The sequence below is a fragment of the Tauraco erythrolophus genome, chromosome 24 (genome assembly GCF_009769465.1).
Source record: "Tauraco erythrolophus isolate bTauEry1 chromosome 24, bTauEry1.pri, whole genome shotgun sequence".
In the NCBI taxonomy this organism is placed as follows: domain Eukaryota; kingdom Metazoa; phylum Chordata; class Aves; order Musophagiformes; family Musophagidae; genus Tauraco; species Tauraco erythrolophus.
In genome coordinates this window covers 3,900,311-4,010,150 of record NC_141488.1, presented here as the reverse complement: position 1 = coordinate 4,010,150, position 109,840 = coordinate 3,900,311, and the positions used below count along the sequence as shown (strand labels likewise).

General features: G+C 55.3%; 7 protein-coding genes, 1 long non-coding RNA gene and 4 other non-coding genes across 18 annotated transcripts; 2 read left to right on the top strand and 10 right to left on the bottom strand.

The window, feature by feature from the left end:
* Positions 1-16,414: 16,414 nt before the first annotated feature.
* YTHDF2 (YTH N6-methyladenosine RNA binding protein F2) lies at positions 16,415-38,506 on the bottom strand. Of its 2 annotated transcripts, none has more exons than XM_086625945.1 (5): positions 38,460-38,506; positions 38,130-38,154; positions 37,629-37,708; positions 32,056-33,636; positions 16,415-17,363 (listed from the first exon to the last, which is right to left on the bottom strand). In XM_086625945.1, exons 1-5 carry the CDS (start codon positions 38,484-38,486, stop codon positions 17,340-17,342), a joined length of 1,737 nt encoding a protein of 578 aa, XP_086482071.1. In that variant the 5' UTR covers positions 38,487-38,506; the 3' UTR covers positions 16,415-17,339. The 2 variants fall into 2 exon arrangements, with proteins under 2 accessions (XP_086482071.1, XP_086482069.1); XM_086625943.1 differs by lacking the exon at positions 16,415-17,363 and adding an exon at positions 29,391-29,598.
* A 2,054-nt stretch (positions 38,507-40,560) lies between these two features.
* Positions 40,561-50,974, bottom strand: LOC147527099 (glucocorticoid modulatory element-binding protein 1). Its single transcript, XM_086626039.1, has 10 exons — positions 50,946-50,974; positions 49,472-49,638; positions 48,289-48,401; positions 47,197-47,321; positions 46,448-46,551; positions 45,856-46,010; positions 44,541-44,669; positions 43,677-43,814; positions 42,425-42,547; positions 40,561-41,362 (listed from the first exon to the last, which is right to left on the bottom strand). Exons 2-10 carry the CDS (start codon positions 49,597-49,599, stop codon positions 40,656-40,658), a joined length of 1,722 nt encoding a protein of 573 aa, XP_086482165.1. The 5' UTR covers positions 49,600-49,638; positions 50,946-50,974; the 3' UTR covers positions 40,561-40,655.
* A 610-nt stretch (positions 50,975-51,584) lies between these two features.
* On the top strand, positions 51,585-61,799 carry LOC147527098 (discoidin, CUB and LCCL domain-containing protein 1-like). Its single transcript, XM_086626275.1, has 15 exons — positions 51,585-51,719; positions 54,380-54,601; positions 56,989-57,126; positions 57,491-57,542; positions 57,771-57,843; positions 58,060-58,193; positions 58,360-58,397; positions 58,519-58,713; positions 59,468-59,589; positions 59,679-59,847; positions 59,977-60,069; positions 60,276-60,366; positions 60,572-60,609; positions 60,822-60,944; positions 61,393-61,799. The coding sequence occupies exons 1-15, from the start codon at positions 51,614-51,616 to the stop codon at positions 61,797-61,799; spliced, it is 2,001 nt and encodes a 666-aa protein (XP_086482401.1). The 5' UTR covers positions 51,585-51,613.
* A 684-nt stretch (positions 61,800-62,483) lies between these two features.
* LOC147527097 (U11 spliceosomal RNA) lies at positions 62,484-62,612 on the bottom strand. Its single transcript, XR_015222865.1, has one exon. It is a non-coding gene; the product is annotated as a U11 spliceosomal RNA (small nuclear RNA).
* A 338-nt stretch (positions 62,613-62,950) lies between these two features.
* LOC147527096 (transcription initiation factor TFIID subunit 12) lies at positions 62,951-70,285 on the top strand. Of its 5 annotated transcripts, XM_086625992.1 has the most exons (7): positions 62,996-63,040; positions 64,071-64,305; positions 66,520-66,771; positions 67,904-67,981; positions 68,284-68,398; positions 68,835-68,923; positions 70,042-70,285. In XM_086625992.1, exons 2-7 carry the CDS (start codon positions 64,237-64,239, stop codon positions 70,075-70,077), a joined length of 639 nt encoding a protein of 212 aa, XP_086482118.1. In that variant the 5' UTR covers positions 62,996-63,040; positions 64,071-64,236; the 3' UTR covers positions 70,078-70,285. The 5 variants fall into 5 exon arrangements, with proteins under 5 accessions (XP_086482122.1, XP_086482118.1, XP_086482121.1 ...); XM_086625996.1 differs by lacking the exons at positions 62,996-63,040; positions 64,071-64,305 and adding an exon at positions 62,951-62,981; XM_086625995.1 differs by lacking the exon at positions 64,071-64,305.
* A 1,360-nt stretch (positions 70,286-71,645) lies between these two features.
* On the bottom strand, positions 71,646-73,022 carry LOC147527095 (ras-related protein Rab-39A-like). The gene is made up of 2 exons (XM_086626177.1): positions 72,808-73,022; positions 71,646-72,078 (listed from the first exon to the last, which is right to left on the bottom strand). Exons 1-2 carry the CDS (start codon positions 73,020-73,022, stop codon positions 71,646-71,648), a joined length of 648 nt encoding a protein of 215 aa, XP_086482303.1.
* A 563-nt stretch (positions 73,023-73,585) lies between these two features.
* LOC147527094 (ras-related protein Rab-42-like) lies at positions 73,586-74,998 on the bottom strand. Its single transcript, XM_086626178.1, has 2 exons — positions 74,739-74,998; positions 73,586-74,003 (listed from the first exon to the last, which is right to left on the bottom strand). The coding sequence occupies exons 1-2, from the start codon at positions 74,996-74,998 to the stop codon at positions 73,586-73,588; spliced, it is 678 nt and encodes a 225-aa protein (XP_086482304.1).
* A 1,609-nt stretch (positions 74,999-76,607) lies between these two features.
* On the bottom strand, positions 76,608-76,678 carry LOC147527093 (small nucleolar RNA SNORD99). The gene has a single exon (XR_015222860.1). It is a non-coding gene; the product is annotated as a small nucleolar RNA SNORD99 (small nucleolar RNA).
* Positions 76,679-77,398: 720 nt separating this feature from the next.
* Positions 77,399-78,727, bottom strand: LOC147527090 (uncharacterized). Of its 2 annotated transcripts, none has more exons than XR_015222833.1 (3): positions 78,688-78,727; positions 78,172-78,243; positions 77,399-77,467 (listed from the first exon to the last, which is right to left on the bottom strand). It is a non-coding gene; the product is annotated as an uncharacterized LOC147527090 (long non-coding RNA). The 2 variants fall into 2 exon arrangements; XR_015222834.1 differs by having other exon boundaries at positions 78,172-78,246; positions 78,688-78,716.
* On the bottom strand, positions 77,593-77,723 carry LOC147527092 (small nucleolar RNA SNORA44). The gene has a single exon (XR_015222856.1). It is a non-coding gene; the product is annotated as a small nucleolar RNA SNORA44 (small nucleolar RNA).
* Positions 78,459-78,603, bottom strand: LOC147527091 (small nucleolar RNA SNORA16B/SNORA16A family). Its single transcript, XR_015222868.1, has one exon. It is a non-coding gene; the product is annotated as a small nucleolar RNA SNORA16B/SNORA16A family (small nucleolar RNA).
* Positions 78,728-85,785: 7,058 nt separating the features above from the next.
* Positions 85,786-102,666, bottom strand: LOC147527089 (tRNA selenocysteine 1-associated protein 1). The gene is made up of 9 exons (XM_086626160.1): positions 102,640-102,666; positions 99,270-99,367; positions 98,440-98,539; positions 95,376-95,428; positions 94,319-94,450; positions 90,988-91,107; positions 89,392-89,554; positions 88,784-88,817; positions 85,786-87,076 (listed from the first exon to the last, which is right to left on the bottom strand). The coding sequence occupies exons 1-9, from the start codon at positions 102,664-102,666 to the stop codon at positions 86,940-86,942; spliced, it is 864 nt and encodes a 287-aa protein (XP_086482286.1). The 3' UTR covers positions 85,786-86,939.
* Between the last annotated feature and the right edge of the window lie 7,174 nt (positions 102,667-109,840).

The following is a 109,840-nucleotide window of genomic DNA, read 5'->3' as shown; positions in this document are numbered from 1 at the left end:
GGGGAGAAGCAGCCGCTTTTCAGACCCTGAGTGGGGAAACTGAGGCAGGGATGTGGTCAGCGCTGGGGTTCGGGGATAGGGAGCCCCGTCTTGGTCCCCGCTCCAGGTTTAACCTCCCTTGGATCGCGTGGTCACGCTGGGTTTAAGCAGGAGGTGAAATGTGTCAGGCAGCAAAACTGGGGGGCAGTGGGGGGGGGCTGAGGGTTGTACCCGCCCTCTGCTGAGAACCAGCCCACAGGGGTGGGCTGAGACCTGCCCAACTCATCCCAGCTGTGCCAAGGGATGGGGTGGCTCAGCCTCTCTGCACAGGCGCTGGGGTGAGGGGGTACAGCTGGGTGTACCCCCCCTCCCTGGCCGGGACCGCGGCCCCCTCCCCACTTCCTCTGACACAGAGTTTCCATCCGGCCAGAGCAGGTGCCAGGTGAGGGGCAGTGGGGGGGAACAAGAAGGGCCCCCCCATCTCCTCTCCTCAACTGCATCTGTGCGCGGCCCCATCCAGGACAGGGGGGACACGGGGCTTGTGCCCCCCAGTACATCCCAGTGCTCCAAACCCATTGGAGCTGTGGGACCCCCCCCCCCATGCTGTCCCCCAGTCACTAGGGGGACACACCTCAACACAACCCTCCCCATACCATGGTCCCTCAAACTCACCCCCTCCCATCACCCTCTACCCTCAATCCAGCCTGACCCAAAGGATCTGTCCCTATTGCAGGGTACCCCTGTGCCCCCCCACCAGCTCTGCCCACCCTATCCCCCCCTCCCAACACCTGGCTCAGCACCCTGGGGACAGATCCTGCCTCTCTGCAGACACACAAATACACAGCTCAGACCTGGCTCAACCCTAAGAGACATCAGAGAATCCGCCATGACCTCCAGGGGCCTCCAGCACTCCTGGCCTCATCCTGCATCCCGAGGGATTGGGGAGGGGGGAATAAATCTCTGGGGGCTGATGGAGCGAGACATGGTGGTGGAGCCTGGCGGGGCTGAAGCAGCGGCCGGTGGGCGCGATCCTGACTATGGACCCACCCTTGGCGAGTGGGGCCGGGGGGACACACAGGGGCAGGATCCATCCCCTGGGCCACCCCAGCCCACGTGCCTGTCACAGCCTAAGTGATGAACTTCCTCCCATCCCCTGACTCCAGCAGCGGGAGATTTATATTAAAAAAACCCCACCAAAACCTCACAAATCCTGATTGAGACACCCCCTCATTCCAGCCATATCCCCCCAGGAAACCCTACTACGGGTGCCCACGACCTCCGGCGGGATGAGGAGGAGGATGCTGGGGCGTGAGGCCGAAGGCCAAGGTCCCCTGTCCCTGTCCCCAGCTTTCGTTCCTCTTGAACTCCTTCTTCAAAGCCGGGCGGCGGCAGCTGCGGGGCCAGGTGCCGGAAGCCGACCTGCGCTCGCTTTCTTTCAGCTTTTATTTATTTTTTTCACTCTCCGGTGACCCGGAGAACTTCACTTTCTAAAAAAAAAGTGTCCCCCTGTTCCCTTCCCCCCGCCCGCCCCCCCCCTGCCAAGTCGCGCGCCGGGCTCAGCTCACAGCCTGGGACATGGGGACACGATGGCACCCAGCCCTGGAGTGCGGGGGGACACCAGCACCCAGCTGGGATGGGGGGGATGTCCCTGGCATGTGGCACCTGTGGCACCCAGGGACTCCCCCAGGCCCTGTCACCCTCCCCCCCCCCGTCCCCCCCAACTCGAAAGCTGCTTCTCCACTTTCACTCACCCTTGACAACCTTTTCGGGGGAGTTTCGGCTCTATTTTCATTTCTCGCCAGCCTTTTGCCTGGAAACCCACCAAACACAGCCCCCAAAACCTGCCTGTGGTGCAAGAGGGGTGCTGGGGACACTGCGATGGGGACCCCCTGACCTGGAGGGGGGGGGTGTCACATCATGACAACCCAAAACATCCCCTGTGGGATGGTTTCCAGACACAGACCATCCCTGGGGACACCGAGGTGGCCCCAGCTGGATCCAGCCCAGGGCTCCTGGGTGCTGGGTGGGTGCTCAGGACCCCCGGGCTGCCCTGGTCATGGTGAGGGGTGACTTTGGGACCGCCACCCAGGAGGGCACCCTGAGCCAAAGGGACCAGGACTTACTGGGGAGCCAGGGCAGGAGGAGGAAGGATGGGTGAGCCTTGCAGATGTCCTCATCACCCAGGGGTGAGGGGGGGTGCGGAGGGGCTCTGGGTGCCAGGGCAGAGGGCTCGCTCCCCTAAAGGGGCACAAGAGGGTTTGGTGTCGGGGGGGGAAGCTTTCTGGGAAAACTGGGAAGGGGAGGGGGAACAGATGGGCTCACTGTCCCTGTGTCCCTCTCCTTCCACCCCTGCAAAGCCCAGTCTGCCCAGCACAAGGTGGGACATGGCCACTGGGAGCCCCCTCACCCATGAGAAGTGGGAGGATGGAGTCTGCCTGCTGCTGGGGGGGGACGGGACCCCCAAGGATGGGAACACCGCAGGGGTGACACAGCCCCACACTCACCCTACCTGTCCACTCCAGCCACCTCCATTATCACCAGCAGGGACCCCCCAGCTGCTCCCCCTCTCTACTCCCCCCAGCACACCCCTGGGACCAGTTCAGCTCTAACTGGGCTTACAGGGGGGGAACACACACATTAACCCTTTGGGGGCCGGTACTGGACACACAGCACCCTGTCCATCACAGCGGCTGTCACTGCAGTGTCGGGGTGAGGGGACATGGGAGGCACGTGCACCCCAAATCCCGTGTGCCTGGGCCAGGGACACGGGCCTGGGGACGCGGGGACAGGAGGGATGGGTGGAGGAGGGAGGGCTCCAAAGGTGGGAGCCCTGCAGAGTCGTCCCCCTCCCGCATTACATATGTACCTACGTGTGCTGCATGTCTCTGTGCACGCATGTACGTGTACGTATGTCAGCTGTACGTCCCCGTGCATGTACATACATGCATGTATGGACGTGTGCTGCGTGTTCATGCGCGTGCACGTACATGTATGTACCCGGTGTGCTGCGTGACCCTGTGCATGCGCACGCGTGTCTCCTCTGTCCCTGGGTGCCACCCACACGTGTACAGGACGGGACGTATGTGCCGTGTTTTTGAGTGCGCAGGCATGTACCGTATGTATGTACCGTATATACCGTATAGGCGCACGATGCCTGCGCCGCCGCTGCCCCCTGGCGGCCGGGAGCGGGCGCGGTCCGGCACTGCCCCCTGGCGGGAGAGCGCGAGGCTGCACCCCCCGCGCCGACGGCCCCAGGGACCGCAGAGCCCCACGGACACGACCCCCCCCCAACGCCGCACAGCCCCACGGACACAGCCCCCCCCCCTCAACACCGCACAGCCCCACAGACACAGCCCCCCCCAACACTGCACAGCCCCACCGACACGGCCCCTCCCAACACCGCACAGCCCCACGGACACGAACATCCCCCCCCCCAGGACCTCACAGCCCCACAGACTCTGACATCCCAGCCCCCGCCTCAGGCCATCCCCTTGTTGCCCCACCAGCCCCCCACCCTGGCGCAGAGCCATGGGCACAGCCACCCCCGGGCACAGCCACCCCCAGGCACAGCCCATGGGGATCCCTCCCACCCCAGCAGCCCCCCTCCCCAACCAGAACAGCCTTGGTGCCACCCAGCTGCACCCATGTGGCTGGACAGGACAGAGTGGGGAAACACATTCCTTTAATCCCACTGGGGTAATGGGGAACGTGGGAACTGCGATATGTGGGGCTGGTCATGACGTGTGGGGCATGTCGTGACATGTGGGACTAGCAGTGACATGTGGGGCAGGTTGTGACATGTAGGGCTGGCCATGATGTGTGGGGCTGGCTGCTGTGCCCACCCCGCCCGCGATGCTGGGGACATGGGGACAAGCCAGGGGACATGAGGTGGCCCTTCAGGGCGTGATGGGGCAGGTGACACCAGTGCCCTTCATGCCACAGGAGCCCCCGGGCACCTTGTGCAGGTACTGCTGGTGATGGTCCTCAGCGTAGTAGAAGTCACCGGCCGGCTGGATGGCAGTGGTGATGTCCCCCCGCTGCCGTGCCCTCAGTTCCTAGGACAGTCCCATGGCGGTGGGAGTTTGAATGGAGCCCCCCAGCCCACTGCCCCTTAGCATGGCACAGCCAGGGCAAGGGTTTGCTCCGTGCCCCAGGGCTGGGGGAGGTGGCTGATGTCCCCAGCAGGGTTCTGGTGTCCCCACGGGGGCGTCCCGGTGTCGCCAGGGGGGTCCCGGTGTCCCCACCTACCTGCTGGTACACTGCCCTGCTGCGGAGGGCAGCTGCCTGCTGCTGGGGGCCCAGGGTGTAGATGACGGAGCGGTACTGGGTGCCCACGTCCTCCTGCTGCCGCATGCCTGAGGGGGAGGCAGCACCCAAGAGAGGGGGTTATGGGGCACCACCTGGCCCTTCCAGGCACGGTGTGATGGGCACTGCGTTCACCCAGGGAGGGTGAGGTGGGGAAACTGAGGCACAGAGAATGCAGCTGCAGAGCTGGCTTCGGGGAGGGGGGGTCGGTGAGGGAAGTCTCTGTGAGCCCCCCAGGCACCAAGGGACGGAGATACCAAGGACCCCCTGCTGGGGCCAGTTTGGGGTTAAGTGCCCCCCCAGACCTGGGCTCTGGGGCTGCCCCAGGGGTGCAGGGGGACCCACGGCCACCGCCCAGCCCTGGCGCCTGGTCCCTACCTTGTGTGGGGTCATGGTTCTCCCAGAAGACTTTGAGAAGCTCCTCATAGCTGATCTTCCGGGGATCGAAGACCACCCTCACCACCTCGGCGTGCCCTGTCAGCCCTGCGGCGAGAGCCCCTCACCGTGGCCTCCTGCCCCCCAACCTCCCGCTGCCCCACTGGGAGCTGAGACCCGGCAAATTCGTGAGACTTGTGCAAAGCAGGAGCGTTGGCAGAGCTGGAGGGAAGGAGCTGGCTACGGAGGGGCTGCAGCACCTGCTCACCCCCTAGGAAACCGCCCAGACCCCCCCCTCCCCAGATGCCTGGTGGGGCTGGGATGCCCAAACTGCCCCCCCCCGACCCTGCACTGGGATAAATCCCCAGCTGGAGACAGCAGCCGGGATAATATTTCCTGCAGACAGCTAATCCTCTGCAAAATGTCTCTCCAGCTAAGCCGGCAGCCGTCTGTCCGGACTGGGGGGCTTGGAGGGGCTGGGGGGGGGGGGTGGGGGAAGGATCAGCATTCAATGGTGGAGAACATCCCATGGGAGCCCAGGCTAGGGCAAGGCAGGGGCTGTGGGACACCCTGTGATGCTGGATGGGGACATCACCCCACTGCCTGTGTCGGGGATGTTGGGGGGGGAGGGTCCCCGTTGCAGCATGGGAGGGGTGAAGCCCCTTGTTACCTGTGCGCACTTCTTCATAGGTGGGGTTGGGGGTGAAGCCTCCTGCGTAGCCCACCTGGGTGGAGAAGACCCCTGGCATTGTCCAGAAGAGCCGCTCCGCTCCCCAGAAGCACCCCATGCCTGCGAGGGGGGGGACAGGCAGTGGGAAGGGGTGAGCTGGGCTGGGGGAGGGCGGTCAGCCATGGGATGGGGGAACCACTCACCAAAAATCGCCGTCTGCATCTCCGCTGGGAACGGGGGGAGTGTGGGATTCCCGTTGACAGCGTGAGTGGCTGCGGGGGGGACACACGGGGTCAGGACCCCCAGTCTGTCCCCAACTGCAGCATACTCTATCCTGCCCCTCCTAAAAAAACAGGCGCTTACCCTGTCCCCCCCCCCTCCAGCTCTGGCCTGTGTCCCCTCATGGTCACCCCAACCCTAACCAGGCCTCTGGGGGGGTCCTGGGGCTGTCACCTCCCCCTGGGGACACTCTGGTACCCCATGCCCTGTACCCCACTATGGGGGGGAAGGGGTTACCCCCATCCCAGGGATGCTTTGGCTGGGGGAGCTGGGGCTGCCTGGGGGGTGGTGGGTGGGTGGATGGAGGGGTGCAGGCATCCCTCCCCTCCTCCAGGCCTCTGTCTCCTAGCAACCGCACTGGTTGCCATGGCAAACATGCCCCCCCTCCCCCCCCCATGTCCATCCCACGGCAGATGAGGGTTCCCGCTGTGGGTGTGCACGGGGGGTCTCGCTGCCTCCTCTGGGCCCCAGGGCGGGGGGATGCTGCCCACGGAGAGGGGCTGGGATCCTCATCTCCACACTGCAGGGATGGAGGGGGGTCACCCCCCCACCCAGGGCTGCCCCTTCAGGCACCCGCCTCCCATGCCAGCATAGGGTGTCCCAGAGGAGTTTAGGGAGGGCAATGCCAGGGCTGGCATCGGCCACCCAGACACAGACACCCCCAGGCCAGCAGCAAAGGGAAGCTGAGACCTGGCCGCTCGTGACACTTGTGGAGGACAAACACCCTCTGCGCCCCTCACCTTCCCCCTGGGGCTCCCAGACCCTCTGCGTGTTCCCCAAGTTCCCTGCGGGGATGCTGCCCGGGAGCAAACCAGGGGGTTACAGTGTTCCTGGGTGGGAGGGAACACACAGAAGCCCCCACCCACCCCCTTCAGCCGTGTCTGGGTGACGGTGAAGGGGGTGGGGGCACTGGGATCAAAACATCCCAGCGATGGGGGCCCCAGCACCCTGCCCTGGACCCTTCCCTGCCACCTTGCACCGGCGACAGGGCCACCCCAGCACCAACACCCCCAGAGCAACCCCCCAAAAACACACAAGGGTGCTGGGCGGGGGGGCGTCCGCAGGGTGTCACCCCCTTCCCTGACCCCAGGGAGCCCCCCCCTCCAGCCCAGCCCGGTGCCCGTGCTGGTACCTGTCACCGGCAGCCTCTGGGCTCTGCCCGGCAGAGCCTCGGGGGGGCTGGGGAGCACCCCGAAACCCGACATGGCCCCTGCACAGACGGGACGTTCCGCCCAGCACCGCTGCCCCCGCGGACCGGGAGGAGGGACACTGGGAACACTGGGAGGGAGAAGGTGCGAGGGGCCGAGGAGGCAGAGCCCGGCCCGGGAGTGGGGTCACCGCGGGGGGGCGGGGAGGTACGGGGTGGGGGGAACACGGGAGGGGACGTCCCGCTTTGTCACAGAGACACGGGGAGAGAGGGCTCAGCCCCGGGGGGAAAATCCCCCCTAGGGGGATGTTAGTGCGTGTCCTGAGGGGGGGGGAACTCCGACCGGGGGTGGGCGGGGTGGGGGGGGGGTGATCCCCCGGGACGGGCAGAGTCCCGGAGCGTCCGGCCACCCCGTCAATCGTTAACGCACGCGGGGCCAGTGGTGGCCAAGGTCACCCCGGGACGGGTCCAGCCTTCCCTGGTCCCCTCCCAGCCCCCCCACGGCTCAGCCCCCCCAAAGCCGGGGGCTCCGGACCCCCAGGGCCACGCCGGTCCCCGGGCAGCACCCGGCACCCCAGGGCTGGGGGGGCGGGTCCCCAGCCGGGGATAGCCGAGGGCTCCTCACCCGGGCAGGGCCTGATCCAGCCCCCACCCGCTCACCTGCCCCCCCGAGGAGCTGTCCCCAAATCCGCTGGGTTTGACCCCAATCTGAGCCTACGCCGAAACAGCGCCCCCATAACCGAGGACTCGCTGTCACCCGGGCAGGTGACAGTCCGGGTGCGGGGTCCCTGCGGACCCTCGGTGGATCCCTCTGCCCGCCCCGGATCCATCCCACCCCCCCGCATCTCACCCCCCCTCGCTGGCCTGGCCCCGGGCGGGGGACGGGGGTCACGCCGTGGGGGGACACGGGGACACCGTGTCCGGTCCGAGCCCACCCGGAGCCCCCGCAGCGGTAAGTGCCGGTACGTCCCCAGGGGGTCCCGTTGTGTGTCTCACCGCCCCCCCCCCCCCCCCCCGGCTGGCAGGGGCCGGGCAGGGAAGGGTTAACCCCGCACGCACACCCTGCACACACGCACACGCGGTGGGGGGGGGACAGGGACATCCCACCTCCCCCCCCCCAGCCCGGCGGTGGCCTCATTCTGCCTGGGGAGGTGACAACGCCGCTGCCATCACCGGGACTCTGCCTGCGGGTGCCCTTCATCCTCCTCATCCTCCTCCCGCGGAGCCCCGCGGGCACCGAGGTAACGGCTGGGGGGGAGGGGGGGCACGTACCGATGGATGCTCCCGGTCCGGGGGGGGATACATGGCGGGGGGGGAAGGCGGGCAGAACAGTGCGGCTGCAGCCGGTGGGATGCGGGATGCGCTCGGGAGGGGGGTTGGAGGTGGCCTCGTCCACCCCCACCGCTGAGAACGCGGGGAGGGGGGAAGAGGGTGAAATGGAGGAGGGGGCTAAGGGTCTGCAAAGGAATTCTCCCCCCCCGGGAATTGCCCGGGCATCCCCTGAAGGAGCTGCCCCCCCTCCAACCTCCCCCCAGCCTGAGAATGCACTGAAAAAGTCCATCCCCCCTCCCCAAAAATCGCAGGTGGGAAGTGGCGTTTACTGGGGTGCACCTGGGATGGCCCCGGGGCTGAACCGCCCCCCCATCGCTCCAGTTCCATCCCGCTCCCCGAGCGGACTGGGACAGGTCCCAGGGCAGAGGGGACGTTACCTGCGCTGAGTTTGTGAGGCCTCGGCTGTGCTGCTGGTGGCAGGGGGAGGCCCAGGCCACAGGATGGCAATTTGAGGCAATTTCAGCCATTTCGACTATTTGGATGCTAAATGCCTTGTAGAAATGAGAGCGGATGAGGTTTTCTTGGGTTTTACTCCCTCCCCCCCCAACCCCTCTGGGACCAGCATCCCAAAACCCACTTGAACGCACACAAATTCCCCTCGCTTTAGCTACTCTTCCAGGATCTTCCCGCCCCCCCCCTCCAATAATCCCCCACCCTCATGAAATCCCTCCCGGACTGATCTGCTGGGAGTCTGAGCCGGTAGGAAGAGCCCCCCCAGGTTTCCATGGCTCTGAGGGTGAGGATGGCCTGATGGAGGCCGGGGGAGGCAAGGACAGCTGGGGGGGGGGGGGGGGGTGATGGGACGGATTTGCTTTTTATCTCATTGAAAAATAGCTGCCCTGGCACGGGGGGCCGGATCCTGCGCAGAGGGGTGCAGGATGAGGCCATATCTGGGGTTGCATCTGTATTGCAGCCCCCCCATCCCCCCCCCACCCAGCCCCATGCGCTGTGGGGCAGAGAGGGGCTCTGGGGAGAGTCTGCACAGAGGAGAAAGAGGGATCATATAGGGCTCCTCTGGTCACTCTATAGAGTCTGGGTCTGGGGAGGGTCTGAGTGCATCTGGACTTCTATAGGGACAGGGGCTGGGGGCAGTCCCCGTCCCCCAATCTGCCGGGACTATTGGCCCCCCCAGTGCCAGCCCTGGGGTGGAGGGGGAGGCACAACTTGGTCCCAGTATGGCAATGGGGGGGTGATGGGGGTCCCAGGGCTCAGGGGGGTGATGAGGGTTTGAGGATGGAGCAGGGACCTGGGGCCCCCCCTCCACCGCTGCGCACCCCCGGCCATCGGCCCCAGCGTTTCGTGTTCACCGCGGACCTTGATTTAATGTCACACAATTAAGGCACGCGGTGAATGCCAAAGGGGGGGCCGGCCTGGGCTGGGGGGGGCCGAGGGGGGGGTCCCACTTGCCACAGGAGGAGTGTGGAGATGCCCAAAACCACTGAGCAGAACCACGCCATCGCCACGGGCCGGTAAGGGAACGTGCTGCGGGACCCCCCCAGGGAGGAATGGGGCTGGGGGGGTTGGCACCCCCAACCCTCCTGTCCCCCCCAGCACCTCCAGCCTCCCCATCTCCCCCTGACTCTCTGCAGCCCTGTTTGCGCTCCCACCCCCCAAACCCCACCACCTGCCCCCAACCCCATCCAGTCCCACCTGAGACCATCAGGGCAGACCAGGACCCCTAAGCCACCCCCCACCCTGATCCCCCCAGCTCCACCAAGGTCAGGAAGCCCCCCCCAGATCCCCCCTCCCAACTCACACAGCCCTGATCCCGGGCTCTTCCCAGCTTTTCCCTCCCCAGGAGTGGGTGCTGCTGCCTTCAGAGGTGCTGGAGGTGATGGGGTGGGAAGGGGGGACACAGAGAGAGGACATTTTGGAGGAAGGGAGCAGCCAAAAGCCCTTAATGAGCCTTCATCAGTGGAGGAAGAGGAGAATGAGGAGAATGAGGAGAACGAGGATGGACCCAGCCACCTGGCTGCGATAACACCCTTCTCCCAGTGAGTCAGGAGCAGTGGGGAGGCATTGGCCCCCGTCCCGCCGCCTGTCTCCCTCCGCACCCACCGCTGCCCACTTCCCACCCGGCTGCTCCCCACTGCCGTTTCTCCTGTGTTTCCATCCACCTCTGGCAAACACCTACCGACCTCGAGCCCAAATCCCGGAGAAGCCGCTCATGTCCCACATTTCATGGATGGAGGTTTCACCCACCGCAGTCCTGGGTGCTGGAGAAGGGCTGGATAAATTGTTCCTGCGAGGAAGCGCATCGCTGACCTGCCCCAGCTCAGCTGACCTTTCCTGAAGCTCCACATTTATCCCAGTTTGTCCCAGTGAGCTGTTTTTTAGGCTCTCAGGGCTACAGCTTCCTAAGGACCAATCCAGAAACCCGCTCACCACTGGAGGCTGCAGCAGAGCCGATGTCCGCTCCCTCCAAGGATGCTTTTTGCTGCTTTCCCTGCACGGAGCACAAGGAGTTTCCTCTTTTCCCCATATCCTGCTCTCCCCTGCCGAGAAATTCGCCCAGAACCAACATCTCATCGCTGCGGATTTGCTGCTATCGGTGTCCCAGCTGTCACCCAGGGCTTGTGCCTGCCGGCGTCCCTGCAGCCAGGCCAGCTGGGTGCTGAGCCCTGTGTCTCTCCCGGGACCCACTCAGCCTCAGCAGCACGAAGCCACATTTGCTGCATCCTCATCCTCCCGTGAGCCCAGTGCACCCCGACTGCCCTGTCCCCTCCAAGGAGCTCGGGGATCTGCTGCCCTTCGGAAAGCAGTGAGGGTGACAGAGATGCTGAGCCCCCAGACAGACGTACTTGCAGGCAACGTGTTCCTTTCTCATCCCAGATTTTCACATTCCCATTGCCAGCACCCGAAACTCAGGGAGGGCAGGACCAGGTGTCGCACTCCATCCCCTCCCGGCCACCAAAACGAGGCCTGGATGAAGGAGCAACAATGGCCGTTAAACACGCTGCAAGCCCCAAAAAGAGGGTCCAGCTCGGGGACAGACAGTGTCCTGCTGCTCGGCTCCCCACGGCACAGCCTGGGGTCCAGGGGGTGTCCTGGGGTGGCTGGGACAGGAAGGGGCTGGTGGCCAATAAAGGATCTCATCGGTAAAGGCACGTAGCCCCGGTGCCATGTTGCGGGGGGACTCACCATCTCCCAAGCTGGCTCCGGGAACAACGCTAACTGCTCTGCGCTCTCAGCACCCCTGCACCCTCTGCCCATCTCCAGTGGCCTAGGGATGTGGGTGCTCCCCCGTACGCACGGATGTTGTGGATTGGAGGCACCACTGTGCCCATTGCACCCCCGGGCTGGTCTCTCCAGGGGTCCCAAAGGACCCCCCGGGCACCCGTGGGCATCAGAAGAGCTGCAGGTCCCCCAGGAGCCGGGCGCAATGGGGACTGTCACAGCACCCAGCCCTGCAGAGCCTCCGTGGCCTCGGGGAGGGGTCCCTGCAGCCCTCAGGCTCCAGCCCCTGCTCTGCACTGGGGGTGCAGCACCCACCCTGCTCTGGGGGCAGGAGCTGGCCTCCAGGTGCACCTTCAGCATCACCCAAGCAGGAGCTGGATCCTCGGACCCCCCACCTTCCCCTCGTCCCCCAGGGACGCTGGGCATGGCCAGAGACGTCGGGGTCCCTGCAGGACCACGTTTGGAGACTCAAGGCCATGGAGGAAGGGCTGCAGCAGTGGCACCAGGCTCCTCCATAGCGCCCACAGTCTCTGCCCCAGCAGGATTCTTTGAAAAGCATCTTGTCCTTCCCTGCAAAAACACCCCTGCCCCCCAGGCCTTGCAATGCTCTGCAGCCCCAAAACGGCTCAGGGAGGCCGGGAGAGCATCGTGCAGAGGTGCAGAGCAGCTGACAATCACGCACAGTGCTGAAGTGCACAACCACGTACAGCTGTGTACGACCACGCACAGCGGTGCAGTGAAGTGCACAGTCATGCACAGCGGTGCAGAGTCATGCACAGCGGTGCACAACCACCCAAAACAGTGCAGTGAAGTGCACAACCATGCACAGCCGTGTACAACCATGCACAGCAGTGCAGAGCAGTGCACAACCATGCAGTGAAGTGCACGACCACGCACAGCCGTGTACAACCACGCACAGCAGTGCAGAGCAGTGCACGACAGCACACATCACGCAGAGCAGTGCAGAGCAGTGCACAGTGGCGCAATGAATGCACAACCACACACAGCACTGCAGAGCAGTGCACAACCATGCACAGCCATGCAGTGAAGTGCATGACCACGCACAGCCGCGTACAACCACGCACAGCAGTGCAGAGCAGTGCACAGCTGTGCAGTGAATGCACAACCACGCAGAACGGTGCAGTGCAGTGCACAGCAGTGCAGTGAATGCACAACCACGTGCAGCGGTGCAGAGCAGTGCACAGCAGTGCAGTGAATGCACAACCACGTGCAGCGGTGCAGAGCAGTGCACAGCTGTGCAGTGAATGCACAACCACGCAGAACGGTGCAGAGCAGTGCACAGCGGTGCAGTGAACGCACAACCACGCAGAACGGTGCAGAGCAGTGCACAGCAGTGCAGTGAACGCACAACCACGCAGAACGGTGCAGAGCAGTGCACAGCAGTGCAGTGAATGCACAACTACGCAGAACGGTGCAGAGCAGTGCACAGTGGTGCAGTGAATGCACAACCACGCACAGCAGTGCAGAGCAGTGCACAGCTGTGCAGTGAATGCACAACCACGTGCAGCGGTGCAGAGCAGTGCACAGCAGTGCAGTGAATGCACAACCATGTGCAGCGGTGCAGAGCAGTGCACAGCAGTGCAGTGAATGCACAACCACGTGCAGCGGTGCAGAGCAGTGCACAGCTGTGCAGTGAATGCACAACCACGCAGAACGGTGCAGTGCAGTGCACAGCAGTGCAGTGAATGCACAACCACGTGCAGCGGTGCAGAGCAGTGCACAGCAGTGCAGTGAATGCACAACCACGTGCAGCGGTGCAGAGCAGTGCACAGCTGTGCAGTGAATGCACAACCACGCAGAACGGTGCAGAGCAGTGCACAGCGGTGCAGTGAACGCACAACCACGCAGAACGGTGCAGAGCAGTGCACAGCAGTGCAGTGAACGCACAACCACGCAGAACGGTGCAGAGCAGTGCACAGCAGTGCAGTGAATGCACAACTACGCAGAACGGTGCAGAGCAGTGCACAGTGGTGCAGTGAATGCACAACCACGCACAGCAGTGCAGAGCAGTGCACAGCTGTGCAGTGAATGCACAACCACGTGCAGCGGTGCAGAGCAGTGCACAGCAGTGCAGTGAATGCACAACCATGTGCAGCGGTGCAGAGCAGTGCACAGCAGTGCAGTGAATGCACAACCACGTGCAGCGGTGCAGAGCAGTGCACAGCTGTGCAGTGAATGCACAACCACGCAGAACGGTGCAGAGCAGTGCACAGCGGTGCAGTGAACGCACAACCACGCACGGAGGTGCAGAGCCGCGGAGCACGGGGGCCCCCCCGCGGCGGTCCCGGCCCCGCTCCCACCGCCGCGGGTGCACGATCGTGCCGCTGCACCGTCGCCGCTGCTGCTTGCACCGGCTGCGGGGCTTTCTGCTTTTTACCTTTTGGATTTCAAGCCTTGAGGTCTCCTCTTTTCCAGCTTTTTTTTTTTTTTTTTTTTTCTCCTCCCCCTGTTATGGGGAGATCAGGGAATTTCCATTTTTCCAAGCAAATAAACCAGGAGCAGAGCTGCGGAGGGTGCAAACAGTGCTGGACCCTCAGCCACAGCGCAGAAAATGGCCCCCCCAAACCCACCCCCCTGCCTGGATTCCGCTGCCTCCAGGGCTCGGCTGAGCTGCGTGTCCTTCCGGGGTGTTTGGGGTGTTTGCAAACAGTTTGGACACCCCCAAACCAGCCCTGCATGGACCCGTTGTGCAAAAGCCAAACCTGGGTTTGGACAATTCCAGGAACCGCAGCAGCAAAGAGGCTTTTCTTTCGGTGGGACACACGGAGCACAGCCGCCGGATCCCATCCCTCCTTTGCTCCCTTCTCCACCGCGGCCCCTTCCCGCTGCTGGCGGGGGCATCGGGGCAGGGGGAGCGAGCAGCAGGTGAAAACCCATCAGCTCATTTCCTTTTGCAAAGAAACAGCAGTAACAAATGCCTCCTACCCGTGCCACGCGCACGGAGAGCCGCCGTTGGGCGCTGTCGGGGCCTTCAGTTACAAACACGGCGGGATTTCAGTTTTTCGGTCCATGTTCTGACTCCACAGACACGCTGCGGCTGGCTGGAGGTGAAGCCTCTTCAGATGCATCAGGAAGTTCCCAGTTTTGTCCCAGTTCAGACCACAACAGGACCAGGTCCAGACCGAAGCAGTTCCTGCCCTTGAGCATCCTCGGGAGGGTCGGCGGAAGCACCTACCTCCAAGTCACACATCAAATTCCTATTTTTTTCCCCACATCCATGCTACTCCTTTTTCTCAGGACTGTTTCTACCCTCCAGGGTCTTCACTTGGCCTCCTCCTTTATAAAAACCTTCCTAATATTTAACATTAGGCCTAATTTTGGTGTTATCCCTTCTGTTCCCCTCCAGAAGCTCCGCAGGTCTCCCAAACAGCAAAGGATGAACGCAGACAGTGATGAACAAAACTCCCTATTTTTCTCTCCCCTGTCCAGTTTGGGGTGAAATGGGACTGTTTCAGGTCCTGGGGCACACCGGACTCCTGCCCCAACACACAGCTCCGGCGGCAGCTGGTTTCCATGGAAGTGATGCCAAGGTTGAAGGCGCTGTGGAATAAATCTTGTGGGGAACATGGGCACCAGGAGTGTGATGGCCCAGCAAGTCACCTGCTTTGCCTTAAAAGAATTTTTTTTTTTTTGAAAAAAAAAAAAAAAAGAAGTATTTTAGCTCCCACGCAGCAAAAGACAAGGAGAAATTTAAGCAGCAGCACACACTGCCATCACGGATCAGAGGACTCGGATCTACAGGCTGCAATTAAAGTGATCAGGCAGTTTGTTTATTTATTAATTGTTTAATTGCAGGTCCGACACCTGCATCTGAATTATTGTGGTTTTCAAATCGCATCTTCCTCCTCCTCTCGCGTCTCTCCAGGTCGTTGCTTGAAGACTCCAAACGGGAACGAGCAGAGTCCGACCATCAGCAAACCCGAGCGCACAAACGCCTGCCGGGCACCTTCCCTCCAGCTTTTTTTTTTTTCCACTCAAGATTCTCTCAAATTTGTTGAATTTGGGCAGTTAATATCAAAGGGTCTGTTCTTATTTCCTCCAGCTTCGCAAACAACGCAGGTTTCACACTCCCTTTGAAAAAGCATGAGGACACCAGCAAGGAATTTGGGTTTTCAGCCAGCTCGGAGGCAAACAGGTGCCAAAGCCATCAAAGAATTAAGAGGATAGAAAATTCTTCCGGAGCAAACAAGTAAAATATCCCAATAAAAGATGAATGGCCACACAACTGCTTTTGACACCCACCAAAGGGCTCCCTGGGGAGCAGCCTGGGTCCTCACCCAACACGGAGCAGCTGATTTGGAGCTGGATTTCGGCTGTTTGCTTTTCAGAAGCAAGAATTAGTCCAAAAAAGTAATTAGCAGACTTTCGGTCAGGGCATAGAGGGTATTTGTGATCCACGCAGGAACAGGGTGGTGGGAAGGCGAGGGTCTCCAGCCTGACCTTCTGCCCGAGGTGAGAAGAGCAGAGCCAGCAGCTGGCTGGTTCCAGATGTTTCCCAGCTGTGATTTAATAACTGAGATACTTTCAATACAGCAGGATTTCCCTTGATGCCGACCCATTAAGTACTGACACTCAAAGCACTGGTACCAGTGCAGACAGTAGATCCATTTGTGGCTTTTATTCCCTCTGAACTGCCAAAACAAGAAAACCTGGAGTTTTAATTTCTTGACCCGGAGCAGTTTTCCCAAAGGCGAATCATCTGGGATGTGAGCAGGGGTCTGCATTGCACACCCACCTGGAAGGAGCCGGATAATCCCCAACTTACCTGTGAAATGGGAATGAGTCCTGAACAGCACGGGCAGCCCTGGGGAGGGCTGACTGTGGGCAGGCAGGGGCTCTGCCCGGTGCCAGCCCACACCACCGGACACCTTCCCACATCAAGGAGCAAAAACGATCCCAATGCACCGGGAACGAGCCCCGGTACCGCACCCGGACTGAGCTCGGGATGCCCTGAGACAGCTCACAGCACCCCGCATCGCCCCCAAGGAGAAACCACGTTCCACTCCTGGTTTTCAGGCATTAATACAGCAACGAAGCCCGAGCTGCCGTGCGGAGGGGAAGTAAGGAGGCGCACATCCAGCGGGAATGCTGAAAAGGGAGCGGCAGACAACAGTGATGCTCAACAGGATCTCACGTTTATTATTGAGAAGTGATTAATGGTGAAAAGAAAGGCAACGCCCATTCCTCATTGGCTTAACAAGAAACTGAAGAGACATTCACTACACATTTTTTTTTTTTTTACAATATTTCTTTCTTGTTTTTTTTTTTTGTCCAAAATTCATTTTCCTGTAAACAAAACGAGTTTTTATCACTGTTCTCCGCTTTCAAAATCAAATTAATCCCGACTTAATCTGTAAATCCGTATAATGCACAAGAACAGAACGTTTCTTAGGACTCCTAGTACTTGACTTTTGAGTAACAAAGGGTCAGAGAAAATGAACCACCGTTAAGACACAACCTCGTGGACCATTTCTGTTCAATTCTTCTTAGGCCAAAACCCCGACTTCCTCATGGAATTCTTCCTCTTCCAGGCCAGGGAGGGGGAAAAAAAAAAAGTTACTCCACTTTCCACAGTGGATGTTACAACTCGGTGTTCCAAGTGCAAATGTCAAAACCAGGGGGAAGGAGGCGCGAGGGGGTGGAAGGGAGGGAAGCGGCGGGGTTTAAAAATTAGAGAGGAAAAAAAAAAGGCATATGCCACTTACGGACTTTAAAATCCGAAAAAACATAGTAAAAAGACAAAAAACAAAGCGTATGCTCTGAAATCACAACCAAAGCCAAAAGAAAGGGGACAGTTTTTACCTATGCTCTACCTAGAAGGGATTTTTTTTTTGTTGTTTTTGTTTTTTTAAGTCCTATGTCTTGTGAAATTCCAATACTTCTTTGTTGTTGTTTTTTAAACTGCAAGTTTGTAAGAGTCTTTTTGAAGTCAATGAAATTAAGAAAAAAAAAAGTCCTAATTCTCTCTGGGATATTTTTGCTCTTTCTTTCTCTCTCTCTGAAAGACAGCTGGGATGCAATCTCTGCTGCAGTCTCTGTGGGAGGAATGGCCTTTTACTTGACACGGCCTTGGCGTTCCTGCAAAAGGGAAAAAAAAAAAGAACACGTTAGCCCCGAGCAATTTTACTCATCACCTCCATGCGTGGATCTGTGATGGAGGCGTGTCCCACGCGAGGACACTCCGAGGCAGAGTCTTTTTCTACGGTTAACGTGACGATGTATAGACTTGGGTCTACCAGCTCACCACCACGTTTCCCCTTCACGAGGGCCGTGGCTACTACAGCTCTGCTCCTCTTCCTCTCTTCCCGCTCACGGCAGCGTCCTTCAGCAGAGCGACGGGCTCTCGCCAGGACGGGCATCACCGGGCTGCTCCGAGCTGGAGGTTTAACAGCGTGAAAAGGAACAGCGCGGAGAAAAACCAACCCAAACCAACCAAGAAGGACAAACTGAAGCAGAATTGGTGGGGAAAAAAAAAAAAAAAGAAAAAAGTGGGTTTAGGTCACTGGTGAAGTTTGCAAAGCTGCCCGGGGTCCTGGGCAGGGACCCGCAGCGCCCGCAAGACATCTCGGCCATCACCAGGCTGGAAACCAGCAAAGCGGAGCTCTGGGCTGGAGGAGACTTGGGCAGCTCTGGGAGCAGGACTCGGGAGGGCTGCGGGGATCAGGCTGCGCTGGGGAGAAGGAAGAGGAAGCCAGGAATGAACACCGGGGCACACGGCACAGCTCTGCCTGCAGCCAGCTGCTGCTGGAGCCAGGCGGCACCAGAGCTCGGGGCCTCACCTGAACTGCCACGTGGGCACCAAAGCTGACTGCAGCTCAAATCCAGGGAGTACCAACAGCTGCCTTGGTCTGCAGGGACTGAAATAGGCCACAGCTACCAGCTGAGCACCTCGCTGATAACTCTGAAACCTACTGATGGCATCTCAGTCGAAAACCAACAGGTTCACACGACTCCCAAGGGTTGATGCCACAGGGATTTCCCACCGACTGCTGCTACCACCCCCTTGGTATTCATCCACTTCTTGCCTCCAGCACTGACGGAACACACTGTCCAGACAAACATTTGAACCAAGCTGAACAGGCAGTGCAGAACCAAACATAACCCAGGCACCAAGGGCTACTACATCCTCTCCTGTGCCAAGCACCACGTGCCACAGTCTCTTCTCTGTTAAACCCAAACAAAACCCAGCAGCTTTGCACAGAAGCAGGTCTAGACTATCCCAAAGGGTTAAGAGATACTGCCCAGCCCACGCTTGAAGTGCCGTTTTCCAGATCATACGACACCATCTCAAAAATAAAACCTGTCAACAGCTGAAGGGCTCTTGGCTGATGGCTACTCCTGCCTCTTAACTGCATCTTCTCCAAGAACAGGCAAGTGCCTGCAGTCTCTTGCACAAAGGGCACTGTGGTGTTTTGGCTCTGGTCACACACTCAGTGGTGGAGCGGGTTAATCGCCACCTAAGCCAGTCCTGAGAGGTGCCAAGTCCATCCCATCCCCACAGCAAAGCAACACTTGCAGCAGGTGCCCGCTGGCAGAGTGAGACAATTTGGGTTCACTCGCCTGTGTTAACGTGTGTCACTTAGAAAGGACACTGAGAAGGCTCTGAAACTGAGAGCTGGTCGTTTCAGCTCAGGATGCTTCCCTGTGATCTGCTGCTCTGCTCAGGACCGTGTGCCCCCATGTCAGGGCAGCAGCAGAGCTGCCCACCCGCTTCCCCCTGCCCATCAGAGGCACCTTCCCTTCCAAGGAGGAGCTCGCAAACTCTGCCAGAAGCACGCAGGTTGCTCGAAGAAACAATGTCCTCTGCCACCACTGCTAAATCCATGGAGAGCTTGTCTCCAAGGAGCTTCAATCCCAAGCTAACAGAAGACACAGCCATCTATTCTTAGAAACCTTCCCAAAAGGGAGGCCTTACATCCAGCTGGACACAACATCCCAGGCTTCGGCAGCCCCACGCACACAGTGATCCAAGGAGGCTCTTCTGCATGAGCTGGGTGGCAAAGCAAGCCCTGTGTGCCACCACACACAGATTGTCTTCCGGGGAGAGGGATGAGATGAAGGCACAGGTTCTCTTTAAGAATATCCACCCCACAGAAGTCGACTTAATTCTCCTCCTCTCCAGTCAAGTCTGCCCAGATCTGTCACGGTTGCTATTCATTGCTAAAAAACCCACCACCACGTAACAGCAAAATAAAACTACCACAAAAAAAGAAAAAAAAAAAAAGGCAAAAAAAGCAAAGCCAGTCTCGAACACGAAGCAAAACAAGCGCTGCAGGGAAAGCCGCAAATCAAAAGGAAGGTGCCAAGCCCTGTTCCTTCTCCGCTGCCTGGCTCGGCAACCAGCACGTTACGTTAAACATGGGCAGATGGCAACGGGACGCATTCCTTTGGGAAGGAGCTGCAGCTGCCTGAGCTTGTGCCTCTGTCTTCGTGAACGCGGACGCGGGATAAGCCGGCTGCCAGGTTCAGTGGCCCCCCTCTCCGGTGGCAGCCAGGGCTGGTGTCCTGGGCTGGCCGCTGGCAGTGGCTGGGGTCCTGCTGAGCGCGTCGCCCCAGCAGCCGAGCAGATGGACCCCCATTAGGCACTGCTCCTCCCCGCTGGGAAGGTGGAGCTGCTCCCGAGGCCAGGGGGTGGTAACAGGGATCCAGCCTCGGTGCAGAAGTGACCCCCCCCTCAAAGTCCCAGTGTGCCAGAACAGAAGGCACCACCTTCAAAGGAGAGGCCAGAAGAGATGTCCCCGTGTCCCCAAGCCAGAGAGGGGATCAGACATGCCTGAAGTGAACATCTGAATTTCAGGGTGGATTATAACCCAGTTTTTCTCAACTCAGTCTTCTGTTTAAAACCTCCTGCTGTTCAACCTGGAAATCCTGGCGCAGAACTCCCGCTGCCTCCATCCGTGCTACAAACAGCATCCTGAAGAGTCTGCAACAGAAGAATGCAGCAGGACATCTAACCACACCTGCTGCGGGCTCTCGAGGGGCTGGCTTCAACATCCACCTCCAGCTGTCTCCAGCCCTCTGCGAGGAGCAGGGCTTCAGACACAGCCAAGCTGCCCTCCGGGAGACGCGGAGGCAGCCGGCCAGGAGCTCTGCCCAGGGCACCGCTGCCAGGGAAGGAACAGCTCTCTACTCTCCACTAATATCAATATTGCTTTTCTTGCTCTTCTCTGGGAGATTCACAGCCGCTCTCTCACGTCTCCTCCTGGGAAAAGGGAGATAGCCAGGACCCGAGGGATTTTTACACCCTCTAATTTGCCAGTGCAAATTCCATAAAGACATCTTGGTCCTCGGGGCGTTGTGGAGTTAAGTGAGCTCCCGAATCACGGCAAAGCAGCAGATCTACCAGAACACACAGCAAAGGTCAGCAGTGTTGCAAACTTCCTGGCTCGTTTTCCTCCAAAATCCTGGGCTGTGGGATGGTGTAACCCACAGCCCACCCAGCTACGGGACAGCCCAAGAGAAGGCAGAGCAACATCTGCACACACACACTGGGCTTTGCTCTAATGTATAGTCCCTGGAGAGCAAACAGATTCCCTCAGAAAGTCTTTTATTCTCTTCAGCTGCACCTCCATCAGACCTGGTCTTACTGATCTACACAGCAGGAGCAAGAAACAGACACCGGCGCACTCGGCTCCATCCACCAGATCCCTGGCTTTGGGTATTTGGAGGCACCAAGCTGAGACACGGCCAGCGTGTGTGAGTAGGAGCCCTCTGTCATCATCCCATCACCTCACCACCCTCCCCGGGGGTGCTGAACTGATGTCACAAGTCAGGTCCTGATAACAGGAACCTAAGGAGCTGGTGGAGAAGGCTGATGAGAGATTACATTATCTAGTCACGCTTTGGGAAGCCAACAACAACAAAAGGCTCAAAGCTTTGTAGGAGAACCGATGACAATAGGTGATAACGCTGCACGTTTGTTCAGAGGCTCTTACCTTGATTAACAACCACCACTTCAATCTCAGTACTCCTCCGGCAAAGGAGAGGGTATTTCCACACTACTGACCAGGAAACAGAAGACTGTAACTAAAGGAAGGGCCTAGAGAAGAACCAAGAGCATGGCTCCCAGCTGTGCAGCACACACACCCTGCTCAATTTGGACCCGTCTGTCCTGGAGCACAGCATAGCAGCCTGGAGACATCAGGCAGGCCAGGATGCAGAATCAGTTTTCAAACTGAGAAGGTCCTACAAGCAAAAGGCATCACTTACCCAATAACTGTCCACACAGGAACAGCAGGAGATCACGAGAGTATGGTCTACACTCTCCCAGTACCATTCCCCAAAGGGCTGAGACACTCAGCCACCAAATGATGGCCTTCAGACACACGTACCTCTTGCTCATCAGGCACCGTGCCCACGAGAACACACACAGCTCTCACCCCTCCCTCAAACACCTGCTGCAACAACACGGCGTTCTGCTGTTTGAATTCTCCTCCCAATGCTGCTGCCTATCCCACACCAGATGCGATCCTGGCAAACGATGCAGTGGGATTTCCACGTGCCCGTGTCTCCAAGGCAAACGTCTGACTTGCCTTAGGAATCAGGAGTTGTCTCAGATGTGCTCAGCACAACCTTCCCAGCAGGATGAGCTCAAGACAGGGTCACAGCCAGCACAAACGATGGATGATGCATCACTTTCTCCTTGCTCTTATCTGCTCCACAAACAGCCTCGAGTCCCAGCTCATTTACAAACCACACACGAGGTTTTGCTGTTGTCAGCATTAGAAAGCCATCAGAGTTAGAGAGGAAAGCTACATCCCAGTCTGCCTTGCTTAGGAAAGGGGCTAAAAAAATCAGATACAGGGATCTGGTTACAGTCAGACGTTTTCATCCTACCTCCTCTTCACTTAACAGAGCTCACCACCAAGCACGACGGCAGGAGACACGCAAATAAAAGCGACTCTTTATCACAACAGGAAAACCCTTTTGTTTTACAGATCAAACCCAAATATCCACACAACCCCAAAAGGAGCAAACTCGTATCACTGAAAAAAACACGAGCCAAGCAGGGATGCAACTGTACCTGGTCAGCCCCTGCGCTTCAGACTTTGCCCCCCCAAAATGCAGAAGGCAGCAGGAAGCACCCACCAGTGTCCCCTGCCACCACACTGGCCACGCAAGGCTGGGCAGTTGGGAAGCTCTGGTTTCCTCCCGAAACCCGAACACGCCGCAGCACTGCTACACACTGGTCACCTTGCTGTTTAGTCAGAAGGATATGAAGTCACGGAGAATAAATAAGGAACAGCAAGATGCAATTTCCAAAAAAATCTGGAGACAGGGTTTTTGCAAGGGTGTGGAGTGACAGGACAAGGGGCAATGGCTTTAAACTGAAAAAGGGGAGATTTCAATGGGATCTAAGGAAGAAATTCTTCCCTCTGAGGGTGCTGAGGCACTGGAACAGGTTGCCCAGAGAAGTTGTGGCTGCCTCATCCCTGGAAGTGTTCAAAGCCAGGTTGGATGAGGCTTTGGGCAACCTGGTGTAGTGGAAGGTGTCCCTGCCTATGGCAGGGGCGTTGGAACTAGATGGTCTTGAAAGTCCCTTCCAACTCAAACCATTCTGTGATTCCATGATTCAGGTAAAGCCAAAACATGCCCTTAACATCAGGGAACACAACCACCACAGCAGCCATGCACTTTACACGAGACACTGAATTTCCATGTCGGAGCGATGAGCTTGGAGCTAAAGGAAAGGAGGACACAAAAGGCACCGGGACTTTCCCCCTGCAGTGGGTTTACACAGGCGAGGTGGTCCCAGCTGTCAGACACCGGCAGCATGCCGCTGTTCCCCAGCGTCTTTCAAGGTACTTAAAAAACTGATGGAACCCATGGCAAAGGATGAACTTCTTGCTTAAACACCACATTTGATTGCAATGAAAAAAGCAACCCAATTCCCACAGACGTTTACCATCACCCTTCCGTAGAAAGCCTTGTCCCACAGGGCAAAACTCCTGCAGGAAACAGAATGGCAAAAAGGCTAAAAATGTACATGAATATTTAGAGCAAAGAGCAAGGTAGAGCAGCCTGGGAGGACTCCCAGTGGCATTCCATGCTGGGGTCCCACTAGGGACTGCAACTGGACTTGCTGGCTTTAGAGTATAAGCTAAACGATGAATTCTTTCAAGTCATTAAGAAGTAAAATAAAATCTTCTTTAAGAGTCTTTATTCTTCCCTGTCTCTACAAGGGACGAGCAGTTTGCCATGTTTCTTTTTGCAGTTTGCCAACACTTCCCATTTGGGCAGCTCCATCTCTCCGCTACGGAGCGGGGCACTTGGCTTTCATTTATCTGTCCACATCGAAATCCCAGGGAAGAAAGTGAACAGCATGGACAAAACTAACGGGAATAGTTGATGTGAAAGTTTAAGCAAACAGCATTGAAATACCGACAGCATTTAGCAAAGGTTCACTCTGAGCCAGAATTTTGACCTACACCTGAAACAGTAAAGTGTTTGTTTTGTTGATTTGTTTGTTTTTAAATTGACCAGTATTATTCCTGCTCTTTTGGGTTCACATGAAAGTTGTTTTATTACTTTGGTTACCTCAAATCATAGCTCATACAGTAAATATTAGCACCACATGCCTCTGGAAAAGGAGATCTCCACTTTCATGTTTCAAAATCTTCACTGCTGTAGAGTTCATAAAGCCTTTGCACTGCCCGGACACACCACGCAAGTGTAATGCCAAGGACTGAATGATCTTGTGCACAGAAAACCCGTGGAGCTTCACTGGAATTTGTGGTTCCATGTATTCATAAAAGATGTAGAAAGTGGAGTGAATAATAAAGTGACAAAGTTTACTGATGATCCTAAGCTACTCAGGGTAATAAAAATAGCAGCTGACTGAAGAAATGGAGGACTTTGTGAAAAAAAGCAGCTGAACATTGCAGTGAATTTGGTCTACCTGGTTTGGATAAATCAAATGACACGTGGGAAAAAAACCACTGTCCTAACTCCAAGATGACAGGCTCCAAATGGATCGTTCCCAAGCAGAAACATGAGCTCAGGGTTATGATCTAGAACTCCAGGAAAATGCCTGCCATCAGGAAAAGTAAATATCACCCAGAACAGATCATTATGCCTTTATACAAGCCCCAGCTGCACCTCTATCCTGAGCAGCCTGTAGCTCTGCTCCTCTCCCATCACTGCAGGCATACAGAACTGGAAAAAAGTCAGGGAAGAGCAACAGGGACAAGCAAAGGACAGAAAAGGCTTCCATCCGCAGAGCCACCATGTGCCTGGAAGAGACACGACTGTAAAAGCAGAGCAGGCACAGAGAGGACACTGAAATCAAGTGCTCACCACCTCTTCCACCGTAAGAACTACGAAGCGTCACATGAGGCAGACTCAAAGCAAACTAAGAGGATGTGTTTCTTTACACAACACTTAATTAAGCTGAAGAACTTGCTGCCGCAAGGATCCTGAGGATGCTCGAGGAACGCATCAAGATCTTGGACAAGAAAAGAGACCATCAGCCGTTAAAGACAAAGCTACATCCTCTGGGTCCAAGAAATTCCTGAGCCACAGATTATTAAAGGCAGGGAAAACCTTCAGAGATGGATAAATATGAGCTTGCACCGTCCTTACAGGCACTGGCTCTTGATCACGTTATTGTCAGCTGCACATGAAGCTTTCTACTTAGAAAAAGAGAGCAAGGATGCTCGAGCCATGTCCCTCCCGCATCCATTGGATCTGCAGATCTCGTGGCCCTAAGGGCTGCAACGTTGGATAACACAGTTATGGCCTGATCCCCTGCAGTTCTTGTGTTTTTTGAGGCTAAAATACTACCCCCACCCCAAATCAGGCAGTAGAAATACTTCACACTACAAGAAACGCACACCACAATATTCTGTATTATGAGAGGACAAGGGAAGATCTATTTGCCTGCTTGTCAGCCCCGAAGAGCTGAATTCATAAGCTCAAGGAAAAGAGCCAATGCTCCCTGTAGCTGTTTGTGTGTACCCTCATTTTAAAGCAGCATTCACTGGAACACCCTTTTCTATTTCAGCTTTTTTTTATATAATTTATAATGTACCAAGGTCACGGCACTCAAATCAGCTGAACCCCAAATTGGCCTGCAACAGCCAAAAGGCTGACCATCAGGACTTCACCGTTTCTTAAAAGTTTGCAGGTGATGGTGGGAAATTCTCTGAAGTCATGTTGCAGGAGATGGTATCACACTACAAATAAGACCTGAGAGAGCAGAGCCTTCCCTGTGTGTGCAGACACACATAGGGGAGGAAACTAAAATAGTGTGGTTTCTTTCTCCCCCCAAGATTAGAAACAAAAGGCAGAGTTTTAGGTAGATTTTATCTAAGTCTTTTAAACTGGTATTACATTACAAGAAATAGCTCTGCAGTTAACCACAAAAAAAACCCCCACCAAACACAAAACAGCTCAGCATTATCCTTTCAATGAAAAAAGTTCTAATGAGACAGAACCAGAAACGCAGTCTTCGTTTGCAAGTTCTCGCTGAGGAACAGCTCACAAAATCCAAACGCTTTCCCATCACCGCACTATTACATGACTTAGACAGCAATTAAAAAGCCTCACACTGGGCAGGTAGTTGCTGGAAGGAGCTACAATCCACACTCTGTCCCAGCCACCAGCTTGGATAACGACAATCCTTGTTAACGGCGACTTCCCCGGGTAACTTTGCTGCACTGCTCCTACTGGCAAGCGTCCAGCGTTTTGCACCACTAAGGAACTGGTTTATTAACTCACAAAGCCCTAAGATGGTACAATTACCACCAGGTACAAACAAGAACATCCAGGAAAACGAGAAGGCTCTAATAATGGCAGTGAAAACGATGGCAGAGTACAGAGCGAGCAGCTTCCTAAAGGAATACCTGTCATGTAGCGCTTTACAGGAGACAGGGAAGAAGAAAGCAACTTCTTTCCGACAAAAACTTGCTGCAGAATTACATTTGATGAACAAGTGAGGAACACAGTGCACGAAGCTAGTCTTGATGTATTGCACATATACGAGGCTCACGTATCCATGCACTTCAACAGTTTTCTTGGGATCCTAATCAGCTTTCAGCAATGTCTTGTGACCCACTGCACTTCTGCACCAGAGAGAAAAGGCAGGGAATGGAACAGGACCACGTCCCAGTGCTTTCACTGAACAAAATGACTTATCTTGTAAGGAAAACTCCTTTTTCTGGAGAAGTGGCTGTTAATAAAACAACCCGAAACACAACGCCTGTAGTTATTAACCTCAGTGCCAGCGAGTCACCCACAACTGCTGCGCAGGGGGAGAAGCAGCCGCCGCTGCTGACATCTCACACACTCCCTGCTCGCATGCCAAACCCTCCACCTTGTTTCGAGGGAATTTGCCAGCCACACACATGCAATTTCAACTCAAAACAAAAAAAAAAAAAACAAAAAACTCAACTTTGCTCCTCCTTCAGCAGTCAAGACATTCATTCCAAGTCATTACCATGTTTATAACGAATGCAATTAACATATTTATTAAGAACGATCAGTTCAAGGTATTCTGCAACCAGGAGCAGAAAGCACCCAGCCAAGGTGAAGGTAACTTGGATGGGAGGGAGCACGAAGCTTTGAGCTGGCAACATGTCCAAGAACAGCGTGTGAAATAAACTCTCCTGCTCAAGACCAGACCTGTAAGAGGTGCAAAACCTCCTTGCTGCCCCCGGCCCGGAGACTAGGAGAAGAACAGCTCCTAATCCCACTAACAGTCCTCAAAACCCAGTTTTAAATAGTGCACAGCTCGACAGCTCCTTATACCAACTTCAACAAGTCAACTTTAAACATCATATTTTATAATGTTTCATTTTATTATTTTACAATATTAACAAAACGTTGTATTAAAATATTATTTTAAAATATTAACAAGATATTAATAGTGAGAGGCAGGGCTCTGAGGCAAGTGGAACAGGCTTCCTCTTCCACCACTCAACTTCCACTTTCCTTGCAGTGAAATGGCTCCCAGCTGCTCCTGTTTTGCAGATGAGGAAACAAAGTCCCCTGTTTTACAGCAGAAAACAAGGATTAGAGCACCAGCCGGATCTAAGCCTTCCCCCCCAGTTTTCTCCTGCCTTCCAACAAAGCCAGAACACAACTAAAACCACACGAGAATGCCCTGAGTGCTTTCCAGTGCTGGCTTAAAGATATCATGAAGAACAAGGCATTCCTTATGTCGAACAGCCAGTCCCAAACTACTAAAATAAGCAGCTCAGTTTCTGGTTCCTCTATTCCTGGGCAAATACACGAGCACGGACACACACATACAGGATTTAAAAGGTCTGGAAACAAACTGAGAGAAGCCGTGTGCGCTGCCCAACAGCGGAGGGTATTCGCAGCGAGGAAATTCCATCCTGGTACAATCAATCCATTAACTTCACTATGGGCAGGATTTGGAGCAGAAAGAGCACATGGCCTTGGGATCACGGGATGAAAGGAATGGGGTGAGTGCAAGCCATGTTCCCTTGCTGTCATAGGAAACAGCTGGCTTTGCCCGGATATGCAATACCCAGGAACCGGATCTTATGACCAGAAACACTGTCCTGTTGGATATGGTAAAGCCAGAGAAAACACAGCACTAGCCAGGACGACTAACGGCAGGAGAAAAATGCTGGCCCACCCAGCAGGAAACAGGCTCTCCCCTCCAAGATTACAGATTAGGAAGAAAAAAAAAAGCTTTGCAAAATACATCAGAAAGCATTTTTTTTTTTTTTACAGCAACAGTGAAACAGTCTGCTACTTTCCAACAGGCTCAGAGAACACCACTTACTTTTCCCTGAAATCACATTTTCTAAGGGGGAGCAGTGACTCTTGCCACTATTAATCATCCTTCAACCAGCAGACGCTGTCAGCTGAGACACAAAGCAGCACATTTCCAGAAATAATAGCTCCAATCTGGCAAATGGCACCTTTCTGTTTCGAGGCCGGCATACTTCGGCATGAAAAATCCCCACGAAAACCCACCCCATCCTGCACAGCTCATCCTGACTCAACACCCACCCAAGCCCCCACGCAAAGTCTCTTATCAAGTGCAAACCTGACAACTGAGTGCTCTGGCCCTGGAAGAGATGGGACGAGACTGGTTTTCATTCGGTATCCTTCCTAAAATTTCTGGAACTTGCAAGTAGCCAAGCACTCCAACCCTCCTGGGCAAGGAAACAGGAGAATGAACCAAAATAAACTTCCCTTCGAGTTGACATCCATTGCTTTTCCAGAAAATACAAGCTGTTAACCTTTCACATGCAAGCAGATCACTATCCAAGATCTTTACACTGAGGTCACGGCAACATTCCTAGAAATACAAGTGTATTACTATGGACTAGGGATTTCTGGTGTTGTTTGGTGTTTGTTTCTTTTTTAAAACAAAAATAAAACAGTCCTTCCAGGGAAAAAGTTGGTGATGTTCTGTACGACAAGAGCAGCTGTTCTGGGTTCCCAGAAGTCCTAAACTGCTTCAGGCAGGATCACAACGGGAGTCAGCTTCATCATTCTGGGTCAGGAGAACATTGAAACTTTCCAAAAAACTGGATTAGTGAGCAAAGCAACACACTCGAAAGACACGGAGATCAGTCTCTGAGGACAAGACGGGCACAGGCAACAGGAAAGCACAAGCAAAAGCCTGATTTCAGTGTTTTCACTCTCCTTCACTGGCCACAGGGAATAGCACAAACACTGTGCAAAGCATTTTTCATATGATTTCTGGGAACTATTTTAGGGAATTCTGAAGTGCCTCTAGCAGTGAGAAGGATAAAAGAATATTCAAGAGTTCCCAGACTTTTCACAAGAGCTCATCCATCCGCTCGGGCAGCAAGCAAGGAACCGAACTGCAAATCAGACAAAGGTTTAGGCGAGCTGAAGCCAAGTGAAACAATCGCAGCATGCCAGAAGTTCAAAACAAGCCAAACTTTGAGACATTTAAGCTTCAAGGAACAGGAATGCAGAACATTAACATATTGCTGCCATCCAAAGCCTGGTGGCAGAGACAAAGAGCTGGTAGCAATGGGATCTCCCCAACACAAAAGCAGCTTGCCGGAGGAGCGCAGGCAGGGAGCTTCGCCACTGCCTGCTGCCAGAGCACCACTTTAACTTCTCAGTGCCTCCACTCTGGTTTCTGATTGATCTTTTCCTCTCCAGGTGATTACCTGAGATGCTTCAAGGCTTTTTTGCCACCCACAGTCCCGGGGTAAACATCAGCGTTCACTCCAGGGGACAAATCAACTACCCTCCTTGAGCAAAACCGACTGCTTCTCAATGAAGCCATGGAAGAGCAGTTAGAGAAACCTCAACATCTCCGGGGCTGTGTCAGCGAGCAATCGAGGAGGTCGAGCTGCTGTCGAAAGAAAGACCAAGTCACTTCCTCCGTGCCGGATGTCCCAGGGCAGGGGCCCTGAGCACGCAGAGAGTGACTCAAGGGTAAAAAGCAAACACCAACTGTACAGCTCCGAGACTCCCTCCTTGCCTCTGAATTCCAGAGCCGTATGACTAAGTTCTGTCTCAAAGAATGGATGTTTTCCTAATGGACTGCTTCTGCACCGGAGTCCCACGCTGAATCAACTGGGACGCGTTTAGGAAGGAGGCTCTGGCCACCGTTCCTGCTTCTGACCCTCACACATCCCAAAGAAACAGAGGCAAGCAGGGGAGGAGACTTCCAAATGCCATTGGAAAGATGATAATGGTGGTTTACAGTTGGAAGAAAATCGCTAAGCCATGTTTTTAACACCTTACTTTCAGCCACAGCAGCCTTCCAGCAGGAGAGACCATCAGTCTGTCCACCTTTCCCCTAGCCTTCCCCACTCTGCTGCTCTTCCTCCTGCTCACCACCTGCTTATATTTACCCCATATTCACTCTCCTCCTCCATCCACCCCCCACCTACCCTCCAGCAACACTTCTCCTCTCCCATGCACGCTCCCTCTGTGCCAACATCTGCCCCATCTCACTCTGCAAACTGCTGCTCCCTAATGTCACATCCGGAGCGTACGGTAAGTCCCACTTCCCAAGACGCACCCAGCACAGACCAGATTTCTGATCACAATCAAAACCTCACTTAGCAAAAGAGAAATCACTGCTTCAGACCAGGCTGGACACCAAGCGGAACAATTTTAGGATGTGAAGTCGCACAAAATATTCAGGTTCTCACGAAAATGAAGTTTACACCTCCACACCTCGCAATGTATTCCTCCCTTACAGATTTTTCTTCAGGCACTGTAAGTGCCAGGGTACCAGCTGCAAAACGTGACCACCTTCGTGTATGGGTGATGCTATTTATATAGACAATGCTCCAAGTAAAAAGTATATTAAAAAAAATAATTTAAGAACTGCATTCACTGCCATGGCGAGCAGTTGCAGCTCCTGCTTCAGTTCTTCAACCGTTGGGTGGAAAATTCCCCGTTGCTGAAACTAGAGGGATCACCAGAAAACTTGGCAAACTCCCAGAAAGCTGTGCTAATGCTAATTTGTAATTACTGTTTTGATCAAACACAAGCGAGACCCCGTATTGCGGGGAAAGTCGGCCGCAGGTGACTCACCCAGCTGCACCCAAGAACACCTGAACGCCCACCGGTCACTGAATTTTCCTCCCAGAGTTTGGGCAGGATTTTCAATTAGCAATCTTCCCGCTAACGATATCAACCACGACAGCAGGCTTCGAGCGGCCATCACCGAGTGGGTGACAGCCCACCGCCTTCGCGCGCGGCAGAGCTCGCTGCCGAGAGGAACGGCGCGACCCGCTCCACGGCCAGAGGGAGGACGAGGAGTCACGGACTTCAACTGCTGCATGGGAGATGTGGGGTGGGCATCAGACAAAGCCTTCCACCAGGAAGGATAATTAATTGGAGGAATGGATTGCCTGGGGAGGGACAGGAACTGCAGTTCCTGACCATTTTAGGAGCGGTGGGAAACATCTGTCACGCTGACTCCGCTTTGGGTAGGGGGTGGATTAGGCGGCGCTTCAAAGACCCAGCTCTGTTTTCTGCCACCTTCTCACCCCCCTCCACTGATCACGGAATCGTCTGGTTGGAAGAGACCCTCAAGATCGAGTCCAACGGTTCCCCCCGCACTGCCAGGGTCCCTAAACCATGTTCCTCAACACCCAATCCACACAGTTTTTAAACACCTCCAGGGATGGGGACTCCACCACCTCCCTGGGCAGCCTGTTCCAATACTTCACAACCCTCTCTGCAAAGAAATTTTTCCTGATATCCAACCTAAATTCCCCCTGGTGTAACTTGAGGCCATTCCCTCTTGTCCTGTCATTCATAATGTGGGAGAAGAGACCAACCCCCATCTCCCTACAACTTCCTTTCAGGTAATTGTAGAGAGCGCTAAGGTCCCCACTGAGCCTCCTCTTCTCCAGACTGATCAGTCCCAGCTCCCTCAGCCGCTCCTCACAGGACAAGTTCTTTAAACCCTTCACCAGTTTCATTGCTCTGATCTCCTACTTTATGCCGTTCCGACCCAGGAGCCGACAACAGCACAGAAATAAATTTTGTTTAGAACACAGCACCGGGGGAAGGCTGAGGTTTCGAGCAGCCGAAGGGCAGCCGGTTGCAGGCAAGGCCCTGGGCGAAGCCTCCTCACCCCCCTCTGCCAGGGTGCTGGCACCCACTCCCACCACAAACAGGGGCTGTCGTCTGGGTAGTGGGCTCCACATGCGAGCACACAACTAGTCAAAAGGCAGCCTGATGCCCATCAAGCTCGCTCACGAGCCCACGCCGTCAGGCCCCGGATTTAGTCTTTCCTCCATCTCCTGCCCCGCGGGACTTGGCCGAGACAGACAAAACGAGTTACCTTTTTAACATTTTCCTCCTCCTCTTGGCGTTTCTCATAGTGTGAGAAGTCATCAAAGATGGAGGTGGTGTGCTTGTAGGTGGCAATGATTTTCAACACCTGCTTAGCCTTTTCCAGAGGCACCTCCTGAGTGTCCCTGGAGTTGGTCACTGGTTTATTCTCGTTGTTCTCTAGGCGGATGTGCCGCAGCTGGCTGTTGGGAACGTCCTTCACAAAAATCCACCTGACATCAAAACGTCCCTTCCACTTGTCCTGGGACCACACCCCTGCACACGTGTTATAGTCCACGGCGGATTTCATTTCTGCTACTCCGCAGAAGTGACCACTCCCATTGACACTGAACAGTAAGTAAACAGGGCCCTTCCCGTTCATGGAGCGGTAGGCAGCATCCAGTCTCTTGTTGCCGTGCTCTGTGCTGCACCAGATGTTGTATTTGATGGAACGGTGGATATCGTCCTCGGAGTAACTCTTGATGATGAAAACCCGGCCGTGTTTTGGGTTCCAGTCAAAATCCTTGGGGTTGTAGTTGTTGATGGACCTCAACTTCTCCAAGACCGGGTGAGGCTCCGAAGGAGCGGAACCAGAACTGGCCTGAGACTGTCCCACTCCATTACCGTCCACCCCGTTTTGACCGAACCCGTTGCCGCGATTGCGAGGGGCGACCCAGCGGGCGGGCTGAGCCGCCTGCTGCGGCACGGGCAGCTGTGCCGGCGGTGGCGGCGGCAGCGGCTGGGGCTGCTGCCCGCTTGAAGCCTGTGCCACCGGTGGGCTGTTATTGATCTGCTGACCCACGGGCTGGGGCGACACCTGGGCTGGCTGCTGCCCCAGATTCTGAACTAAAGCCTGCGACGGGGCTTTTGCCACCGGCCCTTTGTTATCCCATGTTCCGATATCCATGTTATGCTTTATCGGAGGCGGTGGAAGACTTGAACCTGCAATGCCATTCTTGGTCTTCAGCTTGGGCTGCTGCTTAGCCGGTTTGCTGGCGATGTCAGCCCAGGAGGTCGGCTTTGGAGGAACAATAGTAGCCGGAGGCAAACTGTTGGATGCCACGATATTACTGGTAATGGATCCGCTACCCACAGCCGAACCAACGACTTTCGGGACGCTGCTTGCAACGTCTGTGCTGCCCAGCTTCAGAGCTGCCATCCCTTGGTCGATGGTGTTCATGCCAGGAGCCTTGTTCAGGGTCTCGTTAGCAAAGGCAGATTGTCCATCGATCATCGCTCCGCCCAGCGAGCTAGGGGCATAGGCGTAATTGCTACTATAGCCAGAGCTTTGAGTGGATTGTCCCTGAGAACTGTTATTCCCCCAAGCCGAAAAGTCAATCCCACTTGGAAAGAAGTTAAAGCCATGCTGCCCAAGAAACGGAGTGCTGCCAAGGGCCCCTGGCTGCCCGAACATCGCATCTGGGAGAAAGTGAGGCTCCCCGTTGCTCAGCTGTCCGTAAGAAGTCAGGTAGGGCATGGGTGGGTCACCCCCCGTAGACCAGGCAGCCTCGCCTAAGGAGTAGGAGAATCCAATGGAGGGACTGTAGTAGTTCGGTAAGTAGGAATCGGACATGGCAGTGTAGGCATTATTCTGAAATAAAAAAAAAAAACAACAAAAATAAGCACTGAATAGCTAGAATGACTCGAACAAATTTCAAGGGAGCAGGAATAAAAGCCATCTTAGACTTCCCGTGCCCCACCCCTCCCTACCTTGGGGCTGGGCAGATAAACAGGCCTGGCCTTGAAACGCCTCCTTTGTTAGAAGTGCTCTGAAAACTTGTTTCATTGCCAGCGAGATCAAGCACAAAGGCTTAGCAAGCTTCCCATGCTCAGGTGGGAGCACGTTGTGTTCCTGGTGCACGATGTGGGACGGGACACCGGAGCACTCCAGAGCTCCTGCTCAGGCTATGAAAACAGTACCTTACCTAGCAGCCAAATGTTATCTTCTATTTTTTGCAGCTACCACCAAAGAGGGCTTTCCTTGCCTGGGTAATGTACACATCTGCCTTAATTTTGCTGTTTGAGGGGGCGTTTGGGGAAAGGACTCAGAGAGAAGTGGAACATGGAGGAAAAAAGTCCAGTGGAAGTGAACTGCCAAAATCATCTATGTCCCTAATTGCCTTCCTCAGTCCTTCCCTCAAACTTATTCCCCATGAACACAGCTTTATACCTACAATTTAAAGCTTCAGAGCTCAAGACAGTCCAAGAACCTGCAACTGAACAGGGATTTAAAGCCTCATCTTCAACACACAAACTGCTCCAGTGCTGCAGGCACACACTAAAAAATACCTGAAAAATGGGGAGTGATCACTAGAGATTCAATAGGAGCACGGTGAGAGCAGCAGCACGAGAAAGCAGCCTTCGGATTCGGCGAGGGGAAAAAAAACTGCTCCGTGCCTCGGTCTCCCTTGTCACAACCAAGCAACCTTCAGGTTATGAAAACAAACACCTAATTTGACAATTAGGGAGCTCTCAGACATCGCCGAGATTTGCTTACGTGAAAATCATTCTGTCATTTTGCATTCAAACCACCGTCCCCTCCGGGGAACGGCGAAAGCCACGCTAATGGCCATCATCACCCAGGCACTGGAACCTGTGTGCGGGCAGCCTTGTGTTACCCAGCTGCTTCCACACCAACCCAGCACAGACGAGATGGAAGTCGGGATCGGTTCCCGTTTAAAAGCTTGGCTGGCAGCAGGCTCCGCTCCGTTTTCTCGTTGAATCATGTCTGCACGTGCCAAGCGCAGCTCCCGAAGGGCTTCATGCCGTGCCGAGATCTATGGAGGCTCTCAAGATGGCTCTGGCACCCTCCAGAAATAGCTGCTTTGCCTCTCCACCTTCCACTGAGTTAAAGGAAAGCAACAGGTTTGGGGCTAACTCAGCCCCAACTTGACAAAAATTAATAGGAATTATTTGAAGTGATGTTTTCAGAGACAAGGCTTGTTTTGTCATGTAAAACACTAAAAACCTTTGTGCTCTTCATGGTTTGAATGCATGAAAAGTCAGAGACGTTCTCTCCAGCCTTTCTGTTTTTCCAAAGAAGGGGTCCCAAAAGCAAACTAACAACAAAACTCTTATCCAGGGTGCAGTTCACTACCTGAAGAACTCCGTCCTGCTGAGCCCAAACCAATGAACAATCTTTCGGGCTCCATCTGTCCAAAACCACAAATACTGACACTGACTGATTTAAAAAAACTCTGTCATTATTTTGAACCAGCAAAGTCTCTTCAAAAGATAATCCCCTCAGTTACAAGAGTAACAATATATTCTCCTGGAAATTAGCTTTAATGGAATATAAACATGCTGGACCACACCTAAAACCTGAGCCCAGCAGACAGAGCAGCACTTGCCACAGGCTCCTCCCTCACAGCATGCACCACGCACCACTGTCAGATTAAAATCTGTCCCCTTGTCACCTCGCAATGTTTTCTTACACGCTGTTATACAGCATGTAAAACATCACGGGAAAACTACGCTCCGCTACCCTGCCCTGGCACAAGGGACACACTCACTGACCAGCATGCAAATCAAACTTCACCAGCTTCTAATCCTCTCCGATGACTCAGACTTTTTGTACAGCTATTTCCTCAAATTCACTACTCCTCTTCACCTTGAGACGAGAAAACAGGTTGTTGCTGTTGAGCTTTTGGGTTTTAAGCTGTTGAAGAATCACTCACGGCGTATCTGAGCTTTAAAATACACAGTAACCTATATACTGGGCTGCCAAGTTAATAACAGTCGCACCTGGCACAGCAGCTCCTGAAGGAAGAGCCAGGAAACTCTATCACTTGTTTCCCAGTGCTGGTGTGGAGAGCTCAGGAAGCAATTTCAGAAGCCACTGGTGTTACCCTGCAGCAGTGGGCTGCATTAATTTGTTTTCCAGAGCCTCATCCAGAACTCCCTTTCCCACCTCCAGAGAAGCTGCGCACACGTTGTTCCTTTGCGCTTGGAACCTGGCTGGTGGGCTCAGCAGCACTGTGGTGCCCTCCAGACTGAGCCCTGGGGTTTTGTTTCCTGCTTTATCGAGTTTAAAACACTGACGAGAGCTGATGAGCAGCACAGTGCGAGCAGAGACTGAGATAAAGTCACCCTGAAGCTTCATTCCAACTTAACACAGTGGTTTCACCTCACTCCTGCTGAATTTCTGGAGCAACAGCTCTGCTCCACCTCCTGGGGTGCACTCCAATCACTCCCTTATTTTTAAAACACGTTTTTACCAGTGTGACACATGCAAAAAGAGACCGAACATTCAGTTGTTCTCCATCAAACAGGCAAACCAGGGTAAAACACCATGTTGCTTCCAGCATTACGGTAACTTTCGCTCTCTTTAGCAGATTTAAATAAAACTACACTTCACAGGAAATGCTTCCACATTCAAAAGGAAGCTGGAAACTGGTGATGTTCGTTTCTAGGATAGAAAAATCCCACATTAAATGATAGCTACTAGGAAAGCAGCTAGTTTTATTTGAGACTCTAGAAGGCAATCATACTCTCTTGCTCTCTGCAGGACGAGCTTGAGCTTGTGAGTTTTTAGGGAGCTGAGTGTAGTAAGTTATCTTACTGCACAGGCTGAATTCCGAAGGTTATGAACAGCTGACAGGACTTTAAAGAATACTTAGCCTCATATCTTCAGCATAAATAGGGAAAACACTTGTTGAAAATTTAACTGGGAGAGAAGCCTGTTCTTGTGTTCCAATGAAACATGCACCACCATTATATGAAAAAATAAATATACTGACTAGTGAGAATGACCGAAAAAAACAACAGAAAGGGAAAACCAGAACAGCTTATTTTTACTTATCACTACTGGAAAGAGAAGCCAAGAGAATAAACTAAGTGCTGCAGTCCTGCTACAGACGTTCATCTGTAAAGCTTACTTGTACCATCTAATCAGCTCAACTCCATCTGTTATGCTTCACCCTCCTACCGCTCATTAAGAAAAACAAACAAAAACCAGTTAACAGTGGAGCTAATCTTAAACAGAAAGTTGAGAGGAAAAGTATCTGGAGGTTTGACTTTCCTGAGCTGATCACAAGCTCTGTAGCTCGACTTCTAACTAAAGCTCTCAAAAAGCCTTAACAGCCTTTCTCATGTGTGTTCTGTAGGGTTTTTGGTGAAGAACAGAGAAAAACCCATGACACGCATTTCCAGTTTACTTGGCAGAGAGACAAGAACATTGACAGTATCCTCCACAAGCCCCCGGAGCATAACTGCGCTGCGTGGAGCAATTTCACAACCCAACGCAGTGCAGCTGCTCGTGCAGCACAAAAAAACAGAAGCCAGTGAGGAAACAAGGTCGTAACAGTAAAAGTGAAAGAGCAGAAACAGCAACTTCAAGGCGGTTACATTGAAAAAACGAGCTGAACAACTGTAGGAAGTCCTTACACCCCCAAGAAGTTGGTAAAACCTTCAGACCTCACCCACCACAACCTAATGGCATTCAATGTTTCTGCCTGGAGAAAGGCATGTATCGAACAGCACATAAGGAAGCTGGCACACATCAAAACACAATCGGTGGAGCCAAATTTCACTTTGCTAGAGAGCAGCAGGGAGCCACCTGGCTCTCGGTTTGCAGGTACTCACCGGCCTGGCCTGGGGACTCAGGTAGGGTTCAAAGTCATCATCGTTTAACCCATCCTTCTGATGCACAGATCCATTTTGCACTGGGGAAAAGATTCAGGGCATTAGGAAGAACTCTGCCAACAAACCCGAACGTTTACCAGCTTAAAGTATTTAAAAACACACCTTACAACATAACCAACCCCCACCAGTCATAACACACGACGCTCAGCCCAACGGAGAGTGGAACGACACTTCACCACCACAGAAACGCTCTTCCAGCGCAAACTTTCCCCAGTCCCAGAAAGCACGCCGGGCTCCGCAGCCCACGGTCAGTCTTTCTCGCAGCCGCTCCGCTGGGTGAAGGCACAGCAACCCGAGCTGCCCAGCAAATGGCAGCGTGAATCCTCCCGGGCCCTTCCCCGCAGGCACGCTCCCCAAAAGCACAGCATCCCCGCGGGATGCGGGATCCGCAGCCGCAGCGCTCCCCGTTCCCGGCCCTCCCCGCCGCCCCCGGGCTCTCACCTTTGTTCCCTTGGCCTTTGGGTCTCTGACGCGGCGGCGCGGCGTGGAAAAAGAGAGGGAGAGCGGTGAGTCAGGGGAGCGGAGCGGCCCCGGCGCGGGCGGGCGGCCCGGCGAGGCGCGGCGCGGCGGGGGGAGGCCCAGCCCGGCGGGGGGAGGCCCGGCCGCGCCGCAGCACAATGGAGGCGCGGCCCTGAGGGCGGGGAAGGCCGCGGCGGCGCGGCCCGGCCCGGCCCGCGCCCCCGCCGTTAGGCCCCAAGCCGCGGCCTCGCCTAGCGCGCCAGGCCCGGCGCCACGAGGGGGAAGGCCGGGCGGTAGCGGCGGGGCTCCTACCTGCTCCAGGAGGCTGCTGGCCGACATGGCTCCGCGGCGGGGGCTGCTGGCGGGGCGGGGCGGCGGGCGGCGGCGGCGGCTTTGTCCGGGCGCGGCGCGGCTGCCTGGCGGACTCCGACTCGCCCGCGGCGGCTGCCTGGCTGGGGCGACGCTCTAGCCACCCCCTCGCCTCTCCTTCCGGCCCGCGTCTATGGCCCGGGCCCGCCGCCTCGCGCCCACACGCGCTCCCCGGGCGTCACGCGGCACCGCGCGCGCGCCGCGCTCCCAGGCACAATGGCGGGAGGCGGGGGGGGCGCGGTGCATGCCGGGCCGGCGGAGGACCGGCGGGATCAGCGCCCCCACTCGGCCGGGCGCGGGAACGCAGGGGGGGTGGTGGAAGGGCGCTCTTAAAGGGCCAGGCGCCCCCACTGCCCAGCGGCGCTTTTCCAGAAAAAAAATGGCAAATCCGAGGTGCGGCTGCAGTTCCCCCTCCGTCCCCGCTGCGGATTTGGGGAGGGGGGGTCCCTCCCCAGCCAGGGGCTCCCTGCATGGGGAGAGCCCGAGGGGAATGGAGCGAAGGCTGCTGGACGTGCAGGGAGGTGGATCCCTCATCCCAAATCCATGGGATCTGGTTCCCGCAGCTGTTCCCCAACACCTGTGCACGCCCCATCTCCAAAGCCCCGTCTTCCATCGCATGTCGGCGAAACGCATCCCCGCCGCGGTGGGGGGGGTCCGGCCGGCAGCGCCCACCCCGCACGGCCCCGGGGAGATGGTGACGGAGCCATCGCCTGTCACCTCCCCGGGAATAAACCATCCAAACGTCATTCCATTTTCCCTTTTAATGCAAAAAAATAGCCAAACACATCTTCCTTCCCCGCTCCCACCCGCCCTCCCCAGCTGTGTTTCCTTTGCTGTTGTTTTGCTTAATATTTCCAGCCAAGCAGCTCCCCCCCCCTCCCCACCCCCCAAACCTCTGCAGCACCCGGCGCTTCCCCCCTTCCATCTTCCCACCGCGGCGGAGCCCAAAGGGACCCCTTTGGCCACCGCAAAAAAAAAAAAAAAAGAGGGAAAGAGGGAAAACAGCGGAGCGCGCGGTATTTCAGCAACGTGCCAGTTCTAAATCCTGCCAAGAGATTATAGGAAGAAAGAAGAAAAAATACAAAAAATAAAACCACCGAACAAGTAGCCACAAGCACGGAGCAGCCCCAGCACACAGTGTAAACAGAAGCTGCCCCGATCTGGAGTCCGGCTCTCCCGGAAAGCAACGGCACAACATGCTTTGTACACCCCGAAAGGTCCCTGCGGCGCTGGGCAGCGAAGGGGGAGGTTGTGGTTTTAAGCTCAAGTTGATATTTTGGGGTTTTTTTTTGCCTTTATGCAAAAGGATGAAGTGATCTCGTCGTCTCCAAGTGGCGTTCGCAGCACCGAGCCTGGCCAGGCGGGGAAAGGGATGGGGAAAAAGTGCCACGGGAAGAGGTGGGATTGGGATACGGGGACCCTGAGACCGGGGAGAGTAGGTCCCAGGGCTTTGCAGCTGGGAAGTCCGGACAAAGGAAGGGAGAGCAAACAAATACAAAAAACCAGAAATATAAAAACAATTTGTGTGGAGGAGGAGAAGATGGACAGTAAAGGCAGGGTCACTGTCATCTTCCCCAAAGCAAGAATAATAATAATAATAATTAAAAAAAAAAAAATCCCAGTTGAGGTGACAGTGAAGAGTCCAACAGAATTCCCTTCCCTGGGGGAAAATAAAAATACAAATGAGGTACCTGTTCCACCCCAAAGCAGTCACCCCCTTCCCACAGTCACATCAACGCTCCAGCCACTGGTTATCGTCTCTCTGAAATAAAATAACGGGGCCGGGGCGGGCCCGGAGCAGAAGCACCAAGCACGTGGCCGGGCCACGGCGCGCTCTCGGCGCCGGGAGCCCTCGTCCAGTTCCTCCCAGTTGGGTTGTTCAGCAGAGATCCAGTCTCTCCTTGACCCTGCAAACAGGCGGTATTGTTCAGTGCTCCACGGAGACGGAGCCTTTTCCAGGTCTCACGTTTTTCTCCAGCTTGTTTTTTTAAAAAAAAAAAAATTATATATATATATTATATACAGTACAATGAAAATATCCATGGAAACAAAGGAGGTGGCTGGCAAAGATGCTTAACAAAAAAGCCCAAAATAAAACAAATCCCCAACTCTTTCCCAAACTGACGCTTGCCTTCCCCACTAGTCTTCCAAGACCACAATCTCCACATTATGGACCTGGTGCTGATGGTCCTCCACATCTCCCACCACTTTCTCCTCAGTCCTCAGCTCCGTCTCCAGGATCACAGCTTTGCCCTCCGACTCATCCGTGTCCGCTTCGGGATCTGGCGCCGGGTCGATCTCTATGATGGTCTGCCCGTCGTCCGAGGTGCCTTCCACGGCTTGGATGGTGGAAGTGAGGCCGGACTCCATGGCCACCAGTTCCACGGGGTTGACCACGGTGGCCACGTTCGCCAGGGCACCGCTGTCCTGCATGGCTGCCGAGCTCAGCAGCGCCAGGCTGGAGGACGGGTGGAGGGTGACCGTGTCGGAGGAGCTGGTCTTGGAGGACGACACCACGGTGGCGTATCGGAAGAGCTGGGAGCCAGACGGCAAGGTATGAACAGTCACCGGGCTGGAGCCTTGGCTAATGGTTGCCACTGGGATGTTGCCCACGGAAAACTGTTGTCCGACGGGTGCGATAGCGATGGGCGAGATGACGGTGAACTGAGGCTGCTGGATAGGGGTGGAGGGGCTGAGGACGGTGGCGGAGGCTGGGCGCTGCAGGCGGGGTCTCTTGGGGGGTTTGGGAGCGCTGACGGGCATCAGCACCACATTCTGGATGGTTTGGGACTTTGCCTTCTGGTCCTTGGCAAGTTTCTTCTGCTCTTCCAGCTGCCGCTCCAGGTCTGCAAAGAGAACGGTTAAGCGGCGCGGTGGGCTGGGGCCGGCACGCTCCGGGAGCTCCTGGGGACTCGCGGGCTCCACAAACAACCGTGACACCCCACGTTTGCGACAGGAGGTCTCCTAACCACCCGGCTGAGCATGATCTTAGCGTGCCACTCAAGATCAAACTGCACTAAAAGAAAAAAAACAGATTTTCCTGCCACCCACACCGACCTGGTCAATGTTCTGCACCTGCTGAGCCTGCTTTGGCCGGCTGTCAGTGCCCGGATAGGGAAAAAGCAATGCTCTGTACCAATCTGCTCTTTCCATTATCCTTCCACTGATGAGAAGATGCACATTCCTGCTCCCCAAGCTAGATTCACCTAGAAGGGAGAGTGGACAAGCCCCTCCAGACAGTAGAACCTGCTTCCTGAGCTTGGCTGGGTCCCCTCCCCAAGAACCAAGCACCTGCACTGGGGACACCTCCCTCAGCCCGTGCCTGTGTGAACACTGGAAGTCAGAAGTAGCACAGTAATCTCATTTATCCAGGGCAGTAGGGGACTAGGACATCCCAGATAAGAAGAGGTTCTACAGGACACAGTGAGGAGGGAGACACATCCAGCAAGTGGCTCTAGGGAATCCAGGTCAGGTTCTTGGCTTCAGCTCAGGGGACGCCATGCAAGACACCCGATGGCTCCCCACCAAGACAAGCAGAGGACTCAGCACCCCGTACACAGAGAAGCTTCTTAGCTCAGGCCCAGCACAGCACTGCAGCTCCGATGACCGCTGCAGAGCCCCTAGCTCCCAGCTCCTATTTCCTAACGCTGACTGAATGGGATTCATACCCCTGCAGCAAAGGGCACAGGTTTTGGGCTGCCGAACGCCCCAAGCGAGCGCTCACTGCGAGGCGAGGGAGAGGGGAAATTCCACTCAGGCCCTAGGATGGGAAGGGATTGGGATGCGTTTGGTTTGGGTCAGCGTGTATTGAACGATAACCCAACCGCAGTCCGTGTGTCGAAGGAAAAGTCACATCAGTTCCCAAGAGCAGCAACAGGGTGAGAAGCTTCACCAGGCACTGACTGTACCTGCCAGCGTGTAAAGGAACTGTTCCTCTCCTTGCTCCGTCTGGTTTTTCCTGTTGTCCAGAACCTTCTTGACTGTGTCCATGAGGCCAAACGTGTGGGCAACGTTGTTCAAGACCGCAGCATCTACAAGGAAAGCGCACGGGGATGAGTGCCTAGTCCCATGGGTGGGACTCAGTCAGATATTGAAAAGATGCTCCTATTACACCAAAAATTTTCTGCTGTTTTTTGTAAAACTCTCTCTGTTCTTCCACAGGGGCTGGCTGACAAGGGCAGACCCAGCTCCTTCATCCTTCTGACACCCAAGGACTAAACAATCCCATTCGCACGACAAAGAAAATGAAACAGAGATGTGTCACCCAAGCAGCTCAAAATTGCTGCAAATGAAAATTCGCAATCATGGAGATACAAACGAGCTCTCCACCTACAAATCATCACCCCGTGCTGCTGACAGTGCCATTAACATGCCAGCTTCACTGAAAGCTGTGCAAAATTTCTATTATAATCCACTGACTTCAATCACTCACAGCTTCCAAAAGCTGCCACCTACCAGACACAGAGATCCGCCAGTCCAAAGCTAAATTAGAAGATAAAAAAAAAAAAGTATCCTGGGTAAAATGAAGTTTGTGGCTACATGGATGTTCCCTCAGCAAGAGCATCAACAGGAGGTGCTCTCAAACCCTGTGTTCACAGGGGCATGTGCTGAACTGGATTAGGGAACTGATCCAAGTTAAAAATAACCCTAAAGAGGGGAGGGGAGTTATTTTTAACCCAGATCAGTTCCCTCATCTGGTTCAGCCCCAAAAACAGGTTTTCTGGCACAAGTGAAGACAGAACGAGAAGTGAAGTGAGGGGGCAGGACCTGTTTAAGCCTGCAGAGTCACGGAGAAAAGTGTGCCAATAACTCTGGTCCGAGGAGTGAATCCGGGCAGGCTTTGATGAGGACCAGGAGCTGAGGGCAGTCACCCGATGGTCTCAGCAAGCTGCCAGGGTTATTTTGCTCAGGAAAAAGGGTGGCACCTTGTGTCCTTGTGCCCCACAGTGGTGTAAGCAAATGCACTTCACAGTTGGGCAGGCTGAGACCACACCTAGACTCAGCTCCCACAGCTCAGCTAATGAGCCGTAACTGGCTCACCACCCTGACTCGCCAGCTTCAAAGGTGGGGACGGACCCTTGTCACTTTTTTTTGCCTGCAGCTGCCCTTTTGAGCATCCTTCCCCCAGCGCAGAGCCAGAGGCTGTGGCTCACAACCTACCTGTCATCTGGAAGGGAGACTGACCCAGCCTCTGCTGGACACCTCTTAGGACTTCTTCTATCTCCTTCTGGATGTTGCACACAACCTCTTCCATCAGCCCCACATCAGCTATTCCTTTCCAGAACATCAGTGTGTCCTCTGGCAAAAGGAGAGGGGAAAAGAAGTCAACATGTCCAAGCACTTGGTGTTTTTCCCCACAAGGCTACCTTAAACCTTTCAGGCAAGAATAACTTTGCAGGACAACTTCTAACTTGGCCATTGGGGTGGATATGACATGCAAAAAAAAAACAAACCCAAAAACCAAAACTCAAAAGAAGGAAAATGGATCCAGGCAGCAGTAACGTGTTTCCAAGCAGCACCATGACTTCCAAAGCAACACTTCACTGCCTCTGTTCATCTTCGCAAGATGCAGAGCTTAAAATCTTTGTTTGAGGAAATTCTGCCAAAGCTTCCGTACTGCTCCTAAGAGGGAATGCAAGGCACGGCGGCCAGAGAGACACAGCCAAGAGAGCTGACAGGACACTAACAGGGGGCACTAACAGGGGGCACTAACAGGGGGCACTAACAGGGGGCACTGCTCACTGACGGTTTCAGTCTGGCTCCAGCCTGGCAGACGTTTACATCCTCAGAATGAACAAAAAAAAGAAGAAAAAAAAAAAAAGCCCCTCACTGTAACTAGTAGCAACAGATCTGGGGGATCAGCCACTGGCCACAAAGTGAGGGCTGAAGTCCCTCTCTGCCTGCAGCCGTGAGCAGCTCTGTTTGGCAGGGACCCAAATTCTCCTTATTTTCAGGATTTCAGTCTCCAGATCATAACAGGCGAGGAGAGGGGAAGAAAACACCCAACAAGCAGCTGGAGCTTACCTGAGATCTCATCCGTGTCCTTTTTCACGCCTTCCTCAGTGGCCATGGTGACGGCAGCCGTCAGAGCCGAGTTCCACTCGATCCCCTCCTCCATGCTCTCCTCCGACAGCGCGATCTGGGTGATGCTCCCTGCCAGAGAGGCAACGTCAGCTCTCTCTGCAGCACCCGGAGTGCCAGCCCTGAATCCCTGCTTTGCTTTCAACCCCCTTCACCCCTCCCAGGCTGTTTTTCACTCTCATCGTCAAGTTGGTTGTGCCTGGCTTTTTTCAACTAAATTAGCTAAAAGCAAATATCGCTGCTTCTCATTGGAACTGTGGTTGGGAAAGGCTCCGGGGCTTCTGGAGGGAAAACCACATGCCCTCCAGAAAGCAAACTGGAGTCCTGGCATAAAAGGAGCAGAAAAGGATCAGAATAAAGAAGGGAACAAATAAGGCTCAGCCCAGTCACCCTTCTCCCCTTGCATCACCCACAGGGAGCTCTGTACCCTAGAGATACCCTGATCTCCAAGGAAATGACAAGAGCCAGGGTCCAAGCTGGTTTATAGAAGGGAAACAGATCTGACTCAATCCTAAGTTTCTGGATCAAATTTGGGACTAAGCCCATGTGTAGCTGCTATAAGGTTTTACCACGTGGCCGTGATGCTCCTCCTTAGCCTATGGACAACTCTGCCATCTCACCCAGGGCCTCAGAGGAATGTAACCTGCCCAGCTGAACGATGTGGTACGGTTGGGAGTAGTCTTCTCCCTTAACCTCAGCAAAGAGATCACTTTCTGCTCTGAAGCACGGGATTCGCTGAGAATTTGCAGTTGAAATGACAATCAAATCATGTCCAGCCTTCATACCCTGTTCCTGGACTTCCAGAGGATGCAGAGCAAGCTGCTCCAGAGGAGGTCAGCATGCCTAGATTCATTTCTGAGCATCAACTCATCTTTGTGCCCTTTGTAACAGACGCTCAAATAGGACATCACGAAACACTGTACAAACTCTCAGCTGTTTGCTCACAGGGTGACCCCACAACAGGGATGCCTTCAAGGTGAGCCTCCCCTGGCTCCCAAGGCTGCCTCTAGTCACTGCTTAATACCGGCTGCTTTCCAGCCCTCACATTATTACGGAGCAGAGCTCCCTAACGGATGCTGCTGAGACCTCTCCAAGCGGACTCAAGGAGCGTTTGCCTCCCCAGACACCAGAGCAGTCTGCTGAATGGTGGGACTGCCCTGCTATGCCCCTGTGAGGGGGCCAACCCGAACTGATCAGCCCAGGGAGGCAGAGGAGCATCAGAGGGAAGCTCCCATGACACTGCTAACTGGTTTCCTACCGTCGGCCGACGTAGGAGTCTGCACCACGCTCTGCTGCCCCGGCACCGGTGCTCTGGCGCTGCTGATCAGGAGATCAAACTTGGTGCTTCGACAGGTGTTGGTGCAAACTTTATCGTGCTGGTAGAAGTCAATTTGCCCCGAGTCCATCATCTTCCTGTGCAGGGAGTGGGGAGAGAACCAGGCTCAGCTCAAATCTCAGCCTGGAGACAAAAGGGAGTATTCCATGTAGGAACGCTACGGCCATGGGAAGGATGGAGAAAGGGAGACCCAGCGCCACTCAGCACACAAAACATCTCCTGCAGGGCTTTCAAATGGCAAGTGCCAGCCATCCCCCAGCTTCACATACAGGGCTCCAGTCCTGTTCCACCCCCACCAAGTACCAGGTCCCCCAGGCGAGGCCACTTCTGCACAGGATGAGGAATCCTGCCCCTCAGACCATGGGGCCAGGATCTCTGCAGGCTGCTGGCCAGGTAACGTGAGCTTCCAAGAGATCTCCCAGGGACTGCAAAGCAGACAAAATGCCTGCTTGGGATCCTGCAGCTGCACTGATGAAGCCCTGAAGCTGGACACAGTGGTAGGCAAGTCAAATACCTCAGCATGATTCCTCCGAGGCGAATGGCTCTCTTCCAGTCCTTTAGGGTAGACTTCCCAGCCAGGTGAACAAAATGCTTCGGGCTGATCAGTTGGTCATTGAACTGACAGGAGATAAACAAAGGCTCAGCAAACCCAGGGTAGCATCGCTTAGGAAGACTGTATCGGGACATCCAACACAGCCAGTCCACAGCTCATCTAAGCCCTCACTTCTACACAGAAAGAGGAGCTCCTTTTCAACTCGCTACCAGCTTTGAACCCCTTGGTGCAGCAAAGCCTGGAACTCCACCATGGATGTGTCTGCAGGCATGACCTGCCAAGAACTGCCCTGAAGGCTTTCGTACAGCTCACAGCTCCTCTGTGAGCATGTACAGTCACCTTGGGGATGGTTCCAAGGGACTCCCATTACCTCAAAAAGCTGAGCAATGTTTAGCTGACACAGGTATCCACCTGGGATACCTGTTCTGTTCCCTTGTCAAGTGCCAAATATGACCCTGCTTTAAAGAGTAATGAAGAGCAACGCTGAAACATACGGAGAGTGAGAGGCCTTCCCTCCTTAACCCGCTCCTCCCCAACTTCTCCCCATGCTAGAAACAGTTTTAGTGCTAACAATCCAGCACGCTGCAAAGGTAAAGTCACTCGGCTCCAGGACAAGGCTCAGATGAAACACAAAAAGTAAGAAAGTCCTGTGGGGGCCAAACACCAGATCCTGAGAGCAGAGAAGGAACCTACTGCGAAAACTCCCTTACCTTTACACACTTGACATTAATTCCTGGACAGACAAACTTCTTCCAGAGCAGGATGGCTTTGCTCTCCCCGCAGGTGATGGGATAGGCGATCTCGATTTCCTCGTTCGTTTCAATGGTGCTGGGGTCTGAGGAAGGAAGAGGTGAAAGATGAAACTTTCCACCTAAGAAGCTCAAATCTCGTAAGGTGGGAGCTGAAAACTCACAGGTTGTGAGACCTACACTCAGGAAATCAAAAGAAGGGCCGTTCCCAGTTCAGGATCAGTCCTCCTTTAGTCTTCTCCAATTACTAGCTCTGCCAGCAACTGGCATCTGCTTTTTAATATAGCACACTCAAAATGAAGCTCATCTCTCAGGAGAACATCAGATCAGAAATCCAACATATCTGTAAGGGGGGAGGGGTCAATGACAACAATCTTGGTGGGAAAACACAGCTTTAAAATTTGAAGCAGAGATGTCTCTCGCATTTCTTGGAGCTCTAGTATCTCTTTAGCAGCAATATCAGCTATTTACTGACAACACATTCTCTTCACACGTGGAGTTTCTGCTAATACTGCCACGAGACCCCCACCCACACAGGAAGCAGAATGCCAGTCAAGATCTGGTGACAGCACCTAATGACAGAAGCCTTTTCCCACATAGTCCTCAGGATGGCAGGGAGCACTCGGAGCCAACCTGCTCGGTTCTTCTGAACATCCAACCCAAACTGTCAGGCTGCTCGTTCAGCAAAGCAGCAGTAATCAGAGTGATGCTTCAGCCAGCAGCAGGCACAACCACCATCCTCATAACCACCGTTCCTGCCCGCTAGCGTTGCACACCAAGACCAGGGTGAAACCTCGGCTCCCCTGGACCCCGTGGGAGCCCTTACCATTCATTGCAGGAGAGCCAGGATCTCAGTTCCAGGACTTTGAGACCAAGCAGTAACAGCAGACTCTTATTCCAGAGTATGCCCAGACCCTGCACCCACATCCATGCCTGGGAAACAGCATCTGCAGGAGCAGAGCCAGAAGGAAGCCCAGCGAACCGGAGGCACCAGCTCCGTGGCGACCAGCCCTGCAGAGGAGGGGACTGTGCCCACGCCAAGCGAGAACTCACCGATCCCTTCTTCTAGCTTGTGGATGGTGTGGGTTTCGACGGCCACTACGGCGGCGCTGGCCTCGGAGCCCTCTTGGTAAATCCTGTTGTGAAAGCATCCATCCATAAACGAACTATATAAACCACGGGAAATTCAGACTCACCACGCGGGGTTAAAAATCCAGTTGATTTCTTTCTTGCCTGTCCTCCAGGGAAGTGGATTTCGTTTGATACTGTTTCAATCACGGGCATTTTTTGGCACACACCAAATAGGATAATAATCCCAAGGACTGAACCGCGCAGAGGCATTCCCAGTCCTGCCATCGCACCCTCCGCGTTGCCGGCACCGCTGAAACGGCTCCGCAGTGCGCTTCCCTGTGCCTTCTCCTCTGGTTTCTGACACAGGATGCAGAGCTCAGTGCCCCAGGATTCCCCCTCCAGCCCTGGGTGACACTGCAGCACGGGTGCTCCCGCAGGGCAGAGTCACTGTCAGGCCTACAGCCACCCTGCTCTCCAAATATTATCAAACTGGAGCCAGGATATTTATGTCCTGATCGATCCAGAGTTAAGACGAAGCACCTGGTGGCAGCTGCTTCTCCGCAGCAGCTGCCAGGGGTACCACAATATTCCCTCCAGCATCTCAGCAGCTGCCAGGGGTACCACAATATTCTCTCCAACATCTCAGCAGCTGCCAGGGGTACCACAATATTCCCTCCAACATCTCAGCTTCATTGTATTTTAGAGGAGCATTATTTTAGGGGAAAGCTGGCGCAGAGGCTGGCACATATGCGGATCTGGACACGCGGGCATACAGCACCATGTACAGCAGCAGCACTGTGTCAAAAAGCCACCCCGCAGCCAGAGAGGGAAGAAGGAGACTGGGAGGAAGCGTGGCCAGGGCAGCACCGTGACCACCTCGTTGCCTGCCCACTGCCACAGCCATCGCCGGGCTGCCATGATCCCGAGACAGCACCGTGCGGACGCGTCCCCGCAGGACAATCCCAGTCCTCGGAGGCCCCGCGACAGCGACGCACACAAAAGCTTTTTTGCTTTGTATTTTCCTCTCTACCGTGTGCGGCACAGAACCGACGCAGACCTGGAAAACGCAGCGACGCTCGGTCCCCACACCCCGAAAACCTACAGGGACCCCCCCCACCCCCCCCCTCCCGAATGGTACTGGGCACACCAGTACCATTCAACTCACCCTTGCTGCACCGGCTGGAGCTGCAAGATCACTTGGGTTTTGGTATCCTCCGGGTTCTCCCCTTCGTTCCCGTCACTTGGTACAACCACCACATCACCCACAGGGACGCTCACTTCGGCATTCGCCATCTCTCACATGAAGCCCGGCGGTGGCGGGGTGCCGCGGTGCTGCAGAGGGCAAAGCAGAGGCAGGTGTGTGCCGCGGCGGCACCGCGGCCTGTGCGGGGAGACGGGCAGGCCGCGGTGTGCCAGCATGATCGCCCGGTGCCGCCGCAGCAAACACCGGGTCAGCACGGATGGACTGCGGGGTCCGAAGCTCCGGAGAGGGGCCCGGGCGTTTTAAATTCACCACCGGAGAGGGATGGCGAGCGCCTGCCAACACGCACGAGGGTTTCTCCTCCCCTCTCGATCACGATAGCTGGGAACATCTCAGCCGACGACGCAGACACGAGGCAGAGCCCCCCAGTCCCATCCCACTCCTCACTTCCCAAGCCAGCAGCAGCCAGTGGCTCTCCCCGGCCCCATGGGCTGGCACCGGCCGAGCAAACTGGCACGGTGGGTTTGGGCAAGAGCGAGAGAAGGTTTCCCAGAGGGAGCTTGTCCCCCGGGCCGGGCAGCCCTTGGGATGCTCCGATCCCTCGCTACCGGAACGCGCCCGGGGCTGAGCTTCCCACCACACGCGGGCTGCGGAGAAGCCGGTATTCCCGGCGGCGGTGCCGCGGGAGAACCTCGGCGGGGGTCACGGAGCGCCGCCGCGCTCGCACGGGCTGAACGGGGTGGGATGTCGCTGCCGGACCCCCGCCCGGGCAGCGCTCCCCGGGGCCGCTCCCCCGGGACCCCCTGCGGGCCGGCGGGGCTGCGGCTTCCTCGGGATTTCCGGCACGGGGGGGGCCGCCGGGAGACGGGGAAGCCCCGGGAGCGCCCGGCTGCGGGCAGGGGCCGACCCGGGCCCGGGGCTGGCGGGACCCCCGGGGCCGCGCGGGGGGGGGCGCCCCCTCCCCGGGAGCCGCCGGCCCCGGTGCCGGCCGGGGAGAGGCCGCGGGCCCCCCCGGCAGCCCGAGGTCACCCGAAGGGGGGGGGTCACCGAGGTCAGACCCCCCCCGCGGGGTCAGGGGTCAAGGGCGGGGGGGGGGAAAGCACGAGGCCCCCCCGCGGCGCGCGACGGCGGCAGGGCGGGGCTGCCCGGGGGAGGGGTGTGGCCTCCTCTGCCCCCCCGCCCCCCCCCCCCCCCGAGGGCGGACGCAGCGGCACGGCCCCCCCCCCTCCCGCCCGCCCCCCCCTCACCCCCCCCCCCGCGGCGCGCGACGTCCGCCCTCGCGGCGGCGGCACGTACGGCGGCGCGCGCTGGGGCGCCCCCTCCCCTCCCCTTCCCGGCGGGCCGGGCCCCCCTCCCGCCCCGCCCCGCCCGCCCCGCCCCGCCGCGCCGCCGCCTGGCCCCTCCCGGCTCCCGTAGCGCGGCGCCGGCCGGCGCTTACCGTCGCCGAGCGGCCGAGTCCGGGGGCTGAGAGAAGGGGGAGGGGGAGGGAAACGGGCCGGGCAGGAGGGAGCATGCGCAGTACCCGCCGCGGCCTCGGCCGCCAGCACTTCCGGCCGCCGCCTGCCTTAAAGGGGCCGCACCCGACGGCGCTGGGACTCGCGGGGTGGCGGCGCCGTGCTGCCCTCTAGCGGCGGCCGGGGGCATCGCCCCCCGAATTCCGGGACACGAGTGACGGCGGAGGGGGGGGGCGGCGGCACGGAGGTGTCCGGGGGCACGAGTGGGGGGGGTGGCAGGCGGTACCGGGCATCCCCAGCCCCACCGGGGGCTCCGCAGCCCCACGGCGGGTCTGTCCCCGCGGGACGTCTGGGACCGTCCCCAGACCCGCCTCGGCGCTCCGCGTCCCCCCGGCCGGAGCGATGCACCCCCCCCCCCGGGGTGCCCGAGACCCCCCGCCGCCGGCCCCGCCGAGAGCCCCGCTCCCCCCGGCCGCACCGTGCCCGGTTCCCCCTGCCGGGCGGTGCCGGCTGACTGACAGCGAGGAGGTCCAATGGCGGCGCGGGGGCGGACGGCGGCAGCCAATGGGCGCGGCGGGGCGGGTGGGGGGTGGGCACGGGGCGGCGGGCGCGGCGGGGCCGCGGCGGGGCCGGCGGCGGCGGCGGCGGGAGGATGCGGGCGAGCGGCGGGGCGGCGCGGGGGGCGCTGGCACTGGCGCTGCTCCGCCGCTGCTTCCTGCTGGGCCCGCTGGGGCTGTGCCCGGCCGGCGGGCAGGACGGTGAGTGGGGATTGCAGGGCACCGGCGGCGGGGGGCACCGCACCGGGACACGGCACCTGGAGTCCCGTTCCCACCGGCACCCCCGGGGCTCCCCTTCCCTCACCGGGATGGGCCGTGCGCAACGCCGCGCCCGGGACTGGGACGGGGTCGGGGACGGGGACTGGGACTGGGTCCGGGATGGGGACTGGGACGACAACCGGGACCGGAACGAAGATCGGACGGGCTCCCCTCTGCCCTGGTACCGATCCGAGACGGGCTCCCCGCTGTGTCCGGACCGGAATCGGACCAGGATAGGCTCCCCGGTACCGATCCGGAACGGGTCCCCGCTGTCCCCAGACTGGGACCACACCGGGACGGGGTCCCCGCCGTCCGCCTGCCCCGGTACCGGACGGGACAGGCTCCCCGCTGCCTCCTCTACCCCCGCATCACACCGGTCCCGCTTCCGCCTGGTCTCCCCGCGTCCCGCTCCCTCTGTCCCACCCCGCTCCCCATACCAGGGTGTCTCCTGGCCCGAGGGTCCCGGGGTCGGCTCCGTCCCGCCCGCAGGTCTTTCCCCGGGAATCCCTGATCCCGAGAAGCCCGACTCTGCCCCGGTTTAAGAGGATCGCTGGAGCTGACGGTGAACAGCCGGGAGAGCCGGGCAGTGGGCTTCATCCCGGGGATGCTGCGGGCGCGGGCAACGTCGCTCCAGGGGGATTTGCATCCGTCGGGATCCGGGAAGGCCCCGAGGGGACGTTCAGCCCAACTCCACGCCGAAGACAGGGTTTTCCCCCCGCTCTGCTCATCCCCAACGCAGCCGGGAGCGAGGAGACGGGGACAGAGCATCCAAAGCATCGTCCTCAGCAAGGGGAAACTGAGGCACGGGCCAGGATGGGATCACCAGGGGCAGAATCCCACTGCATTCCCCGTGTGTGATTTGGGAGGCATCCTACAGTGGTTTTCCAGTGGATCCCAAACCCATTGGTGGATGTGGGGGAGCTCTCCTGGAGCCAGCAGCGTGCCGGAGGCGGGAGCGTGCCGAGTTTTTCCCGGAGCATCGCCCTGTTGTGTCTTTCCAGCATCCTGTGAGAAAACAAACAAATCGCTGGCAGGGCCGTGGCTTCACCCTCACCCAGCGGAAATCCAGTTTTCCCGTTTTTTGGCAATTGATTTTTTTTGAGGAGGATGTTCCCGTGGCCAGCAGCAAGTCCCACCATGGCTCTGCCTTCACCATTCCTGGTCCCTCAGTAGGATCTTCAGAGCCAAATCCCTGGGTGCGCCTGCAGCTCTCGGCTTATCTCCGGCATGCCCACCCGGCACGTGCCGGCCACACTCAGGATGCTTTTACCTAGAGTTTCCTTTCCTGGAATGAGTTTTTCCTGGAATCGGTTCCCCCAGCTCCTCCACACCCACCGACATGGGGTTGGAACTAGGGGGGTCCATCCAAGACCCCCAGCTTGCATGTACATGCCAGGCTGTCCTGGCCAGAGAGGGTTTTCCGTGCGGATCCCCATGGCTCTGACCTTTCTTGCCAGAAACTCCCCCAAAATATGCTGAATTTCTCTCCCCCCAGCACAGCAGCCCCTCTGGAAGCTGCTTTCCTGGCACCCCCAGGGTCTCCCGTGCCGTTACCCCCATCCAGCCTGCACCCTGTGCCCTCCCGACAGCCCCAGAGGGCAGGATCCTTCCCAGCTTTGCCGTATCAGAGGCCACTGCCCAGCCAGGGAGGGGAAATCGAGGATTTTGCCCAGTCTCACGTCCCTGCCAGGGGGTGTTCACAGGACAAACCCCCCAGTTTGGCTGCCAGCCCTTCCCGCAGGCTGGGCAGGAGTGGGCCCTGTGGGGGGGCTGGCATCTTCTGCCTCCGGTCCCCCCCTCTTTTTTATCCCTGCAGGATTTTCCCCCGCCGGTGCTTTGTGCCGTCTCCCGGCGACGGTGAGGGGAGCCAAGGCCGCGGCGAAGCCGTGCCCACCATCGCTTTTCTTTCTGCCTGCGCCAGGATGGTGCTTGGCAGGAGCAGCAGCTTTTTTGGGATATGGGGGGGCAAATGATGGATCCCCCCCCAGCCCATGCAGAGAGGCTGAGCGGTGCTTCCCCCACTCCCATCCCTTCCCCGCACCCCAATCCTGCCCTGGCTCCACCGGAAATCCCAGTTGGTCCCCAACACCAGGCACTTTCAACTCAATTTTCCAGGATATTCCCTTCTGCCCAAGGGTGGCGAGCCCAGAGAAAAGCCCCTTTTGTGGTGGGTGCTGGCATTGCCCCCGGGAGGAGGTGATGGGGGTGCAGCTGCCCAAGGTCGTCTTCAAGGTCAAGGCTGCAGCTGGGGCTTCCCAGGGGCTGCTCGGTGCTGTGCAGCCCCGTGGCAGGTGATATTTCCTGTTGTAGCCCCCAAAATTGAGGTCCTCCTGGCCTGGGTGATGGAGAGGAGCTGGAGGTGCAGGTCTGCATTGGGTGGTCGTGGGGGAAACTGAGGCAGCTTCATCCCTGGGTTCCCCTGGGGACTGTCCCCAGTGGGAAGAGCAGCCAGAAAAGCCACGAAAACTGATATTTCAAAGAAGGAAAATGTTTGAAGGGGCTGCAGGTGCCTGTGGGGTGTCCCTGGTGACTGTGCCAAGTGGGGAAACTGAGGCGGGGAGCACCCTGACTGAGCCCCCCCACCCCACCCCATCTCTCCGCAGGGGACGGCTGTGGCCACACGCTGCTGACACCCCACAGCGGCACCCTCAGCTCCAAGAACTACCCAGGCACCTACCCCAACCACACCTCCTGCCGCTGGCGGCTGAGTGCCCCCCTGGGCACCTCCCTCCTCCTGGCCTTTGGGGACGTGGACCTGGAGCCCTCCGAGCGCTGCACCCACAGCTCCCTGCTGCTTGCCGACCCCCACGCCGGCACCGCCTATGGTAAGGGGTGTCCTGGGGGAAACTGAGGCAGGGCTCGCCAAGGGGCTGCGGGAGGAGTGGGGAGGGGGTGATATCACGTTATGTAAAGTCCTGGGTAAGGAGAAGACCAGGAAAATCCAGCTTTTTAGCTGATTTCACCATGGGGAGAGGGGTGTCTGAGGGTATTTGAGGATGGGGATATCCAAGGACAGGGGTGTTTGAGGAGGGGGATACCTAAGGACGGGGGTACCCAAAGAGATGAGTGTCCAAGGGGGGAATACCTGAGGAGGAGGATATCCAAGGATGGGAGTACCCAAAGAAGGGGTTATCTGAGGAGAGAGTTATCCAAGGAGGGCAATACCCAAGGATGGGGGTACCCAAGGATGGGGGGTACCCGAGGAGGGGGGTACCTGAGGAGGGGGCTGTTGCCAAGCTGGGGTGGAAGGGGGCACCCAGCTGGGAACAGATGCAGCCGCTGATTAATTAATTCTGTCTGCCCAGTCACTGCCCAAGCACTTCCAGGATTTTCCCAGAGAGATTTAATGGTCTTGGAGGGATTTGACAGCACCGGGAGCCCGGCGGGTGCTGGGGGAGACGTCTTGGGGTGGGGGGAAAAACATGAGGTGGAAAGGAGCCAGTTTAGATCTGCCACTGCTCCCGGGACTGTGATTTTTCCATGTTTTCCAGGGCTTTCGCCCTTTCCAGGCTGGTACCCAGAAGGGTGACAGCACGTGAGGTCCCTGGTCCCCATCCCCTCTGCCAGGGCCTCAGGGACACGTTTGTCCCCGTCTCCAAGAACCCCAAAGCCCAGTGACCGCCTGGCCCTGGCTGAGGGGTCCTGGAGCAACGCAGGAAAGAGGGGACCCCCAGATGGTGGTCCTGGGGGGCTGGCAGAGGTGGTGGGGGGCTGGTGGAGGTGGTGGGGCACCCGCAGCCCCTTTGGGTGCCTTTGATGGACCCGTGCGTGCTGGTGGGTGGGGAGTGACGCAGAGCTGGGCTGGGGTCCCGCTCCCTCGCCCGCGGCTGACGCTGGCCCTTGAGAAGTCCCAGATGTTTTTCGGGAAGCAGCCGGGGCAGGCGGAGGTTGTGGGCTCCTTCTCGCTGACTCAGACCCGGTGTCTGGCACCCGGCCTGGTCCTGCCTGGGGACGTGCCGGGGTCCCCGTGGGGGGTGGCAGCCTCCAGCCTATGGCTCGGCCGAGGGGTCCCCAGCACCCAGGGGGTCTCTGGAGCCGTCAGCTGAGTGGGCACCGTACCAGACATGGCAGCACCGCGGCAGCATCTGCCCAGGGTAGTGCTGGCATCTGGCAGCGCATGGCAAATCTGTGCATGCGTGTATCTACATCTCATATGCATGTCATTTGCATATCATGCAGAGCCCCCCATCTCATCTGTGACATCCCTCCATGCACGTGTGTCCCTCGTCCCCTGAGCTCAGCCTCTCAGTTAAATATAACCCAGGCAGGGTGACAGTGCGGGTTGGTGTGGGGAAACTGAGGCACGACATGACCCTGCCGGAGGGGCTTCACTGCCAGGACAATGGAGACACAGGGACACAGCACCGGGTCCCCAGGACAACAATGGTGTTTGCTCAAAGCATCTCTGGGCACCCCGAGGCCCCGGTGATGGACATGGCAGAGAGATGTGAGGTGGGGGGTGATGGCAGTCTGGGGATTGGGGCCACCTCTTGTCCCTGGCTGGGCCCAGGGATGTCCCCAAGGAACCTGCCTGCCCGCTAAGCCGACGTTTTAATCATGGAGATGGAGACTGCAAATTAATTTGGATTAAATGGGGGAGGATTTAGGAGGCAGCTTCGGCAGCGCCTGTGAAAGGGGAGACAGGGAGGGGCCAGGGATGCAGCCCCCGTTTTGGGGTCCCACGGGGCCACACTGTGCGTGCCAGCCCTGGCAGTGGGGACGCAGTGGCAGGCACCCAGCAAGAGCTGGTGGCCACTCGCACTGTCCCAGCCCTGTCCCAGCCGTGGTGGAATGAAGAGGCCCTCGGGGGAAGAGTTTCTGGGAAGCAGTGGGGGGTCCCTGCCTGGGCAGGAGCCTGTCTGTCCCCTGTTGGGGAGGTGGGGACATCTCGAAGTGCCCCCCTGGGAGCCTGGTCCAGCTGCAGCCCCGGTGCCTGGGGGCTGCATCCCCTCTGGAGCTGCTTGTGGCTGTGGGGGGACAATATGGGGGGGGACAGTGGGGAGAGGGTGAGCTGAGGCAGGGCTGTGCCCCAGACCCCCCATAGTATGGATGTAACCACTCTGGGGCTGGGACCACCCTGGGCATGGGACCACCCTGGGTATGGGACTACTTTTGGGATGGACCACCCTGGCGTGGGACCACCCTGGCATGAGGCCACCCTGGGGCACAGCCCAAATGCCTGTCCTCTCCACGGCCCCATCCCTGCCCGCAGGACCCTACTGCAGGAACGCTGTCCCCGCCACCCCGCTCCTGGTGACAAACTCCAGTGCTGTGACTGTCCTGTTCAACAGCACCAGCCACCGCTCGGGACGAGGCCTCCTCCTGTCCTACGCCACCTCGCAGCACCCAGGTAGGGGGGAGCATCCCCCAGGGATGCAGAGACCCCCCCCAGGCTGTGTCTTGGCACGGCTGGGGGTGGAGGGAGCTTCTTGCTGACCCCAGGGTGGGCTCCCATCACCCCAAGCTCGCTGAAGACCCATGTTCTTCTTGGCTGGGGGCACAACATGGAAGACCCCCAGGCCACCCAGCCCACTGGGACCCCCCACAGCACCCTGGGAACCCAATATCGGGCAGAGCTGCAGGCATGGGGCCGATGGCCACAGGGACCGAGGGGGCATCCCTCCCTGCCCCTCTGGGACGGGGTGCCCTAGGGCAGAAGTGGGTGCTGTGGGATGGGTGAGGGTCCCTCACCCTGGGGTGTCCCTGTCTTGCAGACCTGATCTCCTGCCTGGTTCGAGGCACCCACTACACCCAGGAGCACGTCAGGTGAGTGGCCAGGGGTTGTGAGTGGTCCCTGCTTTGGTGTCCCCTGCCCTGGCATTGCTGCTGGTTCCCATCAGTCCTGGTTTCGTCCCCATCCCTCTCCCAGGTGCTCGGGCTTTGCTTGCCCCAGGGCTCTTGGGGTGCAACTGCGGTGGGATGGGGAGCAAAGCGGGTGCGCCAAGGGGCTTTGGATGGGAGCAAGCCCTGACCCCCCCTCGCTGTGTGTTTCAGCGTGTACTGCCCTGCGGGCTGCAAGGACATCGATGGGGACATCTGGGGCAACCCGAGCCAGGGCTACCGGGACGTAAGTGCCCCACGGGGCACCCCACTATGTGGGCTGGCACCCATGGGGTGGCACCCACAGGTGCACCTACAGGGGACAGACCCCAGCATGCATGGCTACTGCTTGTCACTCCCCAGCAGACCACAGGGGATGGGTTTGGCCATGGGGTGCCCCATGGGGTGCCTGGCCCACCCCCGCCCTGAGGGGCTGCTCTCACCCCTCCCCTGCTCCCCGCAGACCTCGGTGCTGTGCAAGGCGGCCGTGCATGCCGGGGTGATCGCGGACGAGCTGGGCGGGCAGGTCACCCTGTCCCGGGAGAAGGGGATCACGCTCTACGAGTCGGCCTTTGCCAACGGGCTCCACTCCAAAAGGTGGGTGAGGAGGGTGCTGGGGGCCCCAGCTGCCCCCCACCTCTGGCTGTAGGACCCATCCGGGCTGACACTGGGGACCTGCCACCCCTCGATTTTGGAGACCCCCAGGGTTTGTTCACCTGGGGACCCCCCCTGTCTGATGCTCTCCCCGCTTTCCTCCCCACAGGGGATCCCTCTCCGAGAAACGGCTCATATTCCACAAAGGTATTTTTTCCCATTTCCCCTGAAATTAAGCCACAATTTCAGCTGCCAAACCTGATGCCACCCCCCATGCTGTGCCCGGCTGGGGTTTATGGGCTCCCACCCTGCTGTCTCCCATTGCCAGCCTGCGGCGATGCGCTGGAGGTGGCTGCCTTCAACGCCTCATCCTGGTGGCACGAGGTGGATGCGCTGGGCCAGGACCGAAGCTGGGTGGCCGAACGGGCAGTGCTCAGCACCGCTGGCCACTCCTGGGCGGCTGAACCCGGCTCCAAGGCCGCTTGGCTGGAGCTGGACCTGGGCACCCGCAGGAATGTCACAGGTGAGTGTTGGCCATTGGAGGGGGGACAACAGCTGCCCTTGTCCCTGTGCCACCCTGACCACTGTCCTCACCATGGTGACAGAGGTGCCAGCCTCACTGACCCTCCCTGCCCAGAGCCGTTGTAATACTCCGCCCCATAACACCCAGGAGGCATTGGAGCTCCTTGTGCCATGGTTATAGTGGTGCAAACTGGGATGCAGACAGCACTGACCCCCTCCCCGGCTGTTCCCCTTTTGTCCCCACCCCCTCTTCCTGCATCCGCAGTCCTTTCTGGGATGAACAAGTTAATATTATGCTCTTGCATCTGGTGCCAGCGAGCGCCTTTTGTTCGGCCGGAGCCTGCCGAAAGCGGGAGCTTTGTGCCACGGCGGCTGGTGACCGCGGGGAGGAAAATGGGGACATTGTCCAGCCGGAGGATGGAGGAGGGAGGAATGCGGGGCTGGCAGCTGGGGCCGGAGGTTATCAGCTCCTGGGGGCAGAGCCGGGGGTCTGGCACTTGAATGTGCCACCCAGGGCCGGAGAGAGCCCCTGGGGATTGGGTTCCCAGGGGGGGTGACACATCCTGCCCCCCAGTCCCCTCCCAGCAGGGATCCAGGTATCCCAGAGATGGGGGTTATTCTGGTTGGGAAAGTGCTGGCCCATGTAGTGGGGCATGTTGGGGCACAGGGTGTGCCCCCCAAGCCCTTTGCCAGCCCCGCACCCCCCGACTGACAGCAGGGCCACCCCCACCCTGGGCTTGCTCCTGCATCAACAGGCATCATCACGAAGGGCTCCTCCGAGCCGTACGACTACTACGTGATGTCCTACCGGGTCTCCTCTAGCCGCGATGGGAAGAACTGGAGACCCTACAGAGGCAGCAGTGGCCATGAGGACAAGGTGGGCATGGAGGGGGGACAATGGGGGGGATGCAGACCCCCTGCCCACAGACATTCAGCTATCGGGACCTCTCTCACCATCTCCGGCAGGTCTTTGAAGGGAACACGGACAGCCATGGGGAGGTCTCCAACGCCTTCATCCCCCCCATCGTTGCCCGCTACATCCGCGTCACGCCCCAGAGCTGGCACCAGCACGTGGCCTTGAAGGTGGCCCTGGTGGGCTGCCAACCGGCGCGAGTCCGCGCGCCCCGGCCCTACGGTGAGCCCCTCTGGGGGAGCTCTCACCCGCACCCCTCTGCATCCCAAATGTCTCCTGGGGTCTGCATCTCCCCACGCACCCAGTGGCAGTCCTACACTCACGGTCCCTGCTCTGTGCCATGTGCCGCAGTGCCCAGCATCCCCAAGGAGGTCCCTGTCCCCACCAGCCGCCCAGCCAGCCGGACACCCATCCCTGGTGTCGCCCTGGACCCGGAGAAGGCAGGTGCGTGCCTTGAGGGGGCTGTCCCTGGGGTGCAGCATCGTCTTGTGGGTGCTCCAGGCACTGATGGACCCACTCGGGCTTTAGGATACCCCTGAGACAATACATGGGTTTTCCTTCTCTGGTGGCCCCAGGTGGGCTCCTGGCACCCACGTGTGCAGAGGGGTGGGATGGGGCACCCGGGGTCTGATGCTGCCCACCCTCCCCAGGCTCCACGCTGCTGGTGATGCTGCTCATTGGTGGCTTCGTGCTCCTCTGCTCCAGCCTGCTGCTGCTGGCTTTCCTGTGCCGCAGGAAGAGGTGGGTCCCATCCTGCCCCCCTGCTTCACCCCGAGGGACCCGGCATCACCCCCATAAAGCGCAGTGGCTCTGGGCAGCTCCATTTGGCTGCTCACAGGGTACCGAGGGGGGCAGCCCCTCCGGGCAGTGGGTGTGAGGAGGTGGGTGGGTGGTGATCACGGGGTGGCTGGGACCCCTCACCCCCATCTCGCTCTCCCCTTGGCAGGAAGCCAGCGGCGGAGCTGAACTGTGGGATCACGAAAGGTAAAGGGTCCCCAACCCCTCCCTGGGCGTCCTGCCGTGCCTCGGGGCCAAATTCAGGAGGGATGCAGCTGGTATAACTGGTGCCCACTGCTGAGCCCTGAGCCATGCCACCCCCAGGGGCACCGGTCCACCCCCAGGCTCGGCGCCACCCATCCCCCAAGGGGACCCAAGGGCCGGCGTGTGACAACCAGAGGCTTCTGCTCTCTGCTCAGGGTACCCCAAACTGGAGTCGAGCCCGGTGTGCTCCCTGCAGAGCCTGCCGCCTCCCAGCACCGTGCTGTCCTCCTTCCCCGTGGCAGCGGCGCCAGGGGACCTCAGCCAGACCCACTCACCAGGTAACGGGCACATCAGGGCGTGAGCGGGTCCCCGAGCCAGAGCCGTGTCTCCTGGGGACACCCTGGGGCGCCCGTTCTCCCCCCAGCACCACTTTGAGCCAACCCCCATCCTGCATCATGGTCCTGTGCAAAAGGGAGACTCTGGCAGAGCTCATTATTGATCATCATCATCATTATTATTATTATTCCACTTCAGACATAGGCATGGGCATTGGAAGGTGGCCAGGAAGGAGCCCCACCCTGTGCTGGGGCAGAGGGCTGTGCCCATCCCCGTGGTGTCCTGCCTTGGCTGGGTTTCAGCACACATCTGCCTGTTTTTTCCCAGCCTTGGGGGGTCCAGATGTGCCCATTTTTCCCACCCACCTCTGGAACAGCACCATGACCCCTTTGCTGCTGTAGGGACAGTCCCCCACCGCCCCCAGCTCAGAGCCCAGTATCCCCATTACAGAGTACGCTGAGCCGGACCTGGTGCAGCTGAGCCCCAGTAGCCAAACGGGCCCCTCCACCTTCAAGCCGTGCCCGGACGAGGGCTACACGCTGCCGCTGGTCGTGAGCCACTACGACGTGCCAGGAAAACACCATGAGTACGCGGAGCCGCTGCCGCCCGAGCCCGAGTACGCCACGCCGTTCGGCGAGCCCGAGCCTGCCGGCGCCCACCGGAGCCCCTGCGGCGTCCCGGGGCTCTCCGGCTCCCACCCGGCACGGTACGACGCGCCCGTCCTGCAGCCTACGGAGCGCACGGGGCCCATGGCGGAGCGGACTGCCAGCCCCGCCGGGGGTGGCCCCTCTCCGGAGGGGTCTCGCTTCCCGCCGGGACACCATCCCCTCTCGCACGTGTACCACGAGGCCTTGTGAAGCTGCGAGGAGGGGCAGCCGGTCGCACTGGGGATGCCAGTCGCAGCGGTGATGCCGGTCACACCGGGGATGCCAGCGGGGGGTCGGGGTGCGGCGGACAGAGACCTTCCCCGGGGTGCCGGGGGCGCTTTTTTAAGAACAATCCTATTTAAACACACACGTCTCTATACATCCGTACGGAGAGCCCGCCGCGCCGCGCGCCCGCCGCTCCCGGCACCCGTTCACCCCTCGGGGAACGTAATGAGACCCCCGGGACCAGTTTGTCCCCTCCGGGTCCGGTTCAGCCCTCGGGGCACGTAACGAGACGCCTGAGACCGGTTCGCCCCTCGGGGCACGTAACGAGACCCCCGGGAGTAATTCACGCCTCGGGGGACCGGTTCGCCCCTCAGGGTACATAACGAGACGCCCGGGGCCGGTTCGGCCCTCGGGGCACGTTACGGGACCCCCGTGACCCGTTCACCCCTCACGGTATGTAACGGGACGGCCGGACCGGCTCGCCCGTCGCGGGGGAACGTAACAGCACCCCGAGGCCAGCCCGCCCCTCGGGGCACGTAACAGGGACGCCCGTGCCCGGTTCGCCCCCGAGGAACCTACCGGGACGCCTCCTCGCAGTCCCCTACGCCACTAGCGTACAGCCGGTGCCCCGTTACCGGCCACTGCTCTGTTCTGTACAGTCACCGACCTCGGGGCGCCGGAACAAGCGGTTACCGGCGACCCCCGCTGCAAAAATTGTGCTTCCGAAATCTCTTGATGTCGATTCCGCGGGGGCGGCCGCGCGGCCCCCCCGTGCCACGCACGGCAGAAGCCCTTTTTAAATACGCGCTGCCGCTCTGCCGCCACCGGAAAGCGCCGGGGCGCTGCCACGATCACGGCGAGGCTCGCGTCCCTCCCGAAGGACAGCGCCTGGATCCCTGTTCCTCTCCATTTTCTCTTCAACTTTCACCGCGTTTTCTCTCATTTCTGCTTTTTTTCCCCCCAAAATAGGCCGTTTCTCCTCCCCGGTGGCCCCCCGCAGCGATATGCAAATCGCGCGGGGCATGCTGGGGCGCCTCCCCGCTGCACCCTCCGGCAGGCGGGCGCGGCAGCGCGCATGCGCAGGCATCGCCCCGTTCCGATTGGCGGAGCTGGAAGCGCTTCCGGGCGGCGGCGGCGGTGGCGGTGGCGCCCCCGGAAGAGCTCGAGGTGCGCGGCGGAGGGGGCGCAGCCGGTGGCGGTGTCGTGGTCCGGCGGGTCATGGGGAGGTACGGGGCGGCGAGGGGGGGTTTCCGCTGGTGGCGGGGGGGGTCTCTGGCTGGTTTGCACTGGCCTTCGCGGCCTCACGTGCGCGGGGCCGGCGCGCAGGCTGCACCCGCCGCTCCCCGGGACGGGCCGCGCCTGGAGCCGGTGTTCAGCCCCCGGTCGGCATGGCGGGCAGCAGCCGAGGGGGGTCTGAGGCCTGAAGGGCGACCCCCGTAGCCCGGACAGGCGGGGCTCGGCCCGGTGCGGGCGGTGTCGGCTCCCGGTGGCTCCTCGGGAACGTTTTGCCTGGGGGGGGGAGGGGGTGTCCAGCCCCATAACGGCGTTTCCCGGGGGCAGCGGTGCGGCTGGCGGCCGCTCTAAGCCGGCGGTGGGAAGGTGCTGGAGGAAACCCCTCAGCGCTGTGTCGGTGCTCCGGGGGGAAACGCGAAGCTGGAGCCGCGTATCGAGGAGGAGGGAGGTTTGTGATGCCCTGCGGTGTGTGCCGAGCGCGTCCGGGGGGAGGAAAAGGACTTTGGTTCGTTCCTTTTAGCTGGTGCAGCTGAGGGGTGAGTGCTTGGAGCGGGCGCTCCCGCCCGTAGCGTGAGGGAGGGCTTCGGCGAGAGCTACAGCCAAATCCAAGAGCTTTCCCAGTTTTCTCTGTTAGCAATAAAGAGACAGCCGGACTGGGTGGTCCTTTTCTTTCTCAATATTTGGTGAAAACCGTGATGTCTTAATGGGAGTGGGAGCCCCCCTGAGCACCCCCAGGACCACGCTGGGGGGTTGTCTGGCTTTAACGAGACTCTAATTGCAGCTCCAACCCCGTGCCAGCCGTGCCCACACGTGCCAGGGGCCGGTGGTGCTCCGGGCTGCAGAGGGAAGCTGCCGCCGCAGAGACCTGCGCGTCGCTGCTGACACCACCGCACTCTGTCTCCTGACAGAAAACTGGAATTGGGCCAAATTTCTCCTCCCGCTTCAGGATCCTGGGAGACACCCCGTCTTCCACAGCGGTGCACGCTCACGTGCCATTCCTGATGGTGTAATATCTTCCAACAGATGGATTCTCTCATGGCATAGCGAGGACAACGTGCGCTCTGCCTTGCAATGGAGTGGGTGATACGAAAAATATCTGGTATTCCTGTAGGAATGGGAGTTGGATGGAAGAGGAGGAAGCAAGAGTAGGTTAACGCTGGCAGCTGACCTGCTGGGAAGGTCTGGGGAGATGGCCTCTCCGCTCACTGGCCCCACAGCGGTCGCGGATGTGATTAAAGATTTAGACACTCAGATAGCTGTAAGTAACCGCCGGGGCCGGCATGTGGGATTTGTCCCGGGAATCTGCTCGTCCTCTCAGTTTTGTGGTTGGTGAGCTTAACGGCATGCGGAAGGCGCGGTCAGATCCGGAAATAAATTAATAAAGCTACTTGATGCTGATAAAGTGCTTGCTGCTCGAGGATTTTGGAGCTTCCTCCCCTGCACGGTGGGTGAGAATTCCTGCTTTGTGGATTTGTGACCAGCCTGAGATCAGCCTAAGCTAAAACCAAACACACTGAAGTCCCTCCTGATCTTGTGCTGAGCTCCTCGTCCAGCAATGCCAGCTGAGGGGTTCTAGGGTGTGAGTGTAACGGTTTTCCAGCGTTAATTCAGTTAAAATTGAGCTAGAAACTCGCTGAGGGCGCTACAGAAGCATGTCGTGGGTATAAACTCTCCTAAAGGGAGAGCCTCTGGAGGTGTGGCAGTGCATGAGTGTGCCTTGGAGTGAAGCACTAAAGCAGCTGTGTGATGTCTGGTTTGTATTTTGGTGTGAATTAATCCAAACTAACAACGCTTGCTCCTGTTGGTAGCTCAGGTGTTTGTAGCTCCGTTCGCCCTGTGAACGTGCCGTGAAGCTGTTCAAACTCTCTTCTTCTCCCATGAGTGAGTTCACCCTGTGGTGCACGGGCTGTTCAGAAGAGACTTCTCAGAGTCTGCTCTCAGCAGCTGCTTCTCGCCCACCTCTGGGCCCCCAGCAGCTGCTGGGGCCACCACTGAGGGATTCAAATCGTTCCTTAAATGCCCATTTCCCGTGGCGGAGCTGTCGCTGCTGCCCACACCGCTTGCAGGGGCGGAAGACCAAGGGTTTGGATGAGTTTCCTTTCATGGAGTGGTGAGGACAGAGCAGAGCTTCACTGAGCCTGGATTTTAGACCCTTCTAGCTGTGAAATATAGCAGTTGCCAGTCAATCTGTCTGTTAGCTCTGTGGCAAATAACCTGGATAACTTCAGGCACCGAAGGGTGGACCTGGAAGATCTAAGGTTAAGGCAGTTAAGCTGCCTCGTTCCCCATTAACGGCCCAGTAAACCTGGCTTCATTTCCTGTGGCTGGCTGCCTGCTGTGGGAAGAACAAATGGAAGGGGTGGGTACTGGTGTGTCTTTCCCCGTCACATTACCTCCAAGTACCCAGACTTGTGCTCCCAGAACTGAAAAGGAATCCTGTGCTGTCGAGCCCTCATCGACGGATCGTTGCGAGTCAGGCCTGAGGTGTGGTGCTGCTGGGAAGGAACCTCCACCCTGCAGCAGGCACCCGAGGGAGCCTGAGCCTTGTCATCTTCTGACCGGTGTCTCAGGCACGTGGAGCGCGGAGGTGAAGACGTGAATGCTGCTCCTGCGTTGCTGCCATGGGAGCAAGCTGTGGCCTTCAGTTAAATCTCCTTTGTGTGGTCTCTTCCTTGAAGCTGTTCGTGGTCTGAGTGAAATGTGTGCAGGAGGACGAGGGGTGGATGCGGCTGAGGGTCACTCTGAGGAACGAGCAGGCAGGTTGGCGCCACAGCCTCGCTGCGCACAGCCGCTGTGCTTCCATGGCAAACTCCATGGAGCGTGTCCAGAGGAGGCCACGGAGATGATCCGTGGACTGGAGCACCTCTGCTATGGAGACAGGCTGAGAGAGTTGGGGCTGTTCAGCCTGGAGAAGAGAAGGCTCCGGGGAGACCTTCCAGCACCTTCCAGTGTCTAAAGGGGCTACAGGAAAGCTGGAGAGGGGCTTTGGACAACGATGTGGAGTGACAGGACAAGGGGCAATGGCTTTAAACTGAAAGAGGGGAGATTTCCATGGGATCTAAGGAAGAAATTCTTCCCTCTGAGGGTGGTGAGGCACTGGAACAGGTTGCCCAGAGAAGTTGTGGATGCCCCATCCCTGGAAGTGTTCAAGGCCAGGTTGGATGAGGCTTTGGGCAGCCTGGTGTGGTGGAGGGTGTCCCTGCCCATGGCAGGCGGATTGGCACTGGGTGATCTTTGAGGTCCCTTTCAGCCCAAACCATTCCGTCATTCTATGATTCATCTTCTGTCTGCCAGGGAGGGTTTTCTCTTCTGTTAAACATCACTCCTCCCTTCTTGCAGCGTCTGGAGAGACCTGATCTTCTGCGAACCTCTGGGCCCTGCAGAGACTCTGCGGTTTGCTCTGGACAAAGACGTGATCGCCTCGTTGAATTCCATCTCTGTCTGCTAACTGTTGCTTTGTTTCCTTTTCCAGTTGATTGGTTTGGGTCCCCACAACCCCAAGAAGAAGCAAGACCTAGATAAGCTTTATGATCTGAAAGCTAAAGCCCAACAGATTATGAACCAGTTTGGCCCTTCTACCCTGATCAACCTCTCCAACTTCTCCTCGATAAAGCCAGAACCAGCCAGCACCCCCCCTCAGAGCTCCATGGCCAACAGCACCACCGTGGCAAAGATGCCTGGGACGCCCAGCGGAGGAGGACGGCTCAGTCCTGAGAGCAACCAGGTAATTTCATCCCCAGCCTTAGGACAACAGGGGAGATGCTCACACCTGCCTGTGACTTAATTCCTCTTTCCTTAAAATACCAGCAAAAACTTGATATTTGTTAAAGCATCAGTTGAAACACCTTCATGTATTTCTTCCCTTCACCTTGAGCCTGGATGGAGTACAGATGCTGTAGATGTAAAAGTGTTTTGTTTTGTTTTTTAGTCTCAGGAAAACGTGTGTTGGAGATGTGACTGGGAAATTCTTTTCAAATGTGGTTTAGATGGGGAAAAAGAAAAGTGCAGGTTTGTAGCCTCCATCTCAGGGGTGGTGCAAGAGGCGCCAGGAGCTGCTGACCTGTGTGTTTGCTTGTCACGTGGAGTGTTGGCTGGGCATAAAATGCTGCACAGCGAGTGCACCCTGATCTCTCTGTGGTCTTCACTGGCACCGTGACCTCTCTGGGAAGTGTACTGGTCCCCTGGCACAAACACAGGCACAGCAGTTCCACCGTTTGTGGAAGGGAACTAGGAAGGGCAGGAATTCCCCACGTGTGTCTGGCTTGGCTGACCAGGCTGACAGATCAGTGGTGATTCCTTCATCCATATCCTGTAAGACTTAAGTGTCCTGCTGTTGTTCAGCAGCAGGAAGATCTCTGCTCCGTGCCGTATTTGGGCTGAGAGGGTGCTGCCTTCTGCCCTGGAATAACCCAGCACTCGCATACCTCTCTGTTTTCCATTTAAAACACTGAAGCTGATAAGTGCCAGAGCCATGGAAAACACTTCCTTCGTGCCCTGAGCACAAATTTAGTCACTGATACGTTGCTTGCACTCGTTGTCTGCCTCTTAAGACTTCTCCTTTTGCCTTTGTCCCCTCTTGCCAGCAGCCAGTGGCATTTCAGTTCCAGTTTAGTGCAGGAGACTTATTTATCCTGGCCTGCCACATTCCATTTCCCGTGCAGAGCAACCACTGGTGCTTGAAAATGACTCCTTAACACCTGACATTCCTTATCTCTGCCCTTCCTGAACTGATAGGCTGTGTCAACAGCGTGACTTGGGCCTGGGGCGCCGGGGGGGGAGGTCTTTTGGGGCTGTGCGTGGGCAGCTGCTTTGCCAAAGCGGGGCAGTAAATGGTTCCTCTTCTCCCACACGTGCAGGTTTTAACCAAGAAGAAATTGCAGGACCTGGTGCGTGAGGTGGATCCGAATGAGCAGCTGGATGAAGACGTGGAGGAAGTAGGTACCAACCCATGGCAGGGGCTGCAGGAAGAACTAATCTGGGATTTTCACAGACCAGTGGCCCTTTGCCCAGAGCAGGGAGAGGTGGCTCGTGTTACGCTTCTGTGTTCTCGTGTTCGCTGCAGCCTTCAGCCATCCGTGTCTGTTTCTGCATCCCGGTGTCCAAAAGGGTTTTAAACCAGCAGCTGTAGCAAACACCTTTGAAACACCAGCTCCTGAGGGGTCATTTTTCATACTTTCCACATCATTTCAGCTGCTCGGTACTCACGGGGCCGGTTGTTGTCCTCGTTCTGCCACAGATGCTGTTGCAGATCGCTGACGATTTCATAGAGAGCGTGGTGACGGCCGCCTGCCAGCTTGCACGGCATCGCAAGTCCAACACCCTGGAGGTGAAAGATGTCCAGTTACATCTTGGTGAGTGATTTTTATTTTTTTTTTTTTATTTCCCTCAACTGAGAGCTGGGCACACGCCCTGAAATCAGGGCATGGCTGCGGTGTTGGGGTGGAAATCCGAGAGTAGCTCCATATTTGTTGGTACTTAATTTGTTGGTACACATTATGAAGTGAGGGTCTGCCCCAACCATCCCCTCTCCACATTTTGCAGTTGGGTGGTCTGTAACTGTCCCTCAGCCTGTGGTGGCAGGTCCTTAGTGCAGGGCCTGCATCTTTCCATGTTTCATGCTGTGCAGCCCTCTGCTACTCCGCTGTCGTGAAGCTTTTGTAGCTGGTACGTGGGTCACCAGCGCGTCTCTAGCACTGGCCCCGGGCAACTCCGACGCTCGGGATGGCGAGGCCGCTCCTGCCGCGGGTGGGTGGGGTGGAGCGTGCTGACCTGTGCGCTCTCTTCCAGAGCGTCAGTGGAACATGTGGATCCCAGGCTTTGGTTCTGAAGAAATCAGGCCCTACAAAAAAGCCTGCACTACAGAAGCTCACAAACAGGTAAGGAGCCCTCAGTGACACCGAGAGTCATGTGGTAGAAGTCTGATATGGAACGGATGGTGTTGGATTCCTGGCACGACATGAATTTGTAGCTTTTTCCAAGTGGTTTGGGCTTGAAATAACTTTCAGAGTCTCCTCATTTGTTTGTGCAGAGAGGATTGAGGTTGCTCTGGCTCTTCTGTGGTGGTGCAGTGCTGAGTGTGCCCTGAGAGAAGCAGCAGTACTCCCTGTCCGAAGGGCAGCCCGGCTTGGAAGGGTTAAAAACCAGCCGAGAGCTGCAGACTATAACTTGTCAGCTGCCCCTTGCAGGCCGTGTGCTCCGTCTTTGCGCGGAAGGGACTGAAAACACGCCGCTGGCTCCCCTGGGTCGCTAGAAAATCCTTGCCCAGGCATGAGGGTGTTGAGTGCTGGTGGAGCCCCTCGAACTGCTCCAGGAGTTTGGATGTTCCAGGAACCACGGGGCTCTTTGACGGGCTGTGGCTCGAGTTCCTGGGGCCGTGTCACGTCTGCGGCGGCGTACGGCACGTGCCGTGTCTGTGTGGAAGGGTCGGGAGCTTCGGCTGCTCACTGCTACGAGCATTTGAATGGCTGCAAAAAGCCCAAAGGCCTGGGGGGGTGTAGCAGAGAGCAGCCCCTTGTCCTGGGATATCAGCTGTAGGTCGGAGCTGCTCAGCTCCGTGGTTTTTTTCCCACCTTAATTTGGCTTCAACTGAATTGGGACGTGGCTTTTTAGGTTCATAGTCGGAGCCAGGGAGGAGCTGCCCTGCAGGAGCCGTGGGAGTTCATGGATGATGTTTTATCATCTCCCTTCCTGAAGCTCCTGCAGCAGCTGCTGGGCAGAGAGGAGGCTTCAAACTGGGATTTGACCCCGTGTTGAATCCCATCGCCCCTCACCAGCCCCGGGTGTCAAGGGGGGGAGCACAGGCACTTGCTTTCCCTCTGGCTCCTCCTTGGAACCATGTTAAGATTCCAAGGGACTTGAAAGACCTGTGTGGAAACGAGTCAGGCAGTGTCCTGAGAGAGCTGGAGCTACTTTGTTCCTGCGCAGCTGCGGGTTGTTTTGCAGTAGCCTTGTCTGAGACACTCGACTTCCCACGTTTTTCCTTTCCTTATTACAGAGAATGGCACTGATTCGCAAAACCACCAAGAAATAACCCCTGGGAAGCGCCGGGAGAAGATGCCAGTGCATTTTGGGATATCTGCCTCTCCACTGAAGCCTCCACAATGCCATCCATGGGATATTTTTTTTAATGCTTTACAGAGAAGCATATATTTTTTATTAATGGTGCAGCAATATCTTGACTTTATGAGGAGATCTGCCAAAAAACGTTCCACGCCCCCTTCCTCGTCGCCCCGAAGAGCGCAACGTGTCTCAAAACAAAGACTTTTATTCGTGACTTGAAAGTGGTTTATCGTATCAGTGATTATCCAAGGGACAGAGCGTTTGATCTTGTGTGGGACAGTATTAGAAGCATCTGTAGAGGTTTTTGTTTCCTCCTTCCTGCCCCTACCTGCTCCAGTACTTTGTAATGTCAGTGTTTATATAAATACTTGCGTTTGTTTTACATGAATAAAGAAATTATTAATCTAAACCCACGGCACAGCCTGGTGCTCCTCAAGCAGCATGTGGAGGGATGGCGAGTGGTGCGGGCAGCCCCCACCTTGCCCAGTTTCTGCCTGTGGTGCTGTTCTGGTCAGAGATCCCCTGCCCTGGGGTTCAAAGCGAGCGGAAGGATTTGGCCGTGCTCTGCCGTGCTCGTGGGGCTGGGCAGGCGGCTTCCCCTCGTCACGTCCTGCCCAGGGCGAGTGGTTTGCTCGTGGCGTGGACGTTTGGACCGTTAGGAGTGGGATGTGGTGACTGAGGACCAGAAATGGAGGAGATCCTGGTTCTCTGCTGGCCTGGGACACCCAGGCTGGGTCCCCCTGCCTGTTCCTCCCTCAGAGAAGCCACAGGTGCCATTTGTTGCGGTGAAGAGGAGCCAGCAGCTCTGCAAACTCCCCGGCGGAGCAGGGAGGCTCCAAGGAAACTGCCTTGGCTGGAGCAATTCAGAAACCAGTACAGGCCCTTTCCTCCTCGCCTGGAACTGCCGGCGGAGGGGCCCGGGGGGTGCAATAAACACGTGCAGCCCCTCGGGTGAGGCTGGTCTGGCGGGTGCTGGGGTGGAGGGAAGCTGTTCCTGCACCGCAGCTGCTCCTGGGGGGATGCGGAGCTGTTTTCCGGCTGCTCCAGCTCGGTGTAACTGGGAGGAGCTGCTGTTCAAACCAGACAGCTTTGCTCTCCCGAGCACGGAGGAGCCAGCCCTGAGCAAACGGGGCAGGTGCTACAAAGGGTTTCAGATCGATGCTGATCCTGATCCGGCATGGCACTGCGGGTGCCGGGAGGAGCTGTGCTTCCTCTCGGGGGATGGGCACAGCCTTGTAGAAAGGGGTTTGGAGAGAGAACAGGAGGTCGGGGGTGGCACCCACCTCTCCGCAGAGCCATGCCCCATCCTGCCTGGGGACTTCACCCTTCCCACGGGCAGCCTCGGCGCTGGCCGCTTCCCCTTCCCCAGGAAAACACGGGCAGGCAGAGAGGTGAGCAGGGGGTGTTTAATGTGCCCTCGCAGTCGCCCGCTGCTCCGCCTGCACCCCGGCCGCTCGAGCGCTGCCTCACCTCCTGCGCACCGCGGCGGGCAGAGCCGAGCGTGTCCCTCGCCGGGACAGGCTGCCAGTGTCCCCAGCTCTAGCACGAGCATCTCTTCCGCTTCTCTTCCCTCTCCGGTGCCCGAACCTTGAGCGGTGCCGGCAGCGGGACGCTGCTCTTCACCCCGTCCCAAGCCTCGGTGGGAGCCAGCCGCCCCGTTTGCAGCGCCTGGTAGATGGCCAACGTCAACATCTGGAAAGCCTGGACCACGTTGCTGGCGTCCTTGGCTGACGTCTCGACGTACTGCACCCCCAGCGAGGCCGCCAGCTTCTCGGCCTCCTTCCTGCCCACCCGCCGCTGCCCTGCCAGGTCACTCTTGTGCCCCACCAGCAAGAAAACCATGCGGAACGGCTGCACCGTGTCCGTCACCTCCCGGTGCCACTGCCGGATGCTCTCGAAGGACGCGCGGTTGGTGAGGTCGAAGAGCAGCATCCCCCCCGCCGAGTTGCGGTAGTAGGAGCGAGTCACGGACCTGGGGTGCAGGGAGAAATGGGGTGAGCAGCCCCTCCGGGCTCCCTGTGCTCTCCCCAGCCGTGTCCCATCCCCTGCAACCGCCTCGTTGCTCTCAAACCATGGGGAGAAGGAGGAGAATCGGCCCTTTTGTGGTATCAACAAGTGGTTGGGGTGGCTCTGTCCATTCTCTGACACCAAAGCTCTGCCATCCCCTGCAGCCACAGCCCCAAAGCGCTCCTGTTCCCTGGAGCCACGGTGCTGGAGCTCTGCTGTCCCCTGCAGCCACGTCCCCTTGAGCTCTGCCATCCCCAGCAGCCCGGCTGTGCGGTGTGAAGGCTTCTGGCAGCTGAGCTGGTGAAGCCGCTTTGCCCGGCTCCCAGGGGGATGCCAGCTACTTCCCCAGCCCTCTGCAGCTGGTGGGGCAGAGGGGTGCTTAGGGGTCCCGTATCCCCTTTGGAGCTGGAGCCAGGGGGCTTACAAGGCAACCCCAAGGGCTCCTTTCCCTGGGGACACCGTTGGCTTTGGCTTGTCTGGGTCCCTGCAGCCTGCCTGGTGCTGGGCATTGTGGTTCCTCACCCACGGAGCTCCCCCAGCAAGGGGACTGGTGGGCACATGGCTGTATCTAGGACTTCCCTGGGGCTGGGATCACAACATCCCACCAGCACCCCCAAATCCAGAGGGATACCTCACTCCCGGACCTCCCAAGCTCCATCGCCCCTCCCCACACTGTGGCTGGAGCTGGACCCACCTGAACCGCTCCTGCCCGGCCGTATCCCAGAACTGCAGCTTCACCCGCAGCCCCGGTTCCAGCTCCACGAACTGGACGTAGAAATCCACCCCCACTGTCTGGTTGACGGCATCCAGGAAGACGCCCTCGGTGTAGCGCCGCAGCAGCGAGGACTTCCCCACCGTCGAGTCCCCCAGCATGATCACCCGGAACTGGTACTGCCACCGCGGCTCCATCGGCGCCTCCGCCGTCTGCCGGGACCCGCCGCCCCTGCGTCGGGTGCGTGTACGGGCAGGTAGCGCCGGGCGCCTCCGCTCCTCCACCCAGGAGGCGTTCCCGCCCCGCCATGGGTGCTGGGTGGCCCCTTGGGAGCCCCTTTGCTCCCTTTATCTTGGCTCCATCCAGCTGGAAGCACTCGGGGAGTGTGCTTGGTCCTGTTTTCCCAGGGGGTGGCTCAGGGACAGGAGACCTGCCAAGTGCCAAGGCCACGTGCAGACATGGTGGGGGGTTGTTACCCCCACCAGTGACCCCCCCGCTTCCCCAAAGCAGAGCATCTCCCATGTCATGGGTCAAGCATGGCTGCGTGTCCCAGCCAGGGGTCTGACGCTCAGCACAGCCTTAATTTAGTGCAGAAAAGCCTCAATTTATTAAAACCACTCTTGCAAGGGACTATTTTCTCAGAACCCCCCCCAAAAATTAAGGCTTGAAATAAACCCGAGCCCAGCACGCAGCCTTGTGCATCGCCCGAGAACAGAGGGCCCCCCCCATGGGTGGAGGGTCCCATGTCCCCCCATCCCCATCAGCACTGGCAGCGTTCCTGGGGCTCCCGCCGTGCCGGGGGCTGGTGGCAGCGGCTCTGGCTGGGGATGAGCCTGACGCCACCACAACCCTGGTGAGGGGCGAGACCCTCGAGCCCCAGTGCCCGTTGGATGCTCCTCGCCAGCGTCTGGAAGGCCAGCTCCACGTTGAGGTTGCTGCGGGCCGAGGTCTCCACGAAGGCCATGCCCAGGGTGGCGGCGAGGTGCCCAGCCTCCTCCGCTGACACGGTGCGCTCGGCCACCAGGTCGCACTTGTGCCCCACCAGGACGAAGGCGGTGGGTCGGTCCCCGCTGGCTTCGCGGTGCCACTCGGCCACGTGCTCGAAGGATGCCCGGTTGGTGAGGTCGAACACCAGCAGCACCCCAGCCGCACTCCGGTAGAAGGACCTGGTGATGGACCTGGGGGCACACCGCGGGGGGGGTGGTTTAAGGATCACCCCAGCACACACCAGCACCCACTTCCCCAGGACAGGGCTCTGGGGATTTTTGGGTCCCAGCTGGGGCTTTGAGAGCAGGATGGGGAGACCTGCCTGGACCATTTGCACCCCAGTTTTCTGTTCAGCATCCCCCCCCCTTGACTGGGCGGGCTCCAGAGGAGCCCTGTGGGGTTTTGCAGGGACTCAGGGGTCCCTCTGCTCCCCCACAGCTTGGGATCCGGTGGGAATGGGGCAGCACCTGGGGATGGGTGCTGATGGGGCTGAGCGCTGGGCATATATGGGGCACCCCCAGACACCCCTGGGGTCCCCAAAAGGCTACCAGGGATGTGGGCAGCGTGGACCCCCTGCTCCAGCCATGGCACCAGCCCAGCCCGTAGCGCCCCGTTTGAGCCTCGTTCACATGCCCAGGAGCTCCTGGCTCCAGCCTGATGCAATCAGGAAGGAAATTGCCCACCCCCAGCCCACCAGCACCCAGCCCTGCTCCCTTGGCCACCCCCCTCCCTCCCAAAACCAGCCCCAGCTTCGCTGCAAGCTCAGCACAAGGTTGCAACAGCCGTGAAAACGTCACCGTCCCAGCGACCCATCGCTGCCCATCCCTGCACAGGGACTTTCCACCCACCCCGGGGTGAGGGGATGGGTCAGCTGGGTGCTGGAGTCCTGCATGGGGGCTGTGTCCCCCTCCCTGTCCCCACCTCACCTGAACCTCTCCTGGCCAGCCGTGTCCCAGAGCTGCAGCTTGGCCTTGCCGGCGGGCGGCAGTGGGACGGTGCGGCTGTAGAACTCCACGCCGACGGTGGGGCAGGGGGTGGCGGCCCCCGTGCCCCCTCCGCCCGGACCCTCCGCGAAGCAGCGCAGCAGCGACGACTTGCCCACCGCCGCGTCCCCCAGCACGATGACACGGAACTGGTAGTGGTCCCCAGGGTTGGGGTCCTGGAGGGGCTCCGTCACCGTCCCCATGCTGGCGGCTGTGCCCAGCGAGGCGATTCACCGGCCGGTCGGATGGCGGATCCCGACCGGGCTGAGCTTTGCCGCGCTGGCGGGGCCGGGGCTGCGGCCAGGTCTCCACCCTTGTCCCCACCCCATAGCACCTTCCCTGGGGACAGGGACAGCTCTGGCCTCACGGTCACCTGGGCAGACAAACAAACCATCCCGGGGAGGAGGGAGAAGCCACCGGCTCCGTCCTCGTCCTCCTGTCCCTGGGACATTCTGTTTGGCGTCATCACCCACCAGCTCTGTCCCGCTGCACAGTTTTGGTGACAACCGCGGGGACAGCCAGGCTGCGGGTGTGCGAACACGCTGCCCAGGAGGGGCCGGTGCCTCCGAGGAAGCCAAAATCCTGGGAGAGCTGGGAGCTCTGTGGAAAAAGGGCTCTCGAGCCTCCACGGGGAGAAGAGAAAAAGGATCAGAGGCAGCGACTCTGCACCCCCCAGACAAAGGTGCCCTCTGCAAACAGCCCGGGTCACCCGCAGCCGTGGCGAGGACTCTGCCATCGCCCAGCCCTCCCCCTCCTCACGCCTGGGCAGAGACAGGGAATAACAGACCCCCCCACCGGGAAGCTGCGGGGCTGTTTTCACCCCCAGTTTGTTCCCCATCATGAGAAAAGGGGTGACTCGAGTCACCACAGCCCCAGCACAGCACCGCTGGGCACACTGGAGATGCTGCCTTTGCCTGGGCAGGCACCATTCCGTGCACCTCCGAGACTTCCCACGCGGTTCTGCTGCACCCAGGACCCCACTGGCCAGGAAGAAGCTCCAGCAGTGAGCGCAGCATCAGCTCCGGGGGCTGGAGGGATGGCAAAGGCTCCTGGTCAACACGGCTCCGGAGCGCAAAGGGCTCCGTTGATGAGGAGCACTAACATGCTGAACAAAGAAATGGTCAGGCACACTCACTTCCAGGGCAAAAAAGCAAATCCCAGTCACACCCCAGCACCTGGAGATGCAGGCGACCAGCACAGCCACAGAACCAGCAGAACCTCACCCTGCAGGACCAGTAACCTCAGGCAGTTGTTGCTTGTATTTCCCGAGTCAAGTCTCCCCCTCAGGACACGGGGCTCCCCAGTAAGGGTGTCACAGACCCCCCAGACCAGCACACCCCAAACTCCAGCACAGGGACACAGCAAAGAGTTTCAAGCGATTGCGTTTATTCACCCTCAAAACGTTTTATATCCAGACCCGCCCCCAAGCTCTTCTCCTGAGAAAACTTCATGGAAGGGACTGTGTTGAAATGGGAGCTGGAGCAGCACCTGGAGCCAAACAAGTTCCCTCTCCCTGCGGAGCGGGTGTTCCCACCTCGGGGAGCTCACGGCTCAGGAAGGAGCCAGGATCTGGCTGTGCAGAACTCCCACTTCCAGAGGAGAGGGCTGGAAAAGACCAAAGTCTTGCACTGAAGCACCGACACCCTCAGGAAATGCCTGTCTCTGCTCCATACTCCGACCTGAAGAGGAGATAAAAAACAATCCAGCCTGAACAAAGAGCAGTTTGACTTGGCACAGCTTCGGATTTCACCCACATTAAGGAATTCCCCGCCGAGCCCTCTTCCCGCACCGGGCAGTGGTTTGATGGTTCACACCTGGCCTCAGCCCCATATCCGCAGGATTCATCCACCAGTCTCCAAAGAAAGGGGTCATCACGGACCAGTCTGTGCTCAGAGGGTTGGTGTGGTGCAACTGATCTCACCACCACTCTGCCCTGCAGACACCACACTGCCCAGTTAAAAACCTCACTAATGAAGTCAAGCATTCCCACCTGGAAATCCCAGATTAAGCACTGGCCACTTCCAGCTTGACCTGTCCTTTGTCCTCTAGGACTGGTGAGATCCCGCTCACGAGGACACCAACGCCCAGCAGTTATCCACAGAGGACGCTCACGTGGCTCCATGTCACAGCTTCCCCACGAGCTGGGCCCCAAGGAAAGCACACCGGACCCCTTCACCGGGCACAGGGGCTGATAAGCGTTCAGCTTTTTCCACTAAGCAAGTAATTCCTGAAAAAAAACCACCAAGAGCCGCAGGGTAAGTATCTGAAGCCGATGGGCTGCTGTACTCCAGGAATAACACATCACATCCCGCCCAAGCAAACACCAGCCTGCAAATCTTCACGACCCCTCTGTTCTCCATGCCCAACGTTTATCCCTTCTCTTGGCCAGAGAGTTTCACTCCCATCCAGCCTTCCCGAAGAAGCAAGGCCAACACAAGAGACTTGTCTTCCAACCGGCCCCTCTCAGAGCAGGACTGCACCAGCAAAGAGGCCGAGACCAGTTTGAATTTTATTTTTCCTCCTTTTTCGACCATGAGATCGGTACTCAGATCTGATGGGAAAGGGATCTGGAGGGCGGTGCTCCAGCGCTCTGACAAGGGTGTGTGCTCTCACCTCGGGTCTGACCAGGCAGGGAGGCCATCGGCCCAGCGAGCTCCAGACACCACGCAACCCTGGAAGACACGGCAACGTCCCCCAGTGTCAGCAACAGGCTGCAGACTCGGGAGTAAGCGCTGCCGACACACCCCACCCAGAAACCACCAGCGCCTTGGAAGAAAAAACACCTCAATTCCTGAAAACATATAGGAGGGGCGAGTGACAGCCACAGGCAAACGGGGCCCAGCAGTCAAAGACCTTCCCGTTGCTCTGGCATGTTGTTGGAGACCTGCAGCTACTGCGTGGAGCCACAGCTCTTGGATAAACATGCACAGTCGCCGCCGAGCTCGCCTGGCGAAGCCTGTGGCAGGTTCGGAGCGGCAGGTGGAGCGAAAGGGGAGCCATCTGCTCGTTCTGGGTCAGATCTGAGTCCCAGTTCTGCCATGAGCCAGGCTAAGTGATGCTGGAGAAAGAACGTCCCCTTATCCCACCCACACATGATCTCAACAGAGCAAGAAATAAGGGGATTCTGCAGTTCCTGATGACGGGAGAGATACTCGTAACAGGCCCTGCTAGTGAGAAATCCTTGTCCATAGGGCCTGACCCCAAGCAGGAGCCCTGCAGATGATCCACAGCATCGGGAACAAGGACCACAGTGGCAGTACCTGCTAGCAGAGGGCCACAAAACGCTGCTGCTTGCTGCTCCAGCCGAGGGAGGATGGGAAGGCAAGCGAATTCCCAGCACAAGGGGAGACTCCGGAGCCTGAATCACACATCTTACCTGCCCAGCGCTGCAGAGCCAAGGCCATCACCAGCCATCCTGGGCCCTCAGATCACCTTCCATGCCAGGGTGCTGCTGGGGAAGAGCATATAGCCATGAGCTTCAGACAGATTAAAGCAGAAAAAATATCTTAAAGCACCAGAAAAGCCACGATTCCCACCACCTCCTCGCGCACCAACTCGGACCCTAAAGCAGATATTCGGGGTAGCTGCTTTCTTCCAGCGACACCACCTCCACCCCCAGCGATGCCCGGATCCCCGCCCTCGTCCCGGCAGCCCCCCCCAGGGACATGTATTTTCCCGAAATGTTGCCGGACAGTTACGGAGGCTCAAACTGCGCGGCGACCGTCGAGGAAAAACCCTTCGCTCTCGGCTCCTTTTTGACTGCATCTGCCACACCGCCCAGACAGACGCAGCTTCGACAGGGCCGGCGCGGCCTCCGGGGCTCTTCCGCCCATCAGCCGCCTCTCCCGGGGCAGTCTGTTCCCTCGGCCCGCCGCGGAGGTCACTCGCTCACCCAGCGGCGGCTCCGGCATCTTCCCCGCGCACCGGGCCCGGCCTGGCAGGGAGGGAGCGAGGGAGCAAGGCCGCGCCGCGGCCGCGCTGCCCCTTCACGGCCCATCGGAGCGCCCCGATGCGCCGCCGCCCGGACGCGAAGCTCGCGGGGCGTCGGTGTGGCGGGGCTGAGCGGCGGGAGAGCCGCAGGGGAGCGCGGATGGCGGCGGATTTCCCTCGCACCGCTCCCGCCCTAAGCACCCACAGCCGCCATCGCAGGGAGAGGCGGGAGGCGGCCCGCGGTGGCCTTTTATAGGGGCGGAAGCGCGGGCGCTGATTGGCTGTTGGGGCCGCGCCTCCCGCAGCGCCTTCTGGGAGTTGTAGTTCCCGGCGCCCGCAGCCCGTCCCGCCATGTCGCTCCTCCTACACCCGAATAAAGGGCACCTTCATGGTGTCCCCTCCCCCGACAGCAGCGGGGCAATTCCCAAATTCCCACCCCCATTCCCAACACCACGATTCGCTCCCGCACCCCACCCGAACGGACCTCTGGATGACACAGTCTCTCCCCTCCTCCCTCAAGGTGCGTGTCTGGGGCGGCTCTTCCGAAAAGCGGAGATGTTTTTCCTCACTCCTTCCTCCCTTTTGGAAGGTGTGGGGGGTGAACACCCCACCCCGGGGGAACAGAAGGAAAGTTTCTTGGAAATAAAAGTCCATCCGGCAAAACAATACCTCTGTCAGGTTCCTGGCTCGTGATCCGTGATGAGTGGAAAGGATTCAAATGGGAGCGTCTGCCAACTGGTTGGAAAGGACAGCTGAGAGTTCTGCAGGTGCTGATGCTGAAGCCACAGCGAGAGATGAGGTTGAAAAGCTGGATCTGAAACATCAAGCTTGGTTCCTGCCCCGAGCCCTGCAAAAAGGATGAGGGAGAACAGTTTTTAATCTGTTCTGAGCAAAATTCACTGATGAAAAAACTCTCAATGCTAAGGAATTGCCTTTTTAAGACAGTAACTCCACCACAAGCATGTCAGATTACCAACAAAATACACCTGGCATCCATTTAAAGCAGAAGTAAGCTTGGAAATGAGCGCCAAACCTCGTGTGACCAAGCTCTTCTAAAAACAGCCCTTGTCGAAGCTGGCAGGGACAGGTCACAAGCGGGTGGTCCCGTCCTCCACCTCCTCCATGGATCTTGCAGCGGCTCTGCCAAGTCACGAGGCATTCCCTGGGCAGCCCGGCTTCTCCTTGGCACGGCGAGCCTGGAAACCTCCCTGTCAAATTCTAGGGCAGGAGAGAAGCTGGGAGCTCAGTGCAGCAAAACCATCTCACCCCAAGATTTCAGACAACCTTGGTAAACATCAAGTGTTTGAGAAGAGAATCTTCCAAATAGCTTCGCCTGGGGTCGGAGGAGGAGCTGACAGAGAGCTTATGGGTCAAGATTAGAGGACGGAGACGGATAGGGGATGTTACGGTAGGGGTCTGTTACAGGCCACCTGGCCAGGAGGACAGAGCAGATGAGGCGCTTTATAGCCAGATAGGAGCAGTCTCGCGGTCACAAGCCCTGGTCCTCATGGGGGACTTCAACCACCCTGACATCTGTTGGAGAGACAATACAGCAGGGCACAGGCAGTCCAGGAGGTTCCTGGAATGCGTGGATGACAACTTCCTCCTGCAGATGATAGAGGAGCCGACAAGGAGGGGTGCCATGCTCGACCTTGTGCTCACCAACAGGGAGGGACTGGTGGGTGAGGTGAAACTTAAGGACAGCCTTGGCTGCAGTGACCACGACACAGTGGAGTTCAAGATCCATGGGGCAGCAAGGAAACCATTCAGCAAGCTCTGTACCCTAGACTTCAAGAAGGCGGACTTCGGCCTCTTGAAGCACCTGATGGGCAAAGTGCCGTGGGAGGTGGCCCTGGAGGGACAAGGGGCCCAGGAAAGTTGGTCCACATTCAAGGAGCACCTTCTCCAAGCTCAGCAGAGGTGCATCCCGATGAAGAACAAGTCGGGCAAAAAGACCAGGAGGCCGGCGTGGATGAGCAAGGAGCTCCTGGACCAACTGAAAATGAAGAGGTTAGCCTACAGAGGGTGGAAGCGGAGACAGATAGCCTGGGAGGAATACAGAGAAGCTGTAAGAGTGACCAGGGATCAAGTGAGGAAGGCTAAAGCCCTGAAGGAATTGAATTTGGCAAGGGATATAAAAAGCAACAAGAAATGCTTCTATAGGTATGTAGGGGACAAAAGGAAGTCCAAAGAGAATGTAGGCCCCCTCCGGAAGGATACTGGTGCTCTAGTTACCCGGGACATAGAGAAGGCTGAGGTACTTAATGAATTTTTTGCCTCAGTCTTCAATGGTAAAGCCTCTTGTCTTACCACCCAAGCTGTGGAAAGAACTAGCAGGGACTGTGAGGATGAACCACCGCCCACTGTACTTGAAGACCAGGTTCGAGAACATCTGAGGAACTTGAAGGTGCACAAGTCCATGGGACCTGATGAGATCCATCCGCGGGTCCTGAAGGAACTGGCGGATGAAGTTGCCAAGCCACTGGCCATTGTATTCGAGAAGTCGTGGCGGTCTGGCGAGGTCCCCGATGACTGGAAGAGAGGGAACATAACCCCCATTTTTAAAAAGGGGAACAAGGAGGACCCGGGCAACTACAGACCGGTCAGCCTCACCTCTGTGCCTGGCAAGGTCATGGAGCAGATTCTCCTGGGAACCATGCTAAGGCACATGGAGAGCAAGGAGGTGGTGGGTGACAGCCAACATGGCTTCACCAAAGGCAGATCGTGCCTGACCAACTTGGTGGCCTTTTACGATGGGGTGACAGCATCGGTGGACAAGGGTCGACCAATGGATGTCATCTACCTGGACTTGTGCAAAGCTTTTGACACTGTCCCGCACGACATTCTTCTCTCTAAATTAGAGAGTCATGGGTTTGATGGATGGACCACTCGGTGGATAAGGAATTGGCTCAATGGCCGCACTCAGAGAGTAGTGGTCAACGGCTCAATGTCCAAGTGGAGACCGGTCACGAGTGGCGTCCCTCAGGGGTCCGTGTTGGGCCCGACCCTCTTCAACATCTTTGTCGGTGACGTGGACAGTGGCATGGAGTGCACCCTCAGCAAGTTCGCCGATGACACCAAGCTGTGTGGTGCCGTTGACACGCTGGAAGGGAGGGATGCCATCCAGAGGGACCTTGACAGGCTGGAGAGGTGGGCCCGTACCAACCTCATGAAGTTTAACCAGGCCAAATGCAAGGTCCTACATCTGGGTCGTGGCAATCCCAGGCATAAATACAGACTGGGTGGTGATTGGATCGAGAGCAGCCCTGAGGAGAAGGACTTGGGAGTACTGGTGGACGAGAAGCTCAATATGAGCCGGCAATGTGCTCTTGCGGCCCAGAAGGCCAACCGCGTCCTGGGCTGCATCAAGAGGAGTGTGGCCAGCAGGTCGAGGGAGGTGATTCTCCCCCTCTACTCTGCCCTTGTGAGACCTCACTTGGAGTACTGCGTCCAGTTCTGGAGCCCCCAACATAAGAAGGACATGGACCAGTTGGAGAGGGTCCAGAGGAGGGCCACGAAGATGATAAGAGGGCTGGAGCACCTTTCCTATGAGGACAGGCTGATAGAGTTGGGGCTGTTCAGCCTGGAGAAGAGGAGGCTCCGGGGTGACCTTATAGCGGTCTTCCAGTACCTCAAGGGGGCCTACAGGAAAGATGGGGAGAGGCTGTTCAGGAGGGCCAGTTATGATAGGACAAGGGGTAATGGTTTTAAAATAGAGGGAGGTAGGTTCAGGTTGGATATTAGGAAAAAATTTTTTACTATGAGAGTGGTAGAACACTGGAACAGGTTGCCCAGAGAGGTGGTGGATGCTCCATCCCTGGAGACGTTCAAGGCCAGGTTGGACAAGGCCCTGAGCAACCTGATCTAGTTGGAGATATCCCTGTTCCTTGCAGGGGGGTTGGACTAGATGACCTTCGAAGGTCCCTTCCAGCCCTAACCATTCTATGATTCTATGATTCTATGATTCTAAATGCTAAACCGGGAGAATCCCTAAAGAGCAATACCAAAAACCAGCCGATGCTTAGTAGACATCATGCCATCACGAGAAAATGGATGGAGATCCAGAGAGGAGCAGAGGAGATCCTGCTGCATGTCTGCGGTGCTCGACCACAAAGTCCCCGAAGCCGTGCTGAAACCTCCCGGCATGGCTGGGAGCCTCACAGCGGTCTCTTCCGTAGTGCAAACACTGGAAGAGGCTGCAATTCCCACCCACGGACAGGTGAGAGCAGACAACCCGCAGGGAAGCGCTCTGAAAAACTCACAGTAAGGAAAAGCAAGTAGGAATTAGTGATCCAGGTGGGATGCTGTGCCTGTGGCTCCTCAGGGGTCCTGTGCGCTAAGGGGATGAGAGGAACCCTGTCCACACACAGCTCAGCCTACATCCTTAACAGCGTTATCTCCCATTGCCTTGACGTTGGAAATTCTGCAGCAGGATATAATCTGAGAAAAACGGAGTGTGTTCCAACCGCACCAACCTGGACCCCCAAAACCCTTCTTGCAAAACTGACTGCGCTTGGCAAACCCATTTTGACTGGGAATAACTGCTAGAGAAGGAAAGTGTACTAACTTTAGGGGAAAAAAAAAAAAAAAAAAAGGAGGTATCTTCTAAAGAAATGCTTGAATCGGGCAAAAAGGCAAAGCGAGCTTTGTCAGAGTGACATTTTCCGAACCGGCTCTATCCATTTCTAAATGTAGCCATTGCATTTAAAATTCATACCCTTTCCTGCCACTGAATTAATTTCATGTCTAAGCAAATCCCAAGTTAAATCCAGAAACTGGTGTATCCAGTACGCTTTACACGACGCACTGGGAGATAGCAAGGCTGGAAGGTAAAAATTCCTCTCGGATCTTGTTGAGCAGAAGCTGGGGCTTAGCGAGCCAGTAATGAGAACCCGAGAACGCACAGATCAGTCGAACATCTCTGTTCCTCAAAAGGGACTCGGAGAAATCCCTACGGCTGTTTGGTACTTCTCAGTATGTGGGATATCAACCTGTCTCCTGAAACTGGTCCAAGCAACAGGAATTTTCTCTAGCCAACCACACGTGGAAAACATCATTGCCGGCTCCCACCAGACCCCTCAAACCCAAACACGGGGCTGCGCTGGCACAGCCCCTCACTTGCTAAAGAAATGGTTTCCAACTCCTCACCCCACTGGAAGCCGGTCAGAATTCCTCACAGGCCACCCCTGATGTTTACTGTCAAGCTTTTAATTAAACACCTGTTAATGGCAACAGGGCACCCCGCAGCCTTGCAGCTTTGGAAATCACCGCTTCAACAGGAGCAATGCCCACGTCCTTCCAGCTCTGCAGCTGGCTAAACATTTTTCCTTCTCTGTAACCCAAACGGTAATCTGAGGGTCCCTGCAATTTACAGTAATCTGGATTGAATCATCACATCTTCATCAAGTAACACAGCAAGGACGAGTCGTTTTTGTAATTGCTGGTAAACGTTGCACGCTGAAAGACAGAACGCTTCGTAATTTCCATCGCGGATTTCGATGCAGTTTTCAAGAATTACATAATCCCAGTGAGCTGTGATATCATCTGCCTTGGATTTCTTGCCTTTAGCACACAAAGATAAAAGCAGAGTTTACCTTACTACACGGAGTCCTTGTCTTTCATCTTGTGTTACACTAAACAAGGGTAATTAATCAAGGCTTTTCCTGTAGCCATCCATGAGAAATAAAATCCCACACTCTGTTGAACTTAGATTCCAAAACACAAACCCTACAAAATCCAGGTGACCGGCTGTTCTGTAGCTCCACATTAAAGTCTCCTCTGTGCTTCAGATGTGGCAATACTGGCCAGGAGCTGGAAGTGAACATGAAGATGAGTAAGTGATACGCAGAAAAAAGCGGGGAGAGGTCAGCAGCTCACCAGAACGTTGGATTCTCACCAACAACCCAAAAGGCTGGCTCAAACGTGCCGGGAACGTGGCCCAATGCTTCACGTCAGCCTCTCTCCTGAAAGGAAATTCATGAGCTATTTTAAGCTCTGCAGCACCAGTAAGCAGGCTTCAGTGGGTAATCTTTGCCGGCCTCTCTGCTCCCAAATTGTTCTCCACGTAAGAGCCCAAGGGTCTGTACACACACAGCTCTCCTAGAAACTAGGGATGCTGGCGGAGTGGCCTAATCGTTACCAACTTTCTTCCCACCACAAAAACAAAAGCAGAGAGAGGAATGGTTTTGCCCCGGGGTTGCTGTCCGTGAGGGGTGCTGCTCTGTGACAACCTGGCCAACTGTCCTTCAGAGACGGACTTAGAGGGATACGGCTTGTCCACGCGTGAGGAAATATTCCGCAGGACAGCAATGCTGGCCAGCAGCATAAGTTTGTATCGACAAGGTTAAGAGTGGCTTCAGGTCACCTCCCGTGGCGAACAAGGAGGGCTGCATTATAAAAGCTAAAATTTGTGGGGATAGGGAAAGACAGGTCCAAAAGAGAACGAAGGGCATACAGGGCAGCACTGTTGCAGCACAATAACAGAACAATCCAGGAAGCATTTAACAGCAGAACGTCAAACCCTTCTTTACATCACCTCTGCAACGCGGCTCTGCCGAACACGCACGAGGGGCAACGCCGGAGCTGCCCAGCGACATCGGAAGGGAAAAAGCAATCTGCTCTCTTCCACCTGTCTGCCGCCTCTGAAACACTGCTAGCGCACGCAGGGAGCACTCCTTTCCTTAAATTCAGAGCAACTGAAGGTTAGGACGCTGTTAACAGCCCACAGCACAGTCAGATGCACAGCAGGAGGAAAAAATCACAGCAGATGAGAAGGCAGGGGTCCAGCAGTCCTCTGGCTCCACTTACTGAGAAACACACCGACTCCAGTACATGTCACCATCCCCCTCGCACTCACGGTGCGTTTACCATGGCAGTTGATAAAAAGACCACAGACTGACAAAGAGATCATAATTACGGACACAAACAAAGGGGTAGTAGAAGTAGGCTTTATGAAAGTATTGAAATTTTGTGGCAAATCTCTGCATCAACATGGGCAGGGAGGCAACTCAATGCTTCGCAGCAGCAATTTCAGTTACCAAACTATTCTTGGATAGACATTTATTACAGGTAGTGTATCTGTTCCTATTTCTCAAAGAGTTTAAGGCACAAAAGCCTGGAAAGGGCTTATAACACGTACATAAGTGCTATTATTTTCGCTTTCACCTCTAACGCAACATAATATTAGCTTAAATATATTGCTTGTCCATCCAGCTTATACAATATCCAGTAGAAAACTGCTTTCCAGGTTAGCAACAATTTGTTGCACAATATATCAATTAGATTGCTCTGACCCGTTTTTGCTGCCAGATCTTCAGTTTCACCACATCCACTCTGACAGGACAGTGGAAGACGCTATGGAATCTCAACATCTTAATGAGACTGTCAGGGTGTGTCCACAAGGAAAAAAAAGGCATGATACACAAAATAACATCTAAACAAGGTTGCTGGTAAAAGTGTTTTGAACTGCTTGAGTGATGGGGAATTATTTCCTCATCACAGGTGGAGAAGTGCAAGCCAAACGTGCGAGAGATCATCCGTCCGTAGGAGTTTAGCAACGCTCCTTTCTGTCTTTACTCTCCAAAATGCTCTTCAAGTAGATGGCTCAAGAACACCGAGCTATAAACTTGCTAGCTCAAGGCCACAGCTTAGGTCAAGTGGAACATGAGCTTCCATCTACGTGGTTCTTTCCCATACTCAAGTTACAGCAACCTCACCCAGTCACTAGAAGGCTTTTGAGACATTTTAGTGGTATCCAGCAATGATTTTTAAAAAGAACACATTCATGAGAGTTGGATCAAATGACTGAAGACAATGAAATGGGCAGCAAAACAGAAAGATGGGCAGGAACCAAAATGCAAAGGGTAATTTTACTTAAAAGACCAACTTTTTTATTGTACGTTGGAGTAGAGTCTTTCCCCTGTGCCATCTCGATGAAAGTTCATAAATTACAATTCCCAAGAAGTATTAAGAGTTCATCTCAAGACAAAAGGAATAAAACCGTTGCAGTTCTAACTTTCACCATGAACAGAAGTTACCACGATGCTCCTATGATACTCATTGTGTACAGGAGAGGCCACGGTCCTCCTGTACTTCGAGTAGCAGACCTGGGTGGAGGAAGGGCCACCCCTCACTCCTGCAGGATCCAGGTGCAGCGTAACAGTCCGGAGCGCGCTGGCGGGTTAGTCACACGGACACAGCGCCTCAGCAACGAGGCTATAACACGGCGGGAATCTCTGAGGAGACAGTGTCCAAAGGCTGCCAATGACAGTCCATCAAGGCGTCGTAGAGCTCTTCGCTCTGTTCCATAAACTGTTTGTTTGCTTCGTGGACATCTAGCTGAGGCGTCGGATCTAGAGGAGGAAAGACAGACAGACAAATAGGTCACACGCCAAACGCATTAGGGAAAAAACCCACACCCCATAAATACGTTAGTTTTATTAAAACAAACATGGGGAGAGTCACAAAACGTTCCCAGCACTTTCCCGGTCGTGAACCTGACCAGATCAGCCCTAGTAAACCTTTCTGCAGTGGGATCAGAGCTAACTACATCCAGACATGTCCCTCTTTCCAGTGGCGATTGCCCCCACAGCAGAGCCAACAGAGAGAACGCATACCTGCACCTCGCAGCCCAGGGTAGCCACTTAAACTGCCAACGAAGGTGGGCTGGCACTAAGGCACCGGACTGCAAAGTGGAGGAGCGGGGGCGCGGGCACACGTTCCGATCTGCTCCCTCCACTGCGGGGCCAGAGTGGATGGCTGGGGACGCTGCTGCAACAAGAGTCACCAGAGCTCGTCTGCCAAAGCCTCGAACATCTCAAAGCATTTCACAGTTAGTAACCACAGAGGTGCCAGCGACACCCAGGGAAGTACCTGTGGGCATGGCCCCTACTTTACAGTCGGAAGAAAGGTTTGTAAAGCGTTTTGGAGCTGGGGAGCAACCCAGGTGGGTGCAATCCTCCTGCTCTCAACACACACGTAACGTTTCCCAAAAATCGACTCATGGTATTCCCCAAACCACTCGCAGGATGCAACGATGTGAAGCTCACCCAACAACACCCGCCATCTAAAGCTCAGCCAGAGTAGAAAACCACACTGGTTTGCACGCGGCTATCGGAGCGCAAAGCAACTGGCCAGCTGAACGGAGAAACTACAAACCGGGAATAAAATGCGTGCAAACATGGTGGCTTTTAGCTACACCAGGCTGTGACGAATCGCAGGAGAACAGAATTAAGAAAAAGGAACGACACTGGCAAAACATTATTTCAGTTTCCTCTAGATTTCAACTTAATAATTCGATCAAAAAGACACCCCAGAGATGTTCTAACCATAGCACTGGTGTGGCAGTTTCAGAGAAAGGAAAGTTCTCCTGCGACACCTTTAAAAGCCATGAAGGGCTTTCCCGTTGACATCATTACTGATTCCTATGGATTCTGTAGAGGATCCAGCTGCTTTCTACTGTTACCATGTGACTTTTAAATTTTTTAGAAGAATAAGACACGCTATATAGTGCGTATTCCACTCCAGATAAAACTTTGGAACTGCTAATATAAAATTATTTTTTCTTGCATCACTAAATGAAAACTGCTTGTTCGTGTATCTAAAACCCAACATGGTTTAGTGGCCCATTTCAAGCAATGACTGCAGAAGCAAATATTTTATTGGAATGCTGGCTGATATTATTTCTTTTTGGAACTAAAAGCACAGTGAAGCATGCTGGGCTTTAAATGCCAAGATTTTACAGAAAACCAGAATATCTACATTGTTTTTGTAGCATACCAGAAAAAATACTAAAAAAGGATAAAAGTTTGAGTACTACAGAAGATTAAAATCTCAGTGCTAGTGAAGCCAATTAGTTCCAGTCCTGACAAGGCTCAGACCAGGAACAGCAACTGTAAAATAAGGATGCAATTGCGCTCGGTGATAGTGACCCGCAACTTTCCTCAGATTTACTCAAAGATTAAGGAATATTACACACTGAAAGTAAGGGCCAGTTTGAGAGAGACTCTAATGAGTGCAGAGCAAATAGACAGCTTCAGTACAGGATTCAAGAAACTTACCTTCCAATGCATCCTCACCGACTTCTTCATATGTCTGCAAGGAAAAAACCCAACACATTAGGAAAGCAGATATTTCTCTTTTGTTTTACAGACACCCACCTGTTCATCAGTACTGTCATACACTGACTGCTACATCTGACTGATTGCAACGGAATTCTTCACACACAAGCCCCTTGTTCCACTCCCAACAGGCTCCACGGGGTAGACCCCACACTAAACTTTTAACAGAAGCAGCAGTTCTTGAAATTCCTGTGGTGAAGCTGGGTGCCTGATCTGTTTTATCCTCTAAAACAAGGCTTACGAAGGATCCCGGAACGCAGTCTTAGCAATGCCTGCCCAACTGCCCCTATCGAGAGAACCCTTCTACCACAGCAACTGTGTTAGGGGACCCTTGGCGCCATCCACATCTTTCCACCCCTCTCCAGCCCCAGCAACACCCCCCCACCCAAGGCAAGAGTACACGCCACGCTCTGCTGAACAGTTTTGCTTCCTCAGGAAGTAGCTATGGCAAGACCCCAGTGCCTGAGGATAAAACATGCCCACCATTTTTTTGTAAGCTACCTCGTGTTTCTGTGCTGACAGCTCACTGAAGAGCGAGCGTGTCCTACCTGCATGGTGCTCTGCGTGTATCCGTACTGGGGATAGCTGTAGCTGTAACTGCCCGTGTTCTGGTCGTAGCCCCACTGGGCATAGTAGTTGTGATATTGTTGGTAATATTGGTTATAATTATAGTTGTACATCTGATTGTACTCCATTGGTTTCACGCGATTACTTCAAAAAATAAAGCAGGAATAAGTTGCAAATAATGCAGAATCATTATGAAAAAAAAGCAGTGAAATAGCTCAAGATACAATATGGTATATAGACAAGGCTTAGTCTGACATGCAAATTTCAGTCTTTTAAAAAATATTCACTATTTACTGTAGCAGTATTTATCATTTGCATACACTTGCAGAAAGAAAGAAGTGGTTTAAATTTAACACCCTTTCCTGTATTCATATTCATCTTCATTAATAAACATTGCTTTAATTCTTTTTGAGTTAATTTAGTATCACTTCCTGGCTTTGGGAAGGGAAGAGTCCAGGACTACGAGCCTCAGTACAGAACAGTCCTGAACTGTGACGCAGATTCTTGGGTTTCTTTTCCCTTCTGATAAATAGGATGAAGTTAAGTACTCTGCAGCTTTCTCAGACAAGGTACTGAGTCTTGCTTTACTTGAAGAGTTAAAGACTTGCAGCCTTGCAAAAGAACTGGGGTTTTCTTTAGTGAGAACGGATAAAAACCTCTCCCTTCTACCACTATCATACGGAAGCCTAAAAAATGACTTGTTGTCCCCATTCCCACTGAACTGGTGGTCTTCAATGCACAGAGTGGGAAGAGCTCATGAAGCAAAAGAGGACTACAAGTAATCAAAAAATTAAACTTAAATAGTCTGCAAGCTGACTAAAATCGGTAGCATTCCCAAAGAACTGGGAATCCCACCTGATTATCAAGATTTTAAACAATGAGATGACAAATATCGTTTGAAAATGAAAATATGTCACACACAAAGCTATGCCTAATGATGAAATCAGTGAGAAGTAGGAAGAGGGAAACATCAGTCTTCTCACCATGACACACCCCTTTTTTCTGCTTTTCTCTTCCTTATCCCCCCAAGACTTCTGAGGTCACTGAAAATCTAAATATTATTCAAATAGGGAGCAATTACTATTATTCGTATTACCCTAGTGCTACGAGCCCCAAGTCAGACCAGGATCTCATTGTATCAGGTTCTGAACAAACACAGAAAAAAAAGTTAATCCCTGCCCCAAAGACTTATATTTAGTAGACATTAAAATAGAATTAGCAAGGTCATTGAGCTTCACTTCTAGAAATCAAAAAGCAAATTTAGACTATTTCAATTCAATGCAAAGAAACATACACTTCAAAAAGAATCATATTTAAATACAGTGTGTGCACACGTGTGTGTATTTAATAACATATACGATTAAAAACAGCGTAAAATGCTTACTCTTGATCTAATGTTATAATTTATTTGAATTCCTGTGCATTCTCTAGCTACTTTACTACATTCGTGGGTATTCCTTCACTTTGTGATGGAAACATCCAGGAAATACACCCAAATCCCTAAAAGATATTTAAAAACACATGTGATTTCACGTCAGGGTGTTCTTACACAAGCGTTTGGCTGCTGGTATACTCACGCTTTTGGTATAGCCACACTCAAGCGTACGGGTTTAGAGCCCAACCCCACAGCTCCTTGGCACTCTGTCAGTGCCCTTTTCTGTTCCAGTTCATCCGTGAACTTCACGAACCCGTAACCTCTGCAGAGAGACAGAGTAACTCACATGAAACAAAGCCGAAAAAGCCACGCTGCTTTTTAAAAAAATATTTACAGCAAAGTCAGAATTGGTTTGGGAAATCACAGCAAGTGAAACACCTTCACTTGGCCTGTCCCTGCTTTTAGCAGAGATTAAGTGATGGCGTCTTCCAGTTGCTCTGTATTATTTGCAAAATGCTTTGAAACTGTACAGTGGATTCCAGGAATAGGGAGTGAGCTGACACAGGATGTGTGGAAAGGCAGGAACGGACAGCAGCAAAGCCTCAAATCTATACTGGGAGGATGCAGATAATCTAAACAGTTGCAAGTCAGCACAGGATTGACAAGACATAGGCAACGTTTGTATCTCAAACTGTCCTGCTGTGAAGGAAAACTGCTTTTCTCTAGGATCTTCCAGTTCCAACCCCCCTGCCATGGGCCAGGACACCCTCCACTACACCAGGTTGCTCAAAGCCTCATCCAGCCTGGCCTTGAACACTTCCAGGGATGGGGCAGCCACAACTTCTCTGGGCAACCTGTTCCAGTGCCTCACCACCCTCAGAGTGAAAATTTCTTCCTTAGATCCCATTGAAATCTCCCCTCTTTCAGTTTAAAGCCATTTCCCCGTGTCCTATCACTGCATGCCCTTGTAAAACTCCTCTCCAAGCCCAAAGGTCCTTTGCGTGGGATTCTGACGCTGCAGTGAGTCAGACGCAATGCAACAGCATCCCAGAGGGCAGTGCCAGGATCCCGAGATGGGATGGGCTGCCTCGCGCAGCAGAAAGATCAAAGACTTCGGTGTGGGAGGGAAAGAGGAATCCATCTAGGCGAAGGAAGGAGTTTGGGAGGGAAAGGGCTTGTCTACTTGGGGAAAAGAACGAGCCGTAAGCAAGGGTGTAAATCTACAGCATATTATCCATTCTGTGGGAACTCTTAAACACCCAGTAGCACGCTACTTTGAAAGCTGCATCACCCAGTACTCGCAGTAGGCCCACACTGGACGCGATTACAGAGCAGCTGGTGCCTCATCAAACGCCGTGTCTTGCACAGCAAGCTATACACACAACTCCAAAAATATATTTTTATACATATATGCATGTATGTAGGTCTACTCCTCACAGAGCGAAGGCCAAATCAAAGCTCAGGCTTATCCATACACAAACTGGATAATTAAGTGGGAGCAAAACTCTACACGGGTGCACACTGTTTAACTGCCCGTGGCAGGAGGGTTGGAACTAGGTGATCTTTCAAGTCCCTTCCAACCCAAAGCATCCCATGATAAGTTGCCCTCTGTAAAAGGACTGTGGCAAATTAAACCCATGCAAGTCAACTTTTAAGTCAGTTTAAGGTGTTCACACATAAAAGCGTGTAAGTTTCTGAGCTGCTACACAGAGTCCTGCAGCCTTTCGGGTGGGACCAAGAGTGTGCGAGTGAAACAGGGAATATTGGCAGTTCCAAGATAGTGATGGACAGATAAAGAGTAGGATGTAGAGTATAGGAATAGCTGTCAGGTGCAGCAAGGGAGACAGTGATTCTTCCAACTTTTCTAGACTTTCCAGATTTCAACTTTTCTAGATTTTCACACCGATGGCTAAACCAGATTTTAGTCCAGAAGAAAACCCACCACGAAATTGGTTCTTTGTGGCCAGGACCATCCTGGCAGACTTTCTGTCCTGTCCCTGCAGTTAGGACTAGCCTCCCAGCCTGCAGCCTCAGCAGAAAGCAAAGACATAGGCACAGCACCACGGCATCGGGCTCCAAGCTCCTGTCTTGCCTCGACAAGAGGTGCTGGGAGGAGGCCTTCCTGATACACCAGCCCCGGCTGGAAGGGCCAGGACTTTGCTAGGCACGTCCACAAGCCCCAGGTTCCTCTCTCGCATCACATTAACGCTTGCAGTTGCCTCAGCTTTGAGTAACTGCACAAGTCACAACAAAGCCCCTGGCAGCAACACCCCGGCACTGCGAGGGGAGGTAGCTGTGCCCTTCCCAGCAACAGCTACCTTGAAGCTACCTTGAAGTCCCTGCTCCTTCCCCGCTTCCCAAGCTACCTCAGATTCCCTTTCCCTGAGGTGTGCACTTATGAACAGTTCCCAAAGCCCAACTAATGGCCCAACCTGCATCCCCCAACATCTATTTTGCAGGCAGAGACTGAAGCAGGCACAGCAAAACAGGAACTGCTGGGTTCACACCTGAGCAGGCAGGGCAGCGAGGAGGAGGAGGAGGCACCCAGAGCCCACTCTGGCAGTGCTGGTGTCAGGTGAGGTGGCAGTAACTGCATCGACACGTAAGAGCCAGAGAGTGACTGAGCAGCTCTACAAGAGGTTCAGGTTGTACGTGAAGAAACCTCCTTACTAAGGAGGTAATGCAGCACTGGAGCAGGCTGCCCAGACAGGTTGTACTATCTCCATCCCGGGAGGAGTTCCAGGCTACACAATTCATGGCTGACGTGATCTAGCATAGGCAGCAGTCCTGCTCAGAGTGGAGTGTTGGACCAGAGACCTCCAGAGGTTCCTTCAAACCAACACGTGTAAGACTGGGAAATCTTACGTGAGAAAGAGAGGGGATCCACAGCCATGTTCTAAGTCTGGTCACAACATTCTCATGGGTATTATATCAGAATATTGCACCCCACTGAAGCCATTTTCTGTTTTGAAAACAAGGCTGCTGATCAACTGGTCCCTCTTCTAGGAAAACACACTTTCATTTTCTGCTATTTCTGAAACATTTTAATAAGGTGAAGAAAACAGACTTTTGACATGTTTCTGGTGAGACTCTTCCAGTAAAGATGAACAAGGCGGCTGCTAAGTACCTGACGACGATGAATCATAGCTTTATTTGCCCTACCCTCTTTGAAACAAAACCTGTAAAGCTTTCACAGGAATAGACACTCAAGAGCCTAAAGACTGTAAAAGCACAACTCCATCTGAAAGGCCAGCGAGACAGCGTTTCAAGACGACTTAGACATTTTTCAGCACTTGCAGAAGGGCAATAACACACTTCCAACACACAGAGAGCATCGTGCTGACAGAGGAGTGACAATACGCCGTGGTGGCTATCAAAACCCCACCACACTGTCGACTGAATATCCAAGAATATTGTGTTTTTAGATAACTAAAATCTAAACTGATAGAACTACTCTTTTTCCCTTGCTGTGTTATATCTTTTCTGCCATTGCATGTGAAGTGAAAGAAAAGAATGAATAAAAGATGACTTACTTGGATACTCCTGCCTGGTCCAAAACAACTTTTCCACCTCTACACGACGGATAAACTTTAACAAAAAATTCATATAACATGCCATCATCCACATCAGGAGTCAGGTCTCCCACAAAAAGTGAATATTCTGGACTAAAGAAATCAAAAGAAAACTTCTTAAGTACAGTTATACAAAAAAAGAGGCGTGCTGAACGACAGTAACATTTGGCTTAAACATCTGACTTCAGAGAAAAGTGGCATTAAAGGACCATTTCATGGACACTTTAAAGCGTCACCAGTTCAGTTGCTTAGGTGACTAAAACTTTTATTGACACTGCTTTTCCAAGTCAATTCAAGCAGCATAACTAAAAAGTTGTGGGTTTTTTTATAAAAAGATTCATAATAATCTAAAATATAAATACAGTTGCCTAGCTAACAGCTCTCTAATGAACCGCAGGACGGTGTTGCTTTCGGCCTTGCACACACCTGCCCGAACACCTCGTGTTATTATTTCTTCAACTGTGTCAGCGTTTCGGGGCAGGCACCCGAAAAGCATCCACACCACCCACCGCCAGGAGCCTCCTTACACACCTTCCACTGCCAGAGGAGAAAGATGGGCTGCTCCAGAGGGCAATTCAGAGCACCCTTCTCTCTCTTTGCTGACTCGTGGTACTCTAGCCCGTTCAGCCGGGCGGTGTGAAACCACCGCGTTTACCTGCAGATGCTAAACACGTTCATGACACTGTACAGTACTACGATGGGATGTATCCTTGGATACACAGAAAGTGCTAACATGCTGCAGCATCACAAATTGTCTGCAGCGCGTGCCAAGACAGCTTAATGCAATCTACATTTTGAATTATGGGATTATCTGGCACTGCTGGACAAAACGGTACGAATTTTAGCTGTAGGTATGTCAAGGCGCCTTCCTATCGGAACGCTCTCCGATCCCATGAGCTGTATGTTTCATCTGGCAATGACAGACTCGTAGGTTTATGCATTTGGAATCCTCTCTGTAAGGCAATCGATGACGAGACACGAAGCAGGCAAAAATAATATGTGAATATTGAGCGTTTACCTGTTATCGGGCTGTTTTCCATACGTTGCATAATTCAATTTAAATCGCTTTGCCTGAAACAAGGCAAAAATCAATCCATACATTCAAATGTTCTCATGTGAATCCAAACAATTAGGAAAAAAATACAGTAAGCTTATTTCACACAACATTCTTAATGATGACAAGGCAGTCGGGCCAGCCAGTTAAGGTACCAAGGACAACATTTTTATGTGACTCCAGCACAGCTACAATCACGAAAATCAGCAAAGAACCTGCGCCAAGAGGCCTGGCCTGTCTTTGTTTCAACAGTTTATAAAGTTGGTGAGAGACAGGTGAACCTTACACAGCACCAGATGTTTGTGTCTTTAAGGAAGACAGGAAAACAGAGATATTAACAACTAATATTACATGACTTCTAATTTTCAGGTCGTAAAATGAAGTGACAGCAAAGACTGTTGGACAGCTGTGATTTACAAGAATATTGGCAGGCCAGAATTCACCACACTGGAAAACGGAATCAGTTCCTTAGTCTGGAAGTACGGCTACACCCTTTGCTCTGGATGATGTGCTCATTTAGTAAGATCCAAAATCAAGGTTTTTCCGAAGGCCTTATCTGTCCCTGGACACTGGAGGCCTCCCTAAGATCTGCACCTGCATTTCTTCCGAAACAGGTTTCCCAGGAGCCTACATTTGTGCCCACTTGCACATCTGGAACTCATCCTACCAGGGTGCAGCAACTTATGCCCAGCTCACATTTGAGTTTAGACCAAGATCTAGGCAGCAGTTAGTCTTCTGCCTCAGAATCCTGCGGGTCTCAATCCCATGGGCATTCTTACACGATGCTTAGCACACAGTGACCCGAGCAGGCTCACTGCAGCGTGCAATGGTAATTGCTATTTGCTTCTGAAACATGGCTGACAGAGGAAGAAGGTTGCACCCCTTTACAAGAACACTGGCGTCAGAACTCACCCAGACCTAAGCTGGATTTCCTCGTCAGCTTGAGGGACTTCAGAACCATTTTCCTGTCTCCCAACAGGCTTCCAAAGCGGATACTCCTCTGTGCTACACAGTGGCATAGCAAGAATCGTGGAATCATGGAATGGTTTGGGTGGGAAGGGACCTCAAAGACCATCCAGTTCCAACCCCCCTGCCACAGGCAGGGACACCTTCCACTACACCAGGCTCATCCAGCCTGGCCTTGAACACTTCCAGGGATGGGGCAGCCACAACTTCTCTGGGCAACCTGATCCAGTGCCTTAGCACCCTCATGGTGAAAAATTTCTTCCTTATATCCAGTCTAAATCTCCCTCTTTCAGTGTAAAGCCATTGCCCCGTGTCCTGTCGCTATGCGTCCTTGTAAAAAGTCCAGGGGACTTGTTAGAACTCCAGGGGAATTTCGCCAAAGCAAGCGAGCCTACTGTGAGCCCATAACCTGGAGACCAGGACGTTTGTTTAGCACAGCAGAGAGCCTAGTGTGCTCCTGTACCTCGCATGATGCATTTTCTTCCCTCAAAGATAGCATAAATAATTCCTGGGAAACAGAGCAAAGCCTTGTCTCTAGGCTATCAGCATGTTCCTTGCACGCTTGCATTCACTGGTGCGCTGTGGTACACAACTCCTCTCGTGAACCATTTACAAGCTGATACAAAATTTAGATTCCACTTTGAAGCACTTTCGTCTTTTTTAGGATCTCACTCTTCACTGGAATATTTTGGGTTTAAAATCAACGACAGACCTGAGAGTACTTCCACTCAAGTGGGAACTGGGGACACTAATTCTGTAAACAGACACAGCTCCAGCACCACGGCTCTGTTATTCCTTTGGCTGATTCAGTACGTAAAAACAAATAAAAGAGCGAGCCACATTCAGTTTTCTGCAAACAAGAGAAAAAGTTCCTAAATGCAAGAGAGGAGCTGGGCAGTTGCCTGCTGAGTGCACCGATTTCGGCTGCCTGCACCTGTAACTCTCTCCACATGTTATGGAAACCATCCCTCTAACCAACATCACACTGCGAATCAAACTGTGGAGAAAGACGGGCGTTCCCGAAACCAAACTTTGATTGTTCTGTGGCTCCTTCCAGGAGCTTCTCTCTCTCTCTGGTGACGACATAAGGCATCCAGGAAATTTCGTTTCCCTTAATGGTGGGCTCTGACTCATGGCACAAGAGCGTACTAAACAGGACAGGTGCAACAGACACTTCCAGGCCTCTCGTCTACTGCTGGTACGAGGGGACACCATCCTCTCAGCAAGTTGACCAAACAGTTCAAGGAACCCTACCTGAACCTCCCAGTTTTCTCCTCAGGGTATTAACTACACTGCAACAGGCATCCATTGACCTTACTACACCCCACTGTAACTGAGGTGATTCCAGAGCTGCTTTATGAACTGGTCATCCTGGCTACTGCAGCCAGCTCCTGTGGGTACAACGGACAGCTGTGTCCCATTTCAATCCACTACACACTCGAGTCAACATCCTAAAATTAGCCTCTAGGACTATTCCTCCTCTTCTTCCTAACTGGCTTTTATGCATCTGAGACATTTGTTCCGTCTTGTAGTTACACAATGGGCTAGCTCTTTCTCCACTGTACGTAGGTTTGAATAACTCTTGTTTGCTACAGGCCAAGAATAGTGCAAGGCTTAAAAGTCATGTTTCTCCTGCAAATCAAAGTTACTTGAAACTCAGTGCAAACTTGAGAGTTCATCTTGTCCACACGTAACGACACATGCACTGCAGCAAATTAATGGGGAACTACAAACAGGGAGAGACAGGAGGACTGTGGTAGGTATACTCCATCTATTTTTCCTTGTTCTTCTCTGGTGTCTTGTAAGTCCAACTTTGGTAACAGTAGAAAGGCTCCAAAATACAACATTTCTATACCTTGATTTCATCCAGACATTCACACAGAAATTAGTAACTTTCCAACAATTTTCTGAGCAAGAACATTAACAGTTTTATGTTCATTACTTTAAAGAAGAATCCCAGTTTGCTAACTATGAATTTGTCTGTAATCATTCAAAATATAGATTCTACACTATCTGTTCCTTCCCAGTTTTGCTTCCCAACTGGCCGATTTCATTCACTTACCGGTGTAGCACCAGGAAGCGGTTTTCCATTGATTTTGTGTAAACATTTCTCTGCAGTAGCTAGATCTGCAAATTCTACAAAGCAATAGCCTGCTGGAATTCTGAATGCAGACACAGGAGAGGAGAAAGATTTCAGCTTTAAAACACGTTTGAGGAGGAATGTTACATTTTTAAATAACTGGCAGGTAATTCGCTACAGTTGCAATACTTAGAACAATTTCTTTTTCAAAGTGTAAACATTAGCTACCAAAAAGAAGCTAGCGAAGTAATCTTGGATCTCAAGCAAAGTGATAGCCCCTACTTACCAGTAAGTCATGTCAACATAAGCACACAGAGAACAGTTTTGCTCACAACTATTTACTTCCTACTTTAGTTGACTATAAATTTTCCCACCCAAGTTTAAACAACTGCAAACTGAAATGACAACATTTAAAAGAACACGAAACTATCCTGCCTAGTCACTCGTTTTACTCCAAATGAACTCACTGGGCCATCCTATGGCTCCTTTGAAGCCAGCATCGTGTAGCTGCACTGGTGCAACAACTAGCACAGACAGGTCACAGAGCCTGCAGCCCACAAGGTGTAATTCCCAGACGGAATGAGTGCAGGATGAGGGCCAGACCCTGGTTTGCTGATGGGGAGGCTGAAGAGCCAGCAATTACCCCCTCCATCGCTGTCATCAATATATCCATACTGTTGGCAGCAACAGAGAAAAGCTCAAAGGGAAAATCACTGCAATGTGGACAGCGCCACAGCTATGGTGGGCAGAGGGCAAACGGTTCAATCCAAATGCACTGGCAGATCAAACTGAGAACAAGCAGAAACAGTTACCCTGTTAACCTGTTTCGAATGATTTTTACGCTCAGTACAAGCTCTCCCATGGTAGCAAAGGCTCTTGAAACAAAGTTTTCATCCATATATGGCTCCAGCTATAAAAGCAAAAAAAAAAAAGTCAGACCAGGGCATCTACAAACAGGAGAATATATGTGTCAATGCCACCCTAAGCAGTTAAAACATGATTGAGAAGTATTTTACCCTTACACTTCAAAAAGAAGACTCATTTAAGAGGGTCGATGCCACTCAAAACCAGCAGGCATGCATGAACCAGGCTCAACAGTCTGCAAAGTGGAACCCAAGAGACAGCATGAATTTCAGAGAACAGGGAGCTTTCACAGAAGGACAAAAGCCACTCAGAAACATACAGCAACAAACTGAGCGTTCACTACAGGGAGCAGGGGATAAGGAGATGGCGGGCTCCTTGTCTGTATGCAAACAGGGGTCGGGCCAGCACCCAGGGGTGCTAGGCTGAGCGGGCGGCACGCGTCAGGGAACACAGCCCCCAGCCAGCTGGGGTAGGGGTTTGCAAAGCCGTGTCTGCCTTGCACGACCGTGGAGACAGGCAGGGCAGCCCGCGGAGGGGAAACCTCTCATCGCGTCCCGCAGGAGGTTCTGCGCCCCGTGCTGCACGCGGGTGCACAGACCACGTTTGTGTCATCGGCGGGAGGTGGCACCGTGTGTGTCAGAGTGCGTGCGGGGTGCAGGGTGGTGGGACTGTGTGAGTGAGCACGCTGGAGAGCAAGTGTCTGCGTGGTGGAAGTGATGGAAAAGTACGAAACCGCACTGCAGTTTGGACCAAAATTTAATGAAGGTACTGAGGGAAAAGGATGTCTCTCTGCGGAACGAAAAGCAGAGGAGGGAACTAACTGAAATTTGGGCTTTGTGCAATAGAGATGCTGCTGGGGAGCACTGCCTGTGACAGGTAACACGGGGCTGGGGTGTGGGGGAACATATAGCTCTGTGTAAGTAACTATACGTGCGTGAGTAAGACAGGTGGCCTCGTGGGAACTGACAGCCCTCGAGCGCGTTCGTGTGTCTGTCAGGTCCCAGGCGGCTCCGTCACTTGTGTGTGTGACAGAACGTGCAAACTCGCCCAGTGTCTGTGCGTGTTCGACAGCGGGTGACCATACTGCACGTGCAAAAGGCAGTGCGTGCCCTGTGGAGGTGTGAGTGTGAAGCAGAAAGGACTCCGTTACATGTGCCAGAAGCAGGAGGCAGCATGGCTCTGTGCAGACATGCCACTGCAGAGGGTGATCCTGTGGGGTGTGTGCAGGAAAGCCAGGCTCATAAAAGCAACAGGTGACTGTTGCTTGGATAGCTACGTGTGTGTTTCGAAGAGCAGTGGCCTGCTTGTGAGAGAGGTGACTGAGAAAGAAGATGGCGTTATAGCGGAGAGGTGGCAGATAACCCTTTGTGTGGGTAAAGGAAAGAAACAGCAGACTCTGTGGAGTCTGCTTGGACGAGCGGCAGCAGTGGAAGACTCCCTGACGTGTCAGTGTACGTGTGCAACGCCCTGGAAACTCGGTGTGCGAGAGTGTGCGTATGAGAGAAGCACCCAGCGGGATCCTCAGTGATGTGCTGGGTTGTGCATACCCACGCACGTGAGACAGACTGAGGAAGACCACAGGGTGCACGTGCGTGTGCAAGCAGGACCACACAATATGCTGGGGTGAGCTTGTAAGAAAGGGCTGGGCAAAGAAGTGCGTGCAAGTAACAGGCAACGTGGAAATTGTGATGCACTAGTGTAACTGCATACGCATGCCTGTGCGTAGTGCAGGGGTACAGAAGACTATAGACTACGACACAGCGGTGGGATTGCATACGTGGCTGTGCAAAAGCAGCAGACAGTGCGGACGCTACAATACAGGCGTGTGGCGGGGTGGCAGAGCACTACAATATGCTGGGTGTGAGTACGCACGCGTGAGCGTGTGTGACTGTGTGTGTGCGGAGCGGCAAGCGGTGAGGGACACAGGTGCACGAGTACGAGGGTGCGTGAAGTGTGTGTGAAGGGCAGACAACAACAGACACTGTGGGGTGCATATTGGTGTGTCTGTGCCCACAGTGTGCATGTGAACAGGGAGAAGAAGCACCTGTGAGTGTGAGTGTGCTCCCAGGTGCACATGCAGGCAGGAATGAGGGAAATACTGAGGTGTGTAAGTTCTCACGAGTGTGTGAGCATGCAGGAGAGTGCAAATCCTTACAAGTGCGTGAGGGCACCCACAGGTGTGCACGAGTGTGGGGCAGGCAGTGAGGGATGCTCTTGCATAGGTGCACAAGAGCATGCAAGTGCAAGTAAGCATAAGCGCCTACGAGCGTGAGCACAAGCGTGTGAGCCCAGCAGCACAAGCATGAGTGCGAGTGCGCATGCAAGAGCCTTAGAGTGCAAGACCATGAGCATGTAAGTGCCTACAACCACATCAGCACGTAAACAGCGTATAAACCCTAGAAGTGTGAGTGTACAGGCTTGAGAGTGGGTGAGTGAGTGTGCAAGTACCTAACGGAGCATGAAGGTGTGATAACACATCAGTGCCCACGAGTGTGCCTGGGATCCTGGCTGCAGGCAGGCAACGAGGGGACCTGTGGGGGTGTCTGTGGGTCACTCGGGGGGGGTGTGTGTGGGTCACTGTGTCTGTCAGCGTGTCACTGTTCACAAACGCGCCTGCTGGGCCGGTGTCAGCATCTCCGAGCGTGTGCTCGTGTGTCAGCGAGCCCGTCAGCCTGCGTGAGCCTGACAGAGTGCTGGGGAGCGTGTGTGTGCACTGGTGTCAGTCAGCAGGGGGGTGTATGCGTGTGTCAGTGCGTGAGGGGCCGTGGGGCTGTGTTGGTGCGTGAGGGTGTCAGACAGTCAGTCAGTGTGAGGGTGTCAGTCAATCGGTGTGAGGGTGTCAGTCGGGATGCGGGTGTGTCAGTCAGGGTGAGGGTGTCAGTCAGTCAGTGAGGGTGTCAGTCAGTCGGGGTGCGGGTGTCAGTCGGGGTGCGGGCGTCAGTCAGTCGGTCGGTGCAAGGGTGTCAGTCAGTGTGACGGTGTCAGTCAGTCGGGGTGAGGGTGTCAGTCAGTCAGTCGGGATGAAGGTGTCAGTCAGTCAGTGGGGGTGAGGGTGTCAGTCAGTCAGTCGGGATGCAGGTGTCAGTCAGTCAGTCGGGGTGAGGGTGTCAGTCAGTCGGGATGCAGGTGTCAGTCAGTCGGTCGGTGTGAGGGTGTCAGTCAGTGTGAGGGTGTCAGTCAGTCAGTCAGTCGGTGCGCTCCAGCCCGCGGTCGCCCCGGCGCCGCCCGCCCCGGCCGCTGCCCCCCCGCCCCCCGCCAGCCAGGCCGCCCCGCTGCCCGCCTCACAAAGCCCCGCGCGGGTCCCGGCCGGACACTCACGTCCCCCATCCACAGGCTGGCGGCCATGCTGCTCCCACAGGCCCCGGGGCGGACTGAGCGGGGCCGCTGCTTTCGGCCCCGCCGCTGCCGCCGCCGCCGGCGCCGCCTCACGCCGAGCCCGCGGCCCGCTCCGCCGCCGCGCTGCCCCGCCGCCTCCTCCGCGGCGCCCGGCGGGCGGAGAGAGCGGCGCCCCGCCGCCACAGGCACCCCGGCCGCGGCAGCGCCCCCTGTCGGCAGGAGGAGCGCCAGCGGCCCCGCGCGGGAGGCGGCGGGGGCGCAAGATGGAGGGGGAGGAGGGTCGGGTTTGGGCCCCTTCGGGGGGTTTTGGGGTGCTGGGAGCGAGTTTGGGGCGCTGGGAGCCGGGCGGGTTCCTGGCGGGGCCGCGAGGAGGCCTGAGGTGGGAGGTAAGCCGGTGTGGGGGGGGTGAGGTGAGGGGTCCGGGCTGGAGACCGGGAGGAGGAGGAGGAGGAAGGGGCTGAGGGACTCCCCAGATTTCCTAATTAAAAGGCCCTTGTGTTTTCTGAGACGGGGGTTGAATTCGTTTTAGCCCTCCAAGCTGACAACCCCACACATCACAGGATTGCCTTAAAAAAATCACGAGGCTTTTAAATGAAGACAAGACTTAATTACTTCATATAGAGGTGCACAGGATTGTGCCGTGCTCTGCGTAAACATTGTGGAAACTCATTGCACATTCCAAATAATTTGGTGTAGTAAAGCGATAACATTCCTACCGTTGTGGTGTTTTAAAAGCCCTTTGGTCATCTCTTCCAGGTTTTCTCTCAAGAGCTGGAGGTGCTGAAATAAGCTGGGTGGATGTTTTTCAGCTCTCTGCGGTGAGTGTGCAACCCAGACCGCTGCTGGTGGTGCTGGCGCATGGTTGACAACGTTGGACACTTGTTGGCGATGTCAGCAGAAGACCAAAGGCTCAGTGTGGTTTCTGGGGGGAGGAGGTTTGGGAGAGGCTGTAATCCCTGCTCCCCTCCACCCAACAGGGCGGAATCTGTGCTCCGAATCTCAGCCAAACCGGGGCTGCCCTCGGCTCTGAGGTTAAACCGCTGCCTCGTAACTCGGCGGACAGGAGACTTGGTCTTTGGGGTTGTCAGCCCAGCACGGGGGGTTGGATTTGGTATGGTGTAATCCTCCCTCTTCTGCTCTTTACTTCCTCCCAGGCCTTTGACAAACAGGGTGGAAGCTGCTGGAGCAAATGAGACCACTAGTTATGATGGAGCAGAGACGAGTGGACCCAGCACACCGAGGGCTCTGGGCTTGTGAGCTGGTTGCTATTTCAGCATCACCCAACGCTTTGTAAGTGCTGTACCCGCTTATGGAAAGCCAGGGATGGGGCAGAGCTGCCAAAGCACTGGCTGTGGTTGTGCAGTCGGTGCAGCATGCCATAAATCCAGCTGACGATGACAGGGACACTCCAAACCCTCTGTACTATTTTTTTGTGGCTGCGGGGTCTCGGCGAGCGGAGGTGTTGTTGCTCTGCTGTTTGCAGCCCGTCAGAGGGCAGCACAAGGCCACCGGTTGTTGGCTGCAGGTTTTCCCGTGGTGAAATTGGGCATCGTTATAGTGCGATAAGAGCAGCATCGGGCGATGAAACAACTACCAAAGCACCCTCAGTAAGTCTGCAGACGACGCCGAGTTGGTCGGGAGTGTTGATCTGCTCGAGGGTAGGAAGCCTCTGCAGAGGGGTCTGCACAGGCTGGATCGATGGGCTGAGGCCAATGGTATGAGGTTCAACAAGTCCAAGTGCCGGGTCCTGCACTGGGGTCACAACAACCCCACACAACACTACAGGCTTGGGGAAGAGCGTCTGGAAAGCTGCCTGGCAGAAAAGGACCTGGGAGAGTTAGTTGACAGCTGGCTGAATATGAGCCAGCAGTGTGCCCAGGTGGCCAAGAAAGCCAATGGAATCCTGGCTTGTATCAGAAGTGGTGTGGCCAGCAGGACCAGGGCAGTGATCGTCCCCCTGTACTTGGTACTGATGAGGCTGCACCTTGAATACTGTGGTCAGTTTTGGGTCCCCCACTACAAAAAGACATTGAGGTGCTGGAGTGTGTCCAGAGAAGGGCAATGAAGCTGGTGAAGGGATCTGGAGCACAAGTCTTGTGAGGAGCAGCTGAGGGAACTGGGGTTGTTTAGCCTGGAGAAAAGGAGGCTGAGGGGAGACCTTATCATTCTCTACAGCTATGTGAAAGGAGGTTGTAGCGAGGTGAGGGTTGGTCTCTTCTCCCAAGTAACAAGTGATAGGACGAGAGGAAATGGCTTCAAGTTGCACCAGGGGAAGTTTAGATTGGATATTAGGAAAAATATTTTCACCGAAAGGGTTGTGAAGCCTTGGAACAGGCTGCCCAGGTTGAGTCTCTGTCCTTGGAGGTGTTTAAAAGACGTGTAGATGTGGTGCTCAGGGACACGGTTTAGTGGTGGACTTGACAGTGCTGGGTTAACAGCTGGACTTGGTGATCTTAGAGGACTTTTCCAGCCTAAATGATTCTATGGTTCTAGAATTCTAACGTGTGAATGCCCACTTAAATCTTGCCCTGGAGCATCCTCATTCCAGTGACTGGTGTGTGAAAGGGACCAGGAGTAGAACAAGAAGTTTTTCGCTCTGCTTTTTCCTGCAACTGAAAAGTATAATGAACATTGACCTTTACTACGTTTCTGCAGGAGACTGTGAAAATCCTTCATCTTCATACTGGGCAGGATCTGTACCTCTGTCATCATTCTGCAGCATGGCCAGTACTGATTGCTCTGTAATATCAACCCTTCAGCAGTCAGGGGGTGCACGGATCATAAGATTAAAAACATATTTACAGTTTGATTTATTTATTTTCTGAGTCCTTAGGGCACCCTCAGGTCATTTTTCCAAGCTCTTTCCTACAACATGACAAAATCTGGCATAAAATGGAGACAGCCAGCAAGAGCCACAGCTGATAACTGTTGAATAAAGACGTTCGGTTGTCGAGTACCACTTTTTGTGCCTCAGTGTCACTGGCAACCTGGTCTCTTGCAAATTCACCCTCCTCAAAGTCCCTGCCAAGACTGCCGTTCAGGTGTCAGCTTTCAGGATGTTTTTTTTTTTTGCAATATGGCAGTTCATGCACTGGTTAGCACGGAGCCCACAAAGCTGTCGCTCGTTCTCTGCGATTACCTTACAGCTACTCAAAGCCAGCAGTTTGTTCTTTGTCATTTGATGAAGTGAGTCCAGTATCTTTAATAACTCCTTTCTGTTTTTCCTTCCAGCTGAGTAATGCAGAACTTGCTTTTCCTGGGATAATCCATAGAGATAGATGTTGGGCAGCGAAAATGCAAGAGGAAGCCAGAATCATGTGATTGTGTTGGACCAGGAGAAGGTAAGAATTTTATATTCAGTGTTATATCTGAAGTGACTGCTGCTTATGTGCCTAACCTTGTGACAGAGCAAAAACACTGCCAGAAGAGTATCATTACCCTAAAAACTGTTTATTCTCCTTTAAAAATTTATGAACTGGCAAAGAGGCAGCAGCCCGTAATAGGAAGACGTGGAGATTCCTCTGTCCTGTGTGGGTGTCAGTAGGCAGCAGCCGAAACATGTAGATCGTGTCACCTCTGCTGGGACAGTCATGGTTTCTTGGTCTAGGAACTTGGTCCTGAAAACTGCCGAGTAAATTCCAATTGGCATTTACTGGAATCCACTGGAGGGGTGATCCCTGAGCCCTCGCAGCACTGGGTAGTGCTGGCAGTCTCTTTCTTAGCTGGTTGCTAGCAGCTCAGCCCATCGAAGGGCCCGATCCTCTGAGCTTCAGAGGTCTTTCAACTCTCAGTAACTTTTAGTGGAGTTAAGGGTCACTCAGTACCTCCTGGGAAGAGGCTCTGAGTGGTCTCAGCTTTTAAAATTAATGGTTTTGAGCATGAGAATCTGGCCTGGGAGATTTTAATTTGAATTTGCTATTTTTAGCTTGAGCTTGAAACTGATTCAAATATGTTTTCTGCCTTTGGTACTGTACGTTACTGTGTTAGAGCCTTCCCCGGCGCTGGTCTCGCAGCTGCCAGGTCCGTCCTCTGTCTTAGACAACTGTAGCCAGTGGACTGAGATCAGGGACGAATTTGGCCAGAGATAATTGAAATAATAAATAAAATTAAAAAATAAAGATACATGAAGCGAAACTTTGAGCTTGGAATGGCTTCTGAGATTCTGAAAGTGATTTAAGTAATCCAGGAGAAAATATGCAATGAAATCTGTTTCCCATATTGCAGGATGATGGTATGTCTAAAATTTGATTCAAACCTGTTTTTTATATGATGAAGATAACACAGCTTAAAGTGATACAGAGATCTGATTTTTTTTTTCCATGTAATATTGACAAATTATTGTAGACTTGGCATTCTTATTTATTTATTGATAAGACTTGCTGTTCCTGTCTTGGTTTCACAGCAAGTGAAAATAGTTTTTGACTGAGTTCTAGCTACCAGTGGTATTTTTAAAGGAAGTGGCAGTAAAAGCTTATTATTGATACATGTGTGCCTGTTAGTTTTCTTGTCCAGACCCAGTTTGCTGTATACCAACAGCACAGTGGACGAGACCTGATGTTCTCTCTTGCCTTGCTCTTAAGAAAGAGCGAACACGCTTAGATGATAGTCCCATGTTCAGATTTCTCTGACACTGTGGGTTTTGTGAGATTTCCCAACAAAGCCAAGACCAAACAGGACAAGGATACTCTATTCCTTTCCTTTAAAGGAATATCTTCCAAGCTTGAGTGGCTTCTGAGTGAATGGCTGTGAGCAACAACATACAGGGTTCAGCGTGGAGAACACCTGAGCATATCACTGAGCAAGCAGGGCTAGAGGAACTTATTCCCAGTCTGTCAGTTTTTCCCCATGTGCTCCCCTTACTGGTTTTGCGTTCCTATTCCCACACCATCAGTTGATCCCTGTTCCTCTGTAGTTTTTATCCACTTCCTATCTTGACTGAGCGATGTCCTTACTCACGCTTCTGAGGGAATTTCTTTCGAGGCCTCATCTATCCCCACAGGGCTCAAATAATAGACTGCTGTGTCTCACCAAGCCAGCATTCAGCAAGGGCCATCTCAGATTGTGAATGTCATTAACCAGGAATGGGATCAAAAAGAGAAAAGCCTACTTCTTATTTTCTTCCTTGATACTACAGGGAATTCACCCTCAGAGAGTTTAAGAAAATGTCAGTCGGTCAAATAAGAGTGTTCCGGATGTTCACAGTAATAATTTACTTGTTGGCAGGGCTTGTTTGTTTACATCCTCCATAAGGATCCCGTGGGACAGACTTAATCCTGGTTTTGGATGTTTGATTGAGAGTAGCTCCTGGGGTATCTGCCAGGATGTTTGTAATCCATACACAGTCAGTTGTGGGATCTTATGCCAATGATGTTTTAAGGTAAAATAAACAAATAGGCTTTTTCCCCCCATCAGTGGGCATGCTGTGTGACTCCAAAAGCGGTTCAGCTAATGACTCAATACAAATCTTCCTGATGTTGCTGAAAACAGAAGCCTCAGTCTGTTTAAATCGTTACTGTCTGATTTCAAGGCAAGAGGAAACCCAGTAGGTCTTGCAAACGCATTGATTAAATGGAGCCAGCACAGGAGAAGGCACTGTGCACCAGCTGGCAGGGAAAGAGGGAGGAGGTGGGGCATGGTCATCACACACTGCTGGGATGGACTCATCAGGGTGTCCGTCTGGGATACAGCGTGGCTGGAAGCTGGCAGTGCCAGTTGACCAGTCGTGACTGCAGCAGCTTGCACGAGTCTCTGCTGCGCTCCACCGCGTGCAGCTGGGAACGTCCGTGTGTACGTGGAGCAGTGCAGCACACGAGGGAGAGGATCCACTCTTCGTTTCAGGCTTCTAATTGAAGAACTTCAAGCAAGTGCCTGGAGTTAAGGGGCTGCAGGGTTGGTTTCTCTTAATGCCTTCTGTAAAATGCAGATAACAGCACTTTCGGTGGGTTTCAGTCTTACCAAGCTGCAAGAAGCGTGTGAAGTGTTCCATTGAATCTTCATTGAGCACGTGTCTCTTGCATTCTGCTGCTGTAACTTAAAATCTGGAATTGGATAGTGTGCCACAGCCACGTCCACGAAGCAATGGCAAAGCTGGGCGTTGCGTGGAAGAGCAGAAGCATGTGGTGATTTGACACCAGTTATGTGACATCTGGCTCTACTCGGTGCTGTCTGCTACCTGCAGCCTGAAACTGAACTGAAAATGCAGCAGCAATTGGAGGTTGCTGGAAATGTCTTTTGCACAGCCCCACAAATGGTCATTGATCAGAAAAATAACGTGGATGTAGTTGTGACATGTGAGGGACTCATGGGTTAACTTCTGGAGCAGTTACAAATCAAGTCCTTGCTCTGATGCTGCTGGAGAATCAACAAGGAGGCTTTTTGGGTGACTATCAGAGCTCACTCGTCTTTTCTGTCTCTCCAGGAGCTTGTGCAGTTGAATCAGCATTTACTCTTGGTGCATTTCTTCCTGCAAGTCTGGAAAAGGTGTATCAGGTTCTCCTAGACAACTGTTCTGATGGCAAGGAAAAACAGAGTGGGTTTATAAATAAAGGGTGGGAAATAGCTCGGTAGTGGCATAGCAGGGCAGGGTGTGGAGGTTTTAGTGGACCACAAGCTGAATATGATTCGGCAGTTGGTGATTTGTAAAAAAAGACTAGTTGTATCCTGGCATGTATTAGCAGGAAAGTCACGTGGGACACAGGGGTGATGAATCGTGCCACTCTGGTAGGCATTGGTGCTCCCAGCTCTGAGTGCTAAGGAAGAGAAGAACACACTGGAGACTGAAGGAGGGCAAGAAGAACAACCAGAGGTCTCAAAACTCTGGACCTAGGGAGGAAGCTGAGGGAACTGGGTTTATTTAATCCAGGAATCAAAGAAGAAGGTAAGGTTTGCTAAGGACAGGCTTCCAATGAGTGAAAGGTAAGAGGGCTGAGTCTGTTCTCCTCTAACTGCTGTAGGCAGGATGGGAAGGCTGCTTCGCTTCCAGCAAAACAACTTCAGTGAGGTTTTTCCAGCAGGTTTCTTATTGGGCAGTAGGCTTCAGCTGGGAATTTTGGTGTGATTTTTGTAAGTACAGCAGAGAACCCCTGAATATGGTGTACATATGCGTGATAAGTGTGTGGAGGGACTGGATCCTTTCTTTGGGGGTGGGAAAGATTGCTCTTCCTCTCTGCTTGGAGCAAGATTT

Coding starts and splice junctions, on each gene's coding strand:
- YTHDF2 (XM_086625943.1), bottom strand. CDS start 38,486: ATGTCGGCCAGCAGCCTCCTGGAGCAG. Junction 33,637..37,628: donor TGAGTCCCCAGGCCAGGCCG/GTGAGTACCTGC, acceptor TTTTTATTTCAG/AATAATGCCTACACTGCCAT. Junction 29,599..32,055: donor AGGAGGAAAATGTTAAAAAG/GTAACTCGTTTT, acceptor TTCTTTCGACAG/CAGCTCGACCTCCTCGATTG.
- LOC147527099 (XM_086626039.1), bottom strand. CDS start 49,599: ATGGCGAATGCCGAAGTGAGCGTCCCTGTGGGTGATGTGGTGGTTGTA. Junction 46,011..46,447: donor CTCGGAGGAATCATGCTGAG/GTATTTGACTTG, acceptor CTCCCTGCACAG/GAAGATGATGGACTCGGGGC. Junction 43,815..44,540: donor GGACACGGATGAGATCTCAG/GTAAGCTCCAGC, acceptor TCCTTTTGCCAG/AGGACACACTGATGTTCTGG.
- LOC147527098 (XM_086626275.1), top strand. CDS start 51,614: ATGCGGGCGAGCGGCGGGGCGGCGCGGGGGGCGCTGGCACTGGCGCTG. Junction 57,127..57,490: donor CGCCACCTCGCAGCACCCAG/GTAGGGGGGAGC, acceptor CCTGTCTTGCAG/ACCTGATCTCCTGCCTGGTT. Junction 58,398..58,518: donor ACGGCTCATATTCCACAAAG/GTATTTTTTCCC, acceptor TCCCATTGCCAG/CCTGCGGCGATGCGCTGGAG.
- LOC147527096 (XM_086625992.1), top strand. CDS start 64,237: ATGGCCTCTCCGCTCACTGGCCCCACAGCGGTCGCGGATGTGATTAAA. Junction 66,772..67,903: donor TCAGTCCTGAGAGCAACCAG/GTAATTTCATCC, acceptor CCACACGTGCAG/GTTTTAACCAAGAAGAAATT. Junction 68,399..68,834: donor AGATGTCCAGTTACATCTTG/GTGAGTGATTTT, acceptor GCTCTCTTCCAG/AGCGTCAGTGGAACATGTGG.
- LOC147527095 (XM_086626177.1), bottom strand. CDS start 73,022: ATGGAGCCGCGGTGGCAGTACCAGTTCCGGGTGATCATGCTGGGGGAC. Junction 72,079..72,807: donor GCCGGGCAGGAGCGGTTCAG/GTGGGTCCAGCT, acceptor CCTGCACCCCAG/GTCCGTGACTCGCTCCTACT.
- LOC147527094 (XM_086626178.1), bottom strand. CDS start 74,998: ATGGGGACGGTGACGGAGCCCCTCCAGGACCCCAACCCTGGGGACCAC. Junction 74,004..74,738: donor GCTGGCCAGGAGAGGTTCAG/GTGAGGTGGGGA, acceptor GTGTGCCCCCAG/GTCCATCACCAGGTCCTTCT.
- LOC147527089 (XM_086626160.1), bottom strand. CDS start 102,666: ATGGCCGCCAGCCTGTGGATGGGGGAC. Junction 98,540..99,269: donor ATTCGAAACAGGTTAACAGG/GTAACTGTTTCT, acceptor GTCTGCATTCAG/AATTCCAGCAGGCTATTGCT. Junction 91,108..94,318: donor GACCAGGCAGGAGTATCCAA/GTAAGTCATCTT, acceptor GTCTCTCTGCAG/AGGTTACGGGTTCGTGAAGT.